The following is a 141901-nucleotide window of genomic DNA, read 5'->3' as shown; positions in this document are numbered from 1 at the left end:
GGATGAGTTAATGAAAGCACCTGTAAACACCACTTAGACCTTGTTTCCACCTGACATTAATGTGCGTTTTGGCTGATCGGATCACAAGTGGACAGCGTTAAATACAAGTGTAAACGACCACCAAGACGTATTTTGATCCAGTCACTCAAACCCCTTGTCGAGGTGGTCTGGGACGCATGTGACCACATATCTTTTGCAGTGTAATGCGAAGGCGTCCTGATGCGTCCAAGACAAGGACGCAACAGGAACATACCTCATCAATGCCGGACGTGGTGGCCGTTTTGGTTACAGCGTACCAAAGATCGCAAAAAATGGAGACGAGCACTGACGTACACAGAATACAAGTTCCTGTTTTGTCCTCATCTGCAAGTCTTAAATAATTTTGAACTGTCAATCTCAACAGTTGAAATAGCTGGACATGCCTATTAGTTTTTGACACAGTTTCGTTTTCTTAGCTAGCTGTTAGCCAGTGTTAAACAAGCATTGCAACAGGTAATCCCTGTGTGCAGGGCTTTTTCACTGTGTAGCATCTATGTCACTATCTGCTGTCTGGTGTAGGCAGTGACGAAATCACTAACAATCAGTATGCTAACATACACTAATTGTTGGTGGTGGTTACAGTGGTATAAACATATACATACCCTTCTGCATTCTTCTTTTTGCTCCTTTTCCGGCAGCAACAGAAGAGGATAATCCCCCCAACCACAACACCTGCAATGACCCCTCCAATTATTGCTACAGTGGACCCAATGTTCATGCTGGCTGGGGAGACAAAAGGAAAGACAAAGGTTTTTTTTATCACTACACTCAGTCCAGGACTAAGATCCTCCTTTGAACTTTATTTGAACTCTACAAATTACACTCACATGCAACCATTTTTCAGAAACAAAATCAGTTCTTGGGGCCTATTGATACGCAGATTTATCACTCAAAGTTGTTCTAAATTTTTAAAAAATGCGTCCTTGATTTCACACAGAGGTTGAAACGAGAACCATGTAAAGTGTATCTCCAAACATACACTTGGACTAAAATCAGCACCCTCATGAATTGAGGATACTCAATTATTTGGTGACATGAATATGTTGTGTTTATTTGTCCTTCACATTACCATCAAAATTAATTTGATTTGGCATCAAAATGAATCTGGGTGTATTCTTTACATGGATACCATTAGACTTCCAGACCAGGGGTCCGTTTCACAAAGCAGGTTCAACAAACTCTGAGTGTAACCCTGAACTCTGAGTTGATCTACTCTGAGATGGGAAACTCTGAGTTTTCGATTCCACAACAGCAGATTTGAGTTAGTTTGATTAACTCAGAGTAGGTTCACCTCGAGTTACGCGCGTGCACAGCAACTTTAAAAAGACAGCATCGATGGAACCCCGATTTGAGGAGTCGCCATGGCAACGGGGAAGCGGAAGGCTGCCTACTTCACGCCACTGGAAATTAGACATTTTAATGCGCTCATACTGCGAGTATGAACACGTTTTTAGACGGAAGTCCAACACCGCTGCAGCTGCGAAGGAGAGGGAGACGGCGTGGGAGAACATTGCTGCTCGGGTCAATGCGTGAGTATAAATGCAGTCCTTTGAAATCACAATAATATTACAGGGCAAAACTGCTTGAATGGTTGCCTATTAATTTATTTCATTTAGGTGCAATCCCGCGGGGGAGAAGCGCACTTGGCAGCAGCTTAAAATGAAATATAAAAACATTGTTCAAACAGGTAAGACCTCTGCATGATCTCATGGAGGTAGGTACCTCATTTTGATCATGTTTTACATTGTAAAGTAAATATTAAGTGGCTCACTTTCATTGTAAAATTGGTTATATTGTGTTCATATAATGTTTTGTTGTTAACGAATGAAATAAAATTTAAAAATGAAAAAAGTGTTCTCATCTATATCATGTTATGTTAAATAATTAAGCCTATATTTAAACTAACACAGACGTTTACTCAGCTAACAGAAAGAAGGCAGATGTACGAAGAACGGGTGGTGGCCTACCACCGATAATTGTCTGGAAAAGCAAGAACATCGTGGTCTGATAACTATCTCCCGACGAATATTTAATTCTCTGCGCAGTATCGCTGCACCTTCATCCACGGGATCATGATCAAAAGACGTTAACATGCCATGTTAACGAAAAAAGTCACCACCTACTGTGCCTAATGGACTTCCACTGACTGATATTTTTAATGATTTTTTTAATAACAGACGGCAGAACTATGCCAAAACTCGTCTGCCGACTGAATGAATGAATGAGGAAATGAAATACGGTGTGTGGTTGAAAGAGGGCGGACACACAGAGAAACTCGAGGTTCATTGAGTAAAACCTGGTCCCGACCAGGTTAGGTTCATAGAGTCAGTTACTGCGGTAACTGACTCAGAGTTTAACTTACCCCTGTCTGTGAAACACGCTTGAGTTACCCCTCTTTCTCTGGTTTGACTTACCTTCCTATGTGAAACAGAAAACTCAGAGTTTCCCTCATTTCAGGGTTAACATACTCGGAGTTTTCAGTAAACCTGCTTTGTGAAACGGACCTCTGTACTTTCTGCAGAGCTGCACCTGTGTCTTTCATCAGACAATTTTTCATGATTGTCACTGCTTTTGTCCTGTTTTTTCCACCTTGTGATTTCTTTATTGTCTCCTGTCTGTCTCTCTCATTCTCCCTCTCTGCCTGTGTGATTGTCTGAATGGAGACAGGTGTGCTGAAGCCAGAGCAGAGCCCCATCAGCTGCATCCCATCCTCTAATCATGCCTCCTACAAAGACTCAGCTCTGCCACATCCACCTTGCCCCTTGTAGCCCTGCCCCTATCAATCTGCCTGTGTGTCTGTGCCTGCTCTTAGGTTCATCAGTTAGCCCCTTAACACTGATATACAATTAGTTTTCATTCATGAAAACTAATTGTATATCTAACTTTTTAGCAGACAAAACAAAACGGGATGAGATTGACCTTATATGATAAAAACTCACACAGACATCTGACACAGGACTCAGACAAAATAGAAAACTGACAAAATGAATATTAAGTTACAGTCGCGAAGGTAGGTAACTGCTGTCCAGAGGAGGGGTTTAGTAAACTTTAATAACCTGCTAAAGGACGAGTGTGTGTGGGGGCAGGGAGGTTGCAGATTGCGACCAAATGAATACCCCTCACCTCACACCTCCCTTTACAAGCATGTAGGAGAACCTCTGTTCAAAAAAGGCGCTCTCTAGAGCCAGTGTTTGTCTGTTCTTTGCTCCTGCAGAAACATGGCAAGACTCTGCAGAAGAGGATCTGCTCCCTCAGTGGATTTAAATAGCTTATTCTAAGGTAACAAAAACAGGACAATTCTGATTCTCAGGTGATTATACAAGAATTAAAACACACTTATGAATATTATATCCAATTTCTGACATATTTTGCCAATAGATTTCCTAAATCTTACACATGGGTTCTTTTACACATCCAGCAGACACACCTGATGTTGTCAAGACCAATTTTCACTCTTGTTTCAGATCTGTTTTGGCCTCCAGCATCGAACAAGGAAAATATCTGGCCTTTCAGCGTCTAAATGCTGCACTATGTTCATCAGCTAGTTGATAATTTTGGTTGATAACTTTGTCTGCTATTTGGTGCTGAGAGTGTAGTATACACTGAGTTTTTGCACTGAAAAAAGCTTCCTGCCACTGCCAAGGTTGAAGGGACTGAAATTTGTGAGTGACATGAAGTAAAAGCGAATGCAAAGCTAATTGGAGAATTTCAGAATTAAGCTGTATTCTCTGTGGGTTCATCATGAACAGGTGAGCGGGTAAATCATGTTAAAGCACTTACCAGGCATCACAGTTAAGGTAAGGTTGCAGCTGGCGGAACCAATTTGATTTTCTGATTTGCAACTGTAAAACCCAGATGTTTCTCTTGAAATATTGAAGAGAGACAGAGTTCCATCCTCTGCAAGATAAGGACAAAAATAGGTTAAACAATGCTGAGACGATTGGCCAGTTTGCCATTCTTTACATTGACTCTGATCATGGGAAACAAACTCCCCAGCAGCCTGCCTAAGATGTGTGCTTCAAAGTAACACATTGATGGTGATATGCATACTTTCAGTTGTCTTAGGTGGAAATGATGTGGCAATGTTATCTGATGTTTTCCTCTCCCATTTAGCCGTAGGTGTTGGGGATCCTTCCTCAGACTTGCAGGTGAGGGTGATGTTTTGCCAGTACTCTGCTTTTCCATTAATCCTGCAGACTGGCACAGAGGGAGCCACTGGAAGAAAGCAAAGCATTTAATACAAGCTACAATCACTTATTACAAGAAAACTGCAACAAAGTTTTGCATTGATTTTTGATGGATTGATGGAGACAACATGAAATTATTCAAAATAGATACACAGACATAGCAGTGATTCATTCTCACCCAGGACCAAAAGGGAAGTGGTGGCAGCTGTTGTTCCCTCATCATCATTGGGGATCTTGACATTGCATTGATAACGGCGGCTGTCCTCCATGGTCACCTTTGCTAAACGGAGTGTGCTCACTTGTTTGTTCATGTCAACCTCCAGAAAGGCTCTGCCTTCATAATGACGTGCAATGTCAACCACATTGTTTATATAGAAGGTGGCCACAGATTTCTAGAGAAACAAACATATTTTAGAAAGTGTGATATGTGACAGTACATGATAATCCACACCAGGCCAGATTCAGCATGACACAAGGTTTAAAGATAGAAGGCATTGTATGCTGCGCAGTATGCGCCCAAATGTTCAATATTAAATAAATAACAAAAGGCATAAAACAATCATCTGAATAAATTGTATAAAGTTTGTCACACATAAGAATGAAGCTGGAAGAAATTATTAAAACTGAAACTCTGCTGTCTGAAATGTTGTTTCATCAATTTCATAACTGAATTTTATAGGATATCTTTTTAATTTCATCATAGACATTATTTCAAAGGGTCCCTTTTCCAAAGTCAGTTTTTTCTTTCATTAAGACATTTTTTCCCAAATAACACATTTCATGTCATTTTTTATTTTATTATAGCACATTTCATTTCATAAGGCCACTCTGGTGTTGTCACCTTCCTCCCACTTCCCACTTCAGCCAGTCAGCTCCAGTTAGCTAAAGCAACAACGATGCTAAAGTTGTTCTGTATCCACCATTTAGAGGCTGCAGCTGCAAATAATCAGTTTTTGTAGATTTTAAGCCACATCAAGGCTGCTCATGGTACCTAGTTAGCAACTAGCAAGACTGGCTTGTAATCTTATGACTCAGCATTGAAGAGAAGGGATAATTTTTCAGACAAAAATGCCACATTTTTCCCACTTTCACCTTCTCATTTGAGATAATGTCCTGTTAATGCACATTTTCTGGACTAAATTATTAATTGAGAAAATAATCTGAATATTAATCAAAAATGAAAAGAAGAATCACTTTCAGCCATATAACTGCTAAATAAGCAGAAGTACTGAGTATTACACTCATACTCTTTGATTCGTTATTTTCTATGCAATTTATCATAACTATCACATTGTAAGTGTTAGTGGTAGACCTGCTGAATGATAGAGCACAAATTCTCTGTCTCATTAACATCTGATATGTTCAGCAGTGGATTGTGTGCAAGAGACAATCTTGGCTTATTCATTTATTCATCATCCTCTGAACAAAGGTCATAACCACTGTATGCAGCAGGGTGGAACTTGTATGCTCCAAACAGGAACTGATCAAGTGTCTAGCATAGAGCAAAGTACACCTCCCAATGAAACTGTTATTCACTGCAACAAATCATTGTCCATTTTATGATGTGACAACAGCACAGCCTTGATATGAACATAATATATACTGTCTATACACACTTAAACTGGTTTAGCACAGACACAATAACATTACACCTGGTACCAATGGGATATTTTTGATATTTGAGTGTTGGTGCTACTTGATCAAAACATCTCCTTGTCTTGGGTGATTTTCTGAGAATGTTAATATATTGAAAGGTACACAATAATATGAAGTATATGTTACTGAAGGGATTTTATTTAATCAAGGGCTACTTTAACTAGCCATTTAGTATGCTACCACCACTTATGAGGGATAAAAAAAGAAATCAAAGCAATCAGAGAGTTCCAAATGCTGGATCCTACACCTCCCATAATGCAACTCAAATGCAGATCTTCTGGTAGCCCCTCCCTGTCCTACAACCACCCACGTCTTTCATACTCTGTGCTCCCAGTTTTAGTTTCAGCTATAGTTTTATAGTCTCAAAGTCCAAGGCGAGATAGGCCGAGTGGCACTCCCTATGCAGAATAAACTGATCTTCATGTGTAAAATCAATGGAGTTCCCCTTTATGCTGTATTAAGAAGATGCTATGACCACATGTTGTGCATGCAGCTAGTTTAACCTCTCACAATTGTATCACCAGGATTGACAGGGTAAGCTTCCCATTCAAGCATGAATGTGTTTCCGATTGGTCTGGCCGGGATGAAGGTACAAGTCAAGGTAACATCATCTCCACGTTCAATCTCATATTCACCCTTTGGAATAGAAACCTGCAAACTCCTGCAGCAGGGAAGTACTGAAATAAAGAGAAATACAAAATAACAAAACCAATCTTCTAGTCATTGTCATTTATTTGGTGTATTACATCTACATGTGTAATGTGGTTTTCTGGATCACATAAAAACACGTATGATTTAATATGACCAACTTAAACTATGTTTTGTGCTGCTAATTATAATACAGTCTGTTTCTTATAAGTCAAATTGAGTATATGGTTCACATGCCGGTCTCTTTTGAGTGAAACACAATTATGCTTCCGCTTAAGTAGTAAGAAGTTGGATTAATAATTAACACTGGTGATAACACCATAAAGGTGTGGCAGCGGTTTATAGAAAAAAGAAAGAATACAAGCTTAAAACCTACCTGTGAGTATCAGAAATAACTTTTGCCATCCAAGCTGCCTCTTTGTCATCATCGCTGAAAGAGGACAAAAATGTCCAGCCATTAAAATATCTGAAATCAATGCTTTCAGTCCAAGAGCACGAGCCCGCCCAACCTTCACAGTGAACTCCTTGGTATGGATGAGGTGACTCTTCCAGGTACTAAGTCAACAGCCTTGGGTCACATGTCACCAGAGGTCCAATCATTGATCTGTTTTACCTTTGATTACACCTGTCCATTAGAGATGAATGTGATAGGGGAGGGCCTGATGAACAAAAAGGACTTTACGTAATAAAATATAGGACATGAGGACAACAGAGGAACAGACAGACAGACAGGTAGGTAGCTAAGTTAATTTCAATAGCGCAAATCATTAATTTGAAGAAGGACAAAAGAATAGTTGGGCTGTGTATTGTTTTTCCACATCTGGTGTTGCACTTAGTTTGACCTGCAGGCTGCAGTGTTGCACTGACAATGATGCTGCACATGTTAAACACAAAAAGATTATCACTCATCTTTGAATCTCTAACACCACAAACAATATAAAAAGATGATTAATGTACAGTAATTGAACAGAATTAATCCTTTTGCTTTAACTTGCTATCTAATCTATAGCTGTTACAGAGAGGTGAAAGACAGGAGGTGTGAACTGGAACCAGACCTCGAACTGATGGTTTGATGTGATGAATTTTGTAAGACTTGCAGCGTATCAGGAGAGATGTGACCTTGGTAACAAGACAGTGCACTTAACATTCGTTGTAGATTTAGGCTCAACTCTGGACAATGATGCAATCCACATGGGCCAACAAGTCAGCTGTGGCAAAGTATTCAGTCGGTCATCGACTTCACACAAAGCCAATGACAGACAATGGCAAATACTTCAGTTTAACCATTTGTTGTGTGAGAGAGAACCCAGATCTTACACCTCTATGCAGGAGAGGAAAAATCCAAACATGTTTTCATAATTAGCTTGCAAACTAGAAAAATAACAAAGAAAATAATTTCTCCATAACACTAGCTATATTGTTATAATAATCAGAAATAATTACATGCTAATAAGTAGCAAATTGTATTTGTATAGCACCTTTCATGCAAGAATTGCAGCTCAAAGTGACTTACAACAAGGAAATCCCATGCACCAAGTGCTTCACTTAAAATGAACATAAAACAAGGGATAATAAAAATGTATATAAAATAAGAATAAAAGAATAAAACCCACTTGATAATATTATTGATAATAATAATAATAATAATAATAATAATAATAATAATAATAATAATAAAACAAAAACATTATAAATAAAGACAATGCATGGCATAAGATTGAAAATAAAACCAAATACATAACAGTGATACAATAAAGTTAAAAATTTAGTACACTGAATGCATAAAATCAGGTAAAATACAAAGCTTCAGGCCTGTATCAGGAAGACACAGCTAGTTAAAGACAAAAGTGAAAAGAAAAGTTTTTATCTTATCTTAGGTCTGAATCTATGATAACACCAAGAATATTTTGTTTTTGGGAAGTGGAGCAGGATTTCAGTTTTGTCCTCAAGAAACTTCAAGAAATGGTTACTCATCCATGTATTTATTGCCAAAAGATAGTTAGTAATGGAGTATCTAGTTGCAGCATCATTTGGTTCAGTAGATGTACAGTTGTGTGACATCTGCATAACTATGGAAACATACATTGATGTCACCAAGTGGCAGCATGTATAATGAGAACAGTAATGGACCAAGGCAGCTGCCTTGTGCAACACCAAAACAGATGTCATCTCAAAACTTTCTCCCTCTAATGTATGTTCTAAACCATCTAAACACACAAAGAGACCAACCAAATGTTCAAGACAATCGATTAAGAATCATGCTCAAGTGCATCAAAGACTGCACTCAGGTCTCTTTCTTAAGATTAGGTTGGCATCAAAAAACAGTGTGTCAGGAGGGTGGGGACTTAAGGGGAAACTAGGAGGGGAACTAAGAGGGGAACTAAGGGTTGAACCCAAATGCAGACAAACAAAGGGGACGTAGACTATGGATTCCAATTAATAAATGAATTTATTAAACACAAAACTAATTCCACATAAACCAAATCTCGGGGAAAACACAAGAACTAACTTGGAACAAGACACTTAGGACACAGACGAGACTAGCAACTGATGTTAACGTAAAACATGGCATGGCTAAGACAATGCAAGAACACACATACATGAAACATGACAAAACTAAAACACTATGGCTACAAAACTAGAAAACCAAAAACACTCCTGAAGGAGGAAAGCACAAAGGGCTATGAAAAAAGGGAACTGACCAACTGAGAGAACTAGATATGAAAAACAACTCAAAATATCTTCCTAGAAAATGGAGAAACTAAAATCTAAATAACAAAAGTAGTCAAACAGAAAATCACTCTTACAAGAGGCAAACAAATCGGCAAGGCTCTAACTATGAAAGGAAAATGGAAACTAGATTATTAAGGTTACAAACAAATATCAGGAAAGGACTATGGGTTGGAAACTCAACTAACGCAGACAGCACAAGGATGGTGGAGCACTAACATAAAACAAGGCCTAAACAGGAACAAAGACAAGAACAAGACAAGAAACAAACTTACGGGAATTGTGGCAAACAAAGGACAGAGATAAACCAAGGAGACAATCACACAATCCACGGCACAGACATGAACAAAGAAAAACAACAAAGAACACTCACTTACAGGCTAGGGCTATATCAAGGAATAATGGGCTACAAGAATACATGGGCTTGGCAAGAGACATAGACAAGGTAGTGTTGACGACAACCCGACAAGGACAAAGGGGAAGACACAGACTTAAATACACTAGGGAGGAACACTAATGAGACACAGGTAAAACACATCAGACAATCACATAGGAGGGAAAACACAGGAAGTAAAGTACGCAAAGACACATGACATGAACCTTCAAAATAAAACAGGAAGTAACCGAAACCAGGCAAAGACAGGACACAATGGGAAACTTAACCAATGTACAAACACAATGTGGCAAGACAATGCAAAAACTCTTACATAAAATGTGGCATGACTAAAGACTAAGACATTAGGAATACACAGAGTAGAACAGAGAAATGAACATGAACAAAGAAAACACTAAACAAAACCCGGCGTGCATGGCACGGGTCATGACACAGTGATGATCAGTAATTAGTAATCTAATACTGAAACACTGTCAGTGTTTAATCCTGTTGTATTACCAGGTCCAGATTGTTGTTGTGCCAATGATCTGATCTTAAAAAGAGCTCATTTCAGCTGTCGGGATTCTATGACAGGAGAGGAGACCGACTGTGTGAATATTGACAAATCAAGATTAGAGACAGGTCCCAGATGGTCTGGGATTGCTATGATGTGTTTGACCTGGCTGTTTAAGATCACCGGTGTGTTTAACGAAGCGGCATGGGGTCTGAGTGATGATGCATGTGGTTATTGTTGTTTAATAGTTCATCAATTTGGCTGAGCTTCAGTGTGGCAGCTTTAACTAACTCTTTGATTAGTGATCGTGGCAGGGCTGGAAGGCAGGTGGTAGGGAATTTAAGATTCAAGATTTCTTTATTGTCATTGAGCATGACATGTCAATGAAATTTGCATTGCAACCCCCATGTTAGAAACAAGATAATAAGAAAGATTAGAAAGAATAAAATTAAGATAACTACAATAAAATAAACGAGTAAAAACAGACAAACAGAAACGTAAACACGGGAACTACGAGCCGCTGCGTTTGCCGCCATCTTGAGATGAATGTGATGGAGAGGGGATCCCTGACTGGGATAGAGACATCCTCTGAATACCTCGAGTAATGTGGAGCACAGGGTTGGGTGAGGAGTGAGAGATACAACCTGTATGTCTGCCTGTGTGTGCTGGCCTTTGTGCTTATCTGTGCATTCCTGAATTGGTAAGGCATTACAAGAGGTTAGCATCAAGCAGCCTGCAACCAGTGATGTTTGGATGTATCCCATCAGGCTTAAAATGGTCTGTTGAAATTTTCAGTAAAGTTTATCCCGTGTGAGAAGCAGGCCTATATATTCAAGGAAAGGAGTCGCTGAAAGATTTGATTCCTTTCCCTGAGGTGAATGGGGCCTCATATGAATACATGTTGTGACTGACATGTTCAGTCTTTGCCATTCTTACATACTTAAACACATGATAATAGAATCAGAATGGTGTCTGGCTTATCCGGTCTGGAGCTACCATTACTTCCTCTTGCCCTTGGCTTATCAATTGTGGAGTTATTTATATATTTCTTCTAGCCTTCAGCCTAGCAGTGGTTTTGGACAGCCTTAATGCGGTAATGTGGTGTGATAGTTTCCCTGGCTTCAACATAGTAAGTATTTTGACACCTTTTGTCATTCAGCGTAAGTGGGTCATACCTGTTTTGCCATTGGAGTTCAGGCAGTACCTAAGTAAAAGTAAAAAAACATCATCAGCAAAATATACTAAAAGTATCAAAAGAAAAAGTAGTCCAAAAAATGGCCTGTGTGATGGATGTATTGTTATATGTAGCATTATTAGATTGTTAATACTGATGTATTAATGTGTATGTAGCATTTTACTGCTGTGACTGCTCAAGGTTGGGTGGTTGTTTGGTAGTTTAGTCCAGTGCTGATCCAGGATGCTGCATCATGTGTTCTGACAAAACAAGGAGAAGAGATCATATTTCTACGTTATAAGCCGCTCTGCACTGGCTCCCTGCAAAATCCAGAACTGAATTTAAACATGATTTGAACCTGGATTGTGGATTATGGCTACGCCCCCTGCCATGGCCCTGCCTGACATCCACTGCAACTGCTATTACTATTAGTTATACATCAATTATTGTTAGATTCATAGTGTTGTATTATGTACATATACTATCTGTTATTACTATGTAATATGTCACATACATAAATATATCACATGTATATACTGTGACATATATTATATATATTACATAGTTAAAAGTCTATTGTTGGAGCTGTCACTGTTATGGTGCTTCTGTCAGCCCCCCAACTCCCCCCTCTCTTGCTTCCTCTCTCCCTCTCTCTAACCCAACCAGTCGAGGCAGATGGCTGCCCACCCACTGCCTGGTTCTGCTCGAGGTTTCTGCCTGTTAAAAGGAAGTTTTTTCACACAACTGTCGCCAAGTGCTTGCTCATGAGGGAGTTGTTGGTTCTCTGTAGATAAAGAGTATGGTCTGTACCAGCTCTGTGTGGAAAGTGTCCTGAGACAACTTCTGTTGTGATTTGACACTATATAGACAAAATTAAATTGAAATTGAATTGTTCCCAGTCAAGGCGTTGGGCCCCCTTCAAAGGGTCACACCCAAAATCTGAGGGGTCACAAAATGATTAATGGGGATGATGCTGCTGCAAAACATTTCTGTAATCTTTAATTTTTTTGTGAAATATTGATAATCTTGCCTTTGTGGGCCTCAGTTATTCAAATGACAGTTCTAATGTAATGTAACAATGTGTTGTATTTGATTCATTTTTCAGTGTAACATCTAAATTTGTCACTGCCTTCTGTGCATTGTGTATGTACTCTGTTGTCTCCAAAATCTGATCAAGCACAGTGCACACAGTAGACTACACATGGCAACTTCATTGTCTTGCCAGAGACTGACAAGTACTACTACACTGAAATTGTATTGTAACAGGTTTTCTGTGTGTTGGTTTTTAAGTCATTTTATTTATCACATTTTTGTTTATGACATTTATATTTAAGAATATGCACCAGGTGAGCTTAATATGAACTAAAACAATAAGGGAATTATAACTAAATTTGGACATAGGTCCATTAGGTAATAATGCAGGACCCTCTTCATTTGATACAGTATCTTAATGGTGCAAATTTGAAATTAATCCATGTACCAAAAACCAAATGCATGTAGGGAACACACGGGTGCACCCTTAACCGGTTGGTAATCAAGTGTTATGGAGTTGTGTGATTAACCATATTAAAGATCAAGTCTGCATTCATTTTTGTCAGTATTATGCTATCATTGCATGTAGTGCAGCTGAAGTGCAGACTTATTTCAAAATACTGTAAAGCATTGCCTTGTAACAACATACCTGTAATCACATGAAAAAAATCCTTATAGTGTCATAAAATATTTAATATTTATACACAAAAATCATTAAAAGGCAGGCTTAAATCTGTTTATAAGTGTGTTCAAAACTCATGAAGACATGTTGAGCTTAAAGGTTTATTGCTGACTTCAGAAAAAATTATTAACTCAAGATCTAGTAGTAGTATGTAGTATTTCTGATTTGCAATAAAAGGGCTAAAACACCCAAAACCATCGGTACGATCCTTTCTTTAACTGGTTAGGTAATCTGCGCACTAGGTGAGTGACTCAAGGAAGGCGATGTAATCTAAAAGGTTATTGTGGTATATTAAGAGCAGATCAATATGCAAAATGCAGGAAGTGGCTAGGATAAAAGGAAATGTGTCCCAACTTCACATCCCTACATATTGGAGAAGTGAAATCGCCTTTCTCTGGTCATGGCGAGGTCACCAACACATGTGACAATTTGTCTCCTTATTTTTTTTAAGGATGGGTTTTAAAAGTAAAAAATATAACATGATTTCAGGACATCTATAAGATGGCGCGAGTACAGTGACTCACAGGAAGCAAGCTGGCGGTAGCCCAACATTGGTTGACTATGTCAGTCGCCATTCTCCTCCCCTTCTGCTATCAGCCAGTTACCATTTTCAAAGTCCTCATCGCTACATGAAACAACAACCTCTGAGCTAGCAACCTACATGTTGAAAATGCCAAGTTACCTCTTATGTCTTACAATGTCCTTGTTAATATGTAACTGCAATCTTATCCTTTATCTTAAAAAAGTATTCAGTTTCAATTTCAATGTTCAGTTTCATCAAACATGAACTGTTAAAAATTGAACCTTATAAGAGTGTAAAAACAACATATTGCATTTGCTGTAGGCCTATTGCTAACATAGATTTTCTTCTTTCATTCATTGTCACTGAATGTCTCCCAACACACAATAAACTATTTTTTAAAAATATTTTGCTAAACTTTGAATTGATGCTTTTATTCCCACAACACAATTTACAGACAGTGACAAAGAATTGCATTTTAACTGTACGTACATTATTCTTACCTGACCTTACATTTAAGAATTAAGTTATAGTTCTATTAAAATAAAGTGCTGCTCCATGGATTATGTAGTTATATACTAAACTTCCCAATATATGAAAATTAAATAAAGCCGTTTTGTTTTGGGGAGATCTACTCTTCATCTTTGCAGATAGGCTCTCACTCATTAACATCGCAATTTTTTGAATGGAGTTTATTATCTTCATATAGAGAAGCTAAATGGGGAAGGCAGCTTCTCACTCTGACTCTTCGTATATTCTGTCAGTGTAATATGACTTTCACATTTTAAGAAATGCCGTCACATACAGTTTTAAGTATTTGGTATTTGGTAGAGCTATTGTAGTTGCTGTCCAAGTCAGTACTATACACCTACCTGCCCATGCCCTTTTCTACCCAAATTCACAGTGTAAGGAAAGCTAGATGTCTATTTAAGAATGTAAATAAGCCACGAAAACAACAGGCCACACACTCCTCTCTCCAATTTGGTCAGGTCCTGGTGAGTATGTGCGTGTGTGTGTGTGTGTGTGTGTGTCTGTGTGTGTGTGTGCGCGCGCGCGCTCGTGTGTGTAGCACTCACAGGCTCAGGGCTGGGATTTCGGGTTAAATATTCAAAATGGCGGACGGAGGAGCAGCGAGTCAAGATGAGAGTTCAGGACCAGGTAATGATTACAGCATTTTACATATTCATACTCATATTCAAACTGTGTTACTCACAATTTATGATAAACGGAATACAAATTAAACGCAGACTGACTAACAGATCAGGATGGTATTCAGCGCCGTTTTAGTTTACACACAGCTAGCCAACTGTAATTTGACAGAGGAGGAAACGAGCTATTGCACTGCGACGGCAAATTACATGGAAACATGCCTCCCCCCTTTGTGTGATTAGACGGCTGTACGCCGCTACATATTCATACCTCTGTCGACAAATACAATTTAGCATATTTTATTAGTAATCGCCGACGTGACTCTGGTTCATATATGACATGTTTAGATATTTCACTAACGCAGTTTGATTGAAATGAGGATGCTAGCAGGCTAGCGTTAGCTAGCATGCTAACGCTTGGCTTTGTGTTGATGCACACACTGGGGTGAAGCTTTTGAAAGAGGTTTGCATATTCATTTTTGGCGAGCCGGACAGTGGCTGCGCTCGTTTGTTTTCAAGTGCTGTTTGGGGAGAATAAATGAAAATGTAGCAAACACGGCTTATGGCGAACACACAGTGAAAGCTCGGTGTGCTTCAGCTCGACGTGATTTTATAGCAGAGCATTTTCCCCTCAGCCTTTTGTGCTCGGCGCAGTGGAGCCACGGCAGCCTGTTGTGTTATTCATGCGGGCCTGCCTGAACCAGAGTGCGGAGTTCAGCATATTCCAGCAACCGACACGAAGCTGGAGTTCATCCCGCGCGGCACAATAACCGCATGTCAACAAAACACTGCCTGACGATAGGGACTGAAGAGCGTTAGTGAAGTCTAGTTACGTCTGTCCAGATATAAAACGGTTGCCTTCCGAGTGGCTAAATGGCTACCGTCTCTAACTTGGTCCAACCGTCAGAGGCTAACTTTACGTTAGCGTTTATTAAATTCAGATGAAATTAAAAGGGAACTGTAGCGATCGGATGTTTAAGATGTTGTCCATACAGTTGTGATGAAGGTGTTTCTCGTGTCGCCAGTGTTTAAGCATTGAAAACTAGTTTGTTTGAAGTTGGGCCGAGCACTTTGGTACTTGGAGTGGGAGTAGTCTGGCATCGGGTTGGTGCTGGTGTGGCTGGCGAACTGTTAATCCACCTCATTAGAATATTTAATTTATTTGTACAACTTTTCATTGCTCCTGACTGAACTGTTTTGAAAATTTAGTGTGTATGTGTCGTGCCGTTAGTTGTTGAGGAGTTTAGACCCAGCCTGTCAGCGTTGAATACAAAGATTGTACCTGTGTGTCCCCCCGGGCACAGGGAGGGAGGGGTAGTGAGGCCCACTTCCGGAAGGCCACAATAATAACAGGCAGGACATTCTTACTATTCACTCTGTCGGTTTCATGGCTGGGCAAGACACAGCTTGATGGGAGTTTTTCCCCCCACTCCATGTAGATACGTTTGCTATTCAGTTTGTTTTAAAGGAAACTGTCCGATGTCTGTTGTATTAACACTACAATGGATGGGGTCTATTACTTTTGATACAAGAATATTTACTTTTGTGACTTAACAACCCATCTTGCTCCTACACAGAAGCCCTAAAACCACAAAAAAAGGTGTGTTGTATTGTTACTTACATTTGTATATCGAAGTCTTTATAGTTGAAGCATTACACAGTTGTTAGTTTTGAGGGATAAATGCTCAGGAAGACAAACCTGTCTTTGCAAGTCAAAACAGGATGTTGAATGCAACAGCAGTTTCTTGTGTTTCTTTGTTTGGTTTATTTAAATAATGAAATTCAGCTTCGTGTCTTGGGCCCTACTAGTGATTTAGATTATCTTTGTGATGCAAATACATTAAATTCATAATCTACCTGCATTGTTACATGGAGAATCACAGGGTGATATTGCCCATCGTAACAATAGTATCACATTAGAAGCAATTTTGTGAAATGTGATGTGCACGACAGTTGTGATACTAAATTATATGCCTTATACGCCAAGCCAAGAAATTTCTTTTATTTGTTTGCACTTTATGAAATTATATCCACTGTCTGGAAATAGTTTCACTTACCTTAAAAATATACAATTAACTTAATTAACTAAACTGGGCTACTTAAAGAACAGATGAGAAATAATTCTGTCATCCTCACACTTTGGCTACTTTTCTCATTTAATTAGTTTTACAGTTCCACCCTCATTCCAGCCTTGTAGTTCCATCATGAATATTCATTGATGTAAACACAGTTGTTATGAATAATGCATCATTCTCAGTAATAAATTCAGGACATGCCATCTCAAAGTTCTGAGAAGGCCTCCATGAAGGCTCCAGTCAGACAAGCATTTTCACTGTGGAGGAAGAAAATCATAACTAATCAGAGCATGTGGTGTGTTCAAAACAGATAACCACTTGTTTCTGGTGATCTGTTGGAAAGTGAGTATTTTATAAGTAAACATGCAAAGCAAGGATGCCTTAGTATGAATGTCGTAAGGTAAAGCAGACATTTGACTAGAGATTGGCCTTTATCTGTTTAAAAAAAAAAAAGAAAAAAAAAACCTTCCTGAAGACAAATGACATCACACTAACCTGTCAGGTTATATCAGGCTATATATGCTTTTGGAAGAGATACACATAAGACAAGCGTATTTTGGGATGTACAAGTGAGGATCCAAGATTATGTACCATGGTACAGGCCATAAACTACAAAATGGGCTCTTTCAGGAAAAGTCCACATAGAGGAGCTTATGATTGGTGGATCGCCTACAAGTTGTTGAATTTACCAAGCAACAATTGCCCTGTTGTCCCTGATGGCTCTCATGTGTCTGCCACTATTAAAATCACTAGTAAACATTTGCCAGAATTTCATGAAAGGTTTTTATGTTACAGACGGTCTTGAACATTCTTTAAACATTTGACGTGAAAACAGAGGGCTCTGCAAGAAAATGTCCAGTGTTATCAAATAATGTGCCTTCTTTAAATAGATGAAGAAAAAGTATGGGAGTTTTGCGGTGAACAGTCAGGGTCCCTGGTCAAATCTGAAAAAGGTGCAGTATTTTGCTTTTACAAGAAAGTGAAATACACTCCTCATGGATAACCAGCAGTTGATGCTAATATCAGCTTCTTAGGTGTTGAATTTATATGTGAATTCACATTACTACACATCATTCAGTATTCCTATTGGCCACCCAAGAAACGTTAGTTAGATTGAGTTTTCCACCTAGCCTATAGACAGTTGAATAATGACCACCCAAGAAATTCCACAGTATCTTAGAGTGGTGTCAGCCCCATTACTGTTGATCAAATTACACCGCACCTTGTAATTTGTTCACTCCTGGTCTCAGCCCATTGTTGCTCTTTGTGCTGTCTGTGGTCAGATTGTTTTGCTTTAATTTGTTAACTAGTTTAAAAACACCTCAAACTGAAAGATTATCTGTCGTGACTGTACATCCTGACCATTACAAAATCTGCTTCATGCTCAGACTGGTTCTAGATTTGGAAAAGTGGTCTTGATGTATTCTTTGTTTAAGATCAAGAATATAGATAGTAGGGCAGAATGTGGATGTGCTAATTAAGTTTTGCTCTGTCTCATGTTGAATCTCTCAGCTCATATTAACTGCTCTGCAGTATTCAGCCAGCCTTCCCTTATTACAGTACTAATGAGATACCTATTTAAAATTCTCTTCGCAGGATATTTGTATAATGCATTGTTCCATGGCAGGGTTTTGCAAACCGTTCAACCAAGTAACTGTACATGTGTTGAAGTGCACTGCTGATAACTGTGTATGCATTCACTTCTCTGTTTTTCATTTGGTTGCATGATATGATTGTTGAAAAGGTTGGAAAGACAGAACCCTTCAAGATTTTTTACACCAGTGTGTCATCTGCCTTCTTGGTAAACAGTAGACTGGAGTTTAACTAAACACTGTGCTGTTTGAAGAGATCAACAGAAGAGAGTGGTACGGAGTATAATACAGTGTTCATTTATTGTTTCGGTCATTTCCAAACTGCAATTTCCAGAACTGGAGAAGGCTAAACGCTCTGAAGCTACAGCTTTTTCAAAGTGAGGATTAGGCGGCTTTTCTTTAGCAACCATTTAACGTGGAGACAACTTTTCACCCCCCTATCATTTCCAAGTGGTATTACTGTTGGCAACGCTATTGCAAAGACAACCTCATTGCTTTCTGTTTTCCTCAGAGCCCAGCAACTGCCAAAAACATAGGCTACACCAGATTTGTTGTAGAATTTCTGTGAAAAAAACTATTAACACCACTTAAAAATATATAAATAAGAGAGAAGAAAAAAGCCTGTTCAGTGAGCAGGTACAGTGAAATTTTCGTAATTTTATATGGAGTATTGTTTGAGTGTTTCTTTGCGCAAACAAGTAAATATAGCAGGGGTGGGTGTTGGGGGTAGAGTTAGGAGTACAAGAAAACAGGAGAAAAAGACTGAATTCATTTATTAATTTAGTCTCTAATGAAGACATGAAAACAAATGGAAGTGCCAGTGGGACTGGATCGCCATTCAGCCTTCATTTTCTACGGAACCAGTTTTAACGCTGAACTCATTATTCTATAGACATTACATTGCTCAATCAACATTTAATTGAAAATGATACATTGAATCAAAAAACTTGTCTATTGCCAAGTTATTTTTTAGCCAAAATACCAAATATTCATTGGTTCCAGCCTCTCAATTGTGAGGCTTTTCTGTGATTTATCTCCTTGTAAACTCAACATCTTTTGGACTGTTTGTTGGACAAAGTGAGCGATTCTAAGATGTCACCTTGAGTATATTATTTTCAGATTTGTTTTTTTTTTAGACATTTTCTAGACCAAACGATTCATTGAGAAAATAATGAAAATAATTTTTAGTTGCAGCCCTATTTAATGATATTAAATAACATCCTGTTTATTCAAATGGACAAATTTGGAAATGGTATTGATGAAGGAGTGTTTGAACTAATCTGATCTGGCTTTTTGGTGTATGCCAGACCAAAAAATTGTGAACCGCTGGTTTAGGGTTTCACCACTGCTTACAAAGAGTTGTCAACATTGCTTGGTGATTGAAGGCTTGCCCCTCGTGTACTCACACTGCTGATAAAGGTTTGTGTTTCAGTATGTACTGTACCACTGTGCCCTCTTGGCATTGTTTGATTTGGTCAACCAGTATGTAAATGCATTTCGTGAGGCAGAGGGATAAGTGAAGAAGTTGATTAGAGCTTTAGCCAGGAGCAGTTGTTGTGGATTTAGTTGGTAAGCCCCGTCCCCTGTAGACCACAATACAGCCATGCATTCCAGTCCAGTCATTCTGATTCACTGGACACCTGTGCAGCACCATAGCAGGGCTGTTTCCCGGCTGTATTAACTCTTAGAGTGTGCTGAAAATGAATTTAAAAGGGCTCCAAAATGAAATACTAATGGAATGTAAAGCTAATCTAAATATGCTAATCCCCAAACACTTCATAAACATAGACAGCAACAGCCTGCCACCCACTCTCTGTAGTCGCTTGCTGAGGAATGCTTTAGCCACAGGGGGTCTAGCAGTAATGACAGGCTTGTGGTGGATTAATGTGGAGTTATTTATTTCCGATTGAGCGAGTCCCCCTCCCACTCATATACCCCCCACCCACCCTTTTTTTTTTATCAGTTAGGCCCAGTCTCCATGAGTGCTGGAGATACTCCGAACGAGCAGTCTTAGACGTTCTATTAATGCAGTCTGCCTTGCTAACATGCCCAGACCACTGCCGACAGGCCTCACATTGCATTCTGGGATATCTTCAGCCCTTTACCTGCTCTTAGCTAATTACTTTTTAGCCGTGCACTCGCACAGTAATTGGTCTTGTGCTGCTGCCTCCCCTCCCTCTGCTGCGCCAAGTGCTAGTTTGAGCACTTTTTTTTCCTTCTCTGTGTCGTCCTTATTCCCCTGTTTTTTATCGTCCTCCAAAAGCCATCCAATTAATATGCTAATGAGCTGATAAATATTTATAGGGGTTTAAATTATGCAGAAAGCTTTCAGAGCCTGGTGTGAAATGCGTCGCTCGCAGGACTTCAAAGCCTTGCATTGCTAACGAGGCAGGGGCAGATTTGCATACGGCTTTAATCAGCTGAATACTGATTATGCTTCATTATAGAGTTGGAAGGAGGGGAGCAGAGTTGGAGGAGGCCGCCAGCTGCACTTGTCGTTTGTTTCATTCCTGCAAGAGAGGAAGAGGTTGAACTTTTTCTGAAGTACAGACAATCTTGGCATACGAGAGAGGGAGGGAGAAAGGGAGAGAGGGGGAGCGAGTGCAAAGTAGGCACTGTAAAAGAGAGAGGGGCAGAGCTATAAGAAAAGAAAAGAGTGCAGGGAGAGAGAGGGAAGGAGAGCTGTTTGCCTAAACCCTGTTGGCTTTCCCAGTGTGTGTATCCCAGTGTTGTTCAGTGAACCGTGCTGTGGACAGTGCCACTGTGTCTGTGTGTAGCTCTGGTTGTATTGAACTCTGCTTGCTGCTGACCAGTGGAGAGTGAAGAGAGGGAGGAGTGGGAGGAGGAACAGAGTGCCGGACACCCTGTCGGTGTGTTTGCCCGGCAGAGGCAGTTTTACATGATAGGTTCTGCAACCATGCTGGAAAACACAGGTGGAGCAAGAGCGGGTGAGTTTTTGATGAGGTTGTGATGGAGTTCAGCTGGGTTTTGTTGTTGCTTGGCATCCTTGTGTGAAATGGGAAAGGCTAACCTGGCACATTTTTGATTCAAATGTTACATTTAAGAGTTTATTGTATTAATGTGACACCAGTTGACATGTCATTCTGTGTTATAGCCCGTGACTGTAAACACAGCAGGATCGTGTTGGTGATTATTTTTGCTCGGTAATATTGTTTACTCCTTTGAATGGTGAATGTGAATGAAATGTTATTGCAGAATAGGAATATCATCCAATTATGGGAAATACTCAGATGACAAAAGTGAGAGCACTTCTCTTATCATTGAGACAGGGCTGTTCCGATTGTAACGGCAGTGGGTGTGAGTTTGTCTCACTGTCTGTCTCTGTCTGGCTTTTCCAGATGCTAAAGTGAATAATCAGTCAGAAACTACTAAATGTGCAATGGAAAGTGGTGACGGGAACACCGGTGAGTGACCTCCAGCTTTTTTGTTGTTGTTGTTGTTTTCCTTTTTCCTTTTACTGATCTGAAATCAGGATGTGCTGAGTTTTATCGCCTCATTCAACAGGTTTCAAATTTGTCACCAAAATGAACATTTTTGCAACACAAATCAGAAAAAGCTCAAAAAGGCTCATTAAAAAAAGACATGGCAGCATTCCAAAATCCTTGTGAGCAGTCCTCTTTGTCAAATGAGGTGTTTACCTCACAGAGCAGTTTGCCTCACTTGTGCTTATTGAATATCACAGTAATTTGATCTGTCTCAGTGCTTCAGTGATTCTGTGATACAAATGATCGAACGCAGAGTGAACATTCGGTGCTCAACTTTATATTCCTTTTGTATGAAGAATTAAGTAAATTAGTATTTATATATGCTTCCAAAGTACGTACAAGCCCAAAGTATTACAATATATTATTCTGTGATGTTTCACCAGCTTGCATCGAACCGATTTATGCATCTGTGTGATGACTTCAGATCATCATTACAGTTACACATGCTGTCACTCTTAAAAACATGTTTTTATTCATACTCAGTGTTCCTTCCACCTGGAAGCAGTTTGTCCTCCTGAAGTATACTTCTACAAGGTTCACTGTGGGTTTCTAGTATAGTGTTCCTCATTTTTGTGTTAAACCAAGCATCTATGCTGTTGTTGGGTTACAACCGCGTATATTATGTTCCCAGTTAAACCACAAAAAGAAACGTCTTTGAACTCCTTTGGCGGCATGTTTCATGAACTGTATTTCTGTCCTCAGGGATCCAAACCAATGGATTGGACTTTCAAAGGCAGACGGTGCCAACCACAAGTGCAATCACTAATGCACATGCACAAGCCCTCCTCCAACAGGTAACACATGATACATACATACACACTATCACACACTTTAACTTGACAAAATTTTTATTGTCCTATTTTTGAGGAAGGAGCAGCCGATGTCTAACAGATAATTGTTTGTGGTGTAGTGACATGGCCTAAATGTCGTTTTACAGTGAAATAAGGTGTGAAATTTGAACAGAGGAATGCTCCTCTGCACTCACACTTGCACAAGCAGAAAGAGTTCATTTAAATGAGCCAGGCTCTCCTTGTGTCGCCTGGCAACAAGGCAGATTAATCAACCCTGTATGCTAATTAGCTGCTCTGCGGTTGCTCGGAAACAGATGGCCGAGAATATGCAAATCTATGCAGAATTTACATGCACTGCATAACAGTTATTTTAATTAGCATCTCGACTCTCCCCTCCCTTCCCATTCACTTTTCTTGTCTCTGAAGGCTGCAGCACATATTAAATACCCACTTTCTCACTTCCCTTTTAATTCAAATTCCTCTCCCTGCTCAGAGACTAAAGGCTCATTCCCAGAAAGCTGCTCAGGTAGCACAGACATTTGATGTTTCATTGTATTTTTAGTTTTATACTTTAATATATTTAGATTGTACTTTACTTTTTGTACGAATTAGATATCCCTTCAATTTACTTTTAAAACATTTTGGATCCTGTTGTTACTGTCATAACATACATAAATTAAGGCACGTATTGACCAGCCCTATCTTATGCTGTCAACAATGCTCAGTTATACCTGTAGGAAGCTTTCCTCTAAGCTCCACTCTTTGCTTCACCTCCACTAGTCTAAGTCGGAAGACTCGAGTGCTCTTCCGACCTCCGTACAGCAGAGCGTATTGCCTCAAACCCAGCTAATGTTGGCCGGGGGACAGATTGCTGGAGTAAGTGGCCTGCTGCCTCATTGCTTTGACTTAAAACCTAGTCATCGCCATGCATCTGGGGTGACACCTCAACATGATCAACCCTGGCTGAAAGATTGGGTGATGAAGTGATCGCTTGCCCTGATTCTGTGGCTAAGGCTGGTGTCTCCCCTACTTGTCTGCCTGTTAATCCCAGTGATTCTTGGCTATGTCCAAATTCCTCCATGGAGGGGTGTGTTTGGACATCTCCTTGATGTGTGCACTCAATGTCAGGCTTGTGACATGACACCTTTCATATCCATCCACGTTCTCCCTGAGGCCGTACTGTAGTTGCGGCTGCTATTGTGCTATGTGGGATTGAATATTTTCGGTGCATGTGGATTTGAGTTTGAACATGACATCAACATGCTCATTTGCACTTGTGCCTGGCTCAGCTGCATGAGTCTTTGCTCCATTTGCTTGTCTGGGCTCATATTATTGTCGCCACGATAAGGAAAGTTTCAATACCTCTTTGATACCTTTGTGAAGAGTTACATTCCGTAGAAAGTATTACATAAACAGTCAGCAGTTTGACCTTATGTATTCAATATGGTGATGAATCTATTTCAGTATCATCTGTAAGGGTGTGTTCATGCAAATTGGAAGAATAAAATAAAGGGGACATTGTGAAAGACACAGCTGCGATGTAGTTCATGACAGTAAACTGGAGCAGCCATTTAAACTGTTGACAGCAGCATCAAACAATGCAATCCACTGGTTGTTGATAAAACTGAAACAAGGCAGGAATTAATTATGTATCTTGTTATACTTAATAGTGACAGATTCCTAGTTAAGACAGAATGTCTCACAAATCTCTTATGCAACACACACGTTTTTGCAATGTCCCGTCATGGTATTGTGGTATTGTAACTTTCCATGGGTATTGAAGGCGAAATTCAAGCATCATGACAACACTGACTCATCCGGTTGCTATAATGTAACATAAAACTGATTTGTCAAAAAAGTTGCTTACTTTCTGTTTCCCCTCTCTCTCTGACCTCCTATCACTACTGCGTTCCTCTGCCTGTCTGTCCATCTTTATCTCTGTCTCTCGGCTCTTCAGTTGACCCTGACCCCAGCCCAGCAGCAGCTGTTGATCCAGCAGGCCCAAGCGCAGCTCCTGGCTGCAGCTGTGCAGCATTCAGCCAGCCAGCAGAACAGCACCACTGGGGCCAGCATCTCGGCCTCCGCAGCCACACCCATTACCCAGCTGCCCCTGTCACAGCCCATCCAGCTCGCCCCTGTAAGACACATCACTCTTTTATCAGTGTTTCTACAGCCCTTAGAGAATATTTTAACTGATCTTCTTGAATGTAAACTCGCTGCCCTGAAAGGATTTGAATGAAGCTGACTGTATAATTGAGATACTTACATTCTGTTTTAGTGAAATGGTTTCCATTGATGGTTTCCAAAGCAGTACATGTTGCAGTATATGTCATTTTGATTATGAAACCCCACAAAATGCTAAATCTGAAAACACTGCAAATGCTTAGTATTTCCAAGGTTTCAGTCTGTTTTCAAACCTAAATTGAGGTAGTTTACACCTGGCTTAATAAATATCAAATAAGGAATTTAAATTAGTGCTTTTTACATTTTTTTGTTCAAGTCTCGAGGGCTAGGTTAGTTGTGAGCACATTTTTATCAATCTTAAGATAAATCTACATTTCTGAACATACTGTATTTTATTTGAATACAAATAATGGGTCCAAATAAAGAATACGTACGTTCTAGTTATATTGGCATGATTGATATACCGTGTTTGTTAGTGTTTCCAATGATATGACTTTATATGTTTTCCACTTGTGACAAAGTCAGCTGTAATGGTGGCACAGCAAAACTTGGGATATGGGATTTTAGAGTCTCAGTGCTGTGAAGATGTAATGTAGTCTGGTGTGTGTTATGAGCAGCTAACTTCTCTGTATGACTGTAGTAACATTTTGTTGTTGTTGTTGTTTTTGTAGCAGCTACAGCAGCAGAATCTAAGTCTGCCTCAGTTTGTTCTGGTGCAGCCTGGCCACCCAATCACCACACAACTGCAGCCCACTCAGTTCATCATCTCACAGACACCGCAGACCCAACAGAGTAAGAAAAACACTTGCAATGTTTGATTTGCATACAGAATTAAGAAAAGAGATATACTCTCAAGTATTTGTTGTAGAAGCATTCTTTTATCTTAACTCCCATGTCTTTCCTAATGTGTAGGCATATTGCAAGCCCAGAGTCTTTTAACTCAACTACCTCAAAGCCAAGCTAACCTCCTGCCGACTCAACCAAGCATCACCCTTGCAACTCAGGTTGGTAATGATGCAAGCACCTATTTTAAACTAAATGTGTGTTTCGTGTATACTGGCTGTGCTTTTCCAGTTGTAATTCAGGTGTTCAATCACATCACAAAGCCAGTGTATATTTTTTGTACCACTTTATACATTTGCTGACTTAATAACCATAATAACAATCACATTTTATAATTTGCTGTTCTCAGCAGCCTGCAACTCAAACCCGCACAACAGCAGCCACACCTATTCAGTCCCTGCCCCACAGTCAGACACCACCCAAACGGTTGGATACCCCCACTCTGGAGGAGCCTAGTGATCTGGAGGAACTGGAACAGTTTGCCAAGACCTTCAAACAGAGGCGTATCAAACTTGGCTTTACACAGGTGTGTGTTGTTGTTTTTTTTATTATTATTATTATTTTCTTTTTTTTAGTGCATGTGGCAACATGAAGTCGTCTTACAGGCAAGTCTTTGCTGCAGGTAAAGTTGATTGTGCTTACATTTTTCATGTCTCTCCATTTCTGTTTCCCTTCTTCTCACCAGGGGGATGTTGGCCTTGCCATGGGGAAGCTCTATGGAAATGACTTCAGCCAAACGACCATCTCTCGCTTTGAGGCCTTGAACCTGAGCTTTAAGAACATGTGCAAACTCAAGCCATTGCTGGAGAAATGGCTTAATGATGCAGGTTAGTCCCTGAACCCACTTGAATGAGTGATACAGAAGCAAATGGCAGGAGGGGAGAATGCTATGATCACTCTGCATATGTGTTCTTCAGGTTTCTGGGAGCTCCTTAAAGAGTCTTAAAAGGTCGAATAAATCAAGGAAATTAAGGTCGCAAAGTATCAGAAATTTACACTGACTTTGATGTCGGCATTAACTTCGTAGATGGTGCTTTTATGATGGGGAAAAATGTGCGCCAATGTCATTAATGGAAGTTTTACATTGTGTTAGCTAGCTATTGACGTTGGCATTTGTCTGTGTGTCATCTTTTTGTTATTGTCAGTCGTGGTTGCCATCTAGCTAATAAGCCAGGCATGGGCCTGGCTTATTAGATGTGGGGGTGCAAATTAATTGACAAATGGATGAGGAAGATCATTTTCAAAAGTGATAGGAACCAGCAGGAAATGGAGCAAAGGTGGTAATTGGGCCCATGGGTTGTAGTAGTATAGCAGTATACAGTAACAACTAGTGGGGCAATGCTAATGCCTGCATTTTTTGCACGTACACAAACTGTGAGGTGCTGTGGGGGGTTTTTTTACACAGAGAGCAGGCACCATTTGGCCACCAAGTTGAATGATGATAGACATCTCTTTTTTCCTTTCAAAGTAATTGTTACAACATTCTGTGTTTTAAATTGTATTTGTTGAGGTCTTGAAAAAGCGTTGAGTTTGAGTTTTAAAATAGTGCATGAACCCTGTTCTTTGTTTTCCTCTAATTGGTATTGGTCTTGTGTAATGGGAAAAGGGCAGCATGGGTTGTATATCGTTACGGTACCTTGTCTTTACCTCCCTTCCCTTCGTTTGTGTCGGTGCTGTTTGTGCAGAGAACCTGACATCTGACCAGGCCCTGTCCAGCCCCAGTGCCCTGGGTTCCCCGGGCATGGGCATAGAGGGGATCAACCGAAGACGAAAGAAGAGGACCAGTATTGAGACCAACATCCGAGTGGCCTTAGAAAAGAGCTTTCTGGAGGTGAGAAACTCATATTCCTGAAGTTAACAATTTTTAAGAGGGAAATTGAGATTTTGCATACCATTAAATGTTAAATTAGTGAAATATGTGAAGTCATACATGATATACATTATCAGTCACAGTGTCAGATGTTATGTCGCAGCAAAATTACACAAGACAACAGTCTCAGTGCTCACAGGGAATCCCTGGCTTTTTTGCCCTCTTAAGCAGAACCAAAAACCTACCTCTGAAGAGATCACCATGATCGCTGACCAGCTCAACATGGAAAAGGAGGTGATTAGGGTCTGGTTTTGCAATCGCCGGCAGAAAGAGAAGAGGATTAATCCCCCCAGCAGTGGCAGCAGTGGAGGAGGCAACACCCCTATCAAAACCATCTTTACCCCCAGTAGCCCTCTGGTAAGGGTGGAGACACGCACACTTAAGTCATTCGTAAAGGATTGTTTTCTAGTTGTGAGGACATTTTTTCAGTCTCTGTCCTGTTCCTGTATCATTTTGAAGATTGGTTTTACTTGTGTTTGGAGGTTTATTATGACATATAGATTTTGTCATTTGTTGTCTGGAATGAGCCACTGTTCTGAAAGATTCATTATATTTACTTGTAGCTTCTTCAGTCCTCTTAATTTTTTTAATTTTTTAATTTTATTTACTACATTGATGCCAAACTGGGAAATTACTTCTCTGCATTTCACCCATCACTGTTTGAAACGCACACATGCAACATGTGTGAAACACACGGGAGCAGTGGGCTGCTGCATCAGGAGCATATAGGGGGGTTAAGTGCCTTGCTCAAGGGCTCATCAGCCGGCTAATGCAGGGGGAGGGGATACTCCACCACACCCAAATTTTTCTGCCGAATCGAACCGGCGACCTTCCGAGCACAAGCCGCTTCTCCAACCTCTAGGCCACGTCTACCCCCCAATTCTTATTCTTATCCTTATTCTGTTGTTCAGGTGGCCAGCACAGCAAGCCTTGTGAGCAGTCCAACTATTAACACACCCACCACTCTGACTGTAAATACAGTGATGCCTCTCACCAGCACCAGCGTCTCCAGTTTGTCTTTTACAGGTGTGTATTTGTGTGCTTGGTGTGTGTTTGCCATAATAAAAATGTTAAAAGGTAATTGCACTTAATAATTTTTCAAGGGTAACTTATGTCACTGCTCTACCCTCCCTCAAAGGCACGACGGTCGGAGCCACAAACACAGCATCCGTCATCTCGACTGCACCTATGGTTACTACAGCAACTAGCTCTCCATCTTTAAGCCCGTCACCAACGACTATTGAGTCCACGACCACAGAGAGCAAGGCTGGCACTCATGCACAAACCATTGTCACGCAGGCCCCGTCATCCATAGCCACCACTTTAGGGACAGGCCAGGTGATGGTGGCGGCTCCAGGGTTGTCCGCTGCACTGCAGGGTGCTGCCCAGTTACCCACCAGTGCCAGCTTTGCTGCAATGGCTGCTGCTGCAGGGCTCAACCCAGGACTGATGGCCTCCTCCCAGTTTGCCCCAGGGTTAGTATTGGTCACATTGTAAAGGCCTTATTATGTTCGCTCTATAGTGTCATCTCTATTGATCTAAATGATCTTGTCTGTGTCCGTGTGTCCAGGGGCGCCCTGCTCAGTCTGTCTCCTGGTGGCCTTGGCAGTGCGCTGAGTCCTGCCCTCATGAGCAACAGCACCCTGGCTACCATCCAAGGTGCATGCCAATTTCATGAGAATATATGAAATACTTTGCAAATGTTTTCTAATCTGAGACAATAAATCATACATACAATACACACCCACCTTTAGGTAGTTGCGTGGTATGGAGCCGGGGACCTGGGTTTGGGTAATTTGTCTACAGAACAGACAGCACATAAGAGAATAAGCCGAGAAGCACACAAACTAAACTAGAAACCCAAATTACCGTTGTTTGCTCGACACAGCATGTCATAATGGTTAAACAAACCTCTCAGCAACACCCAGATTTTATGTACGGTTAAATGCTAGTAGATGATGATGAATTCATTACATCACATGTTGATGACCTACTTGATTGAAAATGAGAACAGTTGGTGGCATGACGAGGGAAGGATTGATGAGGAAAAATGCAGTACAAACTGTGACAACTTCAAAGGTATTTCACCACAAAAGTAGCATATAATAGCTGATAAATTTCTTGATTATTGTTAATTGTCTTTTTTTTTTTTTAATGTTATCATTTCCTTACAGCCAGGCAGCAAATGTTCTGGTACTGGTCTGCGGCCCAGGTTTTGAAACTTGTGTGTGTTTTATTTATTGATTCATATGAACCATATGAATCAATAAATAAATAATAAAACTGAGTAGATACAAATGAGTATATAAAAAATAACATTAACTAAGGAATAACTGCGAGAATTACAATGAAAATTCTAAAAAAAAAAAAAAACATCATTGGTTTATCAAGATAACCTATTGTTTGTGTAATTTGTATAATGGAAGCACAAATTAAATGAGGCCACAATGAATTTGCATAATAACAGCAAAATGATTCAGGCCACGCCCATGAGGTTAATCCTGTTGAGAGAAAATTACTTCTGAGAATAGAAAAATTAAACCTGCTGAACGTCAATAAATGTTAATGATCGGGGTAAAAAAAGTCCTGCGGTGACAGTAAAAATTCTTCATTTATTAGATGATTTTTAAATCAGTTTGATTTTATTGATTTTCTTTTTGACTCATACGGCAGGTTTGGTCCATATATTGAAATCCATCTGGACTGTTGAATTTGCCCTTTGTCTAAAAAGCTTTCCAATCTTCTCCACAGCTCTGGCATCAAGCGGCACAATCCCCATCACTTCTCTGGATGGCAGTAACCTGCTGTTCGCCAACACCTCTGGTAACACGCCCAACCTGGTGACCACGCCGCTCTTCCTGAACCCCCAGAACCTGTCGCTGCTCACCAGCAACCCCGTCAGCCTGGTGTCGGCCGGGGCGGGGGGGCTGCAGGTCACTGCCGATGCTCATCAAGCCACCACGGCTGCTGTGCCTGTGCAAGCCTCGACCATTACCACTGCCTCCAAGGCTCAGTGAAGCCAGTCGGGCTGCATCCCCTATTAACGCCCTATTTCTTATGTCGTGCACTACTCCTATCACACCATGTAGGGAGGGAATAGGGAGGTCGTTTGATATAGGCTCTGCGCTTCACTAACCACCCCACGTTCTTTCCATTGTATCTATCATTATTTAATCCTTTTGCTGCCACCAAAAAGAAAACAGCCTCAAAAGAGGTTGGGGTTGACTTTTTGTTTTTTATCTTGTTTCTTGTCTTTTCCTTTACGATTCTTGGATGTTTTTTCCACAAACAAACAGATGGACACTGTTGTTGGCCTGCCGCTCCTCATGAACCTTGACAAGTGTCCAGGAAGAGAAATATCCTTGGCACCATCAAGCTGTTCACATATATATATATATATATTTCCTCCTATTTCCAGGTCAGAATTTTCTCTGAAGTACTTCTAACCAAAAACTTAAGGATTTTTCTCTTTTAACATTCAAACTAAACTGATTTACTACTAATTTCAATTTCATCATCACTAATGGGGATTTGTGTGTCACCCCATCTTTAATTATCTCTTTTGGGTTTTTTGGACAGGCCTTGACGTAAATCATATCAAAGTTATATTGTAGAGATTTTTTTTTCTTTATCTTTGCTGTCTATATTTTTTTGACATTTTCAGAACTTTGTAAGTCTAATATTAAGTTAAGATTTAACTATCAATTTTTAATCGTGGTTATAAGGCTTTAAAAACAAGTAATAAGTGGCCGATATAAAGGTTATCATTGCTTTAAGGGTCAGAGGGACCAGATGTGTCTCTCTGAGTCTCTCTTTCTGGAAACACTGACTTTTACATTTTGCTGCGGTGGCGAAGTAGCCACCGGGCTTTTGTAAAATGACGGTCGAGGTGCGGATTTTAGACACTGAGAGAAAATGACTGAAAACATTTCATTGAGAGCTTTAAGAAGAGCTGCAGATGTGCAGTCCTGTGTCCGATTGAGGGCGATTTGTTTTGGATGGTAGTTCATTGGAAAACTGTATATTATGTTTGGATTCAGATGTAGAAATTAGAAGTCTGCATGTGTTGTCTACAGCTCAGGCAGATGCTGAGAGTTCAGTAACTGCATGATCCACAAGGCTGTGTGGCTGACTAGTCTGTTTTTGGGGAGGACTAGTCAGGGGGCATGGTCATCATACCAAATGGATGGTGGCATTGGCTAGATGGGATTATTGTGTTGTGTTTTTGTTTTCTTTTTTTAATAGTAGTACCGTCGTATCTACTTGTGCACAGTATCTGTACCAAAAAACTGGATTGATGAGCTGCAGTCTGCCTGTTTTGGGAGGAATGAAATTCTGTCTTTTTTTGTCTGCAGTCATTTGACTGGCTTACGTACTTTAAGATATACCAAAAATATTTGTTAAAATAATTGCTGTGTGTAGTCGGTGTAGCTTAGTCTAGTCAATATATTTATGAGTACAGAATCTCTCTTCATTGTCAACAGAATATAGAAATGCAATATTTTGATGATCATTTTCCAAAGATGACCTTTTTTTTTTTTTTTTTTTGTTAATTTGACCAAGTGTCTCATAGCTCGACTTTGTAATTGGCAGCACAACTGACCAAAATGAGAGGGATTGGTGGGTTGGAGCATGAGAAAGTTGTTTCTTTTACTCTTTATGAATTGGTTTATTTTTTATCACTGGGGCCTTGCCCTCAACGCCTGATCCTGGTTTTCTTCAGCCATTTGATGGCTTCTTTTCCTTTTCATCTGTTTTGGCCATTTTGGTAGCAGTTTTGGACTTTTCTGACGCATAGTGGAAAGGTTCTGTTTTTTGGTTTTGTGCTAATATTCAGCCATAAAACAACAGCTTGAACCAAAGTGGTTTTCCTCAGTAGTTGCTGTGCCTGTCCGAGCACACAAGTGGCCGTTCACATGATCTCTACTCTCCACACTGCTGACAAATTCTTCTCCTCTTCTCCCACCTCGGTTAGTACCTGATCTTCCCGATTCGGTGCTGTTAGATAAAAGATCACAGAAACTTAGCTTTAACAACTTGCTGCTGAAACTCTTGGCGGAGTTGAGCTGTTGAGAGGCCTGCATGCTTTGCTATAGCTTTATGACTACATCCTGTGAAAATCAGGTTTTGTGATTTAGACCCTCCCATCTGGAGGGCTCACCTATGTAAATACATAGATCTGATCATCATATAACATACTACACCTCCTCTCAGCACGGCCATTTTGAACCAGCATGTTTTGAAACAGTGTGCTGCTCCCTAAATCCGTTTGGACTCATTTTAAAACTTGCCCAACTATCTTACCCAACACAGTGTTGGGCTAAGTACTATTATGTGCTACACATCCAACTAAACCCCACATAAAAGTAGCCTTGTTCTGCTGCTTCCAAATAACAAAATGAATTAACACAGTGAAATCACTGAGACTGTAAGCAGTGAGATTTGTCCACATTATCCTCTTGTGTACTTCTTTTCTGTTGGATTATTTTGACTGAATATACCTCAGCAGCACTTAAACATAAGGTTCACCTTTAGACATTTCTGTGTATAGAACAGTGTAGAATGTATAAAATACTGTCTGGCTCGCCATTCAAAGTTTATACTGATGAAACATACATCGGAAACATACATAAAAGGACAACCTACTACTGCTATTTTCTAGTACTACTATTTATGGGGTATTTCCAGGTTTAAATGTTATTTTGAGATCCTTCTTGCCAAAGTAAAAGCCTTTCTCTTTGCAGCTAGGCAGGTGTCTGGCCACTCATGTTGCTGGTTTCCCTGTCTTTAAGGCCACAACGGGCCTACAGGACTCAGTCCTATTCCAGTGCTGTTTGTAGTTACTAAAGAGTTGAACTTGTGCTAGCAAGATGAACCAGTTGCCGTCGGCACCATGGGATGTTACTGAAATATTTATCTGAGGAAAGACTTAAGAATTAGAGAAACGATCTTTTCTTAATTCTATACATATAAATATATATATAAACACTTGTAAAATATTCATATTTTATATTTGAACCAGTATGTTATCAAGACTGAATGTAGTGTTTATCATGCTTACTCAAAAAAAAAACTCCCTAAATCTTCCTTTTTATTATTACAGAATAGCAATTTTTTTTGAAAACTATCAAGACCAAAAAACGAGATGAAATCTGAGGCCGCGCCTCGGTGGCGTGAGTTGCTGACACCTGTGTCTGTCGTGTATCTGCGAGGTCTTTTCAACAGGAGGGTCTCGTTCAGACGCTCCCGACTCTGAAGCATCTGATCTTAATCTTTTAATAGATTTTTTTTTTTTTCGTTCTGTGTTTTTGGAGTCTTTGTGGACTTGATTTGTTGTGCTGTCTTTAACAATCATTTGATTTTTTTTTTTTTAATATTACTTTTATGCCTTTAATTGTTTTGTATAGTGTGAGAGGGCAAGATCACTGGCTTTCTTAGTTTGACAAAGAAGATTAACATTATCATTTTGCCTTATTGTTATGTAGAAGACATGAGCATTGTAGCATTGTTGTGTGTGTGTCTGTGTGTGCGTGTGAGTGGGAGCTTGAGCGTTGAGCTCACCTGGTGCATTGTTTTCACTGAAACAATACAGTGTATTGTATGGCAGTACACTGTAGGGCATTTTGGAGCATGATTATGTTGCTACCTATGTTTTTTAGGTGTGACTCAGACAGGTTGAGGATACCTGTGAGAAAAGCTTTACTAATAATTCCAGCAGGTGAGTAGGTGTGTGTGTGTGTGTGTGTGTGTGTGTGTGTGTGTGTGTGTGTGTGTGAGTTTAAAAAAAGAGAATAGGGAGGACAGTCTGAAAACCATTATGGTGCATTTTTTTCCCATCTTCCATTGGATGCTTGAGAGTGATTTTTAAAAAGTGGTGAGACATGAGGAGTACTTCATGTTTCTGTCCAGAGGGGGTTCTCTACTGATAAACTAAAGCCTTTAAGCAATCCAGTTCCTGGTTTATAAAGGTAAAACTGCAGTTTGTGGTCATAGTGTGACTGTTTCATCTGTACGAATGATCTTAACTGTCAACTGGTGATGTTTTTGGCACTGACTCGGCTTTAATGCTTTAGTTTCATGACGTGATCGTGAGATTTTAAGATGCTTTTGTGGATCAGCCATGCATCAAGTTGTAGTATGTTGGCCCACCACACTGGTTTGCTGGTTTTTAACGATGACACAGTGCGGAGCACCAGTAAGGCAAAAGGAGCTGTTGTATACCTCATTTCTAACTCAAGACTGAGTGAAACCTGCTTTAATCTACTTAAGAAATGAAATATAAAAACAAAAAACTCAAAAAAAAGATGAAAATACACAAACTTGTGTCAGTGGAGAAGCCCGTTCATACCTGTGCTTCGTGAAAGGTTGTGGAAAACACCACCACAAGGGGGAGACAGAATACATACCAGTACTCATGAATGTCTGCTGTTTTTCTTTCACAATTTGGTGTTTTTATGCTGCACACTGATGTATTTCGGCATTGGATGGAAATGATTTGTTGTAACTTGAGATAAAAGTTTATTTTAATGTATTCCTTTACTGTCAGTTAAAAGTTACTTTTGAGCACCCCTCCATGTTTGAACACTTCTTTAAGTTTTGACAATCCTGTTTTGTATTTTTGGCTTTTATTTTCACCCTGACCGGGTACAGGTATGTGCGTGTCTTCCCACATGCTGTCGCAGCCTGCTCTCGCTCTCCTGTGGTACCAACATTAACCAAAGACTTCTAACTTGATTGTATATGAACGACACCGTCTCTCGCCCGTCCCCGCCTCACTGCTCAGCATCAAATACCGGCTGCACGCTCTCACCCGAGTCCTCGAGTCACCTGCGAAGAGTTTGCTTTTTGTTGCATGCGAATGTGTATCCGCCGGAAACACTCCGGCATCGTGTCGGTGCTGCAGTTCCAGTGCCTGTGGGCGGGGATCAGAGGGGGCTGAGCGGGCTTCTCCGACAGACACGAGCCAATCCGGTGGTAGCTGGGTGATGTTTGTTAATACACACTGAGGGTTGATCCTGTGCACACTGTACATGCTCAGGACTCTGTATGTTTGTCTATCTTGAGCGCTGTTGCTAGGATGCCCCCCCACCTTCTCCTCCTCCACTCTTTCTCTCTCTCAAGGACTGTGGTGAAAATGCTGTTCCTGCCTCTCACAGTGTGTCTGTCTCTTCCTCATCACCTGTACACTGTATTGTCCCAGGACATTAACCCTGTTGTCTCCAGGAATACACATCCTGTGGTCGCTAAAACTCACTGCTGTGTCCCCCTCCTCCTCCTCCTCTTCCTCCTCCCTCCTTTCCTCCTTTTCTGCCCTCTCTCCTTTGACATCGTCTCTTCAATACAGACTCTGATCAGCTGTGACACTATGCATCATGGTCCTTCACTCTGCATGGACTGTGTCCCTCCGGCTCAGAACTCTGGCCGACGGGCTTCAGTGACACTTTGTTTAATGCTTTACTCCAAGTGAGGTTGTAGGACCTCACAAGCGCTATCCCAAAGCAAAAATCCAAATATTTAACTTTTGACAAATGCAGATACCAAAGATATCTCTCTGTCCTGTGTCTTTCTCTCCCTTCCGCCCTGCAGCATGTGTATTAAGAGACAAACCCAGCACTGGCTTTAGTCCTAGCCTCAGTAATTCCAAAGCTTAGATGTATATTTTGGTATATTTCTGAGAAAAACTTGCGTGAAAAGCGTCTGTTTCTCGTTTGTTTGTTGTAATCTCTTTTTTCTGTCACAGCATGGAACTAATTGCAGAACTGTCTTACTCTTGGTAGGTTAAAGATATAGTATTTTTGTATGTTTTTGGGTGTGTCGTGTGTGATTATCAGTTCACAGCCCAAGTGACCATGGCTTTTAACAAGAGAGAAAAATGAGGAGGGGGAAAACAAAAAACAAAAAAAAAAACGCCAACCATGTACATACTCTGTGTATCTCAAGAAATGCATTCTGTAAAACATTTACTACTCACGTTGGAAGCTTGGGCTCATCTAAAGGAATGTGTCCTAGATTTTATTTCCCTTTTTCTTATTCTGCAGTCTGATAAACATCGTCTTCCCAGGGCTCCAATGTAAAGAGTTCTGGTTTCCATCATGGACAACAACTCTGAGGGACACTGCTCCGATCTGACTACAAGAAAAACAAACAAAAAAAATCTGCCTCCAGTCATGGCGGCGTAGAACTGAAAGATTGTGTAGAAATTTAAAGTATGTGAACCAGGATACATAGTAGATTTTGATGCATTTGTCTGCTGTATTTTTGTTTGTTTTGTTTTTATACACATATAAAGATAATCTTTTACTGTTAATGTACAGTTTTCTTTTGTTGTAAACATCATTAAACCATTTTCCAAGTGTTTTGACATGTGCCTGGTCTTTTATTAATATACAGTTACACAATGAAGCAAACTTGTACGATAATTTACAGCAATCAGACACCACATCACTCTTTTGTTTTCCATATTATGGCGCCAAAAGGTTTAAAAAGTCAAACATTAATGACATTTTGATCAGCTTCTCCTGTACCTTGTGTTCAGTGCTGATTGGCAATAACAGAGATCATATTAAATATCATAAATATACTCCAAGCTAGCCTGTTAGCATTAGCGCATTAGCAGCCCCTGTGCCTGATCACAGCCTCACCTAGCCACTAGCATGGCTCCTCTGCCTTAAGGCAAATTGTGAAAGATGTGTAAATGCAAAAATGAAGCATTTTATTTTGGGCTATAGAAGTTGAGTTTCCAACAGAGTTCATTATTTTTATGGCCATTATCATTTTTTAATTTGATCAGTTTATATATTGTTAAGAAACTGAAAAAAGGCTTGTCACAATATGCAGGAGACACAGGGCGATGTCATCAGAACAGCTGCTGATTCATCTCAGCTCATTATTTCAGGTAGAATCAGCAGCGATGACACACAGGAGGTTGTCACAGGAGGACATGCAGGACATCAGTGCAGGGGCATAGATTCATAGGGGTCTTTATCCCTCTCCTCAGCTTGGGCCGACTGTGGAGGGGGGACACATGGTTAAAGCTCTGCATTGGCAACAGCTCTCGATCTGGAGACATCAGGGGGAGAAGAGCCTGCACGTTGCCGTTAGCAGCGATCAGAGAGCAAACAGCCGCCCAGATCCTGTTCATGAAACACATACTGATAGCTCTCCCTCCAAAACTTATTGTTTCATTTTATAAAGGTGCTTTAAATTTTCTCTCCGTGGAGCAGCTTCAGGATTTGTCTCTAACATTGTTACAGTCTGTCTTAAGGCTGAATGAATTCAAATAAAAAATGAAATCAAGTTTCCCGCTAAAAGCCACTTTTCACAGATGACATTTTGACGTCTTACAGCTGGAAAATCACAGGTGTAAACAACATAATGAGTGATGGCTGAATTCCATTTAGCTGCTTCAGTTTCAGGGTCCTGGTCTTGTGTTTGCTGACTAACATTTTTAAAAAGGCACATTTTTATTTGACTGTATCTCACAATTGTAGAAAGTGGATTTGTTTAACATGAATGATTGTAAGAGGCCATGTGAGCGAGTGAATCATCTTACCTCTGATTTCTTTTTCTTGCCAGCTTTTTTCTAGAGACAAAACACAACGCAATGCTTGACGGTTTAGACAGGAAGAGGATAGGATGTGACCTTTAGAAGTTTCCAACCAGAGGAGCTGACCTACCTTTCTTTTTGATGGGTCCAGCACCTCGTAAGGATCGGCATCCTTCGGTCTCTCGAGCTCCTAGAGAGGAAATAGGAAATGCTAAACAAATATCTCACAGCAGAGCAGCAGAGTTGAAGTCATGTGGTCAGTTCTCACCTGGTAAATGCCTCCTTTATCTTCCTGCTTAGTCCGTGAGAAACACAAGAAACAGGAAATAGGCTTGAAATGAACACGTTGAAGCAGATACACACAGACGTGCATAAATAGACACAATATCAATAGATGAACAGTGGAGAAATGGTCGTCATGAGCAGTCGCTGACAAATGCAAAGACACGGAGGAGACTGTACAACTTACTTCGTCAGCCACAGATGGGATGTATAACTACACAGAGAGGAAGACAAAGAATAGAACAAACAGCTTAGAAATGAACACGTCAAATCACAGGTCTGCAACAGACTAAAACTGAGTCATTGATGAAGAAATTTGTTGAGCAAAACTGCTGAATATTCTCAGTGTAGCCTGTGAGGATGTGTTGCTTTATATCATTGTAAATTAAATAAGATGAATAAATTGCGGCTTGGACAAAACAATTTGCAGATGTCAACTAATTTTTCCTATTGTTTCCTCCAAAATAATAAAAGTTCCCTTAATTGACTTCAAAGTGTCACTCTTCTCGGATCCTGAAAAACCCTACAGATTAGTATTTTTATCTCACAAAAAATAAAACTGCACAAACAGTGATTTATATTGTCTTTTTAAAATAATCTTTTCCTTTCTTTCCCCCCAGAAACATCTGGCCGTACAAAGAATCGCATGGTGGGTCAACTTTGGCCTGCAGGCCCTGCTAGACTAAATATTGAATCCAAAAAATTATTTTCAGATTAATTATGAAAGAAAATCATTCTTAATATAGAATAGAATAATCAGCCAACAACGAACAGCAGTCTGGTAACCCTGCACTTCCTGTGCTATAACTCACCTTTTCTCTGAAATAGAACGCAGTGGCAATGATGCAGTAAATAATCAGGATCCCGTCCAGGAAGTAGCAGGTGACCGGCTCAGTAAAAAAAAACACTGCAGGACAAACAGACGGGAGAAATATGCAACAGTTACTGCAGGCAGACGTTGGAGGTAACTGCGTACATTTAATGCTTTCAATGCTTCTGTTTTGTGTGACTGAGAAGGAAATCCACCACTTTTATCTGACGGATGTAGATACCAGTTACTTTAGCTTGCAGATCCATATCACAAAAAGATAATATAAGATAAGACTATATTTAGCCCCAGCAGGCAAATCCATGTTACCGCAGCACAAAAGGCAGCCTTAGTGCTAAACAGAAAAAAAACTCCTTAAATTAAATAAATTACATTAAAAACTAAACATTTCTGCATTTAAACAAAAGCAAAAAAAAAACTGAATACATAACAAAATGGGAGAACTGTGCAGATGTCTGTGTGAATAGGTACAAAAATAATGAGAGCAACTCCAAAGTCATATCTTGTTCATCAGTAACACCTGTGACTGTCATAAAGTCACAGGTGTTACTGCTAAACAATAGCGATGATTCTGCTCAATTCAAGTGTCCCAGTAAGTCATGACAGCAGTGTGAACAACACCAGGACCCTCAGTATGTCTTATGTTAACTTTACAAAATATGATGCATTGGTCAGTCCATAAAGTCTGCTTATTGAGTAATTTTATTTCCAATTAAAATTTTCTTCAAAAATATGTGAGAATGTCAGAATATTTTTTATTGTATTTCCTATAAATATTAATGGTAAATTTGGTGCAGTAAACTGCTTTATTCTGTCTTGTTTCAAGCCACTCAATTCAAGGGCTTTTTTAAACAAGTTGATATAAAAAATTAAAATAAAAAAAACATCCTTGCTGCATCGATTTCTGAAAATTAGGTTTTTGGAACTCACTCATAAAATATATACATAATAAAACAGAGTACTTTCACTTTAAGACCATTCTGATCATAATAAAAGGATAATATACTAACTTTTACTGAAGAGAAATTTTAAATGCAGTAGTTTTAGTTGGAACAAAGTATTTTATTTGGAATGAAGTCTCTGAATATGAATGCTGTTTAATAACATTTTTTTTTTAACATCAGACAAATATCATTGAGAAATACTAACTTTTAATAATCTTTCCTGTTAAAAGTTATTTCTTTTTCCTTCAGCAAAGTGTGCAGAATTACACTCGTAAGAGAAGATAAAACATCATCTTCACTTATCACATATCAGATTCTTCCTCACACGTTACAGCAGTACAAGAGCCCGGCTGTTCAGAGAGAGCACCATGAGTTACACAACTGAATACAACAAAATCAAATAAGAATTAAACATAGAGATATACAAATGTACGATATATAGATTCATGTACATTATATTAGAAATATAATCGGCGAGTTGTGCCAGTGTTTGTGCAAATATATACTGTAACAAAGTGTCCAATAATGCAACTGATGTAAAAATAAGTGGCTGTGGTTTATGTAGTACACATAATATAATATGGGTATATGTTTATGACAGGAGAAACTGCAAAAGTAAAACATAAGGTCTCAGTGTGTGTGTGTGTGTGTGTGTGTGCGAGAGAGCGAGAGAACGGCTGAATCTGTTGCATGTCGTACAGGATGTCCATTTAGCAACATGGGATGGAAAAAAGCAACGTGCACGTGGGAGAAGTGAGTCAGACCCCTGAAACAGGAAATCGGCGAGCACACCCGTGCATCTTAGTGGTGTCTTCCTGTCTGCTCTGAGGTGTTGGTGGGGCTTGTTTATTTCTGTGTGCGGTCGGAGCAGAAGCCAGTGGTGGGGAGTCTTTGAAGCCATGGCTCCTCCATCAAATCTTGATCATCTGAGGTTGTTCAGGGTCTAATGTTACTTCTAGTCTTGGATTATTTTGTTGTTAGAAAAGGCAAATTGTGCAGTTGCACATTAATGCAATTTGTTCATTTGAATGGGAACAGTTCTACATTTTGGGAAATACACTTCTAGACAATTAGATCAATACCTATATTATATATGTCTATACTATATATTTAAACTACGTATGTCCTGTACTTAAATCACTCTTCCTGAATGATATTTAGAAATGGTTGCTGTCTCAGCCTGGTGAATATAATAAACGTCGATTTGACATTTGTTGATATAAAGCAAGATATCGTCAGCAATCAGTGAATAAATAATAATAAATAATAAATATATCGATATGTCCGTGGCAGCAACCCTCACACACAACACACAATCTTGTGTGTGATTTTCTTTGGTGTTTTATCTTCTTACATCACAAGTGGCTGCAGACAGCAAACAGTGGAAATTCACCTTCAGTGTTTTCTAACGCAGAGGGAGATTTTTTAATTCGTGCACACTTTCCTGTAATCCCTTCATCGCCGTGAATCCGACTTCAATACACGACAGGACTCGGAAGTGCTTTTTCATCAGTTTGAAAATAGAATTTTCAGAACCCCCCCCAACTCCTGCATAAGAGAGAGCGCCTGGAAAAATCAAAAGCACAGAAACTTCGGTTCATGAAAACACAAACTTCTCAAATCAAATCCAAAGGGAAGAAATGGAGTGCATTATTGTCTACTTTATGTTGACACTGCTTTGAATTATAGTCATATGGATTTATACCAACACACAGCTTATGCAGGGCAGAGTATGAAGAGCGGAATAACTAAGCTGCCTCAGCTGTGTGTACAATTTAAGAGCGATAAACATGTTTAATCTGTGCGTCAGATTTGAATCTTTGCGTTTCCAGTGGACGGCCAGTGTTTCATATCACTGAATGGAAAATGTAATTAGCCTCTCATGTCTCAACTTCCTCGCCTTGTCACAAAACCTCAAGCAGCGCTACTTTTTCCTAATGCTGAGGAAATATCTCCTCTAATCTGTGACTCTCTCGCCATTTCTGCAAAACAGAAATCAAAGAGGTGATCCCATGTAGGCTGCTGCCTCTATTACTCCTCTAAAAAGCGCAGTGAACGAGTGATCTGGAGTAGTTTAAAGGGTGGAGAGCAGCATGTTCTCTCCACTGACAATCATCCGAGCAGAGGAGGCCTGTGTTATGGAAGAGGACAAAGATTTCCACATCAGGGTGTAAACTGAACGTGCATTAGAGTTTTAGTTTTAAATTAATTTAGCTTAACGCCTGCTGAATCCTTTCCAAAAGGGTTTCCTCGATCACATGTGCAAACATTTCAGCCCATTGGTCAAAACTAGCTGTTCTGTGTTTTCGTCTCTTACCTTCACAGGAAACAGGTACCAGGAGCACAAACAGCACAAACACACCTGTCCTCAGCACCTTCATGACTCTCCCTCCTTCTCTCTGTCTGTCTGTCTGCAGAAACAAACTCTTCTTTCTCTCCTTCTCTCCCGATGGTTTCTGCCCCCCCCCCTCACGCTGATCAGAGGAAGTGGCTGAACTGACTGCCTGCCTGTGGACTGAGACGTTGGCTGTGTGAACTTCAAAGCATCGTACAGCCTTCAACACCCACAGTGAGCCTCTCTGACTGTGTCGCCTTCAACTGTTTCCTCCAGAACCGGACAGAATCTGCTCCTGCCGGCTGACCTTACCTCAGTGGTGAGACGTAACAAGCAGAACACAGTTACAGGGTGCCAGGAAAAAAGGTGGGTAAACTTTTGCTACTCAACTAATCACTAATCAAAGCTGATGAATATTCATTGTTACATTGCTTTATTTTCAGCAACACTTTATTCTAACTCTGCCTATTTAACATTCAGGATGTAATCAATAATAATAGATGGCTTATAGTGTAGATAAGACGAGTTCTTAAAATGTCTGTTTTAAATATTTATGAACCTTTTGGAAATTCCTTTTGTGTCTGTGGCAACTGTAAGACAAATGTACATCACATGCTTTAGCCACTCATTGTATATTGTTACAGATACATTATACTGTGGTATTAAACTTCAACCGACTGTTCGTACACCAGTTATGGATGCTTCGTAGGAAGACTTAGAGCTGTTGATGAATACAAAAACAAACACACATGAATCATACCTGCTTACAACTGCAGTGTTTTATAAACAAGTGTTTATAACCTGCTAATAAATGTTATGTACTGTAGGCTAGTAGGTTAAAATAATGGTTTAAATCGATGGATATGTATTATTGGAAATGAGGTTTTGGTGTGCTATCTTATTAAATAGATAACAGTGTTTTCTTAAGGCATATATACAAGCCTGATTTCAAAAAATGATTTTACACAGTCTTCCTGAGCCCATGTACTACTATCCTTATTCAATCATGTGTTCATAAAGAGGTGAACCTCGCTCCATCCTCGCTTGTGGAGGACTGAGCCTTTCCAGGATGCTCCTTTCATACCCAATCATGATACACCTGTTGCCAATAAAACTGTTTACCTGTGGAACTGTCCCAGTCTTTTATTGCTCCTATTGCAGCTTGTTTGAAACGCGTTGCTGCATCAAATTCAGAATAAGCAGATATTTACAAGAATCAGTGAAGTTGATGAGGTACTGTTCTGACTGAGTATATGTAAGGGAGGATTAGCAAATGATCATTTTCCGTTTTTTTTTTTATGTTTTCCATGGCGCTCCAGTTTTTTTTTTGGAGTTGTTGGGTTGTAAGCAATCTGAATTTAGGTGGATTTTGATCCTGTATACCTCCTGGACCTTTGCGGAAAACATGGCAACCGTTTAAGAGTCACTTGCAGGAAAGAACGAACTCTAAAAATACTCACTGGCAAACAGACTAAACCAAAGAGATCTATCTATCAGAGAGGAAAAGTCTGATTGTACAGATTATGAGGTACAAAATGTTCCTGTCGGTTAACAGTCAACTAGAAAAATGTGAACATCCCATCCACTGGCTGCAGAAGGATTGATTTGACATTTGTAGCCGGTTACAGCCTGTTTAAGTAACTGTGTGTTCAAAGGTCAAAAGATTGGTTTCCCCCATATGGTATTTAAATGTTAGTGTGTCTGTGTAAAGGAAGAGGTTACCAACATGAGACCTCGGCATCTTTGCACAGTGTTTTTTCTGAGGTTGCATAATCACACTGAACTGCGACACTTAAGGAACATATTGAACCAGCAGGCAGACAAGTGAGGCCGGGTGATGTTGCACAGAGAGGAGACTTCATTTTGACACTGCTGTGAAAAATGTTGGTCTGAGTGAGGTCTGACCTCAGGGACCTTTAATTAAATGTGCACATCCAAGCTTTTGGACGCTGCACCCTGTCAGTCGCAGCCCCAGCAACAAAACTACATGAAACTATTAGAGAGATTTAATGATGTTTGGATGTAATACAATTTACATTTAGATTTGATCATAAATCTTAATCTGCAAAGTAACTAGAAAACACTTTGGGTTTAAAAGTACAATGTTTGCCTCTGAAATATAGTCAGGCAGATGTGTTAAGTGGCTTAAAATAGACATACTCAGGTAAAGGTACAAGTACCTCACAATAATACTCAAATACTGTCTGGTCCAAGTATCATTCAAAAAATTCTCATGTAGCCTGGACAAAGGATGACAATTAAATACATATTATACTTCTCACATCTGCATAACCACTCTGCATGACATGAATTTTGTCATCTCCTCACATCTGCTGAGGTCCATGTGGACCCTCTGCATGCAGAGAAAATTTATTCACCCATATATGTGGACCATATCTATTGACAAACCTGTGTAAACATTTCAGTGTACGTACACACCCAATGTAGTATAAACACATTTGCACGTTCCCTGTCATTTTCCAGTTTGGAGTATATTCCTCAAGGCCCAAGGGAGGCTGCATGCCTGGTTTTCCAGAACCCCAAAATAAACAACGTATAACTCTAAATATACAAAAAAAAAAAAAAAGAAAAAGAAAAAGAAAAAAATTACTGTTATATATAGTTGCACCAACCTAGGGTCAGGCCCTGTTTGAAGAGTCACAAGATTCATCTGAGGGGGTTGTGACATGATTAATGGAAGAAAACAAAAAAACAAACTTCTGAAACACAAATCTGTTTTCAGCTTTTGGACTTTAATCTTTGCTCTTTTGTTAAATACATGATGACTTGACCTCTTTTGGCCTCAGACAGCTGCTCACATGAAACCATGTGAGAAGTATGGAGGGTCAATGTTTCTGCGGTGCGACTGATAACAACTAAACTGATATTTAATAAGAGGTCACAAGCCAAAAAGGTTGAAACCACTGATAAACCGCTAATCAGATGTTTTTTAGAGTAAAATCTTAAGATAGAAAGTAATTACTGACTACTGCTCTTATGTTGTGGAGTAAAAAGATCAATATTTTACTCTAAATTGTGGTAGAGTAGAAGTATAAAGCTGGATAAAATGAAAATACTTTAAAAAAGTGCAAGTACCTCGGAGTACAATACTTGAGTCAGCGTACTTTGTATTGTTTGTTTGTATTTGTCAAAACATGTATTTATCCTTCAACTCTTCTTCGACGTTGAAAAAGCGTGTTGCCTCAGCGGCCGTGTACCACGTGACTTTTGGGTGTTTCTTAAACCCCCTGTCACATGATCCTGATGTCAGTCTTTGCAGCGGTGGCGATGATAAAGTATTAAAGGCAAGCGAAGTTAGCCTCACGACTGGCGTAGAAAATCTTGAAACTCGTAACTATAAACGTTAGTGGTTTATGTTACCGAGGACGGCGCTTTATCGTCTCAAAAAATCAGTGCGCTTGACTTTAAGCGTCGGTTGCTGTTGTTGTGAGGCTAACGTTAGCCTAGCTAGCACAACATCACCTAGCTAGCTAGCTGCGCCCAGTCTGTTGTGCTGCCGTGATTTCGCCCTGACTAACGACGGAGTAGCTCGTAAGCAGACCGCACAAACATGACGCAGATCGGTGGTGTCCAGTCACGGTGCCTGGCAGTAACGCTGCAGTTGATTCTTGGTGAGTATTGATTCGGTTTTTAAGACAGTAACTACCCGGCAACAAAAAAAAAAAAAAAAATAACGTTAAGGTCACAGATAACCTGTCTTCAACTAGTAGGACTGGTAGGTTAAAAGACACCGTCCGCACTTACTCCGCTAACGGTTTGTGTTTTCTTTAGATCTTTAACTGTAAGGACCACAATGAGCTGTAGGCTCCTGGAGCCATGACTTTGCCGGGCCTACACGTTAGTTAACGCGGGTTTCTGTTCCTGAAATGGTGTTTTAACTTAAAATGACCTAAATGCATAAAACTCAAGTTATGTTCTTAGACACAGTTGTGAGGTAATTGTATTTTGCTGGAGTATGTTAAAGCATTTCAAAGTACTGATATTGAGATATTGAGCACTGGTACTGATGATACCAGACACAAAAATACTGTGAATGCTTAGAATAGCAATTTGTGTCTGACATGGTTTTTGCATTTTTTTGTTTCATCTGCTGTTTCCTCCTTGATGAAAACTCCAGAATCTGTGAATATACAAATAGCGTTTATAAAATAATTTCTTTTGTTCACTTCTGAAACTGAAATTTAACGTGAGCGCGGAGCAGATGGATGTGAAGAATGATTTGTGTTAAACTCTGCACCAACATCACACACATTCAAATGAAGTAACAATAAGTAAAACACATTGTTGAGTGGAGGGAGTCTTTAGTTGTAGCTCACCTCACTACATGTCAGAGGCAGAGGCTTTTTAAAAGTTGAATCAATCAGTCGTGTGATTGATTAGGTTATCAACATCTTCTTTTTAGAAAAAAAGCCACACTCACTGGTCGCAGCTTCTCAGTTGTGAATATATGCCGATTTGCTTTGTCAAACAACTTAAACATGGCAAAGCAGTTTAAACATGACAAATTGGAGTCTAAGAATTTTCCTTTTTTTTGTCATTTTATCCACCAGATGATGAATCGGGAAAACAATCAGCCCATTCATTCAGAATGAAAATAATAGTTAATAAAAGCAGCACTATACTTCTCTGCCCACTATATTTATCTGGCAGCTGTAGTTACTAATATAATCATCTGCTAGTAAAATAAATGTGTAGCCAATAACTTGTATTACACCTGGCACCTGTATTCTGCATTAGAGACAAAAGCAGACACTTAAATGTGTGGAACGAACCAATGAAAGCTCACACAGAGGATCAATGGTTTGATTTTCCTTCTGTCGTGTGTGTGCATGCATGCGTGTGTGTGTGTGTGTGACTGTCATTTTCTGCTGTTTTTCAAATGTGACAATAACATATCTTGTCTGTAAATTGGAAATTAAACAAAATTGTTTTCATATTAATTCACGTCAACCTACATCATTGTACTGAGGTGGTTGTTTTCTTTAGTCCAGGGCAACTGAAGTCTGTTTTTTCTTGATGTGCTTGTTTGTTTATACCTTTCCTGCCATTAACGAGTCCAGCCTGGTGTGCTCCTCCTTGGTTGGAATGAAAACCTACAGCCACACGGCCCTTTATGGAATAGTTTGGACATGCCTGCCATAGAGGTTCAGACCAGTTGAACCAGTTGAAGGTTCACTGATGGAAGGAAGCTGTGTTTGTTCAGATCAGTGTGAAGCTCCAACAGTGTTTTCGATGTCACTGTAAGTGTTGGAGTTCTGGTACCGGACATATCTGAATGTGTAGTTCACATTTGGGTCTTGCCCCATTGCCGTGGTGAAATGCTGTAATTAAAATCACAACCTGCTGTACATTAACTTCTTTAACAATGCACAGATTTAATTTTGTAGATTAAAACTACTTTAAAGAACTTCGAAATTGACAGCTCATACCGAACATGAGCAAAGGAAATACATGTTTTGATACAATAAGACAACATAGAAAAACAAGATGCTTTGCTTTGTTCGACTGGACCAAGCTGAGGAGGAGTACAATGTCTAGCTATAAGGAAGCATTAGCAACTGAACAAAACAGCACTCTGAAAAAAAACAGAAGGTTTTACTCACCTGAATTTAGTGCAGAAGAAGGTTCTATGAGTTAGGTTCAGGTGGTCGCTCACTCAGACAGAAGCCAGTCACATACATGGTTCTGCCCTGTTTGTCTTGATTGTCAGTCAATACGGGGATGAAATAAAGTATCATGAAATAAAAAGGTGTTGTGCAGTAGGAACAGGTTTTGTAAAAAAGGACAATCTGAAATGAAACTGCTGGAAATGGAAAATAAATTGCCTGCAATAAACTTTATTGGGAAAATTAGCAAGATGAATTAACATTTCATTATAATAACGAGCTGAGTTCTAAAAACTTTTTAGATTTTTTTTCTGAATTTTGCGATTATATTATGTATTTTGGCTGCATTTGTTGATACAATTATTTACCTCATAAGGTGAAGCTACGAGTTTTAAAAAGTCTTTGCAAAGCATTGACATTAGTTTCTCCATTACAAGGTATTAAGGTCTTAAATTGAATTTTTGGAACTCTTACATGTTTTCTCTAAAAGGTTTGCTAAAATGGGATTATTCTCCTAATTCTCCCTACTTTGATACTTTAGGTGGTGTGATTGTGAAACAGTATTACTTTGCATTCCATGTGATTTAAAAAGGTTGTAAAGGGTCTCAAATTTTACTTGTGAGCCCTGCAAAACCCTTTATTTGTTTATTTATGTATTCAGTGCTGAACATCTTGCACCCCTGTAATACTACATTGAAAACTGAATAACCTCTTGCAGCTGCAGTCCTGCACCAGGGTTTTGCTACTGTTGCCCCGCCGACAACTGCCCAAACCACTGCTGCCCCACACAAGGAGCCCGGCAGACCTGAAAAAGGAAACTACCTGGTTACCAACAGCAATGGTACTGCTTGTTTACTGGCATCCATGGGTCTCCAGCTCAACATCACCTTCAGCTCTGTCTCCCAGAATAAGGTGCGTAAATGCAGACACTCAGCAGTAGTCTGAATACTGTAGGAGCTGAAACTACGGACACATTAACAGGTTTGAAATGCTCACTATTCCATCATTGATTTGCAGACTGTGCAGGATGTTGTGAACCTTCAGCCCAATGTGACAAAGAGCTCTGGGTCATGTGACTCAGACAGCGCCTCCCTGCAGCTCACAACAGATGCAGAGAAGACCAACCTCACCTTTCTCTTCACCCTGGTATGATACTATGACATGTATCCTCTTGCTTTTATTTTCACCTTGTGCTTCCTCAAACAGCCACTAGATGGCAGCTGGAGCTTGAGGTAAACTTGCAGTGTCACTGACTTCTGCTGGTCTTGCTGTTTTTCACCAGAATATTACATCCAATAAGTACCACCTGAGTGAAGTGTCTCTGTCAGCAGCCTGGCCAGACATGAAAGGTGAGTGCAGATTACCTCTAAGGATTCAGATTACCTGCCTTGTGTTCAATCTATCCTGCACTCCTTATCAGTTTCTGTGGTGTAATCAGGTTTTTGTTTGCTCAGAATGAGGGAAAGCTTGGCACCACAACTTTACCTCACTGAAGTAATGGGAAAATAAATATAAACAGATGTGTGGCGCTCTGTATACCTTCTCTGCTTTGTGTAACTCTATAACTGACTGTCAGCTGGTGTTGAAATATTTAAGTATATATTACATAGCAAACTTTTTACAGACCCATGTATATGTTACACCTAAGCACTGTGTTTCCACTGTGGTGCTTAAAATCTACTCTGAAATACCAGAAAATATGATATGATATAATCTAATACCGCAGCCCTTCAATGAAAACTACCATTATGAAATATTTAGGTTTTGATATGTCATCTGTCATGAAAGGGGTTTCTAACATGTTGGAAAAAGTCTTAGAGGTAGGAAAGTGCTAAGTGGACTGAATTAATCAGCTACATGTGTAGAGGTGATGCACGTTTATCTTTGTAGTTTGTACAAGACAGGTGGCAGGTGGAAGTGAATCCTGCTTTGCACTGGTCCCCCAAGCAGTCCGAAGTAAAATGATTGTAGTGAGAAGTTAGAGAAACAAGCTAGAGATGCCAAAGGCAAGACTTGAACTGGTGAACTGGAAAACTAGTTGATTTGAAAGTCTTCCTCCGCCTTCGGTCCTTTTCTCCTGCAGCAGTCCTGTAATTCTGTCTGCAACACAAATTGACAGCATTTTGCAAGTAATGTGAATTATATGCTATACTTTAATTTCCCCCTGTAGTGATTCTGATGTTTCACCGGTTGCTTGTTTTTTTTTAATGGGTCCAATAACTATTGAGATCAGCAGGTCTTGAACAAAGCAACAGCCTTGAAAGTTCCTTGAAACCTTGAATATCTCATCTCTCTTCATCAAAATTACATATTTTGAATTTCTTTCCATGAAAAAGATCCCATCATGCCTTCAAATGGTTTTGATGTGTCCAAACACCTTTGCATTCATTTGGTGTGCACAGACTATGAATATGCAAATAATTCCTGCCTCCATCTCCACACACCCCTCCACTGTTGGCCCCCGGCTCGGCATACCTGTTCACCTTCGACGGTGCTCATCAAACACACAAACAGAGTTTTCTGACAGAAAGCCCCGAGGAAAAACTTCTCCCATGTGCCATATGCACCTGAATCACCAAACCGTATCTTGTTAATGCTACAAGCTTTATCATGACGTCCTTTCTCTGTGACTGACTCCAAAGTCCTGTGAAGTTTCCTGCCAGAATTTCCGTCAGATCAGCTGCCTGACAAACTGCTTTGAATAACGTCTGCTATAACTTTCTTTGTAAACACCCTCAAGCCATATAAAGTGTCCTGTCAGCATTTGACATGAATCATGATGCAACGTGGCCGGCTAACGTTGACTAACATTATCCGGCACAGTGCATGTTTGTTTGAACACAGTCAACAGATAAAACATGAGAAGAATAAACGTGCCAACATGTCGGCTCATACTCACTCTGTCCCCAGGACACATAGATTCAACAGAGTCAGGCTGCAGTATAGGTTCTGTTGGAAAACAGAGCTCTTGTTAAAGGCGACAGTTTGGCTCTCGGATATTCAGATCCTTTGGTAAATGTGAAGATTCACCGTTTCTCCTGGAAACAGAACACGTCTGTGCCATCGTTTGAAAATCGTGAAACTCAGCTTACAACATACCGTTATGCAGCTACACCTGGCTTCTCTTAGTACCACTCGTTTCCCCGTAGCCCCACCCTGTAAGTTGAAGGGATTGGTTCCTCAGGTTTGTTGCGATGAAATATGTTATATGAAACCGTGGCCGTCTGAATCTGTGTTTGTGAGACTGTCATTGGTCGACTGCAGTTCCACAGTAGAAACACTCAGGCATGGCGTTCACCGCTTATTTCGCTCATGATATGCGTGGTAGCATACAAAAACAACCGTATCGACATGTTAACAAGGTTTAAAACTGGAATTTCATTGGAGGAGATCTGTCCTTATGTGGTCTTCCCTCTCTAAAGTTCATCTGCTTTCATTTTAATCCATTTTCCCTCTTCACATCTCTCATGTTTTGTTTTGCCGTACCCCTCTTGCCCCTGTAATCACTCCCTGCTCTGCCCTCTGCTGTAGATCCCTTCTTGGCGAAAAATGGCAGCCTGGACTACCTGCGAGGAACCCTGGGCTACTCATACATGTGTCGCGAGGAGCAGACTCTGAATGTGGCCCAGGATTTGTCCATCAACACCTTCCAGGTGCAGGTGCAGCCCTTCGGTCTCACAGGAGACCAGTTTGGAGCAGGTAAACGCTTCTGTCCAGTAGAAAGTGACAAAATAAATCTACTGTGTTCTTGCTCTAATTTGTCCTCTCTGGTGTTTTTATTTTTTCTACTCTCTCAGCTGAGGAATGTCAGTTGGATGAAGACGACATGCTGATCCCCATCATAGTTGGAGCAGCTTTAGCAGGTCTTGTCCTCATTGTGCTCTTGGCCTACCTCATTGGCAGGAAGAGGAGCCATGCTGGCTACCAGACCATCTGAGGTCACTTGTCGCTCATGTTCCCTGAGGCCAGAGTGTACGATCCCACCCTTGAGATTAACCACTGTTTTATGAGACTTAACCCCCCCGCCCCCCTCTGTCCCTCCACCCTTCATCTCCCTGCCTCTATGTGTGTGCAGTTCTTTGCCCTCATCAGTAACACTAATCATTATCACTTTGTGGAGGTTGATCTGCCCTCTCTGAACTGACACGCTCTCATTAAAAAAGGGGACTTTGTTTGGAGATTGCAGTGAATTGAGGAAGACCTCTATGCTGGTACGATGAAGCAGGGGATGGATGTTGATCAGAGGGTCCATGACAGTCCTCAAATTGTATTGTACTATTTATGATTTCTGTGAAAGGAATTTTGAGGGATTGTGGGATTTGCTGCTGTAGCTTTTCTTATTGTTTATCTGCCTTGGGGTGACCATTTTAGTGTTGTTGCCCTAAATGTGGTTTGTTAATATAAAGGGAATATTTCAGGCTGTTTAACCTTATCCACTTCAGACACTTTTTTTATCGCAACTCTGTAGTTAGCTCCATTATGCAGATTTTAGGGAACATACTAAAAACTCTGTAACGTAATCCGGTTAAGGAATCGTGAGGTGTCATTAGCAGTTAGGATGCATGTAGGGATTCATTTTGTCTGCTTAAAGGTTCTCAACACATTTTGAATAGAGACTGTAGATGCAGTTGTCAGCTTTGTTTGGGCTTTTTGACCCTTTTCACTTCACGCTTTACCTTCATATTTAAAGGAGCAATTCATTATGTTAGGAAATAAGCTTGTTTGCTTTCTTGCTGAGAGTTAGATGAGAACGTTAGATCGATGTCATTCACATATTTGCTAAATATGAAGCTACAGCCAGCAGGTGGCTAGCGTAGCTTTGCACAAAGAAAGAGTTGGTTTTACACTACAGTTTTTTGCTGTGCAGATTTAAACAAATGAGATACAGTATGTTTAGTGAGCTTTAGAGATGCTAGTGGGCAGATTTAGTTACCCTTGGACAGAGCCAGGCTAGCAGTTTGCCCCTGTTTCCAGTCTTTATGCTAAGCTAACATCTGCTGGCTTTCTCAGCAAGAAAGTAAATTTCCCAAAATATTTAACTCTTCCTTTAAGTGATAGCAGTCACTATCTTTGATTCTGCTGTTGCAGTGCGCACACACACACACACACACACACAGCAGGAGTTGCTTAAACAATCTAAAAATAACACTACTGTTGGTTTAGGTGGATGAAAAAGCTCAGGACATCACTGTCAGGACATAATTATGTAGCTGTCGTTACAGTCCACTGGGTGGTTTTTTTGTTTGTTTTTCTGTCCCCTGAATATGGGTCCACTTGGGTTTTTGGTTTTGGTTTCTGAAGGGAAAGAAGTTGCACTAAAGTCCTGAGAAACAGCCCCATGTAATGATTAAAGTGGCCAAAACGCTCTGGTCAGTGTTCATCAGTGCCTTCCCAGCTGTAACATAGATGGGATTAAAGTAAAGCCAACACCGCAGATGTACTCACTCGCTCACTGACGCTGTCATGTCCGGGACATTTTCTTTGTGTCTCACAAAGCCTTTGTGTACTGTTACTACCATAAATATGCATTGTTTGATGTAGTAGGAGAAAGTGTTTTTATGTTGTTTTTTTTTTTTTTGTCTTCCTGCATCTAAATATCCATGTAGTGATTTAATAAGGTTTTAATGGATTTGTCTGAACTGTTTTCTAAAAGAGAGGTCAATAAAAGTGAATGAACGAAGCTGTGTGGCTTTTTGTTTTGCCTTTATACAGCTGAGCAGTCAAACCTGTTCATGGCTGGTTTTGTTTGGGCTCCTGAGAAGTGAAGGTTATAACATTATTGTGTACAGAATCAGAATAGTCTTTTTTTGTATAGTTAAACCACAGTTTTAGTTTTGATTACAGTGGTTGTCAGTTACGCAGGTTTTATGTCCTCAACAGTCCAGAACAGATGGCTGAAATCAAAGCCAGCAGGACTCTGAATGACACTGCTTTCATACTGGATAGTTTCATCACATCTGGGCACAGAAACTGCTTACAGAAGAAAGTGCAGTACCTGGATTATATGGATATGTTTTCTTCTGTCTGTACTTGCAGGCTGGAGAAAAGTTGTCCAAAGTGTTTGCAAACATGGCGTGTATGACCATGGACCGTTGCGACAGTGCTCCGGTACCTGGGGCCTGATGCAAACAGCATGTTCATGAACTTACCTGAATAAAATAAGGAAAACATATACTTTTATCAGGCCTCTCATCCCACCCGAGTCCCCCTACCAGAGCCAGAAGGTGGTGGTTAGCTTCTCACTATCATGGATATCATCAAAGAGATGATGAGAAAGAGATGCAAGAGACACATGACTAAAACTAGATACAAAGTGACCACAGAGATGCAAATGATCCCCATGAGACACAAAATGACAAAAAACAGACAACGACTGCAGACGACAAGTCTGCAGAGGATTTCTTTCAGTCTGTCACTCCTCTGTAGCAGAGGGTGTGGACCTTTCACATGTCTGCTGTCTCATCATCTGTCCATGGCTGTAGGCTACGTGGAGTCACAAATAGTGGCTATTTACTGATGTTACTTCATATAACAATTTTTAACGTTGTTTATTTGGCATTCATTTATTCCCTGAATAACAGTTATTTGAGGTCAGCCAAATCAAGAAAAAGCTGAAGCCTATTAGTAGTTTCACTTTTTGTTAGCAGAAACCTAAGTTCTAGAAATTAGGACAGACCAAATTCTAAACATCTAATTTGACTTCATGAAGAGAAATGGATGGTTAGAACAGTGGTCCAGTACAAGAGACATCCATTCTCTCTTTGCTTTAGAACAGTCTGACAGATAAAACTGAATTTATGTTTTCACAACTGTTCTCCACAGTAACAAACTGCATCACTTCCATACTGCTATTTGAAAGCAATGCTATTGTAGTGCAAGTAATAAAATAATGACAGGTTTAATTTTACAGAGTGTCTTAAGTATCTACAGCAGCAGAAATATTCTGCAGCAAAACATGAGGTCCAAAAACATCTACATCAGCTAAAAAGCTTCAGCACATTCATTCAGAGTCTAATATAGCAATTTATAACAGAGGCAACCAAATGTATGTCCATTTGTTAATAGTTAATTGTCCCTGATAGTTTTACTTGATTATAGTGAATGAAAGCTGGGGGAACGATGGATCCCAGTCTTTATGGCTGTCCAGATTCTTCCTCCAGTACTCGTTTTCTGCATTTCTCTCTCAGTTTGTCAATAGTTGCCATAGACAGGCTGCCAGGTTCAGTAAAGATTTTCTGTAAAAAAAAAAAAAAAAACTGTTTGAGAAAATGTAACATGAATTAAGATCCAAGATTATTCCTTTAAAGGCAGAATAAACTTCATGCTTCATCCATAATAAACCGGCTCTGGTTAAAGGGAGGTTCCATCCCAGTGGATTAACTCTGTCATAATCAGAAAAAAGGATGAAGTCTTGTCATGACACCTCCATTTCTGATCACTAGTTTTGCTAAATCTAGTCTCGGTGCCAGCTCTTAAGTGAAAGATGTTCTCCAGAGAAGATGCACCACTTTCTCTTCTTCTTTTTTTTTTTGGAAGCATTTTCTCTTCCTTCTTTTTTCATGGCAGCCATTTTAACATGCTTCAGCTGAGGTGTAATAGAGATAAACCACATGTTGTTTTAGTAAAAAAGCACATGAGTGAACCTATAATGATACAAAGCACTTGAAACAATCACTTAAATTAGTTAATGAGTTGATCAATAGATAATCTGTAATAACTTTGATAAAGTGTTAATTATTTTAGTAACTTTTCAAGAAAAGAAATGCTTGAAATGTATTGGTTCCAGCCTCTCAAATGTGGATTCCTTGCTTTTCTTTGTCTTATATGATATTAAACTATATATTTAGGTTTAGCGCTGCTGCATGGAAACAAAACAAGACATTGTCATAACTTTAAACTTGCATTTTGGCTGATTTTGTATATTTTATAGACTGATGACCAATGAATCCACATAGAATTCAGCTGAATAATTGATACATTTGTTGCAGTCCCAAAGTGCTTAAGGCAGGCTGACTTTTTACAAGGGCTTGCCGGTGGTGGAGAGCTGGTGTGGGTATTAGAACAGTTTGAAACAGGTAACAGTTAATCAGCCTGGTTACAATAAAAAGGGGAAAAAAGACCAATGTAACAACAGCCAGTGTTTCCTCATTTTTGTCACTTCTTGTCACACCTGCATGAAGGTGTGGCAGTCCAGAGTGAAGGCTCCACAGGTGATTTGTTTGAAGCACTCGCACACATCGGGCAAAGAGCGAGCTCTCAGGATCTCTGGCTGGTGGTGAATGATGAGAGTCAGAGCAACGCGGAAAAGAACCTTGGAGCCCTCGTAGAAAAGACAATCCCAGACCCGCAGAACCGTCTACAAGTACAGGAAAGATGTGTGCAAGATGATGTGCTTCAACATCACCACAAACTACTCATTTGTCTTTACCATTAAAGCCCAAATTTTCCTCACCTCGATCGGGAGTATGTCAATGTAGAGGCAGATGAACCAGCGTGATACCACCAGTGTCCATATGCCGGGATACTGGGCCATGAGCTGTCCTACTGCAGGAGCTTTAGCCTTCACCAGCTCCCCAAGAACCTCCTGGTCAGTCTTCAGGCCCAGCATGGCCGGGCTGTAATAGTCTACAAAGTAGATGTGTTTGCATTTGTATCTGCAGCAGTGATATTTGCTGAATGGTCTGTCAAGCACAACTGGGAACTCGTTTTGTTTCTACCTCTAAGATCAAATCTAAATGTTTCTGATTGTTTTATTAGTCCACAAATTCTTGAAGAATGAATTTTTCCAAATGGAGTGCCACAAGGCTCCAACCCAGATCCACTTATCTTTAATCTTTTACATAATAACTAGAGATCATCATCAGCAAGAACTATTGATTTACATTGTTATGCAGATGACGCAAAATCTTATATAGTCATTATTATGATTATTTTATCTGCCTTAATTAACTTAACTAACAAATTTACACTGCAATGCTGATGATGCACAATTCTATGTAGTCATTACTACAACCTTAGTTACCTTAAAAATAAATTTCTGACATCAGTGTGCCAAGACCTGCTTGAAGTGGGCCATGAAAAAACACAGGCAGTTATTTAAAAGAAGAAAAAGAAAAATGTCACTGATGTCACATGTCAGCTGCAAATAAGGAAAATGAGCAAACCAGCACTTTATCTTTCTCTCTTAAGGACAAGATCGTGTCTTCCTTCCTCTTGTGAATAGGAACATGTGCAAACCTTTGTAGCTGGTGGGCTTAAATTGCTCTCAGGTTTGCACGTCTGCACTCATTCAGTATGCTGCTGCCACAGCTTTGATTGGAACTAAGCAATGCGTTCATCACTTCACTTCTAAAGTCACTACCCTCTTTGATCTTGACCTTATTTGATCTAATCCAGTTCATTTCGTTGAGGTTTTTAAAATCTGAAGCTTGTTATAGTCTAAATATTTTACAGACCTGCCTTTACAAACTACCAAATTATAATGCTGGGTGAGCCCACAGACTTTTATTACTTCTATAACTGTGGGCGGTTACATTAACTGACCGTGTACATTTCAGGTTTTTCACACGCATGTCCTTATTCAAATGCTGTATTTGAGCTTTTCTGTCATTCGTCATTGTCACAAAGCACACTGCATGGAATGCACTACACAAATTAAGTTTTGATTGATTGAAGGCTCTGCACCACCTTGGTTGACTGACACAGGTGTTGTCACTCATCCTGTCTGATTAGACGTCTTCTCTGGACTTTGTGGATGTATACAGACCGAGCTTGACTGGCATCTCCCTCGCTTTCAAGTTAGTTTTGCTGCAGCTGTGAGGTCTGAACACCTCCACCAGTCTTATTGTCACATGAGCCTTGGTGACCTCATGTATTTCCTGGCGTGGCCTCGCCCAGCTTCAACAGGAGCAGACCTCCACTCAGACGGAGTAATTGAAAACACCTGTCGGGGTGTGCACTGACCTTAATCATGCGTTTGAGCATTTACCTGGGAGCATACTGCCCAACAATGCATCCATGAGCCAGAACGACTTCTCTTCATCTTTGGTGATGATGATGAGGTAGCCTGCAATGAAGTTCATGCCCTGGAATAAACAGAGACAGCGATGATGTGACTGTGTGTGAGCCCACTGGCACACTGTAGGTCACCTGTTGACGCAGCCAAATACACGGCAGAAATTATGCTGGACATATCTGCAGCAACAGCATATTTCCAAAAGCTCAATTAAGGATGTGATTTTGCCCCCAATTATCACATTACAAGATGTGTCTGGGGAACACAGGTAACTACACTTCTGTCTTTTTTACATTTAGTAAATTGATTGCCTTAATTCAGTTCAACGAGTTCTCAGGTTGCATCTCTACCCAAAAGCTGTTTGAGTTAAATACACATCAAAATCAACTTTGCTGACCAGGAAGCTGACAGGGATTAGTGCACGATGCACTAAAAGTGATGAAAGCTACATTTGAATCCAACACATATATTTAAATGAATAAGAAGCTGGACAGTCCTGTTCCCTAAGTAAACAGACATCACGTTAAGGGAGAGAAGAGTCAACGCTTATCTGCGAAAGCGCTTTTCTCACCTGACAGTATCCCACCGCCTTATTATGGTGTCCATAGGCCAGCAGCACATTGTACAGAGCTCTCTGCAGGCTCGGCTCTGCTTTACTCTTGAAGAGGACGTTGTCGGGAAAGGTCCTGTGCATGTCTGCCAAAAAACAAAGATGAGAATTGTACTGTGATGTGGAGCTGTGTGTTCATACACGTCGAGGGATAGATGGTGGGAGAGTGAATTGTAAGCGTGTAGACACTTTCACACCAGACATTTTAACTTATTATGTTGGGAAAAGCACTGTTACTAATTAACACTAACGATGGCTCTGTTGTGTTTAAGTGTCCCAGTCAATCATGAAGGTGAGTCAGCATTAACAATACCAGGACCCTGAAACTGTTGCAGCTAAATGGAACTCAGCCATCATTAAGGGCACCATTTACATCTCTGCTTTTCCCACTGTGACATGTCAAATTGTCCTTTGTAAAAAAAAAAGGCCTGCTGTCGCACCTATACGAATGGTTTCCCTCAGCTTGGCGTCGTGCTCCATGGCCAGCAGAGACTGGTAGTAACCCGGGCTGCCCTCCAGCCGTTCCTGTGCACCGCTGGCCGCCATCCAAATCCTGGCACGGTGCTCATTAGGCACACCTTTACGCACATACCTTTTCACTTCCAAAACAGATTACAGAATTACATCACAGAACCACACCGGCACCCACCAAAAGGCACCAAAAACAAAACAGTGGGGCGATGGGACCTCGTACCTGTCAGGTTCTTCTCCACATGTGGCTTCTCTTGCAAGAGCTTGGACCATCTCATCGACCTTCTGTTAAGGACAGCTACATACTCACTCATCATCTCCTTATAGGATTCAAAATCGTGATGTCTCTCAAAGCCGTAGGGGTCAATCCTGCTGGGGCAATTGAAGCATGTTCAAATGAATGACAATGCACAAAGCACCCCAGTGAAGAAAGGACCAACCCCACCCTTCTCTCTCCCTCCTGTTCCCTGATGACAGACACTACAACAGCCTCCACTGGATAGGGTTTCTGTAGCGGGGAGATCAAATGCCCCAGCTGGGTGATTAGTCAGTTTTAAATTACTTTCAAGTGGGAATAGGAGCAAGGAGCAAAATTCATGCTGAAAAATACAACAAAACAACTCTTAGCTATGATATTTTACCAAGCTTTATAGTCGGCTTCCAATAGCAATTTAACAAGTTTGTTAAATAAAACATAGAGTGCAAATACAACAAGCTAATGAGGAAAGATGCTGATGAAAATAAGCAACAGGAACATACGGTTAACCAACTGAAGCGAAAGAAAGGCAAAACATGCAGTCAGAGTGAACGGCACATCAACATGAAGCTCACCTTTCACTGTCATTATTACAAGTAAGAGGCTGAGCAACATTTCCTGACATTTCCCTCGCCATTGCGTGTCAGGTGCTGCGGGGTCTGTAGTCCACCGAGGCTGTCAACAAGCTGCACCGGGAGGGTGTTTCATCTGTTTTACCTGGAAAAGAACTGGCTGCTGTCAAAGTAAATAACAAAGCGGTCTGAGTTTCAAATGACTCATGTTCCCCGAGAGGAGGGGCTCGCTTAAGTAACACCCAGGTAATGTCCACAGGTATGCACTTTATTTGCATGTAGAATGCCTGGAGGAAGAGGAATGGTAATGTTTGCTTGCATTTTTACTCTCCATAATAATGAACAGCAGTAGTACTAGCAGTGGTAATAGTGGCTGGTAATAATAGCAAGTGAAGTTGCTATTGCTATTTCTACTGATGCAGCCTGTGACACCAAATTCCCCCACCTAGGGATTAATAAAGTGTATCTTATCTTAGTACTGACAGCCGTAATTTTCACAATTTTTTAAAAATAAAGGTTTCTTAATCTCCTGCAGGTGGTAAAATATAAATTCTTTGCCAGGATTGAGCCAGGATTTTAAAAATAGTAATCATCAGTACAAATTCCCTCTAACCGACTACTTTAACTCTTTATATATATATATACACTGCTCACAAAAATTAAAGGAGCACCTTAAAGAAACACATAAGATACATCAGATCAAAATATGAAGTTGGATATCTATACCAATAATGACAGGGCACTGTTTTAGGAACAAAAGGATGCCAAGTCTTTTAATGGAAATAAAAGTTTTCAGCTTACAGAGGGCGCAATTGTGTAGACACCGTAAAATCAGAGTGAAATGAAGATGTTAAGGGCTAGTCCATTTTTTCCAAAACTTAATTTTTGCCACTCAAAATGCTTTTCAGTATCTTGTGTGGCCCCCACGAGCTTGTATGCATGCTTGACAACGTCGCGGCATGCTCCTAATGAGACGACGGATGGCGTCTTGTGGCATTTCCTCCCAGATCTGTGTGAGGGCATCCCTGAGCTGTTGTACAGTCTGAGGAGCAACCTGGCGGCGCCTAATGGACCGAAACATAATGTCCCAGAGATGTTCTATTGGGTTTAAGTCAGGGGATCGTGAAGGCCATTCAATTGTTTCAATTCCTTCATCCTCCAGGTACTGCCTGCATACTCTTGCCACGTGAGGCCGGGCATTGTCGTGCATTAGGAGGAAACCAGTCTGACAATGGGTTCAAGGATTTCATCTCGATACCTTATGGCAGTCAGAGCACCATTTCCTAGGCAGTAGAGGTCTGTGCGTCCCTCCATGGATATGCCTCCCCAGACCATCACTGACCCACCACCAAACCTGTCATGTTGAACGACGTTGCAGTCAGCATAGCGTCCTCCTTGTCTTCTCCAGACTCTTTCATGTCTATCACAGGTGCTCAGGGTGAACCTGCTCTCGTCTGTGAAAAGTACAGGGCGCCAGTGGCGGACTTGCCAATTCTGGTGTTCTTGAGCAAATGCCAGTCGAGCTCCACGGTGCTGGGCAGTGAGCACAGGGCCCACAACAGGACGTCGGGCCCTCAGGCCACCTTCATGAAGTCTGCTCCTGATTGTTTGGGTAGAGACATTCACACCAGTGGCCCTCTGGAGGTCATTCTGTAGGGCACGAGTAGTGCTCAGCCTGTTCCGCCTTGCACAAAGGAGCAGGTATCGGTCCTGCTGAGGGGTTGAGGACCTTCTACAGCCCTGTCCAGCTCTCCGAGAATAACCACCAGTCTCCTGAAATCTCCTCCATGTTCTGGAGATTGTGCTGGGAGACACATTAAACCTTCTTGCTGCAGCACGGGTGGATGTGCCATCCTGGAGAAGTTGGACAACCTGTGCAACTTCTGTAGGGTTAAGGAATCGCCTCATACTTCCAGTAGGGATATTTACGCAAGCCAAAATCAGCACGAGTGGAAAACCAGCCGAAAAAGATGAAGAGGGAGAAACTTGAAATGACCTCCACATGTAAAACCAGTCCTGTTTTGAGGGTTTTCTAATTGTTGCCACTGAAGTGCACCTGTTGTTTATTCCATGAACACCAATACAGCTGAAATTGATTAACGAGGCTCTCAGCTGCTTAACCAACCAGAAAATTATCAGACAGGTTTAATTCAATTCATGCCAGGGCCAATGAAAAAGGTGTTCCTTTAATTTTTGTGAGCAGTGTATATATATATACTAAATGGTGTTTAAAAGCTGTCTCCATACTGTCAGGAATATTCATATTGGAAAGAAATACTCAATCCCTGTTGCTATTTTCATTAAAAAGTGACTATAATCAATATTTTAATATCAACAATCCAGTGTTCTGGTTTTGCCGCCCGCAGCTCTGCTGTTCTGGTTGACTCCCACGGCTCTCAACAACCTCCTCTCCAGCAGCAGCTGGCAGGCAAAGCCCCCGCACACTACCTGCTCAGCGCTAAACAGCAGAGTGACAGAGCTAGGAACTAGCTGGTGAACATAGTGGAGCATCTAGCAGCTAAACAGACTGATGTTTCCCTCCGGAGTTGGTGGAGACCAAAACAGAGCTAAAAGGAAAGCGAATGTTGGACCTTCATTCATCAGGTGGCCAGAAACATGAGAGCAAATCGATGCTAATATTACTCTGTGTCTGTTAGATGTGTAAAAAGGCAACTTTTGCTAACATGGTCATTGATTTTATAAGGTGGTACCAAGTTGAATGTTGTGTTCACAACATGTAAAGCAATATCCACCTTTGAAATCCCATCAAGTATAAATTGTATAATTAAACTGTAAATCCTGAAATTGTGACATCCTCTAAATGCCTGGAAACAATACAGAGGACACTTCTGGTGTTCCTGAAGGGCGGGTTCACATTAATTAATGTCTGACTTTAAGACACATCACTTGTCCATATGCACTGGTACATTGAAACATTTAATACTTGAAATCATTCCTGCTGTCCATACTGGCCACTGACAGGTCCCTTCCTCACATGTTTCCAGTGTAAGTGATGGGCGACAGCCTTTAGGCACTCGACCATTTTTCTGCAAGAACTGAAAAATTTCAATTGATCCTTCAAAGGTGCCAGAGGAGACAGAGGATTTTCACTTTTGTTATATATAACCCACTGTCACTTTTTCTGTCATTCACAATAGTATATAACATAATAAAATTCCATGTTATGAAGTCTCTTTTTAAGTTATGTTTTGGACCTTTTGGGCTTTTTTTAATTGTGTTCGTGTCTGAACTAAGTCACACTGGGGATCCCTAAAATGATTTTTGCTAAATAAACTTTGATTGTTGGCTACACTGTCTGGGGTTTCCACACTCCTCCCTCAACATGTTTCTCAATCCCTCCTCTGTCCAAAGCACCTTTATCAAATCGAGAAGCACTATTTAGAAAATCTTGGTAAATATAATTTATTAACAATCAACAACATGGAGGGATATTCTGAAAAATGAAAGCCTTAACACATTCAGATCAGAATGGTTCCAAGTCTTTTTCACACACTCAGAATGAAACACTCTCCTCTAAGCAGCTGCACTACTCCGTATGTGATATAAAATGTGAACATTATCAAACCCATCAACAACAAACGGACTATTTCCATGTATGATTATGGAAAAAACTCATGCTTTATTCATCTTTCTTAAATGAACAATATACTTAGGCTACTTACATGATTTATCAACAATATATTCTAATTTTCACTACCTTCAGTAACACTGGACAGATGGGCTTGAACAGAAACATAAATAAACAGAGATATTTATTCTTAAGGCTTACTTTGTCGTCCTGTTGTTGCCCTCTTTAGTGTCCTGGCTTCTGATCTAAGAGCTTCGCTCTGCCATAACATACAGATATGTGCCATGCAATCCTAAGGGTCTGCAACTTCTTTAATTTAAATTTCACCACAATGCTGCCCAATAGTCACTTTAGCATCGTTAATGTCTCAGCGGGATCATCTGATTGAAACAAGTGTGTCAGTTAGAAAGAAATGATCTCTTGAAAGCAAAATGGCGGGACTGTGGACAGGACTGACGACATTACATTTAGGATTCAAGACCCATTCCCAGCTGAGATTAACCTGAAAAATGAATTCCACAAACCAATATCAATCCTCAAATTAAAGCACTGCTTTTCACTCAGTGAACATGTATTTGTGAAACCAGCCCGAGGTCACTCAAAATGTGTTTAACATGCTTTCAATGAGAAGCTCACAATTCCATGACATGACAGATCCACCTAATAATTAAACCACCAGCATATCATCCACAATACTGAGGCGTCCTGTTAGAGATCTTAGCATTTACTGTACATAAAAGAATCATCTTTTGCATTTATAAATTGAACATATTTATATTATTCTTCATATAGCTCTCTTTGTAAACTGTCCCAATAGATACAGTATGTACAGTAAAAACTGCAACAGTTCTGTTGGTGCTGGTGTAGTGAGCACTCTGTCCCAAAGTTAGAGCAAGACATGGGAACTTAGCACAGTCACTCAGAGCTTCATATAACAAAACAAAGCTGACTAGGAAGAATCTTAAAACACACAGTTTTCTCCTCTCCAGTCCCTTTAGAGTACACACAGCAGGCGAACCTCCTCTCAGCGCTGTGTCCATCCCCACTTACAGGGCTGTGGCCTGGCAGGTAGTGCTCCTCCTGGAGCAGAGCAGAGGGGCGTCCAGGACACTGAGGCTCCAGCAGGAGAGACGGAGGTGAATCTGGCATTGTCCATATGACGCCTCAGCCTCACGAGGACAAAAAATGTGGCCAGCTTGTTGTCGTAGTTTTTACTCAGCTCCCTGAAAGGTGGTTTGCTGACAGTTTCAAGTGCTTCTGTTTTCTCTCTGAAGTCTACAATTTTCACTTTTTTTTGTACAAGTCTTAAAAAAACTATGAAGTCACTGTAAAAGAAACAACGTTCTGGCTTTGCAGGGTCGGGGCTGGATTTAGAGAGTTTTGCGTTTTGATCCTGTTACAATTGGTCGAGCAAATTCCACAAAATCATCTATAAGGACTGGCCATGCTCCTGAGAAAGAGACAACCAAGGTGTCATTAGAGTCACAGCGATTCTTAGAGAGCAAATGGATCAATGCTAAATCTGAAGGACTTCCAAACTCACCTTCCTCATCATAGTTGGACATGTCATCTGCAATCATGTTACCAAAGTCCAACAATAGGTTCCATGTATCCTTTGGGATGGATCTTTTATGGTGTTCCTGTAATTAACAAGTGCTGGTGAACATCTACCATCAACATGCAGTTTTCATCTTTCTACAAAGACAAGGTATTTCATGTTCATACTGATGCTGCTGAAATGTGGCTGTACCGAATAGTTTGAAGCCTCATCCATCACACTGAATTTGAATTCTCAATCATCGTTTGAATGCCGTGCAGCTTTTTTGTCTGCATGTATTTATCGGGTTGAAACCCGGTATTTCTGCTCAGTAGCAGATAAAGATGAGGCTACACTAATATTACTAGAATTATACTATTTATAGAATTAGATTCCAGTGCTGGCTGTGTACGATTGTTTAAGACTCATGTGACCCAATTCCCAATAAGTCGAGAGCTTGGTAAAGCCCAAAAGTCAAAATTCATTTTAAAAAATCCTGTTTTTATAAAGCGAAGTATTCTGCTTCAATCCATATTTGTAGGCGTTCAGCCTTTTAAAAACATTTACACTGGCGCTCCATCAATATGTCATCACTTTCATATCAACGATGACGAAAGCTGAATCAATGAAGATCATTTAACCCAATGAATAACTTTGACATGACAAGACACATTTAAGGGTTCTGCTGAGGTTTTTGAATGAAGCTTCAAATGTAAAACACAGACATTTGGTTCAGCCCGAGTACCTTTCAGCATTAACTGTGCCTTCACAGGCTGGCATCAAATTCAGAATACACACACATGTACAAAAATCAATGAAGGTGATGAGGTCAAACACTAAATATATTGTCTTTGTACTGTTTTGAATTGAGTGTATTGAGTTTCAGAAAGGATTAGCAAATCATCACATTCTGTTGTATTCATGTTTTACACAGTGGCCCAACATTTTTGGGATCTGGGTTGTATCTCTACAATCAAAAGTGTTGACATTTTTGCCACTACAACACCTTCATGAGGCTAAAAGAGTAGAACAAACAATCATATTGCAATTATTTTGACATATATTGCAATTGCAGTATGAGTCCCGATTTTGATGGAATTGTAATTTTTCCATTTTATTTTAACTGAGAAAACAGAAAAAATTATAAAGATGTGATTTTTGCTGGGGTCGACACAAAACAAGCATGTTTTCTTTACATCTGGAGAATATAACTTTAAGGCCACAGACCACAATGCTTCATTTATAATGTTGGCCTTTATCAAGAAATTACCGCTTCTGTAATTTGGATACTGCACTTGTGACTCTGACAATATTTCGATGAATTGTTCAGTCCTACACCATACAGTATATTACTCATGGACCAGTGAGTAATATACACATGCATGTGTTCTGCAGGTCCAAGGGTATACAGGTTTTTATTCCAACCAAACATCTGGTTACACTCGCTGGTCTGCCCTAACTGAATGAGTTTGTGCTGATCAGTGAGGTGTAATGAAAGTCAGCATCGCCTAGTTCCCCATCCCCGGACCAAATGAATTTTACTGAGGGATGCATCAATACAACTTTTTCTCACCCAATTTCAATACCGATACCTCAGCTCATGGTAGCTGGTGATACCAAGTACTGCTCTGATGCTCTCTCTTCTTTCCCAAATTTAAAAACAGTACTCCTGACTGAACAGAACTCACTGTTATGATTTTTGTTGATACCATGAAGCCAGAGATTACTCTGGCAATAAAACAGCCTGCCATGACTTGTGGAATTGTGTATTACCTGATGTGCTTTATAAAAGGTCAGCACTGGCGCTGATACCAGCACAACATATTTGATTGGTACATCTCTAATTTTGACTCACCAAAAGGAATCTGTTCCAAAGATCAAGGAACTTAAATCTTCCTGACAGAACCAGGTTCCAGTAGGCCACGGCCATCTCCAAGTCTGCACAGAGAGAAAAAGCAGAGCACTTCATTCCACCTGTGTGTAATTCATATACCATTCGGAAACCTGTTGTTATTGTCACCTTTCTTACCTAGACCCTTCTGTCCAGGGTTTTTGGCAAAGTTAAAGGTGAACTGGTAGAAGTCCTTGAACTTCCCACTGTCTTTGAGCTCCTGCTCTAATCTTGGCAAAAGGGCCTTCAGTTTCTCTGGGCTGTCACACCTAGATAAGAAACAATTTAAGCAACACAGACACCCGCGCCAGTCATAACACGACGGTCTTGATGCTGATGACAAACTGGCTGAAGTTAACTTTGACACATGAACCTCAGAAGGCAAAACACTGCAGCTCTTCCACTGAGTCATTCCACGAAGACACAGAATACTCAAGCTGTGGTTGAGTGGGTCTATATATAGACAGCCTTCCCTTCCTGGAGCTACACTAAGAGAAGCACCATGTGAAGCTACTTCGGGGTACGATGTTTATGTCCCGTTTGGAGCGGGTCACACCATGCTGATGTCAATACTCACCCGAGCTCCGTCATTCCGTCCAGAAACTCCTTCTTAGTGAACTCGCACTGAGTGGCGGCGCGAAACTTCCACGCAACGACCAACACGGTGATGCTGGCTGGATCCAGCGAGAGGTCATCGCAAAACTGTTGGATACCATCAATACCGATCTTATTCTCATCCTGAGGATCTATTAAAGGAAAAAAAAAAACAGTTACACTATAACACTTTTTGCAAACTTTTAAATAATACAATCCTTTTTGGAGTAACTATATCCTAAAAAATATGTTAAGTAACAGTGCAAAACACAGACTGGTATTACCTTTGTAGCGATTGTAGAGCTGCTCCAGCTTTTTCCGGTCTACTGACGTTTTCATGGATTCCTTACAGTACAGATCTGGATTCTGAAAGTAGTTGTCGGTAGCAACTTCTAGTTTCCAGTCATTCTGTGTGAGGCAGTACACAGCTGTCTTCTCCCCAGCCTGTGTGAAGGACATGAACTGCCGTACCTTGTCCCTCTGCGAAGACTTCAGCTTATGCTGTGTGAGTACAGGACAGGGGCCGTCAGACACGGGCGCGATCAGACCAGGGAGTACAGACAACAGCATGCAAACACAGAGCGAAACACAGACAAAAACACACAGCGAGACACACACATCCACAGGCATTCAGGCAACAGTTAAGAGGACAGAGAGGACAGAGAGGACTGGGAGACACTCAGAAACACTCTGACACATTTCAAAAGGTTAGTCCGTCACGCTGACAAACACACGTTATAGGTGGTGAGCCAAGACGCTTTGGCGGTAATTATGCCCCGTCCAAGAGCAACACGGATTTTTCTGAAGGGGGATGTTGTGGATTCTCAAAGCACATGCTGTACCCTGGAGGGCCCCTCAGATAACTACAGCCATGATGTAACATGAGCAGGGAAATGGGATGCCATCACCAGGACCTAGAGGTGCAACAAGTCTGGAGTGTAACACTAGCACCATGCCAGATATACTTGGCAATATTAAGAAAAGAAACATTTTAATGGAATAACAATATTGTCAGACTGTATTGTCAGAATTGTTTATACACGTGTGAAGATATTTTGCAGTCTGGACATTTGCACTTTTCTAAAATCTTTAAGAAATCAGTTCTGAGCGGAAGCATGAAATAACATTCAGTGCAAATTTCACCAGAAACTGTATCATCAAATTATGCATCAATGCAGCCACTGAAGACCAGTAATAAACAATACTTAACTTTAAAGTCATTGCCATGCTTTTAACCAAATCTGAGGCATATCTAGTTTCCTAACACTGTATCGATGTTATGCTTAATTGATTTATAAATTACTGACTTTAAATAATTGGCAACAATACTGATAGTTCATTAAAGTTTAAGTCATTTTTAAAGCAAGAATTATCAGTTTGAATAAAAGAAAAGTCAAAATTCACAGGTTGCAGCTTTTTAAAAGTGAACATTTCCTAGTTTCTTTACTTCTTTACACTGTGACGTAAACTGAATATCTTTGGGAAAAAACAAGACATTTGAGTTTGTCAATCTGGGCTACTGGAAACACTGATCAACACTGATCATTCAGCATTTTCTGACATTTTATAGACCAACCGACGAATGAATTTATTGAGAAAATAATCAACAGATTCATCCTCAGTGAAAAGTGTTAGTTGTGGCATAAAAAATCCCAAATCTCTAGTTGTCAGTTTAGGATCTTGTCACTTTCTTAGTCTTTTATGATAGTAAAATGAACATATTTTCGGGTTTTGGACTGTTAATTGGACAAAACAACGAACTAAAAGACGTAGCCTTGGGCTCTGGGAAACTATGATGCACATTTTTCACTGTTTTCTGACATTTTGTGGACCAAACGTTTAACTGAGTGAATACACAGCATCTTAGCTGATAAAGCAGATAATCTTATATTAGAGCCGTTGTGGAAATGATCCTGAAATATGTATCGATCACCATGCCATCTCCTCACACCGGCTGCAGTATCTGAGCACTTGCACTTCAGTGAAGAGCAGCATTTCCTGAAACCGGAGACTCAAACTGTGAGTTCACCAAGCTGCTAATCACTTCACCAACCATCACTGATTTCTCTTAATAACGACCACATGAAGTCAAACGTCTGCCCTGGCTGCTGCTCACACAGCACAGATTATTGTGCGACCAGATGGGTGATGGCGTTAGGTTAGCATTATCTAAATACCAACAGCTAGTAACTTATACTGGCTAACGTTAGCTAAGTTAGCCAGAATGTATCACTGGCATTAACGATGGAGATAGTATCACGGGAATACTCTGGTAGTATGGTTATGAATATGCCGGGATTTCACTCAAACGATCCTGTGTGTGTCGGTCTTTGAGGTCCAGCGGCTGACCTGCTCACAGACCAAGTTGCCAGACTGCCAAAAACACCAAAAAGGGACGTGTAGCTAGCTAGCTGCTCTCAAAATATCAACTGACCTTCCCTGTAATAGCAGCGAACACAAGTAACTGAGCACAGCAGGCTTGCCAAAACGCGACACAGCATGTACTTTGATAATACGACAACAGTCTTCAACGTAAGCCATAATGGCACCAAATCCAATGCCTGGGTTTCTGTTTATTTTGGTTACCTACCATTTTCACACCCGCTGTATGACCAGTTTGGTAGCCCGACTGTCGCTCATTGTGCGCATGCGCGGAAGTAGTCGACCAGTTATTGTAGGTTTCAGTAGAAAGATGAGGTTAGCAGTGGCTGCTCTGTTATATGTCTCTTTTATAATTATTTGCTGAAATTAATCCATGTGTATGTGAGAGAGAAATAAAGTGAGATTTGAACTCGGCTTTGTTATTCCATGCACAACACAGGAAACTTCCCTAACTGTAAACACTGTTCAAAATAAAGCTGAACCCCACCCTTTACTACCTACTCCTATGCCGTCTCTAACTACCAACACCCACACATACACACCATCACAAACATGTAACATGTTGAACACCATCTGCAAGAAGCAGTCCTTCCTCCACTGCACATCAACCAGTGTCCTAACAACATGCAAATAGCAGCAAAGTGGGTACTTCAGGGGCCCCAGGAATCCAGATGTCTCTCATTTTATCTGTAGCATTCAACAATATCTAGCGACGTGATAAAGGTCCAAACAGGGGTAGTCCACTATTTTGCCTTATCTTGAAGCTTTGTGTTGATGTGCCTTGCTGTGTCACATCTATTTTTGAGACCTTAGTTTTGTGATTATGTAATGCATGTTCTTAAACTAATGTTTTTAATCAAATTATCCCACAGCAAATCTGAGGCTAGGTAGTGTTCAGGCGAAGATCAAGCCTCCACTTTGTGAGTGCCATGCCAATAAAGCAAATTTGAATTTGCGAGAGATGTGTAATGTTGCTCCAACAGACTAGTCCTGATAGATGTTCTTTCTTTCTAGCTCAAAACATTGTCATCTCATTTGTTTTCACTGTTGTGTGACATCTGAATTTGAGTCATTATATAACATGAGAAAAAAAAAACACAAGTGCTTTCTTTGCAAGAAAATGTCACTGTTGTCTGTTGGGCTAGCTCATCTAAGTTTTATCTCATGTGAAAATGAATACACCCTTCAACAAGTGTGAATGACACACACAGCACTGTTGCTGATAGAATATCTGTGGATGTCAGCCTTCCTTTTTTTTCTTTTTTGTTTTACAGTGAAAAAGGCCTGACTGGCAGACTGACAGGAGCACACTCACTTCAGAATAATTGACTCACAGGATGCAGCATGCGGGTTACAATTATGTAGAGGGAAAACTATGAAACACATTCAGTGGGGTTTCTAATAAGAGTGTAGTTGGGAAACCATTTTAAATACTCTAATACTTGAGAATACTAGTGAAGAACAGAAATTGGTCATTTGAACAATGAATGAAATTGTGAATCTCAAATTGACTAAATGTTGGTCACTCTAATTAGGCACATATAGGAGTCAACCTTTATGCTTCAAGTGTACCTGCAGTTAATAAATCACACAGCTCATGATAGAAAAAAGGCAGTTTATTATTATTAAATTATTATTTTGTCAGTATCAGATCCAGTTGAGATAAGTGACAGTTCATATTGCATCTCGGATGTCGACTTATCGCATGCGACTGAATTGTGCTTCCCATCTCACATTTGATGTGGTCTATAGTAAACGGACACTGCTGCCAAATGGAAAAAATAACACATTTTGCATCCTGTCAATTATGTCTTCCATTATGATTTATGGCTGTTACAAAGCCTTTACAACCCTGGCAGGAATATAAGGTTACGTTCACACTGCATGCCTTGGTCTTCAATTCAGATTTATTTCTCAGATCTGATTTTTTAGTTTGGCTGCTCATATTATTTTTTTAAATGTGTCCAATGTCAATGTCTAGGGTGAACTGGTAACAGTGCTGAACTGACCCGCATGCACAAAAGAACATTAACAAAGACGTCACATGCAGCATGTTGTTGTATGAAAGTAAACATGGAGGCTACTGAAGTCAGTTTACAGTTTCATTTATAGGTTGATGTGCAGTGGAAGCCAGCAAACTTGTAAACAGATGATGAGGAAATAAATTTTTTATTCTGGGTTTTTTATGAGCCCAACAGACCAGCTTGTGACCAGACCAGACCAGACAGAATTGTGACAAATGTTGATGTAGAGTGATGTAAAACACTACATGCAGACTGCAGGCACAAGTAGCCCACATTTGGTGTTTTATACCTGTTTTTTGACAACAGTCTGAACACCGCAAATCACATGGAATCTGATCTTCTCATCCTCATTATCATCTGCTCACAAATTCACTGTCTTCCAATGCACATCAACCTATGAATGAAACTGTGAATGCTGACTTCATTGGCTTCTGTGTTTATTTCTGTATGACACCATGCTGTGTGTGATATCATATGAAGTACTAAGTGTTCTTTTTTGTCAGTTCAGGACCGTGACCAGGTCACACTGGAATCTGACATGTAAAGAATAATGTGAACAGCCAAAAACAACAACAACAAAAAAAAACAGATCTGAACAATAAATCCGAATTAAGCACAACGGCTTACAGGCTGAAGCAATGCAATCCAAATATGTCCTCAATACATTTTTGCGCAAACCTTACTTGAAGTCAGAGCTGTAGTAAAGTTAAGCTTTGAATCAACAGGGTTAATGAGAAGCACAGGAGTAAAACGTATCCTCGTACTCCTGAGCAGTAGATGGCGGTGTATGCATCTTTGAATCTGGTTGGTATCCACCAATCCCAAGAGACGCAGGTTGTGGGCATGAGCTACTTTGACTGCTTTGCTTTCGTCTCATCGATGCTGTCCAATCAGAGGCCGCCAAAGCGAGACACCGCCAAGATCAGATTGTGAGACGTGCTGTTGTAGCAAAGCTAGCAGAGAGTGCATAGAAAAGGCTAACAGACGATTTGCTAACTTGTGAAGTGCACCGGTAAGCCACATTTATCGACTTGTGGCTTGCTACCCAGCTGCCGCAAAATAAAGTCCTTTACGTTAGATATGTGTTTTGCAAGTTATTGCGCTTTTAAATGTTTTGAAAAGGTACTGCCGACACGCATAAAGCTAACCATGGGAAAAAAATACAGCTAATTGTGGCAGCGTCCTGGGTGACAGCTGTGGATTAGCTCGTTCGCAAGCTACTAGCTAGCTATCGTATCGTCAGTTGGCTAACAAAGCGCCGGTGGTTCTGGCTTTTCAACCGTAATCGCGAGTTAGCTGGTTGCTCAAGTAGTCAGTCGGCATTGCTAACTAGAAACGCACTGGTCGTCGCTGTACTCAATGCGTTAACTTTATCGTCTGAGGGGTTGCTAACTTAACGTATGTAGCAAACGATAGCGGGGTCATTAGCAGGGTTTTGGTCAGTTGAATTTAACGGTCCACGGTGATTGTGATCGAGCAGGTCACATTAACATACCTCTGCTCGTTTGCTATTAAACGGTACGTTTGTTTCAGAGTTTATACGAACGTTCGTGTCCTGAAACTACATAAAAACAAATGCTCAATATACGTTCAGCGATTGAATGGACCACACACATAACGTTAATGTATCCAATGTTAGTCGTCGTACGTCGATATTCAAATTAAAATAACCATCTGAGTTAGGTATGTAGTTTAATACGTTACAGTAAAACGTAAGGGTTTATGAATGACAAGCTCACTAAGTTTGTTGACAGATAGCCATAAAAGATCAATGACTGTCAATAAACCACAATTAAACACCCATAATTACCAGTAAGTAACGGGTATTTCAGAAGTTGTGACGAAAAATTTTGTATGACTTTAAATGTATAAATACATTCACAGTCTGAATAAGACACATCTTGTTTCTATGTAATCAACTGTAATCTGGTTACTTTTTCAATGACTCGTCTCTCTCCGGTTGGAAACGATCACTTTTTATACAGCTTCAGTACTCGACCAACAGGCAAATCCTGGCATTACTTACTGTATAATGGCAAGAGACAGAAACTTAAGGAAAAAAAAACAAACAAGAATTAAATATTCAACAATATTAAAATATTTTGTCATTGGAATTAACTATAAAATTATTGAAAAGTACTTCGACATTGCTTAGTTTGTTTCCTGTTTGGTAGGGATTTAGACCTCCTCTTCCTCCATTCTCAAATGCCAACAACAACAGCCGTCGAAGAAACAGGAGAGTGCACTCGTAAGTGCACAGAATCTCTATATTATCTTCATTCATCGTGCGAAATGCTCACACATTTCGTAAATGTTAACCCGTACTTAACATTGTTTGGAACCTGCAGCACAGGACCAATAATAGCAAAATTTTATGTGAATCCTTTCAAAACGTGCATAAGCTAACTAGCTAGCTAGCGCAAGCAAGTTGAATCTAACGCTAACTGTTAGCAGTAACAGTTAGCTAGCTGCATTCAACAAAAGATTGTTCATTGCTATCGTCGTGTGATATGGATGCTGTTACTATCGGATGCAACAGTAATATTTGTAACCGTATGGCGCTTTCACTTTGGTCGAATTAATAGTTTTACGCTAATGTGATAAAGTTAGCAGGTTTCCGTGACCTGTAGCAGAAGTTCGACGATGCCTCTCCTCCGGACGTGCTCGGTACCTGAAGTAGGCCTTGTGCACACTTAGCGTAATAAAAGTTGTGAGCATCAAGGGCTTGTTTAATACGGTTTTCTGCATCCACGGTGCATTCAGAAATGCCCCCCAGAGGTTCATAGAATTGAGAGTGGTCGAAAATATACACGTTTTCCATCAGTTTTGTCTTGTAAGAAGAATACCCGGTAACTCAAGCTAACGTGAGTGATGTAGCTTTGTACAGTGTGCTGGCAGCAAGCAGTTCAAATGGGCCTCAGATAGAAGTGCAGTTAAATTTCACACCAAGAATAGTAAAATATGCTTAAGCTCAGCAAATAGACTGGGAAAATGTGATGCTTGTGTGACATGAGAAACTTACCACTGTCACTTAATAGTTTGCCCTCTTTCTGTCACCAGGGGTCTGAATAGTGACAGATAGAAGAACATTTTCTTTTTAGCCTGAAGCTCAACTCCTTCGGTCCTTTGGGATCATGGCTAAAGATGTAAGTAACCGTATACGTATTTTTTGTTTTTGTCTTTAGTCGAAATTAATTTGTGTGCCACCTTGTTGGCACTGAAGCTGAGGTTAGAGGAAGGTGTATTTCTTGCTATGAATTAAGACATCTCCTATAACCTCACGTTTCTTCTTCTGTACATCTTTAGTACGACTGGACTCATGTTACAGCTTTAATTTTGTGATTTTTGGGGAGTATTAAGTTCTTGTCCTTCGCAGGCTGGTCTGATTGAAACAAATGGAGAGCTGAAGGTTTTCATCGATCAGAATCTGAGCCCTAGCAAAGGTATAAGTTGCTACTAATTGCCTTTATACAGCAATGACACACTGTGTGCAGTATTTTCATTACATTACATACAGTCTAGTTTCATTGATTGCCTGTCTTACAAGGGAAACACTGTTCTTTATGGTGTAGGCCTGTGTGCTTGTAGTTGGACGATAGGGGGCAATGGAGTATCAGTCAAGAGCTCTACTCATTACTGGTCTTCTCATGTCTTCTATTAGGTGTCCTATCTTTGGTTACTGTCCAGCCTACAGCTGCCCCTGTGGCCAAACAGCTACTACCCAAAACTCTTGGGCCATCCAATGTGAACATTGCTGCACACATGCAACATGTGCCACACATGGTGAGTGATGCTCCACACAACTGCCACACTATATGGTCTAATTTTCGGGCCTTTGTGCTTTCAAAGCCACATTTGCATGAGCGTTTAGAACCTTTCAACAGATACTAAACGTTCAGCTCTCTAAATTTTTAGTAACCTGCACATGTATATGTGTACAGATTTCCTTGCTGGGTTTCTCTGCTATGTCTTACTGTTGTGTAAGCCCCTCCATTATCATTGTGAGGTGACCGGGAGGAGGGTAGGTGGAGGCAGTTGATCCTAAGCTTATCAACTCTACAGTCAGCAGGATTACACCCATCATCCCATTATATACATGGAATATATACATAACGGAAATCAGCTTAGATAACACCTTACTGAAGGAATAGATCACCTGTCTCCTACATGCTTCAAAGTGCTATTAGGGATGTACATTTTAAGTAATTTCTGTCAGCGATCATCTGCCATGTTCATAACCAATAACTGATTAACCAGTTAGGTATCTGAAATACTATGTATTCTTCCTTCATTAAATCTTTATATAAACAATTGTCAGTGGCCATTTCTGCAGCACAGTCCCATTAAGTTGGGCATTTGAAACATAAATAATGTGTATTATGAAAGGAGTTTTGTTGAGTCACAAATTGAATGTCATCCAATTGTGCTCTATCTGCTCTACCTGTTGTTAAACAAATGGTCAAACAACTTTAAGTGTTAAAATAATTTAAGTTTAAGGGTAATTGCATGCCACGTTTATTATTAAGCACTCAACCCATCCCTGTATCATCAAAAAGGGCTGTAGTCTGCAATAAGAGATGAGTGAAGTTGTCAAGGACAGCAACCTGTCTCCCAATGGTGAGAAGACAAAACAGATAATTGTTTACATCAGGAGGACAAGGGGAGACAACTTGCGAGTGCACTGTTCCACCATGGAGAGGGTTGAAATTGCCAAATTCCTTCGTGTTCACATAATCAATGTCTGTCTTGTTTCCTGAAAACAACCAGTCTGGCAAAGAGCTCAACAAGTGTTGAGTGCACTTACTTAGTTTTGAATGTATTGTTACACAGAACAAGGACTGTGGCTTTTGTTCTCCATCACTTGCATTGAAAATGTAGTAGGAGGGGATCTTTTATTGGCCAGTATTAACAGGAGGAAAGATTACAGCAAAGAAAACCTGTTTCAGTATTCTTAAGGGCACCTGACTATTTTAAGACAGCCTTGAGAAATTCTGAAACCCATTCTTTAATATTTTCTTTCCTCTTCTTTTTTCTCCTATAGGTGATTGGAACACCCCAGAGGCCTACAGTATCCAATACCATTTTGGTAAACAGTCCACATACACCTAGTTCCCAGTTCCTTGCTCAGAGTCAACCATCCGATGCCTCTCCATGGTCGTCAGGGTGAGTGTTCAAAGGGCATGCGTGCCTTGGGGACAAGAAATGTAACAGCCCCCACACTGATAAAACCTATAAACCAATACAAAAATGACAGTGACCAACAGAAACCACAGTTAGACATTAACAAAAAGTAAAAATTGTATTTTGAAATGTAAGGCTTAAACTTCCCAGCTCAGCATGGCATGATGGGAAATGCGGGTCATCGGGATAGCTCCAGCATTCAGCAAACTTGGTACAAAAGAGAGGTGTGCGTGTGCCTGTGGTAGTGTCCAGAGAGAAGGACACTCTGCTCCACCTAGATTACAAAGTGTAGATAAATATATTTATCAGTGCCTTTTTTATTGGGCATCAATATTATCAACATCACGTTTGTGCACGTATTGTTGAAAAAAATCAGAAGCCTAAATAAACACTTCAGGTCATGATTACGCCCATGAGACACAGCTGAAATATGATTCACCGGTTTAGTGTCAAAGAAAAACGTAGCATCTTGTATTTGGGGATATTATGGGTTTTACCCAGATGCCAGAAGTGAGCCAGGGGGCTATGTAACAATCTGTGCTCTGTGACTATTCAGCATCGTGTTCTGTTTAGAATTATCTTCTGTTTATTATCACAGTCATAATGATAAACTGCTCTTACGGAGGGCATTACAAAGTTTTGATCAACAGAGGCTAATGTGTGGGATCTGTTCTGTCTGCAGGAAACGTGGCAAGAAAGGGGAAAAGAATGGGAAAGGCTTGAGGCATTTCTCCATGAAAGTGTGTGAGAAGGTGCAGAAGAAAGGAATTACCACCTACAATGAAGTGGCAGATGAACTGGTCGCAGAATTCAGCTCTTCAGACAACCACATGTCACCCAATGACTCAGTGAGTGCTGCATTTTCTCAGAGTGATGCAAACCCATGCAACATCCAACAAAAATTTGTGAAAGGGCACGATATATTACTAGATCGTACAACTAAACTATCTTTTAACATTTTTTGGTTATCTTAAGTCTTGTTTTTTTCATTTTAGCATGTGTATGACCAGAAGAACATTCGGCGGCGTGTGTACGATGCACTTAATGTGCTCATGGCCATGAACATTATCTCTAAAGAGAAGAAAGAAATCAAATGGATTGGCCTCCCCACCAACTCAGCGCAAGAGTGCCAAAACCTCGAGGTAAAAGCACCCAGTGAAAACCATTCTGTTGGAGACATCGCGCCTTTTGTTATAATTCTTAATCATCATTCCTTTATTTCAACTGTAGGTGGAGAGACAAAGGCGGCTGGAGAGGATTAAGCAGAAACAATCACAGCTTCAGGAGCTAATACTGCAGGTGGGAATGAATGCTTGTCTTCAGGGGCGTCTTCATATGTAGCCTCCATGCCATGGTTCTGCTGGAGATGGCCATTAAAACAGATGCAGATTTGGTACTTACAAAAAAGTAATATTTTGGCCTGAATTCCAGATGTTTGGACTATTAGTCTGTCCATCTTTGGTTTTAGACAGTTTACATTAATAATTTACTTTAATGATATGTACGCACAGCTTTATAATGTACGTCACATCCCTTTAATGCCATGGTGGTGGCACGGCTCTGTTCAGTTTAAACTGAAAGCTCTCTGTAGCTGTGTCATCTTTCTTTGATCTTGTCTTACAGCAAATAGCTTTTAAGAACCTGGTTCAGCGGAACAGACAGACAGAGCAGCAGGCAAACAGACCTCCACCTCCCAACTCCATCATCCACCTTCCCTTCATTATTGTCAACACCAGCAAGAAAACCGTGATCGACTGCAGCATCTCCAATGACAAGTATGTGATTGCACTAGCCTTCGTGTTCAGCACTTTTATTAGAAAGGCTGTATTTCTTCAAGGCTCACGTTGTTTAAATTAATATCAAAAGAACAGTGTAGTGATGAAAACATCACTATGATTTAACCGCCCTGTAATGTATGAATACATTCAGACTATTTGCCCTCCTAGCCCAGTTTGACCTAAAGGATTATTATCCCTGGTTTTAGGAGAAAAGGTCTATAATTCAAGGCACATTATCATTAATTTAATACACAAGCAATGTGACATAGTTGTATTTAGAGTCTAGTTAGGCTGGTGAAATGTATCATTTGCAGGTTAATAGTTTTCTGGCTTTGGCAGGAAAGCTTAAAGTTCTTTAGAAATCTTGAGTAATAAGTTATAAAGGTTAGGCCAGTGTGCAGATGACTCTGAATAACTTTGAATATGTGACCTTTCCACACATAATAATTAAGGCTTATATTGGATGAAAAGATGTCCACCTTTCCTTTTTATGCAAGCAAGCTGTCATCCATGGATGGAACACAAACAGTCCACTGACATGCAATTAATCCTATCGTGCTTTCAGCCCTTCTAACCCTGTTTTATTTCTACAAGTAGATGTAAAGGAAACGTATATGGCATTATTACGGTTTGCATGGTACTCATGGTACTGTGGTGCATGACTTGGTTGCAGCTCGGAAGCAGCTATTGTTGAAGTTACCTTCTGTGCAACCACAAGTTAGCTTTTATGATTATGGGTGATAAAAGCTCATAGAAAATGGATTTAAACAGTCCCATCAGCATGAATGAGAGCATATCTATACTGTCATGGTTTAATATGTAATGAAAGCATGCACTTAATGCACTACTCACCAGGCCTGTGGTTGAACATTATATTTCTTTATACAATTAAAGAATGAATGCTAAATAAGATGCAAAAAGTCACTGAATGATCCTCTAATGCACTGCAACAATTAGCAAGAAGTTCACCATCCCATTGTTGCCTCTGAAGACACTGCCTTTTTGAGTATAGCTTCTTTAATCTATGTCGAAGGTGTCTGTGGTGCTAGATAGGAGAGGACAAAACAAGGCTGGTTAGAGCGCACACTGAATTACAAACATTGACAAAATCTGATAGACTGCATTTCTAGCATTCAATTCAATATGTACTCACTGTTACTAAAAACTCAAAGAACAAACCTTAAAAGATTTGGAACACTAATTGTTTGGTTAAAAAATGATAATTCACCATTCCTTATGTCTCCTGTTCTTCCTCTTTCTTATCTGCAGGTTCGAGTATTTGTTCAATTTTGACAGCATGTTTGAGATCCATGATGACATCGAGGTGCTGAAGCGTATGGGCATGGCCTGTGGTTTGGAGGTGGGAAAATGTTCTCCAGAGGATCTGAAGGTTGCACGTAGCCTGGTGCCCAAAGCTCTGGAGCCCTACGTTATAGGTCAGTGCCACAACCCCACATGCTCATATTGAGTCAATAGTCAGTGTCACTGTTCATGCAAACAGCCATTTTCACATTAAAAGCCTTTACTTAGTGAAGAGAAAGCCTTTCAATGCGAAGCAGCTGCGGGAAGTGCAGCTGTAGACGCTACCAGAACTGTGTTTGTTGAAGTGGTTTAGGACCTTTTTTAAGGATTTTATTGGTGTGCCGATCAGTTTTAAAGGAAAAAGGCAGCAACCACAGTGAGCTGGTCAGATTACGATCTGCAGGGTGAAAGGCTTTTATTTCTCTTTCGGTTAATTCTCTATGTCTCAACACGTCACCAAGGTAACAAGCTTTTGCTGTGCCTCTTTTTGTATGGATGATTGCTGTCATCAGGTCCACATCACCACAAGCACAGCAGTACGGCAGGAGTCTCAAGTGCATGGAAATATGACTTATGAGGAGTAAACTATGAAGTTATACTATTTAACCTCCAACGCAAATTTTGACAGCAACTCTGGTCATTTGTTTTGATAAAAAAATAAAGGTGTTAAACTAAACTTGAACTCTTACACTACAAAATTACAGGTTTCAGAGAGGTTTGATGGTCAGATTTTTGGTTGGCATGCTATTAATATGAAGTATGATGGTGCAATGATATTTTTTCAATCTTAAAGGTGCACTGAATAAGATATAGCCAGGTTCTGGTGCCTGCGGTGGAAACACCAGCAGCCCCCTGGTGTTCCGAGCTGCAGACTAGAGTCAGCTTGAGCTAACTAGCTAGCGCCAGCTAGTAGCTACAGCAAAGAGGTTAGCAGTTACCCTGGCGATATACCTCATAAAGGTGGGCAATTCTCACACATTGTACCTTTAAAAGGAAAGTCCTGCCTGTTTTGATTTCATAAACTGTCTCTGGCTGACTAGCGTAGCATTCCTATCTGCACAGCCTGTCAATGACAGTCAACTGCTGCACTGTTTTCATAGCACAACTGTGAAGACCCACTGAGCGCAGTTCAAAGTTTGCCCCTATTCACTTTCCTCTGGGAATTGGCCACTTTGCAAGGCCTTTTGGGATTTCAGGTGCCGAAATTTTTTGTTGTATGGAAATAAGGGCACAGTTTGCCTTGCGACTTCGCTGTGATTTGCTTGTGGTTTGTCAGTAAGTATAGTCTGCAGGGCATGGATGTCTGTGGAAGAGAAGATTATTATTGTAGTTTGTGGCATTTCTCTGTCCCTTGTGTCTAATTTTGCTGATACAAATAAAGTGCTGTTTCACGCAAAGTTAGATCAATTGGTGGAGAAAGTCTTAGCCTGCTCATTGATAAATTGTCACAAGAAGTACATGAAGAGATGTGGCACAAGTCTTCACTGTTACCAGTAGTGGAACTGCAGAGGAGATTGATTTTTGGGATCGTCATATTACCTTATCTTGATGCATTTCCCTTTTTTCCAGAAATGGCAAAGGGTCCCATCAGTAACGTCTACATCACTGGAGGGTCCTCTGCCAATGGAGCCCGTTACCCTGCAAGGTGAGAGTTCTTACGTGTCATTTCACCTATAGGTTTGGTAGAAATAGGCTGTTGTTTTGCTCCTTCACCTTTTCCACCATGAATTTAAAACAACTGAAAAAGTTTGCTCCTCCTCTCCTTGTAGTGATGGTTGCACTGATGGCACCATGGCCTCCAGCTCAAATGACTCTCACTACAGCGGGTCTCGCGTGGAGACTCCAGTGTCTTACATGGGGGATGATGATGATGAGGACGAGTATGACGAGAATGACGATGAAGACTAAGCTGTCTACGCCTCGCCACTCCAACAAGCACAGTCCTTCAAACCACCCTCACCGTGGGAATTTAAATCCCTTTTTTGTGTGTGCTTCTTCAACCTTTTCCCCTGTTTCCCATGCCTGTATTTCTGTCTGGCTTTCTCAGGGGTGTAGATGAATATTGAAAGAACAGAGGTGTGTATTGCACCCATCTTTTTTCTGCTCCTGAATCTCGTGCACCTGCACCACAGCTCTGGGGGAGGTGTCGTCCAAGGGAACTGTAGTCTGTGGCCCGGCCACCACGCTGAAGTCTTTGTATGTCTAATTCACTTCTCAATAAGCCATCCCACTACTAAAAAAAAAAAAAACTCTGTAAAACCTACTGCTGTTGGAGAATGTATAATGTACTTGTTTGACTAGTTATTCCTATTATTTTGCAATTACATATGGCAGACGTGATGATCAAAATGTTCCACGATGGCCAAAGTGTCTGCTTTAACATGCTGTGTTAGTGCAACACCATGGATTCTGAATGGCCTAATACAGTTGCCATGGCATCCCAGGATGGGGCTCCATAGGATGTGTTGATACTTTTTGTTTTGTGTTCTGGGCAATAATTTGAAATAGTTTCTTATCCCCCATTGTGTTGGGCTGGCTTCCTTCTGTTCTGTAGGCAGCTGCTTTCATGATCTTTTTCGCTAGTTTTTTTTTTGTTTTTGTTTTTTTGTATTCTGGAGTTTCTGAATTCTCCATCACCGCCCTGTTAATGCCTTGGTAGTGTTTACAGAATAATGGCACCAGCAAGGTAAATACTTTTATAACCCAGGCTCCTAATAGGTAAATAAGCTTTTTTTTGTGAATTACGTATATGAATCCTACGACGATTGTAGCTTATAGTATCCTTAGAGGCCAGTGGTAAAGATAGACCTTCAAAAATTATTGATGTAAAAAATGTGTGGTTGCATAGGTCTTTGTGTACTCCCTTCAAAGATCTCCCTTTTAAAACTTAGCAACACGTGTACTGACTCTTCCAAATACCTTTTCTGTAATCTAATATAAGTTTGCAAATTAAATATAGATTGTTTTAATAATTTTGCATCTATAATTCATGTGGCTGTTATGCAGAAATACGGTTACCTATTATATCAGGCCTGGTCTAATGAATGATAATTCTGATTTGTCGGCAGAAATCATAACTCACAGAGCATCAAATTTAACATTTATATGTGTGCACCTCAAGCAACTAGGCTTGTCACTGCTTTATTCCTCAAACATTTAATCTGCTAAAGGACCCGGTAGAAGAACATTTCAGTCGAGACCCTCAAGTCATTTGAGACTCATGGTTCTTTAAGAAAAGACTGGAGACTGCCTGGAGAAAGGTGGGTTTGGAGGGTGGTGTATGTCTGTCAGAGGAAAGCTACATGCTACACACTCAAGAAGAGGATAGCTATGAGGTGAGGATTAATTACATGCTGCTACTTATCATACCATTGCTTCTTATACTATGATTTTAATGTACAGAGGATTTACAAGAGCACTTGCTGACAAACTGTCTCTACCCCTCCCTTTTTTAATGAGGTGTTCCCAAATGTTTTTGACATGGAGAACTGATCAGCGCCCAAACGCAGCACGCAGCAGGCGCTGGACAGTAGAAGTTAAGCTCATTCACCCTCAAAATCTTGACAGACAATAGAGGGAACGTTCACTTTTGTTTTTCTCTTAAAACTGACATCTTTGTATGTACAGTACAGGATTATTTGTCGTTATAATCATTCCTCCTGCCCATGACAGCTGCAGGGCCATCTCTTCACAAACTTAAATGTACGTGACTGTGAGTACACGGTCCTTGTTTTGTGTGAAATTACATTCTGTTGTTTAATATGAAGCTTAGTTAAAGTTGGTCTTTTTTTATTTCCATCTGTGCGTCCACAGTGTTTCCTTGCTCAGCTGTGGCAGAAAGATGGTGACACAAAGCAGTAATTTGGTATTGTAAAGATTATTTTCTTTAAATAGGGGTTTCATTTTTAGAAATAGAAACACTAATGTATTGGGGTAATATTTCAATACACTGTGGATATAATATAATAGTCCTCCCAGTTAATCACAAACATTTTTCCAAACCTGACTTTAGCTTTTCCATCAGCTGTCCATGAATGTCCCACTGCTAATTGTGATTTCCCAGTTGATTGACTGGTGACACTCCAGCTGCATTGCTGCCTGTGGTGTTCTGTCCAGCATGTGCTCGCACACTTTGTCTGGGGCATTAGGGTGTTAATGGATTACCGAAAGGTGTTGACTCAGGTATGTGTGTGTGTGTGAATGAGGGTGGTACACTGCTCAAAGTGTGCTGGGATCTAGTTGAGACATCAATCTGAAGTTCCCATTTCTCTGCTACTACTCTCTGATCTGTCTCCCTGTTTTCTCACCCTTGCTTGCCTCACCCCTGCGCATTAGTAAGCAGCACCTATTCTCTGTTTTCTCTTTGCAATGCCTCCTCTCTGCGCCGCCTAACAGCCACCTACCCTCGACATGGATATCGGAGGACTGACCACAGTGGTAGCAAACTCTGCTTACATCAATGCTCGCGGAAGCATCGATGGCTCCAATGCAGCAGCGGCTCGGGATAAGAAATACCACTCTCGCCTCAAACTGCCTCACATCACTGTGTGTGAGGGTCTGAGGGAGACCCTGGATTTGGCCTTTGACTCCGTCTGCGTGGAGCAGCCTATTGGCAAACGCCTCTTCAGGGAGTTCTTGAATGCCAATCAAGAGTACCATGGGGCTTGCCGTCTGTGGAAAGACATCGAGGACTATGACCTGGCGGAGGATTCTGACAGGGAAAAGAAGGCCTCAAAGATTGTCCAGCGTTACATGGACCCCTCTGCCAAACATTACTGTCCGTTCCTGCCTGAGGACATCATAGCCAAGGTGAAGGAAGGCCTGGAAGCTGTAGGCGATGACTTGTTCGCTGCAGCACTGGCCACAACGTTGGACTATCTGCGGGAGGCCCCCTACACTTTCTTCATGGAGAGCATGTATCTGAAGAGGTTCCTGCAGTGGAAGTGGCTCGAGATGCAGCCCATGGATACAGACTGGTTCCTGGACTTCCGTGTGCTGGGAAAAGGTGGGTTCGGGGAGGTGTCTGCCTGTCAGATGAAAGCCACAGGAAAACTGTACGCCTGTAAGAAACTCAACAAGAAGAGGCTGAAGAAGAGGAAAGGCTATGAGGTGAGAGTGCCGCTGTCCCCCTTCATAATATGATCATTTACTCACCGTGCTGTTGGTCTTTCGCATGAATCCGGCACAGTTTTTACCAAATTCTTTAACAAATGAAACACGCTGTGTCTGACATGTTGGTGCCTTTCTGTGAAAAGTAGATTTGTTTCTGTAAAATGATTTGGATGGTCAGAATATTAAATGTGGCCCTCGCTCTACTAAGGCCACAGTTTGCCGCAACATGAGCACAGTGTTATCACATTCCCTTGTATGAGTTTTCGTGGAAACACAAGGCTCTTTTATTTGTGGTGCATGCAGTGATTTGATTAATAAAGGTATTTTGTTGGCTTTATGAGAAAGAGAAAGTGCCCTGCGATGGTGCTAATCGTCTTTGTCCCTGCCTCTGTCTCGTTTGGCTTTAGCCTGCAGTATTAAACAACTGAGACAGGGATAGAGTGATTACTGGGAGCTTTAGTGGAAAGCTCTCCTGAATGGAACTTCTTGGCACAGTTACATCTTGCCCTTGACTTGTCTGAGGTCATTTCTTAGAAATGCAGTTTAACCTCTTTTTCAAATGGCATGTATATCAGAATATTCTTCTTTGGCCTGATGGAAGAAAAGTCCCTGCAGTTGCATGTTTACCTCTTTTAAAGTAGCAGTAGCAGTTTTTTTCAGAACTGTCTTTCCCAATTTACTCCTGTAGGGGGCGATGGTGGAGAAGAGGATCCTGGAGAAGGTTCACAGTCGCTTCATCGTGTCACTGGCGTACGCCTTCCAGACCAAGGATGAACTTTGTCTGGTCATGACCATCATGAATGGAGGAGACCTCAAGTAACTTTACATTCTGAAAAAAATCTCATGTTTCAATGCACACTCATGCCCAAAGTGGCTCACTAAGGAATCAGTGAGATCACATGTTCCTCATCCATTTGCTGCTTTGTTACGGTTTATTTCCAGCCTATGATATTTTTCTTTGTTTCAAGACCTCCACTGCCAACAGAAGGTCTGCAGTTGACCAAAAGACTGATGTGAGAGAGATGTAATATTTCCCAAAGTGGGAATACATTGAGCAATCATGCAAACGTGCCACAGCTCATCCCTGACTGGTGTCTTTACACTGGGATGGGTTATGTGTAATACTATGCAGATTTGGCTGTTTTTAACAGCTGGACTGTTGTATGACAGACACATGGCAGCAGCAGCATGTGTGGTGGAGGCAGCGTGTCATCAGTTACTGTATCTCAGTAACATTTATGAGAGGAGACACCTGTTCAGAGTCAGTTGTTGAAGATGCACTGGACTGCAGGCTTTATGCAAAACGTAGCTCTTATTCTGTTACTCTCAAGAGACACAGGGCTGCAGCTTCTTTTTGATCACAAGAATAACCCTGAGTGGTTCCTCAAAAAGCACCCGCCACTTAAAAAGTCACAGTATCAAAATAATCCCAACCACTATGAGTGAGAGTTCTTGATAAAAACAAGCTCTTTGTTTCTTGAAATCATATTTTGAATGTGAGTAGACTTGCTTTCAAAATGAGAGCAAAATGACTACAACAGCACTGTCATATGCAAAATGAACATGGTACAACAAGTGTACACTGTGTGTGTGTGTGATGCTGCAGAAATACGCAGACATACCTATTACACCTGAGCTCACCTGCTCTCTGTTCCCTGAAGGTACCACATCTACCTGGTGGATGAGAACAACCCGGGGTTTGACGAGCCCAGAGCCTGTTTTTATATCGCTCAGATCATCCAAGGCTTGGAGCACCTCCACCAGAAGAGAATCATCTACCGAGATCTCAAACCAGAGAACGTGCTCTTGGATAATGATGGTAATCATTCTTCAGTCAAACACAGCTGTCCACGTGTGATTCGTAGCTAATCAAGATGTCTCTGTGTTGTCAACCAGGGAATGTGCGCATATCTGACCTGGGTCTTGCTGTGGAGCTAAAAGAAGGCAAAACAATGACCAAAGGATATGCAGGGACACCAGGTGGGTCTCATCTGTGGCTACGAAGTGGTTTCCTGTTCCCAGGTGTGATTTCACTGTTTATTAAGTGTTTTTTTTCTATTATTTGACTTCTTGCAGGGTACATGTCTCCAGAGATGCTGAAAGGTGAGAAGTATGACACTTCTGTCGACTACTTCACTCTGGGAGTGACGCTGTACGAGTTCATGGCTGCAAAGAACCCGTTCAGGAACAGGGGGGAAAAGGTCAGTCGCCTTTTGACGAACCTGGCGCTTCGAAACAAAACGACCAACTTAGAGAAATAAATGAGAGGGTGAGAATTAAGGCTGTCCTTCGGTTTAGGTCGACCGCGAGGAGATGAAAGAGCGCATGCTGACGCGGGTGGTGACCTATTCAGACCAGTTCAGCGAGCACGCAAAGTCGCTCTGTGAGGGGCTGCTGGCCAGGGAGGTTGATCAGAGGATGGGCTTTAAGAATGAGTGCTGTGATGAGATCAGAGCACACCCATTTTTCAAAGACATCAACTGGAGGAAACTGAATGCAGGTACCACATATTTTTTTTATCTTGCTCAGGGTTGTGTATAACATCTGTAACTTCAGCACTTTGTCCAAAATAAAAGTTAAAAATTTCTATTCCCTGACAATGGCTCCTGCCGTTTAATGTGAATTTTAATGTCTGTCTCTCACCCGTTCAGGTATTCTGCCTCCTCCTTTTGTCCCTGACCCTAAAGTGGTGTACGCTAAAAGTCTGGATGACGTCGGGGCCTTCTCCTCGGTGAAGGGAGTGGCCTTGGAGGATACTGACAAGACCTTTTTCGACGAGTTCTCCTCAGGCAACATCCCCATCCCCTGGCAAGAGGAGATGATCGACATGGGGCTTTACGGAGAGCTAAACGTTTGGGGTCCTCAAGGCAGCATCCCGGACGACCTCCGCAGGGAGTCCATACTAGAGCAGCCAAAGTCGTCAACCTGCTGCGTTTCATAGAGCCATCGCAACACCTTGAAAATGCATCAACCATCCGGTGTGCAGACTCGTAGTTCTGTAGAACACGTGACATGAGGACCCAAATACTCAGGACAGACACAAGTCTCTTCTGAACTTTCTGATCGCAAACAGTTTAAGACTCTAAACTTTTTTTGGTGTCCGCAAGAAACAACAAGAACAGAATGGAGCTGGATTTTCAACCTGGAATGGAATCAAGGATAGATTTAAGAGTTAAGAAAGATTAAATGTGTTGACATTTTATCCTCTGTCCCCCAACACACACACACACACACACACACACACACACTCTTTCTCTATCCGCTCTCTCTCTCTTCTCTTTGTGTGTGCATGTGTTCAAGTATTGCAATGCTTTTAGGTTTAAAATCACACTTATAAGCAGGGGTTTAGTTACGTGGTGTGTTTGGTGCAAAGTCACGTGTTGAACATGATCACACACGCGCTCCCACAGTGTGTTTGCCATTTCATGGTAAGTGTTTCGGTTTGTCTTTGAGTTTACTGTCCCTTAGTTTTTAATACAAGCAGCTAAATCAACTGCTGCTGCCGAAACACCAAAAGCTGAGACACCAGAAACACAAAGTTTCATGCTTTTGGAGAACGTTTTTCTTGTGTGTTTTATTTCATGGTTCATTATTGACTCTTTGCACCAATAGCCAAGAGCAGAGCACCTCTGATACAGACTGATGTACTATAGTCTCGTTGTTATGAGAGAAACTGGAATATAGAGAAATGTTGACAGCAAATCAATTTATTTTCAAAAACAGAAAAGATCAGAAATATCAAATGTATGAAAAAGTAGAAAGGAAATAAAATAGCTTATTGAAATGGAAATTTGAGTCAGGAGCTTCATTTCTGCTTTCTGCTTGACCACTGCTGTCCAGGAATGTCATGGAAACACAGATCAAAACCAGACTTTCTCTAGATTGATTTAAATCAGCTCGATGAAAATGGAATTTCCTTTTTTCCCCTCAAAATTCAAACACAAAAATCTCCACCTGTCCACCTCCTGAAGCTCTTCTGTCACTCCCTCGCCGTGGCCTTGTATATCCTCACCTCCTGCTGTGGGAGCTCGACGAGCAGCGTGGTGTTGAAACTCCTCTCGAAGCACTCTGTGAACCTCAAGTCAGAGCGGAACCGGATCTTGTTGGCCCACAGGAGCGTCGTTCGGCCTCTCGGTCTGCAAAAGTGACGCATGGTTTCCAGCAGCTCTTCAAGGCAGTCGTGGTGATAGACCACATCGGCTGCCAGCACGTAGTCGTAGTGGTAGGACAGGTGGGGAAAGTCTCGCTCCAGGTCTTGACCCCAGGTAAGGGCGGCCACCTGAGGCGTGTAGCGGGACCGGCCCTTGGTGTTCCGCAGAAGGTTGAAGGTCAGATTGGACAAGATGTCTGGCAGGTCAGTGGCTGTCACCCAAGCACCTGGAAAAGAGTCCAGAACACGGCAGCTGAAATACCAAAAGGAAGACGTCCCCAAAAACAAGCTCTTTTGGTGAACGGCCCATTTTGGATTGGAGGTTGACATTTGTGATTTGATGACAAAAACTAACAATTCCACTTAGACGTTATGACCAATAATGTATGACTACGCCCGATCAGCTCCATATTGAGAGGAGATTCAGACCACTGTTTGGAAGGTCAGTAATGCTTGTGTTGAAGTCATGGATTTCTCCTATTGATGGAGGCAGAGGAATGAGAGGAAACAAAGGAAACACTTCTATAGAATGGCAGTGATTCCCTTTGTATGAAAAGATGTTTTATTTCATAGGGAATCAAATGTCACTTGTGTTTCTGCTGCATGATTAATGGCGGGACCACTGGATGGCAATATCAGTCAGATAATCAGTTTGCTTGTCAAGATATCTCTACAGTGACTGGCCTGTTCGCAATGCAAAAATGTCGTGGTGGGAGGACAGTCGTGGTCCTCACACAATGGATTCCAGTGTTTTAGTGACCTTCTGATGTTTCCTTGTGGCCAAAATGTACATTTTGCACAAAAGATGAGCAGATATCTGTAAAATATTTGATGCATACTTATGCACCCAAAGGCAGTAAATGCACTGTGGCTTTTCTGCTAGAACCAAAATCAAAGAGCAAGTCTGTTCTGTGAGCATATGCATGAAATGCCATCGAAGCCTGCTATGAGTTATGTTGCTACTTGGGCCTTCAGTGTCAAGACTTACTGGTGACTTGTGGAAGTTGTTGTTTCATACACACAGAACATATTGTGTAAAGTGCAAATGGACTTTATTACTGGAGACTTACCAAGCAGACTGGCCACTACTGAGAGCAAACCAGTCCCAGCTCCAATCTCCAGCACCGCCTTGTCCATCAGGCTCACTTGTTGCTGGTTATTCTCCAAGAACTGGCACAAAGCTATGGCCTGCAAAATAAATTCTCATTATCACGTTAAAAACATCCAGGTCAGTACGCACACAATATGACACACACAGTCGTGACAGGGCGTACCCCGGGCCAGATCAGAGCGCCGTAAGTATCCATAGACTCGCGGATGCTGATTTCATGACCAGCAAAATAAAAAGACTCCTTTCCCAGCGCATAGTAAACGCTCGGCTCCCAGATGTTCCTCCTGTCCAAAGCCTCTCCAGCCATCATCTTTTGGTCTGTTAACGCTGTGGAGGAGAGTGTTACAGGAGTCAATCCTGCAGACTCAACACTGATCACTACAACAAATCTACTTTAAAAAACCCCTGAGTGATGTTCATCTGTTTCCCTCCACTGCAGTACAGAAACTAGAGCTGGGCTGGTAGTGCAGATTAAAATAAATGCCATTTGAACTGACATAAATAGTGGACTCTTGAGTTTTTGATCCAGAGTTACCCTCATCTGTGGTCCCCTGCTCCACCTGCAGTTTCCCATCCGTTTTTTTTTCATCCACCTCTTTCTTTGCAGGATGCTTCTGTCGGACTGGTTGTCTGGTGGTGGACAATCTCTCCATGACCACTAAATACTGTTGAAAGGCAAGCGGTTAACTTTTTTGTGACAAGAGTATAAGAGACAAGAGCAAATTATTCCTGCGCTTCCTAAAAGCTGAGTGGCAGATTAGAAAACACATGATTTAAATTGGAGCAGCAGAGGCTGAGATATCTGGTCTTGCACTGCCCACTATGGGTCATGGTGGAAAAAACAATGAAAAAATCCTGTACGTCCCTCAACTCAACAGTGTCATTCATAAAACTCCATCTGGTGGGCTGGTGGATTGGCTGTCTTGTCTCACCACACTCTCATTGGTCGGACAGTCGCTGGAGTTTTTACATGAGGAGAGAAGTGCTCCATAATCCACCAGGATAAGACACAGCTCTGCCCGTGCCAACTTCACTCTGAACATCTTTGCCTGCCTGTGGCACAGTGGCCTTCAGTGTCGATAGGCTGTCACTCATGACGTGTGACCAATGAGATCGTGCTGAGGGCGGGGCATTGAGAGAGACTATAGAGTGGTGGCTGCATCAGAGCTAAAGTAACGCATTTCACAATTAATTTATTTAACTGGCAATCGGATAAAAAAATGAAAATAATGTGCAGATTTTTTGTATCAACCACTTGACTGGTTGAGGAGTTGGCAGAATCTCAGGTGAGCAAGGTCTTCTTTGGTTGATTTGAGCCCCACTGCCTGGTAAACACCTGCTTCTTTCAAACCCCACACATCAACACAAGCTTATTATTAAAAATACTGAGCCATAAACCCAATCCAAGAAAAAAATCATCCCCAGACTCCTCATGACAAGTAAACACACCTTTGTGTGTAAACTGGTGTACTGCCCCTTTAAATAGCTGTTCAACCAATAGCATGTCTTTTCCATTTAAGCAAAAAAAGTTGCACATGTTTTTACAGCAAACCTGCAGACATGTAACACTGTGTGCTTTACTATCTAACATTGTTGGTTCACTTAAAAATGTTTTTTATATTACACCTCTTAGGAGCAAACACATCAAGCATGATATAAACAAATATGTTCCTTCATTCTGTTTCATGTGTTAAAATAATCAGTGTGTCAGGAAACTGAACCTGCATTTACTGCCTTTTCTGCTGAGTGTTCAGTATATCAGCCGTGTTGATGAGCTGCATATCTTTACTTCTCAACTCACTTCAAAATCAGTTAAAAAGTTGGAACGGGTTCAGGCTGGACTAAACTCAGTCCACTAGTCCCCTTGGCTGTCATTGGACTCCAGTGTGGACCCCAGAAACACAGCTGGCTAAACCCCCAGGTTTACAAGCTACCAACAGTGGTCACACATCACTTTCAGCTGGATCTCCATGCCAATATGAAGCACGCAGTTTGTTAGGATTTAAAAATGACTATCATCCAAAGTAATTTTCTTATTCTCTTAAAATCTTCTTGTGGGGAATGAACGCCTTTGAGACTCTAGAGTCTCTGTACCACAGTTGTAAGATGGTTAGGTGAGGATCAACTAAAGGCTGACTGACAGTTTAACACCTATAACAGCAACAACAGGGCCGTTTGGTGATCACTTGAACAGATGCTTGATTGAAGGCCTAGAGTAGCTGGTCAGTCAGTCTCATTTTATGAGACTAGCGACTGTTGTTTCTGTGTTTTGTCAGTATATGAGGTGAACACTCCGAAAGTGCAACAAAGATGCACACAAAGCAAAAGAGATCTGATCCATCACACCGTGTTTGTAATTCTTCAGAATATTAGCAGCTCCCAAATATACAAGAAGCTTTAAATATGCTGCTCCTCAGAGAAACATACCTGTGTGCAGCGATGCTCTCTTCTGCTTCTCTTCTCCTCGCGTCTGCGCTCCCCTCTGCTGTGTTCTCATGTTTATAGAAGCAGCATCGTCTGTGACCCACCCCTGAGCGAGGCAGGGGTCTCTGAATGTCTGACAGAGAGGTGAACGATCCCGACCCCGCCCATCACTTTAGCATCAAACCTTGTTGTGTATATTACTGCATAATCTAATGGCTTTGATCTGTTATTCCCTCCTCTCATCCTTAATGAGGCAGACACCTGGCTGGAAGCTGGAGCTCCAGGTAGGACTGTGGGGACATTTGAGAGCAGCATGTGTTCGCACTGCCAACATGTTGTGTGAGATGGATGTGTACCAAGTGCTATTCTCTGAGGAGAATAGTCTTCATTTCCAGTGCAAAGAGGGAGAGGAAGCAGGACAGCGAGGAAATTGTTTAGAAACTCCCACCTTTAATACCTTCATCATGTATTTATCCCTCCTCTCTTCATCCCCTGACATGTGCCATCTCTTTCCTGCCTGCTCTTCTTCCTTCCTCTTCCCTTCTCGCTCCTTCTTGCTGTGCTGCTCATTACAGGACACGTGTGAGAGAGATGCAACAAATGCCTCCGGCCATGTTTGAACCAGGGATGTTTCCAACTCCCATCGATGTCCTCCACCATTGACATGAATAAGATCCTGATACAAACACATAATATATAAATAAAAAAATATAATGTAGATAGAACATAAAAGACTCTTCCCTGCTCTCCCAAAAGTACCTTCAGCCATAAGAAAAATTATAATATCCTCCTCTATTCTCCCTTCCAATAGTTTACATACATATAGCATACAGTCTCTTCATGCAATGAGAAAAACAACATGTCACTAAATGGTCTTTTAAGAAACATTCACAAGTTTTAATATAGTTTTTCTTCAAACTCAACCACTGATTTGCATATTACTCTCTACAGTGTGAATTTCCTTAAGCACGCTTAAAAAATTACATCTGGTTAGAGTAGTGTAATCTCTTTAAAAGGATACATGATCTGTAGTTAAGACGTGCATTCAAACGCACTGGCATGGTCCTTGAAGTACATTCCCACCTTTGATATCAGGTAAAACTGTGTTTTCTTGATAATATCTGAAATATTACTTGAGAGCAAGTCAAACGATGTGTTTTCACTGTTCTTTGTCCACACAGTGCTGCCATGAGGAGAAGCACACGGATCACTGCTGGTATGTATTTGCACTATAAAAGGCCGTGCTGTAAACACTGTTTACAATCTGTTTTTGTACCATCCTGTAATCCAAAGAGTGCGACTGAGGATGGATATGGAGGCATTCACTGTACCGAGTGTTTGTAAGCCGGGCTGTAGGGCTCAGTCTGGAGGATTCACAGCGTCAGTGCATGAACACACACACACACCCACGAGCCAGCAGACAACTGGTTGTGCTGCATGAAGCTAGAAAATGACTTGAACTGACAGATGGCAAACAGCAACACTGAGTCACTCTCACCTAAACAGCAACACTGATAAGTAGTCAAGGTATTAGAGGATTTCCAGAGCATCAGGATCTGGACACCAGGAATCCACCGCTCCCTTTTTCATTTATCAATCACTCCTGATGAATGATCTATTGCTTTATTCATTTCTTCTTCGCCTGCTTCAACGCACTGCCCGATGATGACCAACCAGATCTGATTATGCACCGCGTCTAAAAATATGATTTCGCTAACGTACGCACACAGTGCACAGCAGAGCTATTGGACATATCTCTCCAGTAATAGATTGGAGATGCAAAAGTGTGATCTCTTAAATCCAGCAAAAGTCACTTTTCCTGGTAGGGGAACAATGGAGACTCTGCAAGGCTCACATGTGCCAAAGATTGCACTTCTCAAACAATAGCTTACTTTATGGGATCATATCGTTAGAATATTCGTAGTGGTGAATGAGTATGTGCGTGGTGGTGGTGGTGGTTGTACGTATATGTGGGACAGCCATCAGTTAAAATAGAAGGATAAAGAGCTGCCAGTCATCACCTTAGGGTTGATAATCCTCACCTCTATGCCCAAAGGTCAGGAAAAGGTTGTGCAGGCCAGTGGAAAATGAGTCACAGTCACACGCAGCAACATGTGAGTCCCGGCAGGCTTTACAGTAGCCACATGTGCAGCGTGGGTGTGTGAATAAATTATAGTTAATGGGCGCTAAGCTCCTGTCATATTAAAGGGGAGGCGATGATTGGAATTCAGTGCGTCTAGATGCCAGAAGAACTTAATCAAACATACTTATCCAGCCAGCGATGTTGCAGGAAGTGAACATGAAATCTGAAATCTGGGTGTGAACAGCTGTTATCGGCCCAGAAACATGCTTTGGCACCAGAACAAATGGCCCTCTCGGACGGAGAGGCTGTTTCCTGATCTGGCAGAATAAGCCAGAATTCCTGGGCTCTGCGGGTCGAGTGAGGTGAGGTTATCTGGGTCCCAGACTGAAACGGACTGATGGTTGTGTCTCTCTTTTCCTGTGTCACTCATCACTTAAACCTGAAAACATGCTCCATGCTGCTCAGACTGAGAACTAACATACTGCACACTCAGTTACCAGTTTATTAGGTACACCTGGATAAATCAAACAATCCTGCAAGAAATCCAATAAATTAATTTTAGCTTGGTGTAGCTAATAAACTTGCAGCTGAGGGTGAAGCTTGAATCTACTAACGTAACATTTTCAGGTGTTTAAGGTACATAAAGAATGTTAATTCTAATTTCTGCACTTGTAATGTGTGACACACAGAAGTGTTATTAGAGTATAAGCTGCAATCTTTTTTTTAAGTTACTCAGGCTTCAAATATTTTACATATTTGAATTTTAGGGCTTTAATCTACTTAAATCACATTATCAGGTGTCTTATCAAAATATTGTAGGCAAGTAAAAAATGCATTTTAATTGTATTCAAAAGTGCACTATGCTTTCTGTTTTGTACTAATTTTACATGAAACATTGTGTCCTTAATGTATTACTGGTAACTACTGCAATTAAAAACATACTTTACTACACTTGATTGTGCTATTTTAAGACGTAATAAAGTCAACTGTAATTAAGATATTAAGATATTTAAATGCACATTTCAGTGTTTTTAATGGAGTCACACCTGAGATCTTTTTAAGTTTTTTCATATTTAATCATGTTAGGAATATATTTTTTTGTATATTAAACATGTTTTAGTGGTTATCCTAAAAGTGGAAGAAACTGTGTTTTAAGTATTTAGAGAAAAAGTGAAAAAGTAAACACATCAGTACAAAAACAAGTGCTTAGGACACTTTATTTCTACTTAATTTGGGTCTTAAAGTATATTTCAGTGTATTTCGGTAAAAAATAGAAGTAGATATTTTTATTATATATGAGTGCACATGAAAGTATATACTGTTTTTCATAAGGGTAATGATCAACAAGCTCAAGAATAAAATATTATGTTCATTTTATTTACAGGATATTAGGTTTTTATTTAAAAAAGTATTTGGACATAATGTACAACATGCTTAGAAGGCCTGGCTTTCCAGGTGTGTTTGATAAATTGCATCATGGTCCTTTAGGTGAGTATGCCGTCACCTGTCCACCTGCTTTCTGCATCATAACAGACAAAGAAGCATCTGGGAAATGAGCTCACTGTACATTCACTGATAAGGGTAGGAGCAGATGAAAGCCTGAGGTTCCCAGCAAGTGAAGTCGTTGAACTTTCCATTTCCTGCAAGACAAACAAACAGCAGATCAGAAACCCAGAGGCACATGTTCAGATCTGCTACAACATGCACGCAACAAAAGGTATCAGTGCGCCTTGAGCTCAGCTTCAAACAACCTGACTCCTACCGAATGCTAGCACCTCCACACAGTCCTCCACATCTGCTGTGTTATTGGGCTCCCCTGACAGCCAGTCAGCATAGCTCCAGTGGGATCCATCCAACCAGATAAAGCGACCAGTCTGACAGAGGAGATTAATGCACTCAGATCGCATCATTTATTCAAGTCATTCTCCAGGAACAATTTTCTATCTTCATTTGTATTTTCAACAACAGCTGCACGACCCCCCTATCCCTGACTGAGCATACACACCTTCAGATATCGTAGTCCTCCAACCCAGGTGCGTGTATATGCCCCGTTCTGCTGCAGCATCATCCTCATCACCGCTCTGTGGATGTAGTGGCTCGTGATGGAGGCCAGATGGCCACCAGGGAAGTGTTTTTGGCAGAAAAACTGCAATAAAACAGAGACAGCAACACTGTGGTCATGCTCATTATCAACCGTGAGCTGCTAGTATAACTATATAAATATTTCATGCATCTTTGAGGTAGTGGAGATCATGTAAGTACCTCAGCATCTTCAGCCCTCCTCGGCTCTTTGAAGAACTGGTAACACTTCCCCTCAAGTACAACACCAGGACACCAGCGCTGCCTGGTGGCTACAAGGTGAAATTACAACATTTTCAGTCTCACTTCTGTTTTAAGGATAAATGGACATCATTCTGAAAACAAATCCCACATGCACACTGAAACAGTTTTTGGTCACTATCCTCTTTCCTCTTCCCACTGCAAATGATGGGAGACAAAATCTACAGTCCTCGTATATCCGAACGCTTCATATTTCTTACTTCCTGACTTCTGCTGAAGCTACTACGAGGTTTCAGTCTCTTCAAAATTACAATTTTTTTTTATCATCATTTTTCCCTGTATTTAACTCTGTGTGTGTGTGTGTGTGTGCGCGCGCGCGCACATTGTTGTATTTACACTTTACCTTGCTCTAATCCTTCTTCTACAGGGGCTCTAAGTCCCTGCCTCATCATAGCCTTTTTTTCTCTTATAGGCACCACACCAGGCTGAACACCTCCATCAAGTGCAGGACTGTCCTCCATTGCTGGCTCCTCAAAGGACAGGCTGGCTGGAGACAGCTCCTCCTCTCCGACAAACTCGCTCCTCGGTTCCTTCATCAGCGTATAGTTGGACAGAGTGTCAGGCTCCATCCCCATCATGCCCATCCTTGCCTCTTCATTGGGAAAAATCTCCTCTAAAAGTGGCATCTGCTGCCCCGTAATGTCCAATGCTGGCCCTTCTTCCATGCTAGCAGCATCTTCCACCACCTGTTCTTGCTCCATCTCAGACTCCATGATTGGTTCTTCTTCTAAAACATAGTCCCTCCTCCTCATAAGCGCCTCATCCTCTGGCAGAGGTTCATTGACAGGTTCTTCATTCTGAAATGCTGCCCTCACAGATTTTCTTGCCTCTGACAGCTCCATATTGTTCAGTTCATCATTGTCATCATCCAGTGGCTCAAGCTCCATGATTGGCTCGTCCACCATTTCATATTTTTCCTGCATGTCAAACTCCCGATGTTCAGTTTCTTCTTCAAGGTTCATTTGCACCTGAAACTTTTCTTGAACCTCTTGAAACTCTGGGTCCTCATTAAACACGAGCTTCACTTCATCCTCTGTCTCCTCTTGAACACCTGGGTCCGCCTTCACCTCCGATTCCACCTTAAAATCTGGGTTGTCTTCGAGCTCCTCCATTTCAACCAGTGACTCCACGTTAGCCTCTAGTTCAGCCATAACTTCAGGCTCTGAATTGAGCTCGTGCTCCACCTTAACCTCTGGCTCTGCTTCAGCCTCTGGCTCTGCTTTAACCTCTGGCTCCACCTTAACTTCTGGCTCTGCTTTAACATCTGAATCTGGTTTAGTCTGTGGCTCTGCTTTGACCTCTGGCTCCTTCTTAGCCTCTGTCTTTACTTCACCCTCTTGCTCCACTACAACTTTTGGCTTCACTTCAATCTGGAGTTCCACCGTACTCTGACTCTGCTCCATGCTCACAGGAGCCAGTTTTTTCTGCTTCTCGGAGTCTAGCCTGATTTGTGGCGCAGGATCTTCCACCACCACATGACCCTGCGCAGGAAGCAAATCCCCCAGCAGAGGTCTCTGGTTTCCTTTAGTCAAGACAGGATTTTGTGGCACACCTGGATGAATTGGTTGCATCCCCAGAGCCACTGCAAAGAGAAAATGTAAGAATGAAATTGGTGGTGAAGTAAGACAGATTCCCTTACCTGCACCTGCAGATGGGTTAAGAGACAGTGGGTGTTTGGGCACAGGCACCACCCCCACCCCTCCTACATAGGAGCAAGACATGCTTTGTAGTCCTTTTGCGGCTCTTTGTAGTCATTAGATTGACTGTTCAACAAGAAATGTCAAGAATCCCTTCAAATGGAGCCTCTGGCCCCCATGAACCCTCAGTTCAGTAACGCATCCATGCCTGCACTCATCATTTCATATAGCAGGAACGACCATAATCATGTTGGTATGCAGCTGATGAGAGATAAGATCATTTAATCCAAATGGTACAGAAACACAGTTGCCATAAATACTCATGTTATTTGCTTTTATGTATAGATTTATTTTGTGCAAAAGCAGTTCATGCTTGAATGAGTTGATGTGCTCTGAAGAGCATTTCAATTGTAAATCCTGAATAAACAAATAACAGAATCATTTGATAAAAGATAAAATGATAATGAATTAGACTAGAAATCAGTGTTTTGGTGAACACACTCCTATGAAAATGCTTTCAAAAGTCTCTTACCTGCAAGGCTCAGTGAGAGCAATGTCAACGTCTTCATCTTGATCTTCTGACAAAGTTTGTACGACCTGTGTTTAGGATTGCAGACTGTCCCGGTGAGTTACTGCCACCCTCTTCTCCTTGTGACTGCTGTTTATCTGTGTTTGGTTATGCCACCTTTAATCTTTACATACAGCATTGGCCCTACCTGTTTTAATAACTGTTATAAAACAGGGCCTTCCTGTTACCTTATCTTGACAAAAGCTCACGTTTTTGGCGTGCGTTGAGTCAGAACCAAGAAGGAAAGTTCACTTTGTCAAGGCTCTTCTTAAGAAGTCAGTCCCTGTAAAACTATCAGACAATTATACCTGATAAAATTATTGCAGACTCTCAGTACAGAGTTATAAAAGTTAATCTGTATTTTCACACGTGTCTGTTGCTAGACATGTGTGCAGTATACTGAAAGTGCTGATGATGTTTATTGATTCTTGAATTAAAACTGGGTAAATAAGACGGTTGGTTGGAGACCAAAGAGTAAAACTGGCACCTAATGAAAAAACAACAGAGGATAAAATATATCTTTATTGATCCCATGCTGGGGACATTAAGATGTTACAGACAGCAAAAATAGCAAGACTAAAAAGCATGTAGAAAAAGAACAGACAATAAAAAGGGGTTACAAAATAAAAAAGGAGCTTACTAAAATCAACTGTACATTACATTAAAAAAAAGTATAGAAATAATATTGCCTTGAATATTTGAACTGCACATGGAAAATGTGGATAATAGAACAGTGTTTTTTACTAATCAGCTAACTCCTAAAACAGCTGAAATGTAGCGTTTCAATTATTGGGATATCTAGATCTGGACTCTGACCTGTTAGATTACAGAGAATAAATCACCATATTTCACTTTCTTGGATGCCATAAAATGCAGCTGTAAATAAAACATGGAATGGGGCAGACCCTCCCTGCTCAGTAAACACACACACACTGAAACCATGAGGATAAATATTAATGGGCTGAGTGTGTGTCAAAGTGTTTCCTCACACCAGCATGTCTCAACAGAAACTATGGCTCACTGAATATTCAGAGTGAATATTTCTTCACTTCAGTCATCCAGTTCTGGTCATCCTCCTGATCCTCCAATGCTGCAGCTCAGCCACATTTGACTATCTGAGATGTCCCTCTGGAAACCTGTGTTTTCGTCTCTGACCTCTCTACACGCTGCTGTCTGCTGAGGGCCGGTTATGCCGGTGAGAATTCATGTAAACCAGAAAAGGCAAAAAAGCACAAATGGCTCGAGCTAGTTTCATGGAGGGGTGGTGCAGTATGTGCAGCGGCTGCTGCTTGATCTTTTGCCTTATTCACAGCAGACATTTTCACATGCCACAGCAGGAAAAGCACAGGTGTAATTAATACCATTAATGATGTCCACAATGAGCCCGAGCACTCAGGCTCAAAGGCATGGCTCACTGGTACACTTAAGGGCAGAGCCATCACTAATGTAACAAGGTAATGGAGTTCTGACAGGATATATGAAGAGAAAGAGAGGACTACGTGCAACATAGGTCAGCAAAGTTAGAAGTGATGACACTGCAGCTATGAAGTAATGCTAAGACCACAGTGACACCACTGGTTCATGAGAGTTTGTGTGGGCGAGTGTGGGTCACTAGATTGTTGCTGCATGGATGTTTTAATTTGGGTGAAATCAAATTTACAACCAGGTGTTAGACAATTTACTTGTAAAATTCTACTAGGTTTTAAGACACACTGAGTTTTAAAGCTATGAAGCCAAGTTTGAAAATGATCCTGTTTATCTTTAAACTAGGGCTAAAGTATTGGCGCAACAAAAAGAATCTTGATTTAATCCAGATGCGATTCCAGTTGGCACAAACAGTAAAGTGTGTGGAGGACAGCTGGCTAAGTGATGAACTGGCCTGGTAGCTATCAAAGGTCATAACGCATTTAAAGTCACTCCTTCGTGTTTGTTTATTTCATGTAAGATTCACTGTGTGGGAGAGACTGATTATGTAAAACATGTTTGTGTAAAGTGAGCAGTTGTTGTCATGGATGCGTGTGCATGTATGTGTGTGCTGCTGTGTGTTACATGACATCAGCGGAGCAGCTGGGACTGTTGATTGTGAACAGGTGTCACAGCAGAGATTTGTGACTCTGTATTTCTTTCGTTCCCTCTGCGTGTGCTTATGCACACGTGTCTGCACGTATGGCCCCTGTGTGTGTCTTTGTGTGTGCATGTGGCCGCAAATGCAAGCATGTGTGCGCGTTAACCCGGGTGAGGGACAATGTGCTGTTGTGTGGGTGCTGGTGGTGAGAAACCTAATAGCCAAGGACACAGTAGCTCAGCCAGCAGCTGCCAAATCGCTGCAACTCCTATTACACTCATCTCTGTTGACATGTGGAAAGCTCACAACTCTACCCGTGGTGATTTTCATCTTTTAGATTCAGATGGAGGGTTGCACAATTTTAAGAAATCGTTTCAGAAAACCCAGAATAACTGCAACTGGTAGTTAAGATGAAACTGAGGCTGTATTTATTTGTTCCTAAAAAGCTGACTTATGATCATATGTGATCATATGTTTGTCAGTAAAATTTGCATCTGTAAAGTACCGAGTAACTATAGCTGTCAGCTGAGTGGAAGTGGAGTAGAAGTGTAAAGTAGCATAATATGGAAATACTCAAGTAAAGTACTTGTACCTCAAAATTATACTTAAAGGGTTAGTGTGGATTTTGAAGTACCTCTTGGCTTGTTACTAATATTCGTTGTAGAATGATCAAACATTCAGTTAAATGGAATGTTCACGACCATTCTACTCTAGAATTGCGAAACACTTCATTTTAGAATGTTCATGAACATTCCATTCTAGAATGTTTGAACTTTCTGTGCTAGAACGTTTGATCAGCCCGTTGGAGAATAGTTGCAAACGCTCGTTCTTTGTAATGAAATGTTTGAACATCCTGTTTTAGAATGTTTGCAAAGCATTGCAAGTTGTAGTTTTATTTAAATGAGCTGTTGCTCCATGGATTATGTAACTATATACTGATTTTTCCAATATACCAATACACAGTCATTAACATCACAATTTTTTGAATGGAGTTTGGTGTGTGATTCTGGTCAACCAGAGAGGCTTTATGGGGAAGGTAGCTTCTCACTCTGACTCTTGGTATATTCTGCTGGTGCAACATGTCATACGCATGTTTTAATGAATGCTGGAACATACAGTGTGACAGCGTTAGTTGTCAAACGAAAGAAACATCTGTTACCATCGTCCCAACAATGACTCCTGACAGCTACTCTGACATGGCAAACTTCAGGGTGTGTTAAAGAACAAAAAATCTGTCAAATGATTATAACTGTGACACATGAAACAAAAAACAAAAACACTATTTTTGGCCACTTGGGGCAGCAGAGACAAGTTGAGAACACAACACTGACACACCACACTAGCAACAGTTGCTTATATACACATCCAGCAATCAAGGAGCAGCATTATCATTCATTTGGACACATGTTCGTGTCCACCTGATGAATTTTAGTCCAATAATTCACTCTCTTTTAGCTCTGGTTTTGGTCTCTACCAACTCCTGAGGGAATATTCTGAAGCTTTACCTTCTAAATGCTCCACTATGTCCACCAGGTATTTACTAACCGTGTCTGTCTGCTGTTTTCTGCTGAGGAGGGAATGCACAGGGGGCTTTCATTGCTTTTTTTACTGATAACATGAAAATGATAAAAAAAACTTTTGGAGAAGTGAGAGTGAACCAAGACAGTAAAGTTATGGGCCTGACAGCTACACAATGAGCCGAAACTCACTTTAAAGCTCCATAAAGCCGAGGGGAGCTGCAGATTCAGGTGATTATTCTCTGTAGGAGGTCTACGAGCGACCCCTGTCACATTGTCACACTGTTTTCACATTTTCATTTGATTCAATGCAAATTGCAAAAAAGTAGATTAAAATTGTAGCCACAGAGTCAGTGCACTTATTTCTTGTCCATCTCTGGTTTAATGGCTGTATGTCGCTGCCTTTACACCCGGACTCCTGTATCTTTGCTCTGTGTGCAACAAAGACCACAACAGAAAACAGTCTTGGCTCTTTATTTCGTCAGTCTAAACCTTTTTTAAGTTGTAATATTCTCTTTCTCAAGTGGGTAAATAAAATAGCATAAACTAGGAAGCGTCAGATGGGATTGAAGATTATGATCCTTTATGAGAAGACAAACAATACTAACAGGGAAGATCAAAGAAAAGCCTCGATCCAGATCCAGCTCATATCCCCCTGTGGTCCCAGTGGTCTCCTGGTCTCAGAGCAGGCTCTCCCGCCTGCGCGCGCTCGCCGTCAGTTGTCCAGGATCACACGTGGGTGCGCGCGCGCGCGCGCGCCGCAGATGAAACTTGCAGAAGCTGCAGAGAGTTTGGAGTAAAACTAATCTCATCCAGATTCAGCGGATCTCACAGACCTCAGGACGGATCACAGGTCACCGTGACTACACATGAAGATGTTGGCGCTGCCTCTCCTCATCACTTTATTGCACTGTGAGTTTTCTTTCTGGTTTTGGAAACTTTATTCAACAATTGGCTGACGTTATTAATGACTGGAATAGAAGCTGCGACAGACTCATACGTTTTCAGAGGAAGATCTGCATTTTAAGACTTTTATGTACATTATGCATGTATTCGCCAGTTTAGGATGTAAATACGCTCATTTGTTAAGAGGGAGTTTCTAGTAGACTTTACATTTCAACTTTCTGTTGCCTCAGATGTTGTATTTCACTTGACTTTTTGGTCTTTGGTAATAAAATTGATTTAGGAAAAACATGAGAAAGTTTCTAAAGGTGTGCACAGAAAAAAAAAAGCAACCAAAAGGAGATAGTTAGGGACTGTACGAAAATTATTGGCGTGTGTGTATGTGTGTGTGTCTACTCTTGAAAGTTCTCCCAAAAAAAGTTTTCTTATTTTCAGGTAAAAGAAAAAAGGAATAACCCCATTTTCTGACAGCCTCCTCCCCAATAATTCTTATACGGCCCCTCAGCAATGCAGGATGCAAATTTTGTAATAATGTTTTATTGGTCATTAGTGTGTGTGATTGAGTTTGTGCATGTTAAGCCCACATGCGGGGGGGAGGTGTGATGTGTTCAGGGACTGCAGCAGGGACTGAGATTGTGCAGGGAGTGGTTGTGGCCGGGCTTCATGTTTACACTGAACCCGCTCTGATGCTGTTTGAACCTGAGATCCACAGGCTGATGAGATGCATCACGTGGCCTCGCGGAGGAGTCTGAGATCCCACCCTTTCAGTTTGAAGATAGCCCCCGACTGACCCTGTCGCTAATTGGACCGAGATGAAAACGACCACTGGCTATCTGGAAAAATGCATTTGAAGTAGCTGTGGGAATTTTCAATGGAAAACAACTTGCTTTATGTCAATAATTGCAGCTTTGACGTGTGTGTTTTGATCTTTCTTGTATTTACTCGTGAGGCCCAAATGTCCTCACAGAGATTAAAAGATTGAAGTCCTTATGCTCCGTTAGGGCAAGGCTGGTTTAGGATGGGTTTGGAATATTTTGGGCATGATCGGAGATACTGAATTTCATATATTTAAGAAGTTTCTAATCCCTTTAGTATACTATGACAATTCATTTGAAATTCAATCAAAAAACGTTATTATGGATCGTATCATAAGTCTATAACATCTAGACGTTAATTGTTATGAAATGCATGTTCAATGTGTTTGGTAAAGATCAGTTCATGGCAGGGATTCAGGTCTAGTGTTAAAATCAGGTTTAGGTTTGGCTGACGGTCAAAGTAAAGCATGTGGTGCAGAGGGTGAGGGCTAAGCGTTCAATCAGTGTAGATGCTCAAGTGTGTATTACAGATATGTGTGTGTGTGTGTGTGTGTCTGTTTGTGCGTATGTGTGAGTGTGTGTACATATTTGTGTGTGTGTGTGTGATGTGCCAGCTGAGAAGGATAAGGTTACTGTCATGAAGAGCTGCTTTGTCTGCAGAAGAAAAGCATACTTTCCATGCATGTGTGTGCCGCACACATGTAGACACACACACACATGCACACACACATGCACACACACACACACTCAGTGAACATCTCTCTCCTTAAGCAAAAAAGCAGTATCCATTTATATTTCTGCAATAAAAGCTCCTTAAAGTGATTCTCCACTGAGAATTTATTTCATCATCTCTGTCATTCTGTCATTTCCTCCCTGTCGTCTTGAATGGCGGCTGTTAAAAGTTGTTTTGTCCTTCACAGGAAACAGCAGCTGAGAGCAGCTTGAAAGTTAGTTACAATGGATTTACGGCAGATTTAAGTTTTCACAGCGTAGAGAGCAGTATATCACCAATAGAGACCACGCAAATCTGCAGCATAATCCACTTCTCCGCTGCCCATCTGTGAGGTGTAAGGAAGGCTACTTTGTCACACTGTCACCCTCCCTGAAGCTTCAAAGCTTTTTGGTAAAAGTATAATCAACCATCTTTTGGTAAAGCTTTGGTTTTTGACTACAGCCACTTTGCTTTGTGAAGGAAAGCACACACAGCCGCCTTCAAACCTGCTTTAATACTCAAAAGATTTTCTGTAATCATGTAACACATGCTTTTTTTAAAACAAATGTGTGCAAACAATGTGTTTGTATACATCTGTGCATTTTTGTGAAGGAATGTGGGGTCTGCTCTGTGTCTCTGTGTGTGTATGTGTGTGCTTGCTGAAGGGACAGATCACTACAAGAGGTTATCAGGCCGGGATACAGCAGCGTGTCAAAGAGTCATCCATCACATGCATTCCTACACACCACAGCTCCTGGCACCACCAGGACGTAGCTGCACACTCTATATCTGTGTGTGTGTGTGTGTGTGTGTGTGTGTATGCACATATTCTGTTGTGGGAAATTAATGCTATACTTGCTGTGCTATACGGTGAGGATGCATGCCTGGTATGTTTAGGCTGTACCTCATTCTCATGGTCTTTTTAACCTGTTTACCTGTCTGTAATTCTGGTGCTCTGTTAGATATATTTAGCATGTGTTAAGAAGCTTTTATAACAGTTGATTGGTCCTCTCTCCCCTGCAGGTCCTCTTTGTCTGTCAGTGACAGTAAGCAGCAGTAAACCCAAAGTGGAGGTCCATGAGCACACAGGTGAGACTGTATGGCTGCTTCTCTCACTTATTTGGCTTTAAAATAACCACAGCTTTTAGTAACAACGCTGTCTAATGTGATTGAAGTTAAGTCTTTAATTGAAGATTAAAGAGCAAAGAGCTGCAACATGCCATCATATATTTCCATATGAATTCTACCCAAATGTTAGATTAAAAAACTGTGAGTAAATATGGCTTAAAAAAAAGCAAGACAAGCATTAAAATAAATTAATGTGCACATTTAGGAACAATCTGAGACAGGAAGCATATTACATCTGATTTTTAGATTTTTCTGATTTGTGTGCTCCTCATTGCAAAGCAAATCAGTCAAATCAACAGACAAACCAATTTTACACAGATTTACATAATTACACCTTAAATTGCCACTGTCCTCTTTAATGAGAATGCCAGATATACGTATATTTCACAAGATTGTCTTGGAAAATGAACAAGATAAAGAGAAACCAGTGGATATCTCATCTCCTGTATTAATTTCCCAGTGTTTTAGCATTAGATCAGCAAATACAGCAGTCACTGTACAGTAAATCTGCCCTTTAAACCTAATCAGCACCTCAATTATTGCTTAATGCTCATCAGTTTTAATGAGTTGACAAAAAAGCAACAATTTAGCGTCAAATAATGGGAAAAATTTCCTGAAAATTCAAACAAGGCAAAAGGCATATCTTCTGTTAACCAATGCCTCATTTTGTGGCTCTGTTCCCCGGCCTTCCAGATGCTGTGCTCTCCTGCGAGTTCAGGACAGAAAAGGATCAGAATCCTCGAATCGAGTGGAAGAAGAAAGGAAAGGCGGTGACATTTGTGTACTTTAATCACAAATTTACTCGTGAGTGATGAAATACCTTCCCTGCATGGATTCCTTCGACTTCTCCAAACTGAAATAAAACTATTTTTTTCTGCCTTTCTTTCCATCATCCCTCCATTATTTCCTTTGATTTATCCTTTTTTTTAAGCTGAGTTCTTCTTCTTCCATCTTTCCATACTGTCCATTACAGGGTCTTACGAAGGACGGGCAAAGATAGAGGGAGCAACGCTGACAATACACTCTGTTACTCAGAAAGACTCGGGGGAATACCGCTGTGAGGTGACTGCCAGCGAGGACCACGTCAACCTTGGGGAGGCGACTGTGACCCTCAATGTCCTCGGTATGATGCATAACCAGAGTATATTTTTGTGAAAATGTAAATATGCATCCACAAGGGTGAATGATGAAAGTTAAGTTCTGCATTTTCATGATATATGTATATTGATTATGCAAAATAGACCTACACATACAGAGACTGAGGATTTATCACCCACTCCTACTTCAAATAGGCAATTAAATTCAAGGATGGCAATTTTACTGCATAATAATATACAGTAAACAGTGTAGACTTCAGATAGTTTCAATTAAACAGAAAAAATTAGTAAACTGATTATTTCTTTTAGCAGATCAATGCATTGATCTTATAATCAGTGCTTAGATGCAGCAAATTAATTAATTCATTTGACAGCTCTACATCCACCAAGCAATAAAATGCATCAACAAAAGTATTCATTTGTGTTTTAAGGTGCCCAAAAATCCTATATTCATTTGCACTTTTTGCAAATTTTTCTTAGTGCCTCCTCATGTGCCGTCCTGCGAGGTTCCGAGCTCTGTGTTTGTGGGCTCAGGCCTGGAGCTCCACTGTAAGGACAAACTCAGCGTGCCTCCTGCCACCTACCGCTGGTACAAAGACAACAAGGCTTTGACGGCCACAGCAGACACGCCATACAGCGTGGACGCAAACAAGGGCACACTGGTGAGTACGTATTAAATGTGCAAAATACCCGTACTGACAGACAGCTGGTGTTCTCAGTAATTCACCTCTCACCTTGTCTTTGTCTGGAGCAGAAGTTAAAGAGCGTGTCCAAAACAGATGCCGGCATGTACCGCTGTGAGTCCTCCAACAGCGTGGGGGCGCCCAAGAGCTGCGTGGCCCAACAACTGAAAGTTATTGAATGTAAGTGGTTTTGGTTGAAGTCCTCGCTGGAGTTTACATTTCGTGCCCCTCTCACCAAACACTGAGGAAACTCTCTCTTTCCCCTCCTTCTAGATCCTTTGAACATGACGATTTTGATTGCAGGAGCTGCAGGTTTCCTGACGCTCATCTTCCTCTGCTGCATCTGCGTGTGTGTCTGCCGACGCCGAGGCTGCTGCAAGAGTGAGTGTTGTGATGCTGATGTGTGAGAGGAAGAGATGCTCCAGTTTCTCATTTAAAAACCATTGCTGTTTTTGTGTAAAAGCCATCAATCTCAGCCTCTCTCCTGTCCTGCCAATACATTAAATATTGGCTTTGGTTCCCAGTGACTTCAGTTTTGACTTTGTTAAAGTGTGGGCCTGTTCATTGACCTTCACTTATGTGGCAACCAGATCAGTCAGCAGTGATGATTTCCTACTGCCATCTTTGTTTGGGTCAAGGAATGATGATGCATCTTGTGAAACAAGTTAAAATTCTAATTAATTTTGCACCAGAAAAAATATATTTTATTCTTTAAGGATTTCAGACATGTCATCAGTAACACAAGGAGTTTTTTTTAAGTAGCTTGCTCAGTTTATTCTTCATAAGGCTCATTTCTTCCTCTCAGATGTAATGTTCCTCACTAAAGGAACTAAAGTTGTCCTGTGCGCCTTTGTATGCAGACCAAAGGACGCGATTTCTGTTCATGCTGCAGCCGGTTGTCTGTGTGGTTGTCTACATTTATCTCCAGCCTGAGTGCTCTTATCAGCCTTGTTGTCAGCCCACTGTAAAATTGTCTGTACACTACCTGCTCAGCACCAGAGAGCAGACAACCAGAAAGCAGTGTAGCATTTAGCAGCTAAAGAGACAGATATTTCTCTCAGGAGAGCTACAAGAGAGTGAATACTGAACTTAACCTGTCAGGCAGACAGAAACACGACTGTTAATGCATACTTGAGTAAATCGACTAATTACTATCCAACTAATTACTGCCAGCACCTAAAGAGACATAATATCCAACTTCTCTGGCAAGTATTATAGTGATTTTGACAAACGTTGACTTTTTCTCCTTTGTTTTGTCTTTGCACAGAGGACAAGAAAATGAAAAGGTGAGGGTTTCACTTTTTGACTCTCGTTTTGCTTGCAGCTGTGTGTTGTTGACTGATTGAGCACGGACTGAACTGCCACCCTTTGTCTTTCAGCACCAAGTCCTACAACCCTCCTCCTCCTCCTCCTCCCATCCACAATGTGAGTGATCAGAGGGCTCGTTGTCGTGCCAGGGCTCGCTTTGCTCGCTGCGACGTATTTGGGTTGCCGTTAAATTCTGTCGATAAGTTGCTGATAACACTGGTCCCTAGCTAATGAAAGGAGATGATCCATTGTATGTCTTTCTGCTCTCCACAGATGAAGCACTACAAACAAACTCACTCCTTCATGATCTGAAGAGGAAACAGTCTCCCACTTTGACTTCAAACTGTCCAAGATCTAAAGTGCACCCTTACTGTGCAACACACTGGAAAGTTACCCGACAATCGCCTCGCTTTGGGCCGGCTGCTCACTGCTTGCTGGGATGGACACATCGACAGACAGATGTTCACATATAAAGCAAAAACAAGAGTTAAACAGGATTTTGCAACAATCTTGTTGCTTCCTAAACACTGGCATCTATGCATTGAGTTTGAGTTTGGAGGATGTTTTCTACTTTCATTTTCACCACAAACTTACAGTACTGTAAATTCAGGGTTTAACTCAGCTCCTCAAACTGCTATAACATGTTTTATCACTATATTTTTCATTTGTGTGTCAAGACGTTTTTAAAATCTTGTTTTTAAACCGTATTTTTTCATCTCTCAGAAGGGTCCAAGTTCAGCACTTCAGTTCATGTTTTAGCTGTCTTGTGCCACCTACAGGCAAGAAACTGCTATTCAGCCACACTGATTACAGCACATACTGTACAGATTATAGTCTTTGTATTGTCTTTCATTTATATTTAGATGTTGTTTCATATGATGCTATTTTTTCCTCTTTGTCATTTTTATATATTTTATAAAAGCTGTTTGCGTATTGACCTCATAATTGTACACTGTTTAGTCTTTGGCTGTATAAATTTGAACGATGTGAATTGAGCAACAAATGAACAGGTGTCTGCACACACTGAATGGTGCTCTGGAAGCTTTTTAAATCTTTGACACTGTTTTTCAGAATCTGCCCCCTTTGATCAATAAAGAACGATGAAAATTCAAGCTGCAGTTTACTGACTTATTGTTAAACAGCAAGGCAGTGACATGAAAAATGACATTAAAGTCAGCATGTGTAGATGAAGAGAAAACCTGACGTGGGGACTCAGTGATGGCAAGTGTCTGTGTGATTTGGCCTTCATGGTGGACATTACCAAGTATCTCTCTAAGGTGAAGGCCGGCTTCTCAGCTCTCTGCTTTCAAATGCGAAATCATTTCAAGTTAAATTAAAACAGTGTGCAAGTGCAGCTGCAAAGAGGAAACACTGCATTTTCCTGGAACAAAAGCTGCTGTGATCTGAATATGCTGCTGAGAGTGAAAACTCCTTCAGGCATTTGCTGAGACGTTTCAGGACACGGAGAGCAAACAAAAGGAACCAAACATATTTGCTGTTTAATGTGGAAACAGCTGATGTTTCTGACAACCTACAATGTAAAATCACCGAGCTCCAAAAGCAACAATCTCCTACTGAGTATGGCCGACCTCACAGAGGCGTCAGCCTGGCTGTAGATGCCCGAACTTAAAGGTGAGCTCTTAACTGAGAGCGTTCACAAAAAATGAAACACCATTAACAGCAATTTATGTTACATTTTTTTAATGTATTTGAATGTTTTGGGTTGTTTTTGCTAGAAACATCTGGTGTTTCAAATCAGACCATACTGGTCCACACTTTGAGTGCTTGTTATTGCTTATTCTTATTGCATAGTTGAATGCAGTCGTATTCAGAATTTTCACAATGACTTATCTCTTTTTCTACCATGTTACAAAAACAGTTGCTAGGAGCCAAACAACGGTTGCTGTGTGTTTATTTTATAGGAAATGTTCTGTCCTCTACAAAGAATAAATTGTTGCTTTTTTGCTGGCCATTGTAAAGAAGCCACAGTAGAATACTAATACTCTGCTTTTACCTCCAGCTGTACAGAGGATGGGCGTTTAACTTACAGTCCGCCATGGTGGAGAAGAGAGCCTTTGTTAGATGATGGTGATGCCACAGATCAGCTCCCATCTATCTCATTCCCTTTGCCTTGCTTTTTGTCTGTAAGTAAAAACAACAAGCGAAAAACCTTGAATTCCACAGTTTAAAGGCTTTTTTCTACAAAGCAGCACATTTCTCCTTTGACCACTAGATGGCATCACATCACTAACAGTATGTGTTGACACCACACCAGACTACAGACCTACAGCTCCATGTTGCCAGCTTCTATCCATTATTTGTCTATGAACAGTAGCACTATTGTTCTCCTCCATTTGTACTCGTTGTTCTCCTTATTGTACTGCCCATAAATTAAAAGCCTTGAAAAGCACTGATCTCCTGCAGCTTCACTTTCAAGTGGTAAGAAGATACATTATCTGTGCTTGTACTCATGATTTAAGGATGTGACTCATGTTCATGTTATTAACGACACACTTTAGATATCTGACTTGTGCATCATCTGTAACTGCTGCTATGCAGACAGCGTCAGGAGAGATCTATTCTTGTATGGTCATAACCTTCTCTAATGATACATTTAAGTGGCTCGTATTGATCTGCTAATATGGCTGCTTGGTAGATCAAACCTTTCTGATCAACCGCTCTGGCTGCTAAGAAAGGAAATTAGCCGAGCTCTAAAATATGCAAATGTTGTTCCACAGTGAAGTCACTTGAGTGTGAAAACTGTGCCCTCAGTGGGAACTGCATTGGTTTTTAGCACAATGAAAATGCTATTTGAATTTGTAGAATGATATTTGGGAGTTATTCATAAGCCCAGGACATCTGGGTCCAACAACAACCACCCTTCATCCACTGCTCACTATTTTATGTGCAGGGAGCAAAGCACAATATTATGTGTAGTTGGCAACACGAAAAAACAACGAAACACTGAAACAAACCTATGGGCCGCTGATCAGGTACATTCTTTTGTCCGGCATGCATTGTGCAGACACATTTTCTCCCTTCTCTGCAAAACATGGCAAAACATGATGGTAGATGGCTCTGAAGTGACCCTCAGTTGTACAATACAGTGCTTTTTGTCTATTGAATAGGATATAATCATTTTGTCTGGACATTTAAACGACACTACAAAGTGGCAAACCCACCAGCGTCCCTCCACAGACTGTATAAAACATTGTTACTGTTCTATTATTCCTATATCGTACCTGAACAAATGCTTGAATGATGACGCTCGTTCAGGCATTTGTCCGTTTTTCTCATAAAATTCTGTTTTTTATGAATTGTGTTGTGGCGGATTAAGTTTTCTGATGCTCCACTTGAATGAAAGCAGGAATATCACAATGCCAAAATGCTCCATTAAAAGTCCCGTATTCAAGATTGTACTTGACTGAAAGTACGTCCGCATAATGAGCCGAATGTATTCATGAAGTATCACAAGTGAAAGTACTCAACATGCAGAATTTCAAAGTGCACGTCTATTAAAATCAAAGCAGCACTATAATGTACATGTACACAGTCTGGTTGAGCTGGAGCTCAAACTGTCGTGTGAACTGTTGCTGAAAGCCCCTACACACCCACGGCCCACCCCCACAGGTATTTTCTGTTAGTTTGCCTGACTGGGCCTTTTTGCAGCACTGAGTGGACGTGCACAGACTCGGCTTGACTGACATCTTTCTCACTCCGCTGTGAGTTTGCTGCAGGACAAGTTATAACTTATTACATTCTTAGCACATGGAGCTCTGGTGACCTCACAATGTAAGTTGAGGGTATCTTTTATTGCTAAAATCAAACTATAGACAAATGTAGTGAAGTAAAAAATAGTTACCTCTCGTACGTATTTACCTCTGATATGTGGTGGAGTAGTGACTGTCCTGTGAAAGCTGATTGCCCTCCTGTCTGACCTGTTGTGGGCCTGACCCTGGAACACATTAGTGAACCATGCTGACAGTAAATAGAGACTCATTTTGGGCGCAGTTTCCCATCAGTAGAAATGAAACATCACACATGCACAACTAGCCAACTGGAGTTCCTGATTGTAATTTGCACAATATCTCTATCAATCTATACTGAAAACATCCAAATTATAACCACACAAAAACACACACACACACACACACACACACACACACACACACGCAGACACACACATCCTGTAGCATCCAGATCTGGTGGCTGGTTAAGGGCACTGCTCGACTGCCAGCCACAGTCATTTATTGTGGTTCCCTTTGAACATCTTAACAGGCCTTCTTTATGGATGCTCGCCCTGGATTACAGCTCAAGGGGACTGTTACATCACATTTTGTAAATGTGTGTGTGTGTGTGTGTGTGTGTGTGTGTGTGTGTGTGTGTGTGTCAGATAGCGACCGAGGAGAGAGAGTGTGAAAGTAAGAGAGAGAGAGAGAGAGAGAGAACGGTTGAGTGTGAGTGGGCGGTGGCTGTCAAATGAAATCTTTGTCAGTACAACTGTTTTCTTAGATGTTAAATTAAGCCTCAACCCTGGTTTCCTCCAGCACAGCTCCTGCCTCGGATGCTCGATACCAAGCTGGCTGCACCGGAGCCTTACCCACAATGCACTCTGTGAGCAGAGCTCCCCCGAAAAACCTCGAGGAGCACTACTCATCTATGAACAGGTGGCACCATGCTCACAGCACATGGCGCAACACCCTCAGGGATTAAATAGCTTTTTTCATTTTTTACAACTCTAAAAAAAAAAAGAGGAAAAAAAAACAAAAACTAAATCTGTTTCCGCCAGTTTTCAGTTGTGAGTTTTCTTTCTTTTGTCTCTGGTGTCGTCCCTTTATCACTCTCTGCCACCCAGCTTGGAGCACATTTACATCTCCCGTAGCCTTCCACATTAGCAGCTCTTGGCTTGTGCAAAGCTTACATCATACAGACATTGATGTATTTATGCCTTTGGGGGAATTGTTGTGGCAGGGGGAGCAGGAAGGAGACCACTGACACTGGGATTACCACAGGAAACTCTCTCTTCCCGCTGTCGCCGTAAGAAATAGCAACGTTTAAACATTTAAACCCCACCAGACGACATCTCCTACAGTTTCATTAAATCTTTATACTGAGGTTCTCTTACAATGCTGAGGGTCTCTGCTCTGTGTGTGTGTGTGTGTGTGTGTGTGTGAGAGAGCAGCTGTTTGTGCGCTCTGTTTTCAGTCCTCAGTCTGAATTGTGCTGTTATTTAGCATCATGCACTGACAAGACCGTTAAAACAGAGCTTGAGGATGAAAATGGTGTTGCCACTGCACACATGCGCATACACACACACACACACACACACACACACAGCGAGAGAGATTCATGTTTTCATCACATTACAAAGATTTACAATTATTTCCCCAAGACTTACAGGAACCATGACCAAAAACGTGCACGAACCTAACCCTCACCCTAAAATTTAATCATTTACATTATGGAGACTTGCATTTTGTCCCCATATGGACGGTGAGTCCCCGCAATATGACTGCGCAAACACACACACCCTCAGCGTCCTGTCCTCCTTCATAAGCAATCAGTCAGGACTAACTCCTCCTATGTGTGTGTGTGTGTGTGTGTGTGTGTGTGAGACTGTAATTTGACAGCATTACATGTGCTGAATGGCAAGTAGGTTTGTTGCTAGTAGATGTATTGGTTAACAAAAATCAAATACTTTATACTTTTTAAACAGATATTTTATCAGGGGCCTAAATACCAACATGTTTAAACTTCCACTTTAATTCTTAATGTTCCTCAGAGAAACTGATCACCAATGACTGAGGCTGCAACTAACGATATTTTCTTTCTCAATTAGAGTGGCGATTATTTTCTCAATTAAAGGTGCAGGAAGCGATTCTGGAGAAAGACATTTAATTGTCAAACCTCATTCCCATGTCATCAAGTACAGATGCTTTGGGTTTCCCACATTTAGTAAATGGTTTATGATACAATAGTGCAGTTGTTATGAGATATAAGTGTTTATTCATGTATTTATTAACAACTATAACTCTTCCTGTGGCCACTCATACGTGGAGGCTGGTCTGTAAACAGATAATGAATGACATTTGATTTATATTATTACAGCACAGTTGACATGGCTTCATACGAGAAGTTCTAATTGCTAACAAATACTGTACATTACACTAGAAAATGGCCTTGTAGCTTATTCCACATTATAGTATAAACAGTAGTATCATGGCAGTGTCATGCCAAAGCAGGTAACACAGGGGTGGGCAACGTCTGGCTTCTGGACCATCTCTGTAAACAGCAGTTACATTCATTCTATGTTAAAATAAAAGAACATAAAATAGTAGACTAATACATCCCTGCATGTGGTCCGTTCTGACTATACGCCTGTCCGGGTCATGGTGAAGGTGAATGAAGCTGTCTCAGTTAGTTTGTGGAGATGTGACAGATTAAAAAAAGGCTCATCTCAGGAGTCATTGCAGGTATAAAAATGCTAAATTGGATGAGCTGCGAGGACAAATGCGCCTGGATAAAATTAGCACTCTTCAATGGAGTTTGTAGGCCCAACAAGCAGCTTTCAAAAGACCGCATTCTGTCAGAGACACTGTTATACAGGCAAGTTTTGTGGTGAGCGAGCTAATGGCTAAGAAGCTGAAACGTTATTCAGAAGGAGAATTTGTGAAGGAGAGCCTTGTTGCTGCTGTGGAGCCGCGAGCAGCAGACAAAGCAACATTATACAAAATTCCTTCAGGCGCTTGATGAGATATATCAGGACATGAGAAGTAAATAAGAGGAACTGAACATATTTGCTACGCTGTTTAATGTGGAATCAGCTGGTGTTCCCCCACAACATTAAATTATTGAGCTCCAAACCAACAACAAACTCAAAGCGACAACAACCTGACAATCTGGCGTCTCCGTTTGGGACAACCTACTTCTAGAAGCAGCTCTTTTCGAAACTGACTCTGGCAACGACTCTGACTGACCGACCCAAACCTGGAAAACCTGCTGCAAGTATCACCATCACGACCACCACCTGACATTTCCCGAAAGAGAAGCAGTCCCCTCCATTGTGTTAGAAGCTAGACTGATATATGTGTCCAATATTTTAGTATGGCCCTCAATGGATGTGATAAAATTTAAATGGATCTTGACAGGAGAAAAGTTCCCCAAACCCTGGTGTAGTCGACCCACCAGTCCACCCTGTCAGTGTCAGCTCAGCGTGAAAAGACTCATTCTGATTCCACCATCAAGGTGGTGATAATAAATATGCAAAGTCCAGTTAGACTTTCAAAGTAGGAACCAAAACTACATGAATAGGCCTGGACCGAAAAATGGAGCAAAGAAAACTCGAAGCTTGAAGCCATCAAACTAATTCACCTGTGTTTTCAATACGTGAACAACACGTTTTATGTTAAAAGACAAAGAACAACACAGCGCTCAATCAATCAATGATTTATCATTTGTTTAAAGCTGTAAGAAAGCATTTTCTGCCATTCAGGGCCAGAAAGGCTGTAAAACAAACACAAATACTGAGATCTGACACATTTACCAGTCAAGCCTGCAAAAAAACATTGTGTTGTATGATTATGATTCTGGTTCAGAATTGCAGCTCACAGAACAAATTATGTAATTTGTTCAGTTGTTCAAATATTATGAAGAAAGTGAAATGGCAATTCAGTCTAATTATCACACTACTGTTGCACATGAGATACATCCTATGTGACCTTTATGTCCAATATTTGCGTGCAGCCAGACAGCCAAAACAATGAAATATTAAGCTGCTGAAACCTTTGCAGAGCTGGATATTTCTGGTGGTTTTACTCAATGAGTAACATTTTCTCAGTACAGTCACTTTATAACGTTATTATGAAAAAAACTCTTAATGTAGGGTAACATTCATAAGCAATAAATCTGCTCTGTTGTCTACAGTGTTGCCTTAACACAGAGAGGAGACTCGATTTTGTCACAATAACCTGACACCAAAATTATACACAGACCTACTGTGGGCTGTTTTTAAATGGGGCATGTAGAGCATCAAGTATGCAGACTTGTCAGATGTCTGTTCTGCTTCTCACTGCCCATCAGTACCTAAGATCCTGTGCTGCAGTGTGCTATTTGATGAGAGTGTTTAGCATTCAAGAGGAATCCTCAGCACTCAAGTACTCCCAGTATTATGCTTTTAACTCATTCCCCCCAGAGGAGCAGAGGGATAGAGAGAGAGGGGAGGGAGCGGAAAGGAGGCAGAGACAGAAGGATCCTTATGGGAAGAGTGAAATTTCACAGGACAAAAGCCCGTTATTTAATTCCTGTCATGATTCTATGGATAATAACCTCCACTATCCAGCCCCCAGACACATTTAAAGGCTTTCACAATCCCACTCCCTTCTGATTTCACTGGCTGGATGTGTGTTACTGCATACAAGCCACTGCACTGTCCCACCACTTGCTGGATGCCGCTTAACGCCTCTGTGTTGGATTAGACTTTCCGTCCCTTGAGCGGAGCTCAGAAAACACCACAATGCATCCCATCAGTATGTGAAGCGCCAAACAGCCGAGCTTTTGAGCTTGACTTTGCCCGGCTAATGGCTGGGGAAAAGTCATGCCCTGTTTAGAAAAAGGAGGCGAGATGTACCTGAATGTTAAAGCCTGCGCTGATCTGGCCACAGGGGCCATGATGAGGCCTGATTGCTGTGTGATTTGAGCATCCTCAGACCCACAGCTCATCAATATCCCTCACAGCTCAGCTCTGTAACACGCTGCACTGCAGCAGGACGCAGGCGTCAGCAAGATGAATATTTACAAAAGCCATAAAAAGGCGCAGGAAACAATTTATTCATCGCAGAAAGCAGGCAGAGGCCAAAACTCTCCTGATCGCGTTCTCAAAACAATGCCATAATTCAAACACACGGCCTGCCAGGGGATTGTAATGATATGAAGTCATTTGTACGCTCGCTGGTAGGACACAGTTTTACCATACGGTGCAGCTGATTGGTGAAAAGAGCATCAGGTTCAGTCGAGTGTCCCCTGGATTAGAATAACTGTCAACCCTAATCTGCTGCGACTCATTAAAGCAGTCAGAAAGCACAGTCCCAGCCACCAGGATTATAAGGCGAAGAGTGAGAGCAGGGCGAGCGGCTGCCCAGCACAACCTTCCCAAGATGCAAGCAAACGCGAGGTGGATTTTATCTCCCTTAGTCCGTCCTCACCCTGCCGTCAGACACACTCCTCTCTTGCTCCTCAGCCCGGTGAGCAGGCTGAAGACAGGACAGGGCGAAAACAACCCCCCCATCTTATTAAACCCCAGAGTCTACAGGAAGGATCTTTCATGTGGAAAAGATTTACGTAAGGAGGAGAATTTACTCAGTTCTGTCCTCATTTCCGTACGCTGTACACACCAAATCCCCTTCTTTATACAGCATATTTGAGTCTGGCTTTCCACAGCACTGTTCTGGCATCAGCCAACTTTTCTCTGTGTTTCTTCGCTCTGATTAACTCAGAGAGTGTTTTCTCAACAGGCCATGTTTGATGTGCTGGCCCTGATTAGAACATGTTAAAAATACCACCACCCTGCACCCCTCCATCTACTCCATCCCACCTTCTGTCTCCCCTTTCTGTCTGCCTCGCCCACTCTGTCTCTACTCTCCTCTTTTCTTTTAATTTCTCATCCTAACAGCTTCACTCTGTCCCCTTCACCCTGAATGATTACAGGTTTTTACTTCAGACGTATTTTTATCAAATTTCTCGTTTCCTGGCGATGATAATGATGTTTCTTTTCCTGTCTTTTTGGTCACGCTTTGTCTGTTTTCTGCCAGAGGCCTATGTTTGATTATAGCTTTGCTCTCACTGATTACGACCTCTCGTCTTTGTGAGTGGTGTTGTCTTCCTCGCCCTCTCCCTCCCCATCAGCCAGCGTGACCTTGGCAGAATAACAGAGCCAGAGATAGTGACAAATTCAACAAAATCTTATCTGGTTGCGATTGAAAACAGAAGAACGGTCAAAACGACGGAGAAAAGCAATGGATTTCTCCTGATTTTATTTTTTGCTAACACTTCACAATTAGGGAACAAAACATTTGCTGAAGTACTTATGTTAATTTATGATGATTTGCTACATAAATCAATGCAGAAATCAGGAATTCCTAACCCCTATGATAAAGCAGGTGGGTTTTTTTTAGAGCTTTTTGCTTGAAAAAACAAAACAACACTATGAGAGCAGTGGGAGTGAACCAGAACAGTAAATTTGCAGTCTGGACAGCTGGACAATGAGTTGAAACTCGTTTTATAGCTCCGTAAAGTTGAGGGCAGCTGCAGATTCTAGTGATAATTCTCTGCAGGTCATCACTACAAGACCCCTAAACCCCTATCAAACTGTCATTTGACATGTTTTTTTTTTTTTGCATAAGAAATCAATTATAGTTGCTTAACAATCATTCATTAATAAGTGTTACCCACATACACTCATAGCAACTTGATCATTTCCTAATGCTGAGCAATGTGAATGTATGACACATCCAGCAAAAATTAATGTATTAAATCAAGATTCATACATTGCTTATGCATCACTTAAGCTAAGCATGTGTTTTGTACCCTTATTATTAAGCGTTTTTGTAAAACATTTGTCCTGTGAGGGAAACACTGAGTTATCAAAATCAACAAGCAAAGGCTTCTTTCATGTCAAATCACTACAGGAATGACCCGACATAAACAACATGAGACAGAACATTTCCATGTTCAGGCAACAGTCTTTTTGTTAAAGTGGCGTTGTGCTCCCTTGGATTTTCACTGCAGCTGATATTATTCTCATCTTGTCGTGCATGCTTGCAGACCTTAACCCAACTCATAACATATGAGAAAAGGTAGAGAATAGATAGCTGGCCCTTGAGCAGAGCATTTGGCACTGTCTTCAAGAATATCAGTGAGATTTGGTGCCTGCCTTACCCTGTCTCTCCTGCCTCTCCCGCTGATTGCACTTCCAGACTTATGATTCCTCCGCAGCGCGGGCAGAAATCCATCCAACCAAGGACAATATCAGAACTCTTATGTCTACAAATCGTGATGCAGGAGGAATGAAGAGCCAGAAAATTAATGTTTGCCCAGAGGAATCACATTTTCCCCCCTCTCACTGTAACTGCTGTTCATCCAGAGAAGAAATAATAGGAATAGGTACGGCACTGCATGTGTGATGTTATCAGCTGCACGCTGCACAATCTGCAAGCTGCTGATGAACTGCGAGCGACTGCGCTTTTAATTCAAAAACCTTCGGAAACACAATCAACGTATCAGTCACGCATGAGCGGCTATGTCATGGAAAAATAACAGGATGTGATACGGAGAAAAGAGGCAGTGCAGGCCGCGCACGCTGTAATAAGGCTTCTATTGTGTCTCACTGTGCAGGTGCACTCTGCAGGTTAGAGGGAAGCAGGCCAGAAAAGATGGAGATAAGGAGAGTTTAGTACTGGTTGCTGAAAAGCTGTGTCGTTGAGTGAGTGGATCAGGATGCAAACATTGATCACTGAATGGTCATTTCCTGGATCAACCCTTCTGTTGGTATTTGTCCTAATCTCAACAAATACATTTGGACAAATCATTTTGCAGATTTATTATTTTTGCACGGATTACTTATAAAGCAGAGAATTACTTTTGAGAATGAGCACAATGTCTATTCATTTAGATAAAGTATATTACCATGCAACTTTTTATATTGCTGGAAATCAAGTGAAAGTTCTACACAGGCGCATGGTGGATACGGGTCAAAGAATAGACATCAGTGAGAAAATCAATTCCACTCTCTTGGTTGTTCTTTTCAACATGAAGCTGGTTAGCTTATCTTAGCATGAAGAATGGAAACAGGTGGGAAGCAGCTAGCCTGGCTTTGTCCCTAAGTAACAAAACATGCCTAGCAGCTGATGCTCCCTAATTAATATGTTATATCTCATTTTTCTCGTTTTTAGGGGAGTTAATGAGCTGGACTGTTTCTTGGCGGGTGGCGCGGTGACTTCTTGAAGTCTCCTTCATTGCCATTGCCAAGCAATCTCATAAGACTCCAGGAGGTCACTGCACCCAGTGAATAAATAGTCCCGCCTATAACCAACGTGAACATTCAGCAAGAAAGTGACAAAGCGTATTTCCCAAAATGTCAAACTATCCCTTTAAAAAGCACCATTTACATCAACCAACTCTCTCATCTTAAATGTTGTAGCCCTCAAGAAAACATGTCTCAAAATGGTCTGTGCTCGCTGTTGCACCACAAGCAACCATCACATAATTACAAAATAGCAAGAAGATTAAGTGAAGTGTTCAGTGTGATGGTTCAAGCTCGCCTCAAGTCTCTGCCGGATGTTTAAATGAATGAAAAACAATGCCTGTCTGGAACATACATGGTCTATTTTGGAGAATTCCTGGCAGTAAAGTATATAACATTTGTACTTAGTGGGTTAAATTATATAAAACCACTGATGTGCTCCTTTAGCTTGTTAGAAAAAAAACATAAGACTGAGAAGGATGGAGGGAAGGACAGAGATCATGGGAGGACAGAAGAGATGGCCACTGACCCACAGGGAAGCCATTCTAAAGGAAGTCCTGCTCCCGCTGTAAATGGAAGTCATTTATCTTCCTTTCATTGCAGATGGGTATAAGTTATCAAACATTCTCCTTTTTTCTCCTCTCTCCATCTGCCATATCTACATCTGGCTGCATCCATCATTCACTGTCTCTGCCTGCTTCTGACTCCACATGTACTGTATCTGTTGTGCCACTTTTCCTCCGCATTTCAGCGTGAGCTCTTTCTCCATTCTGTTTGTATTGTTGTTAGAGCTCATCAGTGTACTCAGTGTTGATTTCTTGATTTCGTGCGCACACACAGAATATTAATGGGTAAATGCGGCCCTTCTCCCGGAGTTGCAGTGGTTGCTTTCATTATTGATTAATCTGTCATGCATTTTTCTGATTGATCTATAAATCATTTAGTCTATAAAATGTCAGAAAACTGTGAACCAGACTGAAAGTCAACAGCCAAACGAGCGGCTCTGTAAGGCTACGGATCAGAAATGGAGGAGGCTTATATATTTTTGTTGTAACATGCCGATGCTACACAGGTACGTTTCACATGTTCACTGCCTTAGTTTATTGTGTTAGCATGTTAGCGCAAATAAGACAAAGTGTTGGACAAATTGAAACTTTGACCTGATGATGTAACTTGATGAAGTTAAAAAAAAAACAAAGTTCAAGGAGATCCAAAACAAATTTCCTGCCAATCATCTGATAAGTGTTGAGACATTTTACTGAAAATAACGAATGTCGACGGCAGAGTGGCTTCTAGACGAGCATCAGCTGAAAAAAAACAAAGTTCAAGGAGATCCAAAACAAATTTCCTGCCAATCATCTGATAAGTGTTGAGACATTTTACTGAAAATAACGAATGTCGACGGCAGAGTGGCTTCTAGACGAGCATCAGCTGAAAATGCGTCCTTTCTGGGAGTCCAGAATGAATCCTCTGAACTGCTTGTTTTGTCTGACCAACAGTCTAAATCCTGTTATTTGATTTAGAATATTGAGAAACACAAATCATCCCATTTGAGTAGCTGGAACCAAAAAATGTTTGGCATTTTCAAGTGAGAGACGACAATAATCAACAGATTAGATTAATATCTGTTGATTGCCGTCACAGCTTCATGCCTGACCCTAACCTTTCAATGATTCTAACAGCCCTCCTCTAACTTTGCCACCACAGCATTCACCCTTTTGTTGCCTCTTCATTTAGGACTCTAACACCAGGTCCAGCCCTCTGTTCCCTGCTCCGCCTCTCCTTTTGACTCTGCTCCACCCCCCGCTCCTCCGAGTCATCACTCCATACATTCAGATCTTTGTCTTTGGACCTCTGGCCTTTTACTGCTATCTGCCCCACCAGTGCAGAACCCTTGTCACTGGTAGTGCAGTCGGCCGTGAGGCCACACAGGAAGTACATTTACTGTAAACAGGAAGTTGCCAAAAGGAAGGTGATGTTTGGTTTGGCAGAGATACCACGTAATGCTTACATATGCACACCGTGAACGGTACAGACTGCAGATAAGACTAATTACTGTTAAATGACAACCTGAAGTTTCTGTTTAAATGGCATCAGTTTAATGTCTCAGCAGCAGCCACAAAAAAATACTAAAAACATTAAATACATGTTTAAAAAAAATCTCCCACTCTCTAGTTATAGAGAGATTTTCTTAAAACAAGATATTTTTCATACTGCAGCCAACAGCCCAAACGCATGACAACACTCTAACCAATAATTAGCATTTATCATGCTCATGATTGTTTCTTTTGGTATTGACAGGGTCTTTTTTTATTGTTTGATTGTGTGTAATAATGACAACATTTATTGATATGAAAGTGATTCCCTGTTATACCGAGTTTCTCAGTAAAAGTTAATCATTTGATATGTTGTAAGAAGATTAATTTGCCATTGTGACCAGAAAAAAAAAAATCTCTTTATACTGAGAAATTGAGCCAATAGTTTTTGTTGTTGCGGTGGCACTGTCACACACACACACACACACACACACACACACACACACACACACACACACACACACACAGTTTTTGGTGAGCTATGCAAACTTTCTGCTGATCGGTGTCCTGTCTGAACAGGAAGTTTCATATCTTTTGTTATGAAAAACATTCTTCCACTCTCTGACTGAGAACCTGATACCACAGCGAAATGTTTAGAGAAATCCTGTAGGTGGATTATCTCATAAATGAACTGTGAAACAGTACATGCAGTACATGCAAATTGGGAAAAAAAGGACATGTGGGGGGAGGGAGAGCAATCAAAAGGAAATGTTTTAAGAGCAGGCAGTCGTGCGCTGACTTGTGGTGGCTGGGGTCTCTGCTGCAGATGGGCTGGACCTTAGGGTCATGTTTTTGACCACGCTATAATGCTTATTCAGCCTCCTCCCTGTGGTGCGTCTGTAGGAGTATCAGAAGCAGCATCCAGGCCTCGAGGGAATCTTCATTTCATCCAGCTGCTCTTTCATGTGACTGAACTCCTCTCAGCAGCTACAGTCTCTGAATCCCCATGGACCTCTACTGTTTTCATCAAGGTTAGAAAACACAGACCTAAAACGCAGCTGAGTATCCAGGTCTTGAGTGTTTCAGTTGCATGTATAAACCCAAGGAAACCCTGGGGTGCACTTATCTGGTGCAAGGCACGAGACGGTATGTTCTGAGTAGATTTCGCTATTGCTCACAACCAGAAAACTATCAAATTATCTGCAGTGTGAAGTTGTTAGGGTGGTGTGTTAGTTGTGTATCTACACATCGGTGGTGAAAACAGGAGGAGTCAACAGTGCTTTTCTTCTTTACTTTTGCTTTTCCAACTGACAGCCTCACCAACGTTTTTAGGAACAACATCACAACATTTGCAGTCAGCTGACACACAGCGAGCCTTTTGGATATTTTTACAGAAAAAAGTGAAGTGAAAGTGATGTTACAAAGGCTCAACTGGTGAAAAGATGCTCTGAGTTAATCGTGCTGTGAAAACATTTCAGCTTATTTTGTTCTGCGAAGGCTTTTCAGGAGTATAAAGATTAAGTGAGACTGGGTTAAACAAGGACTCATCTGAGCTTTCCCGGCTCCCGGCCGGTCAGAGCTGGTTCTACACAGTTTTGCTTTTTGCTTGAGTGTAGCACTGTCACTTAAAGTCAGCTTTTTTTATGGTTACTTTCATGAAGCCACTTGAGTGCTCTTCAGTTCAGCCCTCTTGTTAGTGTTAACTTTAAATGGCTGCATCTGTAAGTGGCCTCCTACTGCTGTCTTCTCAAGTGATACACAGTATCCCCGTGTAAGAAACCCACAGTGTCCAGTCTGCAGCATGGTTGGCTTAGAACCCTTACTTCTTTCTCTAAATAATGTCTAAATGGATATATGAATTATTTATTATGCAGTTAATACCCGTAAGGCTCTTATTTAATGTCCGTAACAACATAACAATAACCTTAATCCACTGTTTGATGTTCTGTATATTGTACGTATTTGCATGTTTTGTATCAGCTGGTTTCATCTCTTCACTGAAGCTATGTGACGTTTCCACTGAGGGAAATATTCAAGACAGCATGTTTTCATGGCTGCATCGCTCCATCACAGGGAAATATTCTAGATGTTTCGTCTCGTCTTGTGGATCATCTCATACTCATTTCCCCAAAATCCAGCTGGACATCTTTGGTCTCTTTGTAAACTTTGGGATTTCCACTAGAGTTTAAAAATAAGTTTGCTGAGTTTGAACAGTGTTTGGCAGAGCAAAATGAATTTGTAATGACTGACCAACTGGCAGGCTGTTGCCTACCCTAATTAATATGAAGTGTACTACTCACATCAAATTCTCCCTGTCAAAGTGTCTCAGATCGTGTCCTGACAATTACAAACACATCTGTGACTGTTTTTTTTTTCCCCAGCACAGAAACCTAACCATGAGAGTGGGACCCTGGGTAATTGAAGGTCAACATCAAGCCTCTTATTTCTAAGCAATCTATTAATATTTAAGTAACAGCTTTTGGACTAAAAACACTGTTCTGGAGATGTTCCAGTCATGTCGATGGTGACAGTTCTGGTCGTTGTCGGGCTATGATGAAGTAATAAAATGTTGTGGTTAAGCGGTTCAGGAATAAAACACTTGTTTTGGTTCAGTGCAACAAAGCTGCTTCAGTCCCTTTCTCTTTTAAATCTACATGGAGAAAATGTGCAGTAAAATCAGTCTTTATTTAATTACTCTTTCTGTAAAGGAAATTCCAGTTGCACATTTCTCTGTACAGTGAGTCAATGTGCAAGTAATAACTTTCCATAGATGAGACAGAAATACTTTTGCTTGGCTTACAGGCCAAACTAGATCAATTATTGATGTATCTTGCTTCTCCTGTTACCCAGATCAAATAAAGTTATAAGTCTGAGTTATTATTGTATTTGAGTTTAGTCACCAAAAAGGCATTTGTCATATAAATATTGATAATTTGCTGTAATACCAAAAGACCTACAGTAATTCGTGCCTTCATCCCAACCAGGCTACACTATTATTATGCATTTTCCTCTCTTCCTCCTAAAAAGTCTGTTCAAACAATAAAGTCAATCGTGTGCTGTTAAACTCTTGAACAAAACCCAACTCTAACAGGAGAGAACATATCACCGGAGTGTCTGCTGAGTTCACTGTTGCTCCACAGCATTGACTTTAGAGTCCCTTTTGCTTGTACTTGTACTGTAAAGGTCTAAATGGCTGAGGGCCAGCTTGCATCGCAGACGCCGTGGTGCTCTATGTGCCTGCATGATCGCCCAGATCATCCGCTGTGGGTTTGTTAGATGTTCACACATTAGAAATGCAGCTATTTTCAGCTTTGTACCAAACTGTGAAAGACAAGAGTAGGCAGAAATCCTCAGTCAGCAGCATCTATATTTCAAGTAGCTTCTAACAGTCTTTTCGCTCGTAGTGTCGTTGTCTTTGTTTAGTATTTTATTTCACTATTCTTACTGATGTTATCCTTTGCTTTGTCCTTTTTCATCATATAGCATCTATTCATCCATTGTTGTGATCACATGTTACTTAAAGCAACACTTATTTATTTTTTGGCCACTTGGGGGCAGCCTAACAAGCTATAACCAAACACTGATGCATTATCTATCTTCTTAGAACCTCTTAGAAATGACATGTATATACAACTAATTTGCAATAGCAGATACATTTTATAGGACATGAAGTACCCCCCAGTGTAGCACAGGTGACGTTTTCACTGAAAAATTCTGGCTGCATAGGTCGATGAGAGTGAACCAAAACAGTTAGGCTGTGGGTTGTAAAATGGATGTTAAAACGTTGTGTAGCGCTGAAGGAGAACTACACAGCCAGGTGACAGTTCTCTGAAGGTTTGTCCACGCAAGCGTCCTCTTATGCCTGGATCAGACTACATGAATCTGGCCAAATTTTTAGACGATTTGGTCGTGGCCGACAAATTTCCAGCATTAAGGGCCGATCGTGAATGACAATCGCCGTGTAGCGTGACATGCTAAATGACCCCACAAGCTTTGGCAACAGTTCAATAGGGAGAACCATGACTGAGTCAAAGAAGACAAATGTTGGCAAGAAATAGTGGAAGCACTTCATCAGCCCGGCGAGTGGCAGGCCATGCTGTCCAAACATTATCCCCAGTCCAACAGTAAATGCGGGAATACGCTTATCATTACGAATTCCAGATCTAATGTTAAAGTAGCCTAAATAAATAAAATGACTATATGTGAAACCGCTTGTACCTATCCTAAATGTTATGCTTCCCAGTAGATGTATAAACAATCACAGAATGGGCAAAGGTTACTCTGCCTCTTGTGTATGCTTTTGATGTTAAAGCGCCGCTTTTTCCTTCTTTTCTGTTTTGTATACGACACCGCCAGAATCACACACAACGAATCTGCCAGTTTGATTGACAGCTGCCTCACCTGCCTCCCTGATCATCATCTGAACTTGTGCGTGAACGTGAAATAAGACGTGCTGTGATTGGTTGGGGTCATACGTGTAGTCTTGCCAGTCACCCGACCAAAACATCCCGACATTTCATTTTGACATTTGATTAGAGCAGCTTAGTTTACTATTACCATGTATACTGTTATTTTTTTACCGTTATTTGTCTTCTCAGTATAGAACACTGAACTATATTCTTTGTATGAGGAGTTCTATGAGAAAAAAGCAATAATCATAATAAAAACAGCAATAATCATGATTATCATCATCATGTGAATGCATGCACGCATGATGATTTGCTTCTTTTTATAATCCTTACCCCTCTGTTTGTTTTCATAATGGACTTATTTCAACATAAGGGGTGAAAATATTCTATTAAATGTTAAATCTCTAATTAGACTTAGCCAAACGCCCTATTTATCTCCAGAGTAATCCATCCAAACAGCTCTTAAATGAACTACACACAGTCTGTAACATGAGCACTAAGTGAGTGGTTCAACAGCTGATTTAAACAGTGACAGTGTTTCTGTGTGCCATTAAACTCGACTGGCTCGTACTCTGGAGACTCTTCTAACCAACCCCTGCTTTGTTCCTGCTTTCTTCTCGCATCCAAAGTGGTCCAGCCAAGCATGAGATGGTTGTATAAATGTTATCTCACATACTGGTGACCTTTAAGGGGCATCATGCCAGGCAAACACTGCGGCTGAAAGCGCTGAATGGATCTGTGATGACCCATGTGTCCCCCACCCCAACCAGCCGTCACACTTGGATGAGTGCGCAGAAAGACCTTCTCATTCCAGGCAACTAATGGGAAGCCTGAAGCACGAGGTCACAGAGACAGAGGGGGGGGGGGGGGGGAATGGATAAAAGCAAGCAGCAGCCTCACTGTAGCTGTGATTTTGGGACTATCTTTCCAAATGTCAGTTTTTCAGTGTGTGTGTCATCGCAAAGCCTGAAATCAATCCTGAGAGAGAAAATGAGAAATCTAAAGGGTTGCATCAAACTCCTGCATACACGCAAAAAGCTGATCTTATACAAACTGTAGGTGTCATGATTTTGGTCAAACATGTCAAACAATGTACAGTAGTAGAAGTTCAGGCTTTTTGTGTCTATTCCACAGCTTGCTGTCACAAACAGCTAAGAGATCCTTTATAAATCTGTATTTTTAAAGGAACTCATTTCATGAGAGCAATACACATGGTTTGGTAAAATGTCTAAAGACCTGAAAGGCTGCTGACGTTTGGTATTGTTCATGGTCCATAAATCCCATGAAAAGACAAAACATAGTCATGAATGGAGCGACTAACAAGTATTGACTGTGTGGCTGAAGCTTGACATAACTGATGACCTCTGGGCGATAGAGCTCCACTGCTGTAAAAAAAAATATCAAAAACACATCAGTGAGTCTGACAGTTACACTGAGTGACATGATCCCTCTTTATGAAGAACATGAGCACTGTGGTTTATTATGAGTCATCCCGACATACACTCTGCTGGTGCTGTAAATACTCACCAGCTCACCAAATGTGTGTTACTTCACGGCTGAAAATGGTCCCTTACAAAGGCCACAGTGCAAAACTTCAGCGATCAGCTGTTTTAGGAAATTGTAGAACCTTTTAAAACAGAAAATATATATGTAATCACAGACAGTACTGAGAGACTAACTAAGCCATTTTCTGTGGTCCAATCGTTTGATTTGCTGACAGTGAGATTTGTTGACAACCAACCAATCAGACGCTGAGAGGAAGTAGACTGAGGGGGAATACCAGAGGAAGAACTGTTGAAGAGCTGTTGATCTTACAGCAGTAACAAACATGTAGAATGAAACCATTCCTTAAATGTCTGAGGTTGGCCTGGAAAAACAATAATGAGCTAAAAAATAAAATGTCTAAACATCTTAGTATGGAATAAATATGCAGTCAGTGTTTGTAGGGCTTTTCAGTATTACTCTGTGATATAATACAACAGATTGTTCAAAGCCACTCATGGATTTCTGCTTTCTGCTGTTATACTCTCAGTTGGGCTTGATTAATTTGAGGGAGCACGGTGTTTGTTTTGGGAGAGCATTGTCAGAGGGTTAATAATCATCACTGACATTCAAATTCAGCAGCCATGTTCATGCGGACGTGGAACTGAAGGCACCATTGTCTCCACTCATAATGCTTCTCCTGCTGGTCATGCTGCCTCCCTGCTTCACCAACTTCGCCTCCTCCCGCTCTGCGCCCTCATACCTCGCTATGGCTTCTCATCTGCTGTGCATTTCATCCCATTTGAGTGACACAAGTCTGTTCTATAAAGCTGTGGGAGACTCATTGTGCTCCCAGCTGAATCCTCCCCTGCAGCTGGAATTCACTGTGGAGCAATATTTCACTATAGCACAATGTATGCAATAAATGATTGATGGTGATGTGTTTGTTCTAGATTTGAGGTGTGCAAAAAACATAGAAAAAGAGAATATTACAAATTCATACATGACTTAAAATTTACATAGTTTCACAAGATTAATTCTGCCGCTTCACACAAGCGGGATGGGATGATGATGTTGGACGTGTGGTCCACCACTTTGAAGATTTCCACAGGAAATCAAAGTCACCAGAGGATGAATCCCACTAACTTTGATTTTACATACAGCGCCACCAGATGGTCAAAATTTTAAATTATCCTGTGAAATATGTCAGCATCTACTGGCAGGATTGATACAACAAGGTTGATAATTCTGGTCCACAGTTAAGTGTCTTGAAAGTTATGAGATGCATGGATTTAAATGAAATTTGGAACAGACATTAACAGTCCCTCGAATTGAAATTATTCCTTTTGTGATCACTTTACTTTTCCTCTAACACAGTGTAGCCAATACTTTTTTTTACTGGTACTAGCAAAACTGCAATAACATTACTTTGGGTCACCAGTGTGCTTTATGTTTAGTGCTAATTAGCACATGTTAGCAGGCTAACACATAAAACAACATGGTGACCATGGTGGAGATTAAACCTGCTCAACATCAGCATGCTAAAACTGTCACAGGAGCATGTTATCATGCTGATCTGATTTAGCTCAAACCACAACTCTGGCCAAGTACAGCCTCACAGAGACTGTTCTGATCGTCAGTGAAAGATTAGAATATGCAGTGCTTTTAAAGGCATGCAATTACCGCTTGATACAGCACATGCCATAATCATGGAGGTCTGTGAGGTCAGAGCACATGTTGGTGGCATATGAGCGCTCAACAGTCATATGAGCATCATGCCTTCTTCATGCAGAATTAATGTGTTAAAGGCGAGCAGCCAGTGGGATGCAATCTGTCGCACATACCTTGCTAATTAGAGCGACAGCAGGAGAGACAATTAGCTGGACAAAACTACACGGACAGGGGCTGAAAGGCAGAACAATGATATTAATAATAACAAACTTTATATAATAGCACCTTTACAAAAGAGATTTGAAAGATTTGAAATATGAGACAGAGTTTGCAGCCCTGATCTCCTCAGGCAGGTCGTTCCAAACTCTAGGAGCCCTGACTGCAAAGGCTCTATCACCTTTGTGTATTAATCTGGACCTTGTAACAAGCAGGAACGATGCCTCCGAGGGTTTCAGGGAGCAGGAAGCTTTCTTGTGAGGCTTTGCATCATGAGCATGTGTTCAGGGTGTTTGTAATATTAATGATGACAGAACAAGCATGAAATACAGAAAGTTATTGTGAAGCAATGTGCCCATTCAGGGTATCTTGTTTGTTCTCCTCCATAGGCACAACAAACAATTAGGCATTGTGTCGGGACAATCTAACACACTGTTATTCTGCAGAGCAATCTCACACAGTTGTAATTTTCTATAGTGATGAACGCAGTTTACACTGCGCTGCTATTTCGCTCTGGTATAAATAGATGTTTTGGATGTTTAGCTTAAAGCTGAATTCACTCCATTCCTTCTTTTGGGCAGCGCAGCTAAATATATGACTGCCATCTAAATGCGTCCTATTACTGTCTTCCAGTCTCTAATTCTGCCGTGCTAAATCAGTACCTCTGTCTCTTATAGTAGCAGGGAGTCTTACTCATTACCATTTCAAACCTCTGGCTTGGCTTCCATGTTCCCTCATTATATCTGATGGGGAGTCTGGCCAGTTTGGGAAAAACTAAACAGGCATTCGAAGCCTGCACAGAGCTCAAGTGAAATTACGCAGTGCTGTTCAAAGCCACACACTCAAAAAACAGCATTAGTGGATTTGGTGGTCAGTATGGTGACCATGGTTACAGATGCTTATGCGAGTGTCCTTCTGTGTTTTTTTGTACAAAGTTGATATTTTGCAAACATGCAGTCAATGCAAAACAAGCTGTGTCACTGCAAAACAATTACAGCTGCTCTCTCCAGCAACAGTCAGCCACACCGGGGATGAATTATGTATCACTAACAACGCAGACTAGCAATCACATTGCATTTGTCTGCTGCTTTACCTGTTGTGCTTTTCATGGCTCGCTATAATAAAATCAACTTGTGCTGTGAAATTATGCAGGAGGCAATTTCAGTTAGTCCTCCGCTTCGTCTTAATAGCATTTCACAACACTTTTTTAGTCATGCAAATCCTCATTGCCCGAAACTTCTTGATGGATTAGACAGGTCTTTGTCAGTGAGTCTTACAGTGTACAACCAGATTATTATTGGTGGGCTACCTGTATCACAACAAGGCTAAGCCTATGAGAGGATGTGCATTATGGAGAAAAATATTCTAACACATGTGCCAAATTCACACTCACCTTGACCTCAGGTGAGGTGACATCTTTACAGTTTAATTAGGACCCAGCAGGTATGTAGGTTGGTGAGTATGATCATGCTGCATAAAGAGTAGGTTCCTCTCCTGTGCGTGGGAGGAGGGTCCTGCTCTTCTTGTCACTTGCTAACCAAGGCATATGGTGTCTGTGACCTGCAGGTGTTGAGTCGCAGGCGTGCTGAGAGTCCAACAGGAGGAGAATCACGCTGTCAAACATGCATTCATTTCAGTGCTGGATAATTACAGCTGGTTCAGCTGTGGTCGCTTCTGATGAAGCTGTTGTTTTTAAAAAGCAAATTGTCAGTGGCTGTTTCTTAATAACCAGGATAAAAACGAGTGATAACAACAATATGGTTTTCATGCACTATGCAGCTGGAGAGGGAGGATATAGCGAAAAGAAGTGAAAAATCTCATCCTACTCACACAGTAATCCTTTAAAGAGGGCTTTGCTGCCTGTCACTGCCAAACACTTTGATACATCCCTTTTGAAAATAACTGGAAAAAAGGGCTGGAACAGAGTGATTTTAAGGGGATTCAGGAAGAGAGGGAGATTTGCAGTTATTTCACATCTCTTTTCAGCATGAAAGAAAAATTAAATTATCTATTTTAGAGGTAATGAAACTTGTAAGGAAAAAAGAAATTGCTCAGAGCAGCTACTGGTGGCAGTCTTGGAAATCTTCAAGTTTCAACATGTTAGATACTGAAAAAGTGTTGAAAGCCTTTCTTAACTGTTTTGCACTACTGCTCATAATCTGGCTGCATTAGCCATAGATGTGTTGGAGGACATATTCAGATCATTTACCCGAGTAAAAGTAGTAATACTACAGTGTAAAAGCAAGTAAAAGTCTTGCACTGACGTGTCACTTGAGTAAGAGTACATACGTACTGTAAGTAAAGGTATTATTTGCAAAATGTAGTCAATCAAAAGTAAGATAAGTCATGAAGCAGAAAAATGCCCCCTGTGAATGTTATGCTATTATAAGATAAAATATATTATTTGAATATTAAGAATGCATTAATATGTAAGTATTACTTTATTGTTGTAGTTGGTCCAGGGGGGCTAATTTGAACTGCTTCATGTACTGTGGTGTAATTTAGTCAGTGACAGAGAACCGTATTTTATGGAGCTTGTACTGTGTGTTTATATGTTAAAAGTCCATAAAGTAACAAGCATGGCTGCCATATAAATACAGTGGTGTTAAATGCACAATATTTCCCTCTGACATGAAGTGGAGTAGAAGTATAGCGTAGTATGAAATGGAAATACTCGAGTAAAGCTCAAAGCTAAAGGGGATCTAATTCAGGTCTCACCCAGTGATAACACAGTCACACAGTACATGAATATGCATGAACATACTGCAAGAGGAGACTCAGAAACATAACAGGTTGCCATGTCTGAATCTGCATTGTGTTTGTTTGTTTTCTGTGCGCTGTCTCATGTGATGAAGCAACACGCAGTGCACAAGCCAAATTTCACACGTCAGAGACCCAAATTCTTTTCTGTCTCCATGTACTGTACTGTGGGCGTGTAGGACGGCCTGGAAAAAACATGATGTAGGCGTTTGTACGTAAAAGTAGACATGCTGAGTGCAGGGTGCGAATGCAAGTGTTTAATTCCTAGCTTGACAGTGAAACCATCACAGTGCCCGTGATGTGCACGTATGAATGTGTGCATATGCACTGTACATATTAATGTGAAGAGATGCTAAATCCTTAGCATCCCGTCTGGATGACAGCTGAGGGTGGAAGCTCTCACAGCGGACCGGCCATCATACACAGACCTGTCCATCAAATACTTGGTCGCCATGGAAACAACCTAGTTCCAAGCTTGCGCACGGCGGGTGCAGCGATATAATGGAGGACCAGACAGAGCCGTGCCTGCCTGGGGATGTGTTGCTTTTAAAGCGACCACCCTCATCCTTGTCTTTTCCAGTTAGACAAAATGGGACTGGGGGAGAGAGAGTGTGACATTGTACCTGGCTACAGCCCCCAAAACATCCACAACTAGAAAACAAGCAGATGTCTGCACAATTACAGACACACAGCACCTTTGTCAGTGGCTGTTTTTTTAATTGAAATTAATACTTAGGCCCAAACCACATGACACATCAACCACCGTTTCTCTGGAAATGACATTGTGGGTTTAGAGAGGTTTAAGCAAGAGTTTCAAAGCGCTCAAGAAGGCTTATCTTATCAACAACATGTAATCATTAAAGGTATTACATCCAGCTTACATCAGACAGATAACAGGCAGATCGCAAGCATAGCCAGAAAATAAAAGACAGAGATGGAGACCAGTAGAAACATAACGACAACGTCAAAGAGAGAAGATAGAGCCATCGTTCCAAAAATGGAACTTTAAAAGGAAACAGACAGACTTGGTGAAGTTGTCAGGGGATGACAGCAGAGTTTTTTAAGGACCTGACAAAGTGTGACAGCAAACTGAAATCTTATCAGCACAATGATGATTGTGACCTCACACCGTCAGACATGTAAGGAGACAAATTGCTTCTTCTGAAAGTGTGAAGCCTGTGCAGGAAATACTGTGAAGGAGAAATAAATAGAGAAAGCTAGCCTGAAGCCCGGGAGAGAGAGAGAGAGAGAGAGGGATAGAGAGAGAGAGATAGTATTAAAAGTGACAAAAGGTGAGCTGACAGAGGCTGCCGTTGCCGTATGGTAAGGCAGCAAAAATGGGGTTGCCATCTCCCAGGAAGTGACAGTTACAGTGTGAAGAAATTTCAGGGAAACCTCATGGGGTCCAACACTGCTGTGAAAACAGCAGCACAAATGAATATACCACAGCTGCAAGTGACAGCGAGAGGCCTGGTCCAAACACTCAACTATAATAAAAATATACCCGAAAATGTGTTGAAATGTTCAATGTGTTTCCATCACATTGACAAACATGCAGGTTTTAAAAGGTTCCAACTCATACAGAGAAATCACTGAAAGCCAGTCTGGTGGCTATTTTCTTAGGAAACACTTTAAGCCCCTCTATCATTTATATAAATATAAATATACATGCATTTAATAAATGGTTTATAGCACACCATAATGTGGTTTTAAGCAGATATAAGTGTTTATTAACACATTACTATACTCTATGGTGAATCTGCATTTACATCCACATAAGTTTTCAAGCATTTTGCCCCTCATGAGCACAAAGCTCGTCTAGTGTGTCACTACCAGGTTGCACCAGCTCTGAATAACGATAAGCTCAAGGGTCATAAATGTAACTGAATTGTATCAGGTGGCTGACTGGACAGGGCCGGCAGTCTTGTCCACTGGCCAGAGTGAAAAAAGGTCTTTTCTAACATCATAATGCTGATTATTGTCTGGAGATCTGAAGCAGTGGGTCTAAATGTGGGATAATGATGCTTATTGGAGAGCATAATGGAGGTCTTTGTGACATGTATAGAACATGTGGAGGTGTCAGCAGACTGCTCTTGTAATAAAGACAGCTTTCGCCTACATTTTCTTGTCTTGGCTTGTTGAGTTCATGCAACAGTGTTGTAGACTGGAAAAATAGAATAGAATTCCTTTATTGCTATTTATTGCATATCAATATATAAATAAATGTTCTTTAGCCATATTAGATATTATACCCCAATAAGATATAAAAATGGATGCTGTAGCAGCTAAAATACCGCACATTGTACAAATGTGGAAAAGAGACAGTGCAGCGGGTACCACAACACATCCATCATCCTTTCTAATGCACATGTAATATTTAGGTGGAACACAGTAGATGTGGGAACAGAGGAAGTGAAGGAAAGTGTGCAGCAGACAGCCACTAGCCTGCCCTACCTTTGTACTGAATTAATCTAAGAAGCCTTTTTGTCTGTTCCTGCCTATTTGATAAGTTTCAGGGGCATTATCTCTGTAATGTGTTCTGGTGGTGACATTTCAGGTTTGTCTTGAGCATTTTTATCCATGGTCACAGTGCGGTGCATTGCTGTGCTGGCTCTGTGGTCCTGCTACTCTTTGAGGACCAGTGCCAACAAATACATTAAAACAACAGCGGTAAATGAAGAGGTCATACATGTATCATACTGCAAGTTAAGTGATGGTTTGTTCAGAAGTTTATACACTCGTCCTGACTAAATCATTCATGCTTTGTCTGGACTGTTTGTGTTGATTAAGTCAATGTGGTATCTGTCATCTTGTTGTTGTGCAGGGCTCACCATAGAGCCTTCAGCCCAAGGCTCTACTTTGTACTTTTTCTATGTCTCCTGGATGTCTTTGAGGGGTTTGGGAAGGTTTAAGTGGTTCCTGTGGACTCACTTGACTGTTGTCTCTTTCTGTTATGTCATTCTTTGATTTACCATCTACAGTCCTTCTCTAGTTCAGCTTTGTCTTTCTTGTGTGTCAAGATCCTAAAATGAGGGTGTGTGCAGCCAAAATAACAATGTTGTGTGTCCTATCCTGGAAAGACCTGCCCTCACTCACAATAATGTTAAAAAGATTATGGGATTTTTAAATGCTCTGGGGGCAAACTCACTCCCATTATTGTAGCACTTTCTGGCTGGTGAAGCAGAATTTGAAAAGGTGTAGGTGTCACGGGTGTAGCACATGTTGACTGAAATTGGAGCGGACCATAAAGCAATTTAATAGTAGAGGAAAACATCACATTATTTACTGTCCCTACCATCGGGCCAACAAGAGGATAGTGATATCTTGTCCTTTGCCAACAGATTCTGCATTTATATGCAGATACCTGTTCTGATTACCGGTGCCCTGGTGGCTCACCTGGTAGAATGCATATATGTATGTATTTAGACTGACTCCTTACTGCTGTGGCCTTGGTTTGATGCCAGCACAAGGCATTGTTAGTGCATGTCTTCCCCTGCCTTTAGCTGTCACTATTAAAAATAAATAAAGCAGAAATGCTGATTAAATGAAATCTTGCTGAATGAATATAATATGAGTTATACATCATTCATAAACTTGCTTTTCAGTTAATACCATCATTATAGTCGATGTTATCTCAATGTTAATATGCTTTATTTGTTAACTATCTATGTTCCTGTTATCTTCTTCCTATAAGTTGACCATAGCCATGAATATTTGGTTGATTGTTGCCTATTAAGCTAAGCAATCTGTATTACATTGTTCTTGTTAGTTAACTCATCTGGCATGTACAGTATGTATTTTTCTTTCTACTCAGAGAAAACCAGTCATCTAACAGTCACCTAACCGTCTTTTCCTCAGTCTGAAACCCAGGTGGCTGCAGGAATCTCTGTGTGTCTGGCTGACATATCTCAGTGGATGTCTGCACACCACCTGAAGCTCAGTCTCGACAAGTCTGAGCTGCTCTTCAACAACCAGCTCGTGCAGATTCGTGCTCCACTACATCAGGAGAATACGTCCGTTCCTCACCCAGAAGGTGGCTCCAGGCTCTTGCCATCACACCCCAAGACCACTGCAATGCTCTTCCCACCCTGCACTGTACTACCTGTACTCCTTTATCCTCAATGCAATCCTGCCAGTAATCTACAATATTTAACAAGATTTTGTGGAGCTAATTAGCAAATGTTTACATGCAAACAACCAAGATGGCAATATACTTGAACATCAGTATGTTAGTGTTGCCATTGTGAGCATGTTAGCATGTAGCGCAGAGAGCCACTGTCATACTGCAGCCTCACAAAGCAACTGGCATGGCTGTAGACCTGATGTTCTGGCTCTGCTGAGTCAGCACACCAATGAACACGAGTCCAACATTATAAACACGTTTTTTTTAAATGTGTATTTCTAAAACTAATTTCAGTAATGTGTTGAAATGAGATGCAGAATGAGGTAATCAAGTTCTAGACAATTCACAGCCATTTCCAGCAGATCATTTGGCTTCTGTTTTTATATGCACAGCACAGATGTGCTCATCAGACCATCAAATGGCCTGCAGCCACCTCTTCCAGTCTGTTAAGGGCTAAGTTACCCACTTGTCATTTCACTACATCATTTGCTGTTTACTATCATTCTGCATTGTGTGTGGATTGAATATGAACCTAATAAAATGCACTCAGAAGTCTCATCCTTCAATGTGTCATGAAACACCTCCATCGGCATTTTGTTGATGAGAATGAGCCCATTAAGTCAGCAAGGCTTCTGTGATATGTTGACTCTCATAATTTCCAAATCAGTCAAGATATTGCGATTAGGAGAAGCAGATGGCATGAAATGACCAGGATATTTAAGGCTTGAAACACCCGAGCACATCAGTGTATTGCCATGGAAACCGTCACGCTCTTACAGTTTTCTAATGGCCACAATTAGTTGAGAGGAACAACAAACCGAGGCAGATCAGAGAGATGGCCAGATGCTCAGATATGATTTTAGTGGTGGCAGAAAGCTTTGACTGCTCTCTGATTCATCTCAATCACACAGTTATGAGTCTCGCTGATGATTACGTAGGTAGCAAATGATGAGAACAGTGCTGGTGGCAGCGTTTCGATTTTTTAAAGCACAGACAGAAGCCTGCAGTACAGGTAGACAGCAGAGGGGATGTCAGTGCTGGCATCGCCCATCTTTTTCACTGCATGAGAGAGTGAAGACCTGTAGTCTCATTAAAGGAAGAGTTCAGAAAATAAACAGTAACAGTGTCAATAATCAGTAAAACACGTGAAAGTCAAAAGTCAACGCTAAAATTAATAACTTTTTTTTCATGAAATCAATTGTACGTCATTAGGAAAAAGAAACACAACGCCAAATTCTTTCCTGCAGGCTTTGCAAAAATGCTTTGTTTGGATCTCGCAAGGCTGTTTTTACTTTTTGGGTGGATGTTAAACAGGTCCTGGTACACCGAGCTCTGTGTCAGCGATGGATGGTTTAATTTTCCTCTGTAATGTTTCAAATCAACAGTGTCGGAGCTATGCGTTGCCATTGTGAGTTATCAACTCATGGCACTGCTGTACAGGGCTAAAAGGAACTATAACAGCCATAATTCATGCAGGGTGCAGATAGTCCCTGCTGTAGCCAATGGAGAGCCAGGACACTGCCCCTCAGTGGGCCTCATCAAAAATATGTTTCACAATGATCAGTATGTAATGCCTACTGATCAGAACTTGGGTTTTGTCTATTTTTCAGGACAAACAGGACTGGATACAGGATTCAGGACAACTGCTTCAGAGCAACTTTACTGGCGGCTAAGAAGCATATCTGATTAGTTTAATACATTATTTTGTGGGGTTACAGGTAATGTTAGAAAAACCTCATTCATGTGTGACACACCCACTGTGTGGGAGCTGGTAAAAATGGTGTTATATCAGAGTTTAGGCTAGCATTGGCAGCTCTGTCCTGCTTTTTATTTTGGGACGTTTATAAATAATCAGCTGGTGAGGATGCCAGCTTTTTGCCTGGTGTGTAGCTTTAGCCTCAGTCTTTCAGTATCAGCATGTAGCTTTCAAGCGCATACATAAGGCCCTTTTAAAGACTTCTTTGAGTCAGCTGGAGATGGTTTTCAATCATCTCACGGATGTAGGCCTAACATTAATTAGCTAGCCAGAAATAATAATAACTGGTTTTGTCTTCTTTTTTCTGAAATCAAGGCTCAATTGTTTCAAAAATTACCCTAGATTTTGATTGGAAAATCTGTCCTTGCTATTACTGTATACATTTAATGCTAGAATGAAGAGATTGACAGGCGGAGGGTCTCTCTGGAAGTACGACTTTGCAAAGGGTTAATTGGTCCCTTTGATCTCGGTGGTCAGCCGTTTTCAAGGGAAACAGCTTCACAGCTGGGCTGAAAAGTGCCAGATATACTTTCATGCACAGACACTACACACGTGTATGCTCTTCTTTCATAATACACATGCACACACCTCACACCTGGTTACACACCTCTTTCCCTCATTGTGAAATTCCTTTTCTGGTCGTCCACTACAAAGGCAGCAGTATAATGAAGCGTGGATGACTGACACGCACCTGGAGAAAGACGATAAGCACCGGAGTCAGGTGTTCGGCAGAGGGCTGCTGACCTGCTGAGGGGGTTGTTGGGATGACTGTAGGAGACATTTCAGTACACAGGTCTTAACATATTGCTCTGGGCCACAAACACACTTCCCACAGCCCACTCACACTCTCCATTTTTCAGTCACAGTCTCCGAGCACACCAGTGAGTTGGTGTGAGTCATCTGTCTCCAAACGGCCCATTACTAAGCCTCACTTTGAAGAGGCAGAACGTCACGCGTGCAATGGAGCCAATGCCTCAGGTTGCATTATCCGAGGCAACATTTTGAGTATCTGTGCTAACTCCGTGATCCATCTTGTCCTTGTCTACCTGGATTTGTATGTGTGTGTGTGCAGGTTGTCCAACATTTCGAGTGTCCCTCCTCTGTTCATTCAAAGACCATCTGATGATGCTTCAGTTTCTGTGCTTAAAAAGGATGTTTCTACTTTAAAAACCACGCAAGTTTACTTTGTAGCTGGTCTTACGGCTCACAGGCAGCTGGTTAGATCTCTTTGTATCATGATTTATTATTCATTGGCACATTTGGCTGCGCAGCAGTAATTGCAGCATGCAGCAGCAGCGCCTGCATCTGATGAAGCACAAATGAATGAATAAATCTAGATGGCCGAGCCATTTGAACATTTGACATTTACTGATGAGGCAATTAAGAGAGCAGTGCACAAACACACAACCTGCATTACACTGGCTGATCCTTGCACAACACAAAAACACAA

At 41.0% G+C, this 141901-nt stretch overlaps 10 protein-coding genes across 23 annotated transcripts in view; 5 read left to right on the top strand and 5 right to left on the bottom strand.

Annotated features, from left to right (window-relative positions):
• Positions 1 to 6958, bottom strand: part of LOC121616659 (cell surface A33 antigen-like) — a 7650-nt gene extending 692 nt beyond the window's left edge. Inside the window, exons 1-6 of the mRNA XM_041951541.1 lie at positions 6907 to 6958; positions 6393 to 6559; positions 4405 to 4618; positions 4090 to 4254; positions 3820 to 3936; positions 642 to 762 (exon numbers count right to left, since the gene is read on the bottom strand). Of these exons, the coding sequence (XP_041807475.1) occupies positions 642 to 762; positions 3820 to 3936; positions 4090 to 4254; positions 4405 to 4618; positions 6393 to 6559; positions 6907 to 6958 (836 nt within the window). The remainder of the gene's footprint in view (positions 1 to 641; positions 763 to 3819; positions 3937 to 4089; positions 4255 to 4404; positions 4619 to 6392; positions 6560 to 6906) is intronic.
• Positions 6959 to 14667: 7709 nt separating this feature from the next.
• Positions 14668 to 32174, top strand: pou2f1b (POU class 2 homeobox 1b). Of its 8 annotated transcripts, none has more exons than XM_041950188.1 (14): positions 14668 to 14713; positions 21730 to 21795; positions 22579 to 22670; positions 24625 to 24804; positions 25526 to 25643; positions 25764 to 25855; positions 26044 to 26220; positions 26380 to 26521; positions 27371 to 27525; positions 27733 to 27921; positions 28476 to 28590; positions 28703 to 29039; positions 29135 to 29223; positions 30316 to 32174. In XM_041950188.1, exons 1-14 carry the CDS (start codon positions 14668 to 14670, stop codon positions 30579 to 30581), a joined length of 2064 nt encoding a protein of 687 aa, XP_041806122.1. In that variant the 3' UTR covers positions 30582 to 32174. The 8 variants fall into 8 exon arrangements, with proteins under 8 accessions (XP_041806122.1, XP_041806127.1, XP_041806125.1 ...); XM_041950193.1 differs by having other exon boundaries at positions 25523 to 25643; positions 26047 to 26220; positions 27380 to 27525; positions 27736 to 27921; XM_041950191.1 differs by having other exon boundaries at positions 25523 to 25643; positions 26047 to 26220; positions 27380 to 27525.
• A 4725-nt stretch (positions 32175 to 36899) lies between these two features.
• Positions 36900 to 42743, bottom strand: LOC121615776 (T-cell surface glycoprotein CD3 zeta chain-like). 5 transcript variants are annotated; one of them, XM_041950194.1, is made up of 7 exons: positions 42483 to 42732; positions 39205 to 39299; positions 38580 to 38606; positions 38379 to 38441; positions 38241 to 38300; positions 38117 to 38146; positions 36900 to 37571 (listed from the first exon to the last, which is right to left on the bottom strand). In XM_041950194.1, the coding sequence occupies exons 1-7, from the start codon at positions 42544 to 42546 to the stop codon at positions 37515 to 37517; spliced, it is 396 nt and encodes a 131-aa protein (XP_041806128.1). In that variant the 5' UTR covers positions 42547 to 42732; the 3' UTR covers positions 36900 to 37514. The 5 variants fall into 5 exon arrangements, with proteins under 5 accessions (XP_041806128.1, XP_041806130.1, XP_041806131.1 ...); XM_041950196.1 differs by having other exon boundaries at positions 38379 to 38411; positions 42483 to 42730; XM_041950197.1 differs by having other exon boundaries at positions 38379 to 38405; positions 42483 to 42725.
• Positions 42744 to 45738: 2995 nt separating this feature from the next.
• Positions 45739 to 53808, top strand: lamp1b (lysosomal associated membrane protein 1b). The gene is made up of 6 exons (XM_041951511.1): positions 45739 to 46132; positions 48846 to 49039; positions 49145 to 49273; positions 49410 to 49476; positions 51659 to 51826; positions 51925 to 53808. Exons 1-6 carry the CDS (start codon positions 46072 to 46074, stop codon positions 52062 to 52064), a joined length of 759 nt encoding a protein of 252 aa, XP_041807445.1. The 5' UTR covers positions 45739 to 46071; the 3' UTR covers positions 52065 to 53808.
• An 861-nt stretch (positions 53809 to 54669) lies between these two features.
• LOC121616520 (growth hormone-regulated TBC protein 1-A-like) lies at positions 54670 to 60188 on the bottom strand. Of its 2 annotated transcripts, none has more exons than XM_041951321.1 (8): positions 60055 to 60188; positions 59447 to 59592; positions 59193 to 59351; positions 58714 to 58838; positions 58116 to 58212; positions 56580 to 56752; positions 56298 to 56483; positions 54670 to 55362 (listed from the first exon to the last, which is right to left on the bottom strand). In XM_041951321.1, the coding sequence occupies exons 1-8, from the start codon at positions 60114 to 60116 to the stop codon at positions 55261 to 55263; spliced, it is 1050 nt and encodes a 349-aa protein (XP_041807255.1). In that variant the 5' UTR covers positions 60117 to 60188; the 3' UTR covers positions 54670 to 55260. The 2 variants fall into 2 exon arrangements, with proteins under 2 accessions (XP_041807255.1, XP_041807254.1); XM_041951320.1 differs by having other exon boundaries at positions 59447 to 59595; positions 60055 to 60141.
• Positions 60189 to 63458: 3270 nt separating this feature from the next.
• LOC121616313 (DCN1-like protein 1) lies at positions 63459 to 70348 on the bottom strand (the record flags this gene model as incomplete). The annotated part of the gene is made up of 7 exons (XM_041951044.1): positions 63459 to 65090; positions 65184 to 65280; positions 67033 to 67115; positions 67207 to 67337; positions 67646 to 67814; positions 67947 to 68163; positions 70253 to 70348. Coding segments are annotated over 7 exons (873 nt in total), but the record flags the coding sequence as incomplete, so codon positions are not given.
• Positions 70349 to 73012: 2664 nt separating this feature from the next.
• tfdp1a (transcription factor Dp-1, a) lies at positions 73013 to 83311 on the top strand. Of its 2 annotated transcripts, none has more exons than XM_041950717.1 (12): positions 73013 to 73080; positions 75129 to 75214; positions 75445 to 75511; positions 75730 to 75851; positions 77110 to 77231; positions 77932 to 78097; positions 78245 to 78391; positions 78480 to 78548; positions 78873 to 79024; positions 80297 to 80463; positions 81899 to 81974; positions 82099 to 83311. In XM_041950717.1, exons 2-12 carry the CDS (start codon positions 75203 to 75205, stop codon positions 82235 to 82237), a joined length of 1239 nt encoding a protein of 412 aa, XP_041806651.1. In that variant the 5' UTR covers positions 73013 to 73080; positions 75129 to 75202; the 3' UTR covers positions 82238 to 83311. The 2 variants fall into 2 exon arrangements, with proteins under 2 accessions (XP_041806651.1, XP_041806652.1); XM_041950718.1 differs by lacking the exon at positions 73013 to 73080 and adding an exon at positions 74269 to 74316.
• A 1252-nt stretch (positions 83312 to 84563) lies between these two features.
• LOC121615865 (rhodopsin kinase GRK1-like) lies at positions 84564 to 89224 on the top strand. The gene is made up of 7 exons (XM_041950344.1): positions 84564 to 85438; positions 86130 to 86257; positions 87103 to 87260; positions 87338 to 87421; positions 87518 to 87642; positions 87740 to 87941; positions 88093 to 89224. The coding sequence occupies exons 1-7, from the start codon at positions 84740 to 84742 to the stop codon at positions 88380 to 88382; spliced, it is 1686 nt and encodes a 561-aa protein (XP_041806278.1). The 5' UTR covers positions 84564 to 84739; the 3' UTR covers positions 88383 to 89224.
• Positions 89225 to 89420: 196 nt separating this feature from the next.
• On the bottom strand, positions 89421 to 91355 carry mettl21cb (methyltransferase 21C, AARS1 lysin b). Its single transcript, XM_041951417.1, has 4 exons — positions 91238 to 91355; positions 90866 to 91029; positions 90662 to 90779; positions 89421 to 89818 (listed from the first exon to the last, which is right to left on the bottom strand). Exons 1-4 carry the CDS (start codon positions 91353 to 91355, stop codon positions 89421 to 89423), a joined length of 798 nt encoding a protein of 265 aa, XP_041807351.1.
• Positions 91356 to 104112: 12757 nt separating this feature from the next.
• On the top strand, positions 104113 to 111087 carry jam2b (junctional adhesion molecule 2b). The gene is made up of 10 exons (XM_041951164.1): positions 104113 to 104248; positions 106790 to 106855; positions 107588 to 107698; positions 107868 to 108017; positions 108472 to 108653; positions 108746 to 108854; positions 108948 to 109055; positions 109942 to 109960; positions 110054 to 110099; positions 110256 to 111087. Exons 1-10 carry the CDS (start codon positions 104206 to 104208, stop codon positions 110292 to 110294), a joined length of 873 nt encoding a protein of 290 aa, XP_041807098.1. The 5' UTR covers positions 104113 to 104205; the 3' UTR covers positions 110295 to 111087.
• The last annotated feature ends 30814 nt before the right edge of the window (positions 111088 to 141901 follow it).

The sequence above is a fragment of the Chelmon rostratus genome, chromosome 13 (genome assembly GCF_017976325.1).
Source record: "Chelmon rostratus isolate fCheRos1 chromosome 13, fCheRos1.pri, whole genome shotgun sequence".
NCBI lineage: Eukaryota > Metazoa > Chordata > Actinopteri > Chaetodontiformes > Chaetodontidae > Chelmon > Chelmon rostratus.
Note: the sequence above shows the minus strand (reverse complement) of the source record. Positions and strands in the feature narration are given on the sequence as shown.

Bases quoted from the DNA above. Each gene is read 5' to 3' on its own strand.
- pou2f1b (XM_041950185.1), top strand. From the start codon at position 14,668: ATGGCGGACGGAGGAGCAGCGAGTCAAGATGAGAGTTCAGGACCAG. The intron at 14,714-21,729 runs GTAATGATTACA...TGGCTTTTCCAG, and splicing joins AGATGAGAGTTCAGGACCAG to ATGCTAAAGTGAATAATCAG. The intron at 26,522-27,370 runs GTTAGTCCCTGA...GTGTCGGTGCTG, and splicing joins GAAATGGCTTAATGATGCAG to TTTGTGCAGAGAACCTGACA.
- LOC121615776 (XM_041950194.1), bottom strand. From the start codon at position 42,546: ATGAAGGTGCTGAGGACAGGTGTGTTTGTGCTGTTTGTGCTCCTGGTA. The intron at 38,607-39,204 runs GTGAGTTATAGC...CTCTCTGTGTAG, and splicing joins CGTTCTATTTCAGAGAAAAG to TTATACATCCCATCTGTGGC. The intron at 38,147-38,240 runs GTAGGTCAGCTC...TTTTGTCTCTAG, and splicing joins TGGACCCATCAAAAAGAAAG to AAAAAAGCTGGCAAGAAAAA.
- lamp1b (XM_041951511.1), top strand. From the start codon at position 46,072: ATGACGCAGATCGGTGGTGTCCAGTCACGGTGCCTGGCAGTAACGCTG. The intron at 46,133-48,845 runs GTGAGTATTGAT...AACCTCTTGCAG, and splicing joins AACGCTGCAGTTGATTCTTG to CTGCAGTCCTGCACCAGGGT. The intron at 49,040-49,144 runs GTGCGTAAATGC...ATTGATTTGCAG, and splicing joins GCTCTGTCTCCCAGAATAAG to ACTGTGCAGGATGTTGTGAA.
- LOC121616520 (XM_041951320.1), bottom strand. From the start codon at position 60,116: ATGGCGAGGGAAATGTCAGGAAATGTTGCTCAGCCTCTTACTTGTAAT. The intron at 59,596-60,054 runs GTGAGCTTCATG...CAATTGCCCCAG, and splicing joins TGTAATAATGACAGTGAAAG to CAGGATTGACCCCTACGGCT. The intron at 58,839-59,192 runs GTGCGACAGCAG...GTTTTTTGGCAG, and splicing joins GAGGGAAACCATTCGTATAG to ACATGCACAGGACCTTTCCC.
- tfdp1a (XM_041950717.1), top strand. The intron at 75,852-77,109 runs GTGAGTGATGCT...TTTCTCCTATAG, and splicing joins TGCAACATGTGCCACACATG to GTGATTGGAACACCCCAGAG. The intron at 78,098-78,244 runs GTGAGTGCTGCA...TTTTCATTTTAG, and splicing joins ACATGTCACCCAATGACTCA to CATGTGTATGACCAGAAGAA.
- LOC121615865 (XM_041950344.1), top strand. From the start codon at position 84,740: ATGGATATCGGAGGACTGACCACAGTGGTAGCAAACTCTGCTTACATC. The intron at 87,261-87,337 runs GTAATCATTCTT...GTTGTCAACCAG, and splicing joins CGTGCTCTTGGATAATGATG to GGAATGTGCGCATATCTGAC. The intron at 87,942-88,092 runs GTACCACATATT...TCACCCGTTCAG, and splicing joins CTGGAGGAAACTGAATGCAG to GTATTCTGCCTCCTCCTTTT.
- mettl21cb (XM_041951417.1), bottom strand. From the start codon at position 91,355: ATGGAGAGATTGTCCACCACCAGACAACCAGTCCGACAGAAGCATCCT. The intron at 90,780-90,865 runs GTACGCCCTGTC...TTTATTTTGCAG, and splicing joins GCGCTCTGATCTGGCCCGGG to GCCATAGCTTTGTGCCAGTT. The intron at 89,819-90,661 runs GTAAGTCTCCAG...ACTCTTTTCCAG, and splicing joins AGTAGTGGCCAGTCTGCTTG to GTGCTTGGGTGACAGCCACT.
- jam2b (XM_041951164.1), top strand. From the start codon at position 104,206: ATGAAGATGTTGGCGCTGCCTCTCCTCATCACTTTATTGCACT. The intron at 107,699-107,867 runs GTGAGTGATGAA...TGTCCATTACAG, and splicing joins CTTTAATCACAAATTTACTC to GGTCTTACGAAGGACGGGCA. The intron at 110,100-110,255 runs GTGAGTGATCAG...TGCTCTCCACAG, and splicing joins CTCCTCCTCCCATCCACAAT to ATGAAGCACTACAAACAAAC.